Consider the following 121,896-nt stretch of genomic DNA (forward strand, 5'->3'; position numbering starts at 1 on the left):
CGGACTCTGGATTGGGGATTGCCAAACGTTATGTGGATTTTCCGGTGTAGTCTGTTTTGTTGTGTGCTTTTGTGATATCATTCTGGAGGAACGTTGTTTCATTTTTTAACTGCATTGCAGTTGTGTTTTCTAAATGACAGTAAACCGAAATTCAATTCAATCCAATGTGCAGAGGATGTTTCCAATGGTGGGAGAACCTAGGACCAGAGAGCACAGCCTCAGAAGAGAACATCCCTTTAGAACTTTACTTTATTGTCACCAAACAATTGATACTAGAGCATACAATCATCACAGCGATATTTGATTCTGCGCTTTGTGCTCCCTGGAGTACAAATCGAAATAAATATAATAAAAATTTAAATTATAAATCATAGTTAGAAAATAGAAAAGGGAAAGTAAGGTAGTGAACGTCAGGTCCAGATATTTGGAAGGTACGGCCCAGATCACGGTCATGATCCGTTCAGCAGTCTTATCACAGTTGGAAAGAAGCTGTTCCCAAATCTGGCCATATGAATCTTCAAGCTCCTGAACCTTCTCCCAGAGGGAAGAGGAACAAAAAGTATGTTGGCTGGATGGGTCGTGTCCTTGATTATTCTGGCAGCACTGCTCTGACAGCGTGCGGTGTAAAGTGAGTCCAAGGATGGAAGATTGGTTTGTGTGATGTGCTGGGCTATGTTCATGATCTTCTGCAGCTTCTTCCGGTCTTGGACAGGACAACTTCCATACCAGGTTGTGATGCACCCTAGAAGAATGCTTTCTACGGTGCTTCTATAAAAATTAGTGAGGGTTTCAGGGGACAGGCCAAATTTCTTCAGCTTTCTCAGGAAGTAAAGGCGCTGGTGGGCCTTCTTGGCAGTGGTCTCTGCTTGGTTAGACCAAGTCAGGTCATTTGTGATATTCACACCGAGGAACTTAAAGCTTTTGACCTGTTCCACCTGCACAGCACTGATGTAGATGGGGTCGTGTGGTCCGCTACTCCTTCTGAAGTCAACAACCAATTCCTTCGTCTTGCTGATGTTGAGGGATAGGTTATTGTCTTCGCACCATGCCACCAGGTTCTTAATTTCCTCTCGGTACTCCAACTCATCATTACCCAAGATTCGGCCTACAATTGTGGTGTCATCAGCAAACTTATATATTGAGTTCGATGGAAACTTGCCTACACAATCATGGGTGTACAGTGAGTACAGCAGGGGGCTGAGTACACAGCCTTGTGGGGCACTGGTGCTCAGAACAGAGATGAGACAGAAATATCTTTAGCCAGAGGGTGGTGAATCTGAGAAATTCCTTGCCTCAGACAGCTGTGGAGGCCTAGTCATTTGGAACACATAATCAAGAAGTCGATAGGTTCTTGATTAGAAATAGCCCTTATTAAAAGTCATGAGAAAAGGGTTGAGATGGATAATAAACCAGCCATGGAGGAATTGCAGAGCAGACTTTTTGGGCCAAATGGCCTAACTTGTTTCTATGTCTTATGGTCTTACATCTAAAGTGGAGGTAGATAGGTTCTTGATTAGTAATAGTCTCCCCCCCCCCCCCATTTTAAACATATCAAGTTCTTGATTAACAAACTCTGGGAAAAGTAATGAGTGCATTCACCCTATCTGTGTTCTACATTCACTTAAGTGTTTTCCCTCATATACCCATTCGACTTAATCATCTTCTTCCTTATTATTAATTTTTAAAAATTATTTTTGTCTGTACTTTATCCCATAGAAAAACACTTGAACTACTTTGTCTTACGAAAAGTGCTCTATAAATAAGTTATATTTATTATTTTTCTCAGCTCAAGCTGGTAAAACCTAATCAGATGCAGCCATAGCCAAGCACAATTATTTCTCAATTGCTAATAACTTTGGAACTATTCTAGGGGTGGTTGGCATTGTGGCTTTCTGGAGGTTTACATAAATATTGTTGTGTAGCTCTAATTATTTAATGCTATTGTGTAGTGACTTTCAGATAATACCAGTTGTAGATATTACTACTGGGGCAATGTATTCTCTGTTCATCTTCCATAGTCTTTCAATTTCCTCTCTGGATTGTCCTATCTGTAATAATGGATCAGTCGAAATATAACTGGTGGTTCTCTGACTCTAAAACTGGGTCACGTTTGTATTTATAGCAAGGTACGAGTTCTTTAGTGAGTTTGTATTTTAGAGCAGGATTTTGATGAAGTTTGCCACTTGATTGTGCCTGTGTAAGTAATCAGACTGAGTTATTATTATTTCTCTCACCTATGAGTTTAGCTCTCGAGCCGGTGTCTGTGATGAGTATGACCAAACGCGAGATCTTACTGTGCGGAAGCCGTCTCCGCTCGACAAAATGTATGGAAACGCCGCCTGAAGTTAAGGCGGCCCCGAAGGCGAATGAAGCGGAGACCACGCTTCGGTCGCCGTTGTTGTTATTGACGATCGGATGCCGCGCCCACCCGCTCCAGGGCGGACAGCCGGTCGCGCCACGTGACCCGGTGACGTCGGCAGCTCCCCCGCCCGTGCTCGCAGCCGTGAGCGGCGCGCGCACTTACACACACGGGCTGACTTGGGCGGTCTGCTCGGAGCTCCGGTTCAAGCTCGCTGGTCAGCGGTACCCTCCGGACCCCGCTCTCTTTCGCCATGGTGTCGAGAATGGAGGAGGATCCGCCGGGTAAGGTTCAGGGCCGCCTGAGGGAGGAGGAGGAGTAGGAGTAGGAGGTGATGGTAACGACGGCGGGGGTGAAGTAATCAGGCTGAGTGAGGCTTGGGAGTGAAGGCGATCAGACTGAGGGGAAGGCAGGGAGGGGGGATCAGACTGAGGGGAAGGGAGGGGGGATCAGACTGAGGGGAAGGGAGGGAGTGGGGATCAGACTGAGGGGAGGGGAGTGAGGGAGATCAGACTGAGGGGAGGGGAGTGACGGGGATCAGACTGAGCTGAGGAGAGTGAGGGGGATCAGACTGAGGGGAAGGGAGGGAGGGGGGATCAGACTGAGGGGAAGGGAGGGGGGATCAGTCTGAGGGGAAGGGAGGGAGGGGGGATCAGACTGAGGGGAGGGGAGTGAGGGAGATCAGACTGAGGGGAGGGGAGTGACGGGGATCAGACTGAAGGGAAGGGAGGGGGGATCAGACTGAGGGGAAGGGAGGGAGGGGGGATCAGACTGAGGGGAGGGGAGTGAGGGAGATCAGACTGAGGGGAGGGGAGTGACGGGGATCAGACTGAGCTGAGGAGAGTGAGGGGGATCAGACTGAGGGGAAGGGAGGGAGGGGGATCAGACTGAGGGGAAGGGAGGGGGGATCAGACTGAGGGGAAGGGAGGGGGGATCAGACTGAGGGGAAGGGAGGGAGGGGGGATCAGACTGGGAGGGGAGTGACGGGGATCAGACTGAGCTGAGGAGAGTGAGGGGGATCAGACTGGGAAGGGAGGGAGGGGTTCAGACAGGGGAGGGGAGTGACGGGGATCAGACTGGGGAGGGGAGTGAGTGGGATCAGACTCTGAGGGGAGTGAGGGGGATCAGACTGAGGGGAAGGGAGGGAGGGGTTCAGACTGAGGGGAGGGGAGTGGAGTGAGGGGGATCAGACTGAGAGGTGGGGAGAGGGGATCAGACTGAGTGGTTGTGATTCGGCTGAGGGGTTGAGTGGAAGGAAGTGAGTGGTGATCTGGGTGAGGTGAGTGAGACTGAGAGGGATCAGACTGATGAGTGGGAGGTGGGGGTGTGAGGTGATCAGTGTGAGGAGCATCAGGGTGATGGGAGTGAGGAAGAGTTGTGAGGGGGAGAGGGTGGATATGAGGGGTGTTGGAGGCTAAGGAGGAAGAGTAGTGCGAGGGTCGGGAAATAAGAGGGATGGGGTTGAGGAGGAGGAGATGTATGAGGGCTGTCATCCTGTGGGTGGGGGTGTGAGCGAGAAGGGGACCATGTTGAGGTTGGGGGTGTGAATGATGGTGAGGGGTGGGAAATCTCGAGGGTTCCTCATTCCCCTTCCATGCTTCCAAAACTGAGGAATGGTTTTGTGTCCTATTCCTCAGTCCCTCCGGTGACAAAGGGTGGGGACAGAGCATTTGGATGGGGTTGTGTATTTGTGTCGGTCTTCTTCCGCAGAAACAGTAACAGGCTCCACATCACTGAGGGTGGTGAGGGCAGCAGTGGTTGTGATTAGACTGTTTATGTCAGTGCCTCTGAATAACAAACTTGTTACTAGTGACATGAATTCAGCAGTGCTAATGTGCATTAATCTTGCATGTATCACAGACTTGTGTATGTCTTTGTAACCTGCTGTTATTTAATTACCATATTTTTTTATGCATCGAGAGGATAGTTTTAGAGGTGTTATTTGCAGAATTAAATTTGATATGTTCTTTCTCCACCCCTGTTTAACCCCTTTCTCCTATAGGTTGGAGAACGGGGTTATTTTCATTTTGATCTCTTTGACTTGCAAATGATGGAAGTGCGTGAACCTCTGGTGCCTAGAGTTGTGTAATACAACAGGTTACACATTTCGGTCTCAGCTGTGGTTGTGGTCTGTTTCACTGTACAGGGAGAGGGAGACAGAGAGGGTGTGTTTTAATGCAACTTGATTGATCAGTTCAACTAGGCATCGTTAGTATTGAGCGTACGATACTGCAGTGTGTCTTGAAAAACAATCTGGAACAAGTTAGCCAGTCCAGCAGCATCTGTTGGGAGTGGGAAGGGGGTTGGTATTGTCAATTTTCGCTACTAAGGGTTTTCCAGGGTTGTAATGTCTGATACCAAGGGGCAAGCATTTAAGCTGAGAGGGGGTAATTTCAAAGGAGATGTGAGGGGCAGGTCTTTTACACAGAGAGTGGTGGGTGCCTGAAGTACACTGACTGACGTAGTGATAGAGGCAGATACATTAGGGACTTTTAAATGACATTTAGATAGGCACATGAATGTGAGGATGACGGAAGGATGAGGACGTTGTGTAGGCAGAAGAGATTAGTTAGTAATTTGATTATTAATTTAATTGGATCGGCACAACATTGTGGGCAGAAGGGCCTGTTCCTGTGCTGTACTCTTCTACGTTCTACTGTGCCATTAAACTATTGGGTGTCACAAGTTTACCCAATAGTGCTTCTCCGATGTGAAAACTAAGGGAATATCAAACAATTATTTATTTTAATTATCTAATTTAGTTACCTTCTGATCTCCACTTCCAGCAGGGTCACTGCTTAATAATGCGACCTTTTGGCTAATTTTTCTTTCTTTCTTTCTAAATCTTTTTATTAGTATTAGTAATATGGACAGAATACAAATGATATATTGATAAAGAAATTACCAACATACACATTCCATCACATATGAAAAAAAAACATACATAATAGTTACAATATATATGAGTTTACCAAGACCTAAGCCATAAGATATATGTATGGACATAGTAAATCTAAATATTTCATAATGTATAGTATAAAGAAAACAGAAAAAGGAAAGAAAAAAAAACAAAAAAAAATTTTTATAATGCAAAACTAGCTAATCTAATAACTATAACTAATAAGTAATAAAAAAAGAAACAAAAAAAAGAGAAGGAAAAAAAAGGGGGGCTGTTTATAATATCTCACAAAAATAAGTATTCATCAATGCCATCACTTCCGGTCCTCTCAAAATACATAAGCTAAAAGCTGGGAAATCAAATGAACTTGGCACAGGGTCATATTACATCATATGAAAATGTTGAATAAATGGTCTCCATAACTTTTCAAATTTAATAGAAGTCTCAAAAGTACCACTTCTAATTTTTTCTAAATTTAAACATAACATAGTTTGAGAGAACCAATTAAATACAGTGGGAGGATCAAAATTTTTCTGTTCCACCCCCCACCACCAATCACCACCTCAAACTGGGAGGCTGGTCAAAGTCAAATTTATTATCAAAGTAAGTATTTGTTACCCTGAGATTCATTTTCTTGCAGGAAAATAAAGAAATACAATAAACATTATTATACATAAAAAGATTGACAGATAATGTGTAAAAGAAAGTAAATTATGCAAATTTTAAAAATCAAGAATACGAGTTGTAAAAAGTCCATGAAAGTGAGTCTGTAGATTATAGAATCAAGTCCAAGTTGTGCTGAGTGAAGTTATCCACATTGGTTCAAGAGCTTGATGGTTTTAGTGTAATAATTGTTCCTGAACCTAGTGTTGTAAGGCTCCTGTATCTCCTGCCCGCTGGTAGCAGCGAGAAGAGAGCATGGTGGTGGTCGTCCCTGATGATGGATGCTGCTTTCTTGTGTCAGTGCTCCATGTAAATGTGATCAATGGCAGGGATGGCTGTGTCTATAATGGACTGGGTTGTATCCATCATTTTATGTAGACCAGGGTTCTCAACCTGTGGTCAACAGACCCCTGGGTTAATGGTAGGGGTGCATGGTTGGGAACCCCTGCTGTAGACTGATGTCTATTTGATCATTACTCTAACAATATCTAACTTGACACAATCTCAGTGAAAACATTTTAAAATAGAATTTTGTTCAGAGTAGACATAACATTATTTTATCATCAATTTAAAATTACTTAAAATTGGATGAATTGCTTGAACTGCTGGAGGATTTAGCACTGGAAACTAGGTTGTCCATCATTCCTGTGTCAGTTAAAACAATCACATTGTTAACATTTATGATGTATCTCTGATATTCATTGTTCTATGGATATTTAGCAGGTCTTTGCCAATTATTTGCTGTATTTGTGCCAGTAGACAGGGGCAGTGTGTCCAGCTATCTGTTTTCTATTTTAATCTGCATTCCTGAAGCCTTCAAACATTCATTGTTTTTCTTTTCATAGAGTAACTACAGTACACTCAGTGGCCACTTTATTTGGTACATCAGTGGAACTCAGTGTTTGCTGTTGTAGCCCATCCACTTGAAGCATTGATGTGTTGTGCATTCAGAGATGCTCTTCAGCACACCACACCGTTATAATGCCAGATTTTTTTTTGAGCATTGGCATTCTCTTCTGACTTCTCGCATTAACAAGGCATTTTTATCCGCAGAACTTCTGTTCACTGGATGTTTGTTGTTTTTCACACTATTCTCTGTAAATTCTAGAGACTTTTGTGCAAGAAAATCCCAATAGATCAGCAGTTTGAGATACTCAAATCACATTGTCTGGCACTGGCAATCATTCCACGGTCAAAGTCACTTAGATCACAGTTCTTTCCCTTTCTAATGCTGAGACTGAACAATAGATGAACCTCTTGACCACGTCTTCATCCTTTTATGGATTGAGTTGCTACCAGATGGTTGGCCTATTAGATATTTGCATTAATGAGCAGGTATATTTAATAAAGTGGCCACTGAGTATATTTTTGTGAGAATCCAGGAGGATGACAATGTAATCTTGGCAGAAGGTTTAAGCTGTTTGATCTTGCTATAGTTTACTGCCTTCCATGCTTCTCCAGACATGGTTGGTAGGGTTTGAACAACTTTCCCGGATGGTCATTGATGTTACAAAAACTGTACTGTTGCTCTCTACACCGTGCCTCTTCTGTCATTGTAGATTTTTCCCCTGTACCTAATCTCACTTGCTTTTAGTTTTGTTGACCCTCACAACAAATTTCATGACATATTCCAGTGATAGTAAACCTGATTCTGACTTTTGTAATACTCTAGCCTCTGGCATCTGATGAGGATATTTTACTCCATCATCTTTCTGCATTGCCATAATCTTCCAAGGAAGAATCCTGAGGTATTATTCACTGAAGAGTAATATGTTTCAGGCGGCAGACTCCTGTTAATGTTGACTGGTTGTATTGAAACCTACCGAATATTGAAAGGCCTAGGTGGAGTGAACATAGAGAGGATGTTTCCTCTAGTGGGAGAGCCTAGGACAAGAGGGCACAGCCTCAGAATAGAAGTATGTTCCTTTAGAAATGAGTAGAGGAAGTATTTATTTTGCCAGAGGTTGGTGAATCTGGAATTCATTGTCACAGATGGCTGTAGGGGCCAAGTCATTGGGTTTATTTAAAGCGGAGGTTGATAGTTTCTTGATTAGTAATGACATCAAAGGTTAGGGGGAGAAGGCAGGAGAATGGAATTGAGATTGAATGGCAGCGCAGAATCAATGGACCAAGTGACCTAATTCAGCTCCAATGTCTTAAGATCTTATGATTGAGGAACAAGAGGCTGCATATGCTGGAATGTATTGCTTTTTGAATGTTGACTGGTTACTTTATTAATCTTTGGAAACATGGGGTGGTTTGCATATGTAATATAGTTGCTAAGACAGCCTTCGTAATAAATTCCCCTTAGAAATAAATTATTAGACACTTTAATTTGTGTTCATCGCCCCCTCAGTTGCAGTAATACTCAATACCCTCTTCAAATTGTTTTCAGTAGAGCTCAGTCACATTCTTTTTGTCTGATAAATGGTTATGGCATTCTTATTTGCACCCTTCCTCTCATATACAATCTGTTTCTTTTTTCAGAATAGTCTCAGCAGAAGTATTTGCAGGCTAGGGTAGTGTAGGCCGGCAACTCAGTATGCTGGGAATACAGTTGGCTAACCCTGACAAGACTTTTCCTATAGGTTGTCATCTTATTTTTCCTGAGTAGATGTAAAAAATAGTTCCCATGACTGGAAATGTAATTTTCCCTGCCTCTACAATTGTCTTTTTTGTAAGGTACAGTAATTTTTTTCATGTTTTTTTGCTTCTCTTGTCAGCAGCTTTGTGCTACCTGCATTGTATTCTGATTCCTGCTTTAATTCCCTGAATGTTTCTTTTTGTTGTAAGGAAATATTTCTAAAGAATTCTCTGAAACTAGTCAGTTTTCACTGTAAGGAAGTGTTCAAGATTGTTTAATGTAATTTCCAGTACACAAGTGTAAAAGAGAGCAAAATAATTGTTTTTCTAAATCCGATGCATTTAAAAACAAAACCCTATAAGATACAGAACACAATAATTAAAAAAATAAATAAAAATACACAAGCTAGCTTGTATGGATATATAGATTGATAGTATGTCCATCAAGTGACAGGAGTGTCTATGTATAAGGTGACTAAGAGGAAATGATAACGTAGTGGTTATGGGGGTGGGTGGGGTGTTGATCAGCCTTACTACTTGGGGAAAGTAACCACATTGAACACTTGTAACACTTGTTGCTTGAGAATTGAGTCTTTCCTCTTGAAGTGGGAAATTTAGCCAACAGACATTACAAAATGTATTTTGCAGGTGGAAGGAAATAGCCTGGATTTGAACCTCAGAAATGTCTAGTATAAGTTTGGATCATTACAGATCTATTCAACTGACTGGGATTATTCTCAGAGTTGAAATTTGGGGTGCAGTGTGGCAGGGGTAGAGAAAGAGGGTGAGAGAAAGAAAGTGATAAATGCTTTACCCATAGTTAGGGATGTTCAAACAGATGGGACATAATTAGGAACAAAGAAATATAATAGAATCAATGAAAAAGACTAACAACCAATGTGTAAAAGATAAACTGCAAATACAAAAAAATACTGAGAACATTGCTCCTCATCTCTGTTCTAAAGGGACATCTTTGTATTCTGAGGTTGTGTCCTCTAATAATAGACTCCCCTACTATAGGAAACATCCTCTCCTCCTCCACTCTTCTAATTTTTGTATATCTGTGCACTTGTACTTCTACTGTGGCACTGTAATTTCCTTTGGAATTAATATAATATATATCTATCTATCTATCTTTCTAGGCCACTCAGTATTCAATAAATTTCAATGAGATTCTTCTAAACTCCAGCGAGTACAGGCCCAGAACCCTCAAACATTCCAAATATGTTAACCCTTTCATTCCTGGGGTCATTCGGTGAACTTCCTCTGGATCTTCTCATTTCCTGCACATCCTCTTGGATAAGGGGGCAAATGTTGGCATATGGGACTAACTTGAGTGGGGCATCTTGGTTGGCATGGACCAATTGGGCTGAAGGTTCAGTGTTGGGGTGAGTGTAGTTAGCCCCTCTGGTTCGAGAGCCTAGGTTAACTTTGATTCAAGTTTATTTATCACATGTACATCCGGGATCAGGCGTGATGGAATGGTGGAGCTGACTCGATGGGCTGAGTGGCCTAATTCTGCTCCTGTGTCTTTTGGCCTTATGAAAACAAAGTGAAATGTGTTGTTTCCATTAACTACCATCAAGGATGTGCTGGGTGCAGCCTGCAAGTATTGCCACACATTCTGGTGCCAACATAACATGCCCACAATGTTCAGCAGAACAGCACAACAAGCAACAAAACAACAACAGCAAAACAAACCCCATTCCTCCCTCCCACCCACGATCATATAGTCTTCTAATCCCAGAACAGGCTGCTTTCTTCTGCCTCTGGTGGACTTGGACTCATTGAAAATTATCAGTTAGTATATAATAAATGCTGTGTTTCTCTATGGTATGGGTGGTTTGAAGTGGGATCTGTGAAGGAGAAATAGTTCAGTGCAGGTAACTGGAATTGGAGATTTGTGCTTTGATTTGCCTATATTTGTGTATATGTTTGCCCTTGAGGAATCATTTAACTATAATATCCATTTTCTGTTGGAGAAACTGAAGTTAGGGATGAGAGGAGATATAACAGTAAGGTGGTATAGCAGTGTATTACAACCCCAGTGACTTAAGTTCAATTCCTGCAGTTGTCTCTAAGGAGCTTGTACATTCTCCCCTTGACTGTGTGGGTTTCCTCCAGGTGCTTCGGTTTCCTCATACATTCCAAAGACGTACCGGTTAGTAGATTAGTTGTTGACTTGAGTGTAATTAGGCAGCATGGGCTCATTGGGTGAGAAGTGTCTTTTACCATGCTGTATTGCTAAGTAATAAAATTTAAAAAATAAGAATCACATTATGTAAATTGTGAGTGATTCTTTCTGGCACATGATTCATAAAAGTCTGGTGCGTGGGTCCAGCTAGTAATTTATCATTTATATAATTTATTGTAGACAAAAATGGGGAATTATGACTCATTTATATTGGGCGTTTCTGAGACCGTATTTAGAGTACTGTGTGCATTGTTGGTTTCCTTATTTAATGAAGGATATAAATGCCTTAGAAGTGGTTCAGATGTTTATTTGACCTGTAAAGAAAGATTGGATAGATGTGCCCTCTGATAGAGTTTAGAAGAGTGAAAAGAGACTTGATTTGTATCTATTTTTCACACGTATGGTATGGTGGCATCTGTTAGTCTCGTGAGACCATGGATCTGCGCCTGGAAAGCCTTACTTCAGTCTATGTTGGTAGAGCAACGTCTGTTGTGGCTGTGGATGCCCACACGGGAGTGACAGTCTCAGCAGCAGCGACTGCACTTGAAGGCGCTGTCCTCTGGTGTTGTCCTGGTGCTGTTTTTTTGGCAAGTGCGCTTTTCTTCAGCAGCAAGCCTCAGCTTCTCTTCTCCTCTTTTTAGACCTCTGCGTAGTTCCAGCCTCCAGTGAGAGTGATCACTTGCAATGTCCTCCTACTTCTTGACGTTTACGTTCAGTGACTTCATGTCTCTCTTGCAGACATCTTTGAAACGAAGATGGGGCCGCCCTTGTGTTCTCTTGCCAGAGGCTAGTTCCCCGTACAGCAGGTCTTTTGGGATCCTCCTGTCTGATGTGCGGTGTACATGGCCCAGCCAGCGGAGACGGGGTTGTTGGAGCAGGGTGAAGAGGCTGGGTATCTGGGTGCAGGCTAGGACCTCATTGTTTGTGAGGTCGATCAATCCACTTGATGTCCAGGATGCGTCTTAGGCTGTGAAGGTGGAAGACGTTGAGACGTTGCTCTTGTCTGGAGTAGAGGCTCCAGGTCTTGCTGCAGTAAAGCAGTGTGCTGAGGACGCAGGCCCGGTAGACTGCAACCTTGGTGTGCATTGTCAGCTTTCTGTTCTTCTAGACACTCTTTGTCAGCCTGGCGAATGTTGAGGCTGCTCGAACAATCCGTCTGTTGATCTCGGGGTCGAGGGAGAGACTGTCTGTGATGGTGGAGCCAAGGTATGTAAACTCGTGAACTACCTCCAGCTCGTAGTTGTTCATGGTAATGGCAGGGGGGTGCTCAATGCCTTGGCCCAACATATTGGTCTTCTTCAGGCTGATGGTCAAGCTGAAGTCCTGGCAGGCTCATGAGGCTGTCCATGAGGCGTTGCAGTTGCTCTTCAGAGTGTGTTGCCAATGCCGCATCGTCTGCAGAGAACATGTCCCTGATGAGTACTTCACAAACCTTGGTTTTCACCCTCAGCCAGGACAGACTGAATAGCCTCCCATCCAATCTGGTGTGAAGGTAGACACCATCAGCTGATGTTCCAAAGGCTGCGAAGAAGCTGCCGAACAGGGTGGGGGTAAGAACACAGTCCTGTTTCACACCACTGCGGATGTTGAAGGCCTCTGAAGAAGAGCCGTCAAACTGAACGATGCCCTTCATGTCTGTGTGGAACGACTGAACTATCCTGAGGATCCTTGGGGGACAACCAGTCCTGGCGAGGATTTTGAACAGGCTGTCTCTGCTCACAAGGTGGAAGGCCTTCGTGAGGTCAGTGAAAGCGACGTAGAGTAGTTGTCTTTGCTCTCTGCATTTCTCTTGTAGCTGTCAAAGGGAGAAGATCATGTCGATACAAACAGTGAAATGTATCATTTGCGTTAACAAACAACACAAGCTAAGGATGTGCTGCGGGCTGCCTGCAAACATCGCCATACATTCCAGTGTCAACGTGGCATTCCCAGAATACAACAACAATTTGACTGAAGCATGTAAGGTTGTGAGGGTTCCTGGGAGACTGGATGTGGAGAAGATTATGGCAGAATCTAGGGTGAGGAGGTGATATTTCAGCTCGGAGACCATTTATCTGAACCGAAAGGTCTCAAATCAGAAACTTTTAGTGTTACTTAACAGGCTGTGCTGCATCTATTATTAGAGTATTTCCAAAATTTCTTAGAATGAGGTGTCACTATAAAGATCAGAATCAGGATTTGTATCACTGGCATATGTCATGAAATTTGTTAATTTTGTGGCAGCAGTACAATGCAATACACAATATATAGGAAAAAAATTACTGTGTGTATGCGTGTGTATATAGTTTAATTAAATAAGCAAAAAATAGAAATAAAAAGTAGTTCGATAGTGTTCGTGGTCCAATGTCCATTCAGAAATTGGATGGCAAAGGGGAAGAAGCTGTTCCTGAATTGTTGAGTGTGTGCCTTCAGGCTTCTGTGCCAACTTCTTGATGGTAGCAATGAGAAGAGGGCTTGTCCTGGGTGGTGGGGGTCCTTAATGACTTTTGAGGCACCAGTCCTTGAAGATGTCTTAGATAAAAGTTAGTGCCCATGATGCAATTAATTTTACAACTCTGTGCAACTTCAATCCTGTGCATTAGCCTTCCTACCTCATACCAGACTGTGATGCAGCCAGTTCAAATGTTCTCTATGGTTCATCTGTAGACTTCTGCGAGTGTTTTAGGTGACATACCAAATCTCCTCAAACACCTAACAAAATACAGCCACTGTCTTGCGTTCTTTATAGCTGCATCGATATGTGGGGTCCAGGTTATGCCCTCGGAGATATTAACACCCTGGAGCTTGAAAGTGCTCACTCTCTCTACTTCTGGTGCCTTTATGAAGACTGGTGTGTGTCCACCACATCTTACCCTTTCTGAAGTCCACAATCCATTCTTTGGTCTTACGGATGTTGAGTGGCTGCGACACCACTTAACTAGCTGGGATATCTCCCTCCTGAACCTCATCACCATCTGATACAACAATGGTTGTATTATCTGTAATTTTATAGATGGCACTTGAGCTATGTGTAGCCATGAAGTCATGGGTGTAGAGCAGTGGGCTTTCCCATTTTAAAAAAAAGATGAGATACACTGGTTTCTTTGGGGGTGGTGAGTCTTTGAAATTTTCTTCCTTAGAGCCTGGAGGAAACAGTTTAGTAAAAGGTGGAGCATGCTTGAAGACTTAGCGACGTATTCAAGCTTTTAATTGGTATGTTTGTGCACTTGCACAAACCCTTTTGTGTTTTAAGTATCAAGAGATTTAGTGCTGCTTGTTTAATGAGGAGGAGAAAAGCTTCAGAATAACAATGATGTTACATAGATTGTGATTTTATTTCTGGTAACTATTATGCCTTGATATATGATGCATTGCATCTACAGTCTATTGTATTTAACATGTGACAGATTTGGTACTTTGTATGGAGTGACAATTACCACCCATGCAGATTTATAGACCAAGTTCAAGTTTAATGTCATGTGCACCCACACAGTACATAAAACAAAATATTACCACAAATAAGTTAATAGAATATAATTCAAAATGCATGTGAAGTGTGGGTACAGGTAGACAGTCAAACAGCTGACTGTCTTGGTGACAAGTTATTTCAAGTTTCAGTATATCATTTTACTAACTCAGTAATTCTGTAATTTTTTCAAAAGTTTTGGTTTATCAACATATTATAAGATACTTCCAAAATGTAATGAAGAAGTGAGCTGATATTTGCAAGCTGGTTTAAATTTGCCGTTTTTTTAATGCAAGGGGATATGTTAAATGATGCTCTGAATTCGAAGTTCAAAGTGAATTTATGATCAAAATAATAAATCTGATTGTCACCATACTACCCAGAGATTCATTTTCTTGTGGGCATTTGCAGTAAATAAAAAGAAACACAATAGAATCAATGAAAAGCTAACCACAAAAATGGAGAAACAACCAATGTTCATTAAACAAATTGTTCAAATATAAAAGAAAAATAAAATTATATTGAGAACATGCAAAAGACAACAAACTGGGTGAATAATAAATACATAAGTATCAAGAACATGAGATAAAGAGTCCTTGAAAGTGAGTCCATAGGTTGAACTAATTACACAGTGTTGGGGTGAATGAAGCTTGTTCAGAAGCCTGATGTTTGAAGGATAATAACTGTTCCTGAATCTAATGGTAATGGGCCTAAGGCTCTTGTACCTCCTTCCCAATGGCAGCAGGGAGTTGGTTTTGATTATAAAATTGTTTTGTCAGACAGAATCTATGGTATTTTGTTTTCATAGACTTTGCATATAAACATATAAAACTTAGACTAACTTTGAAAAACAAGCCCAATTATTTTCCTTGTCTATGCATGTGGTGTGTGTGTGTGTGTGTAGCTTTTGGCACCAGTTAACAAGGAGAGAGAATTATTTTTTACAAAATCCAGAGACTCAATAGTGGTTGAGGACGCAGGCAGGACAGAAGGCGATTGAAACAAATTAGGTGTGGTGGTTCATGAGCTTGGGGAAGTCTCAGATTTGATGATGTTGGATGAAATGACTGGAAAATATATTAAAAGGTTTGATGGAGATGAAAAAAATTGAGCATATGGGCCTAAAATGGAAATGTGGGCAAGGCAAGAGGTTGGAGATGAGAGAGGATTTGAGCATAAATCTAGTACTTACCTGGGATTCTAGTTAATTGGGGCACATTGGGACCAGTGCATTTGGCCCAATTAAGTGGCTGCCCCAATTAGCTGAAGTTTTATGGAAATAGTTTAAAAAGGTTGCAAAAAGACAACTTACCATTTAACTGACAAATAAATTGTGTATTTATATGAAATTCAGAACAAATAAAAACACTAACAATACTACTACAATGCTATTAAACTGTATTAGTTCCTAATAGTTATTGACGGAGCAATTCACTTAGTATAAGCTGCCTTGTCTTTTGACTGCTATTTAAAAACTTTCTCTTGACCACAGTGTTGTGTCTAACAGCGACACAAATGCACACAACTGACTAGTTAAAAACTGTTCGGCAATAATCTCCCATCCTAATTAAGTGGCATAGTGTCCCAAATAAATAAAGGAAATCTTGGCTATTTTCTCGACTAGTTTTGTTCTTTAAGAGTTGTCACAAATACGCAGCAGCCTGTCCGGATTATCGAATAGCCCAGTTAACTGGAAAACACTGAATATTTTATTTTTTTTAAGAATTTTGAGAAACCCATGGTTAAAATGTGCCTTTTCAATGTGAGTCCTTCATTGGAAACAGTAGTATGGAAATGATGTCACCTGTTTGGTTGGTTCTTTCACTGCAAATTAGGGAATTTTCCTGATGCTCTGGGCTGGAAAAGGTGGGAAACTTTATGAATCATTTCAGTGGAGGATTTTGCAACATTGTCCCAGGACAACGATCAAATCAGTACGCAACAGCAATCTCTCCCTAAGGGAAACTTATAGTCATGCATCATTGTATTAAAGTTAATGCCATGATAAAAGAGTGGACGGATTGTTTTTAAAAGGGTAGAGCTCACTGATATTTTTTAAGTTGATCTCTTTCTAATGAACATTAAGTGAAGCAACGGGATGAGAATTTTAGCAGATTGCTCTGGAATTTCTCTTCCCCCGTCCTCCTTTTCTGTTTCCATTCCCCATTCTGGCTCTCCTTTCACACCTTCTCATCTCCTTTCTTTCACTGTGTTCTCTTTTCAGATTTCTCCTCATTCAGCCTTTTACCTCTTCCACCTATCCCCTCCCAGTTTTTTACATCATCCCCTCCCCCTCCCACAGCTTCCCCTCATCTATCACCTGCCAGTTCATCACCCATCTTTGTATTCTAGCTTCTCTCCCCCTTTTTTTTTCAGTCCTGATGAAGGGTCTTGGCCCAAAATGTGGAATGCTTATTCCCCTCTATAAATGCTATATCTGACCTGCTGAGTTCTTCCAGCATTTTGTGTGTGTGTGTTTGTGTGTGTGTTGCTCAAGATTTCCAGCATCTGCAGACTCTTTTGTGTTCACGCTCTGGAACTTTACTTGCCCATTTGAAAAGCAGCTCTTTGGTACTGAGAAGATTGGCATAGAGTAAGGCAAGTGATTAACAATAAAATGGCAGGCAGATTTCCAAGAGTGACATTTACCAAACAGCAAGGGAGTAATTATTGAACGAAGAGATATCAATAAAGCAAACATCATATTAAGTCAGCGCTGACAGAAGCAGCTGGAAGGGATGCAAATCGGAACACCCACTTTGTTTTAGAATAAAAGCATGGCACATTGATGTGTTTCAAGTGGTTTTTGGAGCCATTTATATAGTAGGCAAATGTTTTGGGTACATGTGGGCAGAGCATCTGCTGGTATTCAGTTGAGTATTGAGGCTAAGTATATATTTAACAAAAGCATTTATGTTGAAGAAGGAACAATTGGAAAATGTGTAATTGTACTGGTCACTCGAGAGAAGCTTTAAGCTATTGTTTATGTGCGTAGGAGTGGAACTTGGGGTGGTTGTGGAAAGTGGACTGGTTAATGATGATTAGTGTTGCCCCAGAGGGTTTAATGTCTGGATTTCATTATGTTTGCTAATAAAGTCCATAAGGAAATTATAAACCAAATATCTGAAATGTGATTTTCTCAAGTGTAGAATTCTCCCTATTTTTGTCCCTCTCTTTTGGCACTCTCTGTTGACAGGATGTGAAAGTGGGCTGCAGGCATGCTCTTGGGGTTGGAGTTGTTATAGCTCCATTTTCTCCTCCCACTTCCTTTCCTTTTTGGAAGTGAACTTTCAAATGACAGTAAACTCGACTTTATCAGTTTTGAAGCTGGAACTTGAAGGTTTGCAGCATTGGCTAATTGTAAAGTGTTAGCAACTTCACACCTTTGATCTGTCCATTACAAAAGGCGGGATTTTCCAATTTTTAATTTGCTTTCAATTCCCACTCCAACATGTCAGTCCATGGCCTCCTCTACTGCCACAATGAGGCTACACTCAGGTTGGAGGAGCAATACCTCATATTCCATCTGGGTAGCCTCCAGCCTGATGGCACAAACATTTGTTTTCAATTCCCTATTGTGGTTATCTTCCTCCTCTTCTCACTTATCCATCACCTCCCTCTGGTGCCCCTGCTCCTCCTTTTCTTCCAGAGTCCTCTGCTGTCAGATTCTTTCTTCAGCCCTTTACCTCTTCCACCTATCCCCTCCCAGTTTCTTACTTCATCCCACCTAACTACCTTCCCCCTCACACAGATTCACCTATCACTTGTCAGGTACTCATTCACCACCTCCCCCACCTCCTTATTCTGGCTTCTGCTCTCTTCCAGTCCTAGTGAAGAGTCTCGGCCTGATATTTATTCCTCTCATCGATGCTGCCTGCCTGCTGAGTTCCTCCAGCATTTTGTGTGTGTTGCTCGGTGTTGTAGCGCAGTGCCAAAATAAGGTTAATATCATGGAGCTCCCACCACTGTTGTACAGCAAAACAAATTAGTTAGTTCTGTAAATGGAAAGCTTGCTGTAAGTTCCTGAGATCTTTTGAGCTGCAAACTAATGATGCCCTTTCCTGTCCTTGCTTGGGTAATGTTTTGATACATTCCTAACTCTGTTTGTTCTGGTTTTGGACTGTATATTTCTCTTCTGCCTTTACCAGCTTCCACTGTAAAGGAACTGCAGAAAAATGGGTCAGATCGGGAAGGAAAAATGAAACCTCATATGTCAGTGGGGAGATCTGATGGAGGTTTATGCAATTATTAGAGGCATAGCAAGAGTAAGACAGACAGTATCTTTTCCCCAGAGTTGAAATGTCTAATACCAGAGAGCTTCCATTTAAGGTGGGAGAGAGTAATTTTAAAGGAGATGTGAGGGGCAAATTTTTTACACAGAGTAGTGGGTGCCTGGAATGCGCTCTCTGGGGCGGTGGTAGAGGCAGATACTTTGGGGACTTTTAAGAGATGTTTAGATAGCCACATGAATGTGAGGAAAGTGGTAGAATATGGACCTTCTGTTGGCATAAAGGATTAGTTTAGTTGGCTATTTGATTACTAATTTAATTGGTTCAGCACAACATTGTGGGCTGAAGGGCCTATTCCTGGACTGTATTGTTCTATGTCTGTTTACATGCTTGTGGATTTGCCTGTTTTGTCTGTAATGCTCCATTGTTGAATGTGTTGGTTCTGCAGCATCTAGACCAAATCAGCGTTCATAGAACCTATCAGCTCTTTGTTACATATTGTTCCCACTGATTATCTATACTAATCCCATTTTCCAGCATTTTGTCCATAGCCCTCTCTACTTAACTTTTAACAGAGGGTGGTAAATCTGTGGAATTCATTGCCACAGATGACTATGGAGGCCAAATCATTGGGTAAATTTAAAGCAGATATTGATAGGTTCTTGATTAGTAAGGGCATCAATAGTTATGGGAAAAAGACAGGAGAATGGAGTTGAGATGGTAAATACATCAGTCGTGAGGGAATGGCAGAGCAGATTAAAAATTGTGCTTTATTTATAAACTCAGCCTTAACTGTGCTATCATCTTGTAGTTCTGACTAGTCTTCTTACCATCAATAAATTATGACCTTTTCCCTTGTAGATTAATGTTTAAAGAAAGGACAGTTCCTATGAATAAGGGTAGGCGAATTGTCCCTGGTATACTAAGCAACATTTACTGAACTTTGTCGTTAGTGATCAGTGTGAACTCAAGTGGGCTAAAGAGCATGGAAACAGGTCCTGTATCTGTGATTGTTGCTGTGGCTGTATTTCGTAAGGAGTTTGAGGAGATTTGGTACACTAACAAAGACTCTAGTAAATTCTACCTTTGTATTGTGGAGAGCATGCTGACTGGTTGCATCACTGTATGGTATGGATACACAGGATCACAGGGGGCTGCAAAGGGCTGTAGACTTGACCAGTTCCATCATAGGCACTAGTCACCCAACTATTGAGATGATGACCACCAATTGTAACCTGTAGCAATTTCTTTTAATGTGTTTCACTGTACTGCTGCTACAAAATAACAGATGTCACTCTCTTGTGCTCTCTCACTCGCTCACATACATATTAGAACTGGTCATTCCTGGGCTGTGGAAGGACCTCAGTTTGAATCATGACCTTATTTCTCATTCCACAAATGCAGCTTAATGGAGTATTTCCAACACTTCTGTTTTTTTTAAACATTGAGTCATATATTTTTGTTGCTACTTCTGGGTGTTGTGTTATGCCCAAGCTGGCTGCTGTGATACTTAAACACAGGAGATTCTGCAGATGCTGGAAATCTTGAGTAATGTCTACAAAATGCAGGAAGAACTCAGCAAGCCAGGCAGCATCTATGGAGGGGAATAAACAATCAACCTTTCAGGTCAAGAAGATTATTACCTGTCATCAACTACACTGACATAAAAGCTTTTGGTGAAAAATATTTTGATATTTTTAAAACAGATAGAGATTATTTGTTATGTGTACATCATTTGCATCAAATCAGTGAGGAGGGTGCTGGGCAGCTTGCAAGTCTTACCACTCTTTCAGCTCCAACATAACATGGCCCCAACTCACAAAGCACAACTACTATGTCTTTGGAATGTGGGAGGAAACTGGAGCACCCAGAGGTAACCCACCCATCACAGAGAGAATGAGCTAACTCCTTACAGACAGCAGCAGGAATTGAACGCTGATCATTGATTGCTGGCATTGTAAAGTGCTATACTACTGTGCCACCCCGTGTTTTGTAAACTAGTGAAAACAAAAAAAAGAGGCAGAAACTGTTTCTAAAGAGGCAGAAACTGTTTCTACTGACGGGAGTGACATGGAAGGTTGGACAAAGCAAAGGGGTATAAACATAGTGGATTACTCTTTTGGAGAATGTCATAAAAGGTGCTATGCAAATAGGAATCTATTTGTTTGTTCTTTATGCTGGTGTCATTAAGCAGACAGGCACAGCCATCTGTTGCTTTGCCTAATACGTGAGTAAAGCTGGGTGATGAAGGTTTAGTGTTTGTAACTAACTGCCTTTTGGTGTGTTTGGACCATGTCCAGGTGATGCCTTGCCAATGCTGATTGATGTTCGGGGAGTTGTAGCCTTTCCCTAGTTAATGTGCAAATATTCCCTTTCAAATGAAGTTTTTAAAGCACTGGCTAAGTAAAATGAATCATGATAATTTGCCATGTAAAGAAGCAAAGATAAGCCAAAGGATTCCTCCTGCACGTACACGAATTTCACCATTCTCCAATTCCAGCAAGTTTATGGTAGCACTACTTGACGTTGCTCAGCACATAGTCCTGGGGTGTTTAGCTGTGGAAAGCTAAGCTCAAATGGCGAAGCAGACTTAATGGGCTGAGTGACCCAATTCTGCTCCTATGTATTATGGACTTCAGCTTTTTCAAAACATATCTCCTAAAAATAAATATTGTCAGAGTGGTAGCATTGCAGTTAATGCCATCGCCTTACGCCACCAAGGATCACTGATCAAGGTTCAGTTTTCACTGCTGTCTGTACGGAGTTTATATGTCTCCCTATGACGACGTGGGGTCCTCCAGGTGTTCAGCTTTCCTCCCACATTCCAAAGACTTGGGGATTAGGGTTCATAAATTGTGGACATGCTACTTTGGTGCTAAATGTATGGCAGCACTTGCAGGCTGCTCCGAGTTCATCTGTATACAGTTGGCCCTCCTTATCCGCGGAGGATTGGTTCTGAGACCCCCCCCCCCCTCGGATACCAAAAATCGCGGATACTCAAGTCCCTTATTTAACCAGAATCAGTGGGGTGGTCTTTTGGACCCAGCGGAACCCTGGACTTTATTTAACATATTCAGAGCGGTGGGCATTAGGACCCGGCGTAGCTCTGAACCCGCAGTGTTTCTGTTCACAAAAATCATCACGATCGTGATTGAAATTAAGATGGAAGTAATAAAGTGATCGGAAAGAGGTGAAACGCCATCGGTCATTGGAAGAGCATTAGGCTACAGTCGGTCAACAATCGGAACGATTTTAATGGAGTATGTGAAAGGCCCTGCCCCGATGAAAGCTACAATTATTACTAAGCAACACAGTGGTTTGATTATTGAAATACGTATGTTTCTAAGTGTTTTATAGTTTTATATGTATAGAAAGGTAAAATATGTACTATGTACTAAGAAAAACGTTTGACTAACTGACACTAAGTAATACCTGATGTACCTGTTCCGACTTCAAATCCGGCTTATAGACGGACTCAGGAATGGAACTCATTCAGAACCCGGGGACTGCCTGTACTTTTAAGTCATTTCTAGATTACTTATAATACCTAATACAACGTAAATGCTATGTAAATAGTTGTTATACTGTATTGTTTAGGGAATAATGACAAGAAAAAATAGTCTGTACATGCTTAAACAATGAGTGCTGGAGAGAGAATTACTAGGTTTTCCCGATCCAGTTCCTGATTTTCCCGATACTGCATGCAGAATCCAAGGAGGGCCGACTGTATTTCAATGTTTTGATGGACATGTGACAGAGAAAACTAATCTTTATTGATACATTGAAAGTGGATTGTATTGCCAGATATGTGATGTGTGATTTCCAACAAGGTGGAAAATTGCAGGTTTCGAGCATTTCTCATTACTTATAAAAGATATTTTCATGCAGGAAACAGGATGATGTTATGCAAATTAACTACCATTAAATCATTTGCATATCTGTGAGCGAGGTTATCGCATGGCTTCTACCCATATCATTTAGGTCTATATTATAAATACACTCAGTGGCCACTTTATTAGGTAGCTCCTGTACTTAATAAAGTGGCCACTGAGCATATGTTTATGTTTTTCTGTTTCTGTGGCCCATCCACCTCAAGGTTTACTGTGTTGTGTGTTCGGAGATGCTCCTCTTCACACCACTGTTGTATCGTGTTGTTATTTGAATTACTGTTACCTTCCGGTCAGTTTGAACCAGTCTGGCTATTCTTCTTGAATCTCTTTCATTAACAAGGCATTTTGCCCACAGAATCGCTGCTCACTGTATGTTTTCTTGACTTTTGCACCATTCTTTATAAACTCTAGGGACTGTTGTGCTTGGAAATCCCCAGAGATCAGCAGCTTCTGAGGTACTCAAGCCACCCTGTCTGGCACCAACAGTCATTTCACAGTCAAAGTCACTTAAATCACATTTCTTCACCATTCTCATGTTTGGTCTAAACAACGACTGAGCCTCCTGACCACGCCTGCATGCTTTTATGTATTGAGTTGCTGTCCCATTATTGGCTGTTGAGATATTTGCATTAATGAGTAGATGTACCTAATAAAGTGGCTACTGAGTGTATGTAGTGTTCCTGTGACATTATTGAATTAGTATTTTATGTAAGATGTTTTTGTCATGCCCATGGTTGTAAAGTGCTATGTTTAAATCTATTGACTAACAGAGATCAATAAAGTCAAAGTTGAGTATATTGTCTTACACAAGTATGTGTATACATAGATACAACAGAAAAGCTTACTTGTAGCAGCATCACAAGCACACAGCATTCATGAGAAAAACATAGTCATAAATAAAATATGACTTTTACAAGAAAGAATACAATTAGAATTAAAGGAAACAAGGTCTATTTTAGTGCAAAGGGGTCAAAGTGATCACAGTTTTGCTAATGTAGCAGTTAGGGTTCTGCCGGTTGGTTTAAGAACTGAATGGTTGAAGGGAAGTAGCAGTTCTTGAACCTGCTGACATGGGACTTGATTCCTCTGAATGTCCAGCCCGATGGTAGCTGCGAAAAGATAGCATAAAAATGGAATAAAATTCAATTATCGGTGTTTAAAGTTGCCGGAGCATTTTGAAGTTAATTGGTATGAAGAACATTGGATTTAATTATAGAAAGAATACTGCATTTTCTATGCTGTTTTGGGAGTAAAACAGACAAACAGTAAAGCAGGCAAATTGAGTTCATCTTCTTCCATCGCATTTTATTCTTAGAAGTTTTAAGCATAGTTTTAAATTGTGGGTCTAATTGGAAAGGGGTGTGCTTGTGTGTGAGATTTTGTTCTGAGCACTGCATTGAAACACATGCACTAGATGCCGGAGGAACTCAGCAGGTCAGGCAGCATCTATGGAGAGAAATAAACAATTGATGTTTTGGGCTGACACCCTTCATCAGAACTTCATTGACTTCTGGTTGGTTTTATCATTACTTAGCGATACAGTGTGGAGTAGGCCCTTCTGTCCATCAAGCCATGCTGCCTCAGCAACTCCACCACCCTGATTTACCCTAACCTAATCATGAGGCAATTTACAATGGCTAATTAACCTACCCTTGTGTCGTTGGACTGTGGGACAAAACTGGAACACCTTGGGGAAAAACCCATGCATTCCACAGGGAGGATGTACAGAGACTCCTTACAGAACAGCGCCGGAAGTGATCTCTGAACTCGGAACACTCTTAGCTGTAATAGCGTTGCACTAACTGCAGTGTTACTGTGAGTTCCTCTTAGAGTGGGGTGGTTAATGCATTGGAGCTTAGAAGTATTAGATACAATCTTACACAAACCCTTGAAATATTGAATTTTTGTGTTGGGGGTGTGGGAGAAGGTGGATTGCTGATTGTTGCAGCTTATCGGGCCAAAAAGACCTGCTCCACTCTGTAGTTATAACTAGCTAACTAACTAAATAAATAAACAAAAGGCCTTATTGGGCTCCCTGGCTGGGACATTGCTCTCTACTTTGTGCAGCCAACCTTCTAGATGTATTCCTGAAAGTTTCACCAGCATGACCTCATGGCTTTGACTACATCACCCCATTTAAGCAACTTTCTTTCCCCTTTGGTGATATATTGCTATGATTCTTCTAAGCAACCCAGAGAAAAAAATAGCAGTGTTCAAGAGATCAGTCATTAGCTGTTGGACCTAAAGGCCAATGATAAGACCATAAGACATAGGAGCAGATTTAGACCAATTGGCCCATTTTGTTCCTCCGTTCCATCATGGCTGATCTTTCCCCCCTGCTCAACACCATTCTCCTGACCTCGTAACCTCGGATACTTAGTAATTGAATACCTATTAATCTCTGTTTTAAATATACCCAATGACTTGACCTCCACAGTTGTTTCTAGGCAATGAATTCCAGATTCACCATCCTCTGGCTAAAGAAATCCCTCCTCATCACTTTTCCAAAGGAATGTTCTTCTGTTTTGGGCTGTCCCCTCTGGCCATAGTCTTACACATTTCCAGTTCTAATCCTGTAAAGTTGACAATTGAATTGAACTATCATTGCTCGTTGCTGGATTGGATGGTCAGTGTTTCAAAACAGACATCACAATTAATTTATTGAATGGTATGATTTGTACATCCTGCAGATGAAATAGAATTGTGTGATGGTAAAGCAGTCAGCAACATCTGCAGGTTTCCCTAATTCCAGCTGGAATTCAGGTGTAAGAATAGCCTTCTATTTTGATTATTCAATCAAGCCTGGAGATTTAATGAGTGATTAAATCTTCTAATCTGCTTTTTGACAATGACTGTATTTAAGGACAATTATCTTATTGGCTTATAAAGCACATGGGAATAATCTAAAAGATACTATAGTAAAATTTCTATTTAAATGCATTCGGCATCATTCATGGAACCAGAACAAAATTGATTTATCATTATCACATGTACCAATGTACAGTGAAAACTCATTTTGCATACAGGTCATACAGATAATTTCATTACGAGGCAGCTAGTTAGTAAAAGAAATGTTGTTTCCCTCTCTCCCCTCTCTCCCCCCCCCCCCCATCATAGAAGGAGGTATTTGTCACGTTAGCAAGAGGATGTAAACTCTGGAATATTGTCATGGCTCTGTGGGTCATTCAGATTTTAATTGTGTGCTTATGTGTTGTGGAAAGGGCAGGGTGGGAATAAGTTACATAATGGATCTCAGGAAGCTAATCTAACCAAAGCAGCAGGAACTAGGTGGTGCTAATCACACAACTATGCTCCACTGTTCTGACTGTGACTGTGGTGTGAACATTTGCCAAGTTTCCTTCGCTTTTCAATATCACGGGAATCCAAATCTGAATAGAAATCCATGCATCCTTCAGTATGGTCGTAACCAGTGTGGTGTCACTCATAGAAAGGACAATTCCCATTGATAACTGATGCAATCTGACCTCTAGTGAAACAAGTTAAACACAGAAACGTTTTATGTAAATGGACCAGGTAATAATTGGCCAACTTTTTGTGTCACTAAGCTCAACCCCATTAACCCTCTGGTAGAATTGGAAGGTAATGCAGCTTGTTTTCTTGCCCTGTGGATCTGCTCTTCAGAGTGATTTCCATCTGCAACTCTGATGAGTACAACCTACTCAAAAATCAAAGTAAATCTATTATCGAGGTACATATATGTCACCGTATACTACCCTGAGATTCATTTTCTGTGCAGGCATTTACTGTAGAAAAAGAAATACAATAGAATCAATGAAAACCTACACACAAAGACTGATAAACAAGCCATGTACAAAAAAAAAATCACAATCTGTACAAAAACAAAATAAATAATAAAAAGTAAATTAAATAAATAAATAATACATATGATATGAATTGTTGAGTCCTTGAAAGTGAGTCCACAGGTTGTGGAATCCGTTCAGAGCTGAGGTGAGTGAAGTTATCCATACTGGTTCAGGAGCCTGATGGTTGAACGGTAATAACTGTTTCTGAACCTGGTGGCCTGAACCTGGGTCCTGTACCTCCTTCCCATTTGATGGCAGCATCCTGCGGGTGGAGGTCCTTGATGATGGATGTTGTTGTCTTGTGTTAGTGCTCCTTGTAGATGTGCCTGATGGTAGGGAGGCATTTTCCCGTGGTGTACCCACTGGGCTGTACCCACCACTTTTTGTAGGCTTTTTTGTTCTTGGGCATTGATGTTTCCATACTAGGTTATGGTGCAACCAGTTATGATACTCTCCATTGTGCCTTAATAGAAGCTTTACAGAGTTTTAGATGACATCTCAAATCTGCGCATACTTCGAAACCCATGCCTTTGATTGTACAGTAAGCATTTGCCAAGAGCAAATCAAACAAAATATTGAGGAGCATGGCAAGTCACATGGAGGGGAATAAGCAGTTGACAAGTCAGGCTGATATCCTTCATCAGGACTGAGAAGGAAGGTGAAAGAAGTCAGAATAAGAAGGTGGGTGACGGGGAAAAGAAGAAGACAGTGGACCTTCTCTAGTCCTGGTGAAGGATTGCTCCCTGAAACATCGACTGTTTATTCCACTGCCTGACCTGCTGAGTACCTCCAGCTTTTTGTATGTGCTCCTTACTCTTACACTCAATACTCCTAACAATGAAGGCATGCATGTCAAAAACATTTACCACCATGTGAAGGGGAAGGAGGGTGAAGGAAAAAGCTGGGAGGTGATATGTGAAAGAGATAAAGGGCTGAAGAAAAAGGAATCTGGTAGGAGGGGACAGTGGACCATAGGAAAGCGGGAAGGATGAGGGGCACCAGAGGGAGGTGATAGGCTAGCAAGGAGAAGGGAGCCAAATTGGATATGGAAAAAGAATTTGATAAATTGCCAAGATGCCTTCTGCTTTCAGTGCTGGGGGGAATCTAAATCCAAATAGAAATCCACACATTCTTGGGAATGGTTGTAACCCACTCCGGCCTGATGCATATTTTTGTGGTCTGACTTTTCTCAGTGATCTTTCTGTTTTCCCACATTGGCTTAGTTCTGTTTGTGCCTCTCCTGTGCTTTGATTTGCAACAATTAGTTGTTAGTGAGCTTTTTGTATTTAAATGCCTCAGCCACAGTGTGTAATCAAAACAGTCCTGTCTGTGTGTGAATTGGTGGGAAAGGGGCTTGTTTTGATGTTGTTATGCACATCACACTTTCTGTCAACTTGTCAATCTTCAGGCCATGTCACTCAGGGACTTGAGCTAATACTATTTTGTGACTGTGCTGGGTCTTAACTATGTGGGCCATGTGTGACTGTATGTACTGCAATTTATGCCTTGGACCCAGAGGATTATTTTTTCTCTTTTGATTGATGATGATTTTCTACAGCAACGTTTCATGTAGATGTGCTCAATGGTTGGGAGGGTTTTACCCATGATGTACAGGTGAAATCCACTACCTTTTGTAGGATTTTCTGCTCAGAGGCATTGGTGTTCGCATACCAGGCCGTAATGTAGCCAGTCAACACATTTTTCAGCATACGTCCATAGAAGTTTGCCAAGATTTTCAATGACCTGCTGAACGTCTACAGACTCCTGAAGAAGTAGAGGCATTTTCATGCTTTCTTGGCAATTACATTTATATGATTGGTCCAGGACAGGTCCTCTGAGAGAGTGACACACAGGAATTTAAAATTATTGACCCTCTCCACCTCTGATCCTGTGATGATTATGATGCACCGTCAATAACTCTTGGAGACGTAAGTCAAGGTAGGCTTTTATTGGCTGGAAGAAAGCACCGTCAGCAGCAAGTGGCCACCACACAACATCCTGGAGACTGAGGGAGGAGCAGTGCCTCCAATCGCCTTTATACAGGGGTTTGTGGGAGGAGCCTCAGGAGCAGTCGGGGGGGGGGGGGCATGTCCAGACAGGTATATGTAGTTCACCACAGATTACTAGCTCATGGACCTGTGGTTTCACTCTCCTGAAGTCTACAATCAGTTCCTTGGTCTTATTGACATTGAGTGAGAGGTTGTTGTTATTATACCAAGTTATTCAGCTAAGTTTTCAATTTTCCTCCTGTATACTGATTCATCAGTACATTTGATACAGCCCACAACAATGGTGTCACCAGGAAACTTATAATGGTGTTGGAGCTATACTTTCACAAAGCCATAGGTATAAAGTGAGTAGAACAGGGGGCTAAATACACATCACTATGGTGCTCCTGTGCCGATGGAGTTTGTGGAGGAAGTGCTTTTGCCCATCTGAACTGATGGGTCTACAGGTGAGGAAATCCATGATCCAATTGAACAAGGGGGCAATTGCTTGCAGTGTGGATACACAATATTGGAGATAGGCCCCAGCTTTCAATCCAAATCCGTATCACTATTTAAGTTAGTAGAGCAATTGATGAATAGTAGGATCGCTTGAGATTAGTAGAGCTTCCAGTCCATGCTCTCTTCTCGCTGCTACCATCAGGAAGAAGGTACAGGAGTCTCAAGTCCCACACCACCAGATTCAGTTACCCCTCAACAATCAGGCTTTTTAAACAGGGGGATAACTTCACTCACTCCAACACTGAAATGGGTCCTGCAATCTATGGACTCACTTTCAGGGACTCTTCATCTCGTGTTCTCAATATGTATTGCTTAAGTGTTCATTTATTTTTTCTCTTTTTGTACTTGCACAGTTGTTGTCTGTTGCACATTGGCTTTTCGTCTGTTTCTGTCGAGTACATTTTTTCACTGATTCTGTTATGCTTCTTTGTAGTTACTGTGAATGCCCGCAGAAAATGAATCTCAGGTTTGCATATGGTGTAAGTCATATTGCACAATGCTTTACAGTACCAATGACCTGAGTTCAATTCCTACTGCAGTCTGTAAGGAGTATTGTAGCGGTGTGCTACATGTAGCGCTGAACTAACGACACATAGTTGGTGAGCTGCAGTTGCAAAAGAAGTTTATTCAAACTTCACGGCCTTGCTTTAAAGCCTTCCTGTTCCCGCCCTCCCCGGGCAGGAATGCTATAAAGGGCGCATATTCACAGTCCCGTCCCGTGCGCGGGCTTTTCCCCTTACTGGTGAAGCAGGCTTGGCGCCCTTTTTGGGACCGGCCTCAATGCCGGCACACGCCACTTTGTGAGCCGGTTCGAGTGCGCTGGGAAGTGGGTCACCACAGTATGTTCATTCTCCCCGTGACTTCGTGGTTTTCCTCCCATAGTCCAATGCTGTACTAGTTGGTAGGTTAATTGGTCATTATAAATTTTCCCTTGATTAGGCTAGGGTTAAAAGTTTCCTGGAAAGCGTGGATTGAAAGGTCTATTTCGTGCTGTATCTCAATAAATAAATTGGGGGATGGGGGAAATTATTTTTATACTCATTGCCCTGCCTACGAAGGCCATCTTGCCAAAAGCCAAATTCATTATCCTGTCTCCTTGTGTCTCCACTACTGTTGAACCATGTAGTCATACTTCAAGGGCCCTCTTTTCTACAACACTCCCTGCCTTTCATTGTGAAAATTTTTGCATTTGACATTTCTTGTTTTTCAGATTTCAGATCTTGCATTTGCATTGTTATCAGAGTTATTTCAGAATTTCATTGAGAAACAGAGTTAACATTTCTATTTGAGAGGAAAGAGGTTTAAATGGAACAGACAACTGACCCTCATTACATTCAGATACTGTTGAAGGGTCTCGGCCTGAAACATCAACTGTAATTTTTTCCATAGATGCTGCCTGGCCTGCTGAGTTCCTCCAGAATTTGGTGTGTGTTGCTTGGATTTCTAGCATCTGTAGATTTTCTCTTGTTTGTGATCACATTTTAAAAGGTGTCCAGAAGACCATTTTAGAATTATAATTTCCGTAGCTGTAGACCAAACACTAGAAGGAACTCAGCAGGTCAGGCAGCACCTATGGAGAGGAATAAACAGTTGATATTTCAGGCCTGATGAAGGGTTTTGGCCCAAAATGTCAACTGTTTATTCCTCTCCATTCATGCTGCCTGATCAGCTAAATTCCTCCAGCATTTTTTGTGTGTTACTCTGACTTTTCAGCATTTGCAGAATCTCTTGTGTTTATCAGGAGATTATCAAGGGATTGGTCTCAATAGTTTTTTTTTAATTTTAGAGGGGCTTCAGAGCTGATGGAGGGTTTTGGCCAGAAATATCGACTGTTTATTCCTCTCCATAGATGTTGCCTGACCTATTAATTCTTCCAGCAATCTTTTGTGTACTCACTGGATTTCCAGAATCTGCAGAGACTTTACCAAGAATTAGAAAGTGGTCTCAATAGCTCTTTTTGGAAGGGATGCGGCATGGGGGTTGGGTGACCACGTAGACACATGTTAGACAAATGGCCTTCTCCTGCATTGAAATAATTGAGTTAGTGTAATTTTGTTTAGAGGAAGTTAAACCATGATACCACAGGAATAATTGTAATATTTCACTTGCTTGCACTGAAATTCCAAGGCACAGCACAAATTTTAACTTGACCTCCCCATTTTCCTTTCCCCATCTCTGGGTTTCATTCTTCAGTTTCCACTTCAGCAACAAAGAATTTTGAGAATTTATTTTTGCATATGCTGGCTCCTTCAACAGATGTGTCAGGAAGTGCTCCTGGGTGAGGAAGGCCCACAGTTTCCTGCTCAGTGTTGCAGGTTAGACTCACCACAGGGAATAAACTGCTCTCTCAATACCACAAAGCTATAGCAAGTAAACAGTGTCCAACAGTGTTGACTGTTCTCATGGTGCTTCATGGCTTGAAGACCAATTTGGGGATTCTGAAACCACAGCTGTGCAAGTTCCACATTAATGTGGTTTGTCTCTTCTCTCTTCCCTCTTGTGTCCTTGTATTATCTTGAGTTCAAGCTTCATTTCAGCTTTCCCAGTCCTTCTACAGTTGCTTCCCTTGCCTTGGCCCTCTCCATGCACTCTCTATGGGTGTGGTAAAAGGAGAAGCTAGAGAACGCAATGATCAATAAATCACTCTGCGTTGTTATAATGGTTATCATTTTTGTTTTCCTGCCTGTATTATCAAACACGTTTGCATAAGGAAACTTCCAAAGGCCATGCTAAGTTTAGTAGGGTTAGTTAAGGAATTGTGTTGGACTCCCAGATGGTGTTATCCTTCCGTGTGTTTTTTTTTTAATTAAAAAGAAGGCTAGACTGAATAAGTTTGTTACATGCTAAGTGGGACAGTTTGGGACATGGACTATGAACCTTAAAATTGGAATCAGGGCTGATGAGGTAGCACTTTCCACACATGGTGATATCTGGAAGTTTCTCCCTACTTCGTTTAGAGATTGCAGTTCATTGAAAAGCCTGGAAAATTAATATTATGTAAATGAGTGATTAAATCTTCTAATCTGCTTTAAGAAAATGACTGTACTTAAGGAAAATTACCTTATTGGGAATAATCTGAAAGGTACTATAATAAAGTTTCTCTTTAAATGCATTTGGCATCATACGTGGAGCCTGAACAAAACTGGTAAATTATAATTTGGTTTATTATTGTCACGTGTACCAACATATAATTAAAAACTTGTCTTCTAACTGTTCACACAGATCAATTCATTACAACAGTGCATTTTGTTATCCTTCACTGCACTTAACTTGACTTGCTCTCTCTCCCTCGCTCTTTCTCTCTCTCATACTCTCTTCCTTGCTTTTTCTCTCTCCTTCACCCACCCACCTGACTTCTCCTATCACCGGTCAGCTTGTACTCCACCTCTCCCCTCATCTTCTTTTTCTGGCTTTATCCCCTTTCCTTTCCATTCGGCCCGAATATCGACTGTTTATTCCCCTCCTTAGAAAGTTGCCTGACTTGCTGTGTTCTTCCAGTATTTTGTGTGCGCTGCTCCAGATTTCCAGCATCTGCAGAGTCTGAGGCTGGGATTTCTTGTTTTCTGCCTGACAAAGATGATTAAGGTTCTAGCTGGAGACTTTGCAAGGAGAGGAAAAATGCACACATACTGTCTTCTTGCACCCCCTCCTCTCTGCAGCTTGGAAAGTTGATGCCAGTGAAGTGAAGGAAGAGGTACATGGCCTGCTCTTTGAAAGGACAATTGCAATTTGTCTCGTGCCCTAGCCTTTGTGACCCTGCAAATAAATTCTCAAGTAAATCTGCAGTTGCTTTTTGAAAATTCCTGTGGAATCTACTTTTACATCATAACGGATCCCTCCCCGTGTTTTTGGGGAAAGCTTCCTGTGTTCTGTTGTTTGTGAGGCACGTACAACAGTTGTGTTTGCAACAGGCTACAAACAGGAAATGGGCCGTTGCCTAATCTGGGTGGATAATTTGCATTGGCTCTGGCAAGTATCTGTCAGAAGAGTATGGTGAAATCTTTAGAGAAGAGCGGAGAAGTTCTTGTGGCTCCCTATCCTTTGGTCGACACAGATTATCTACGGAGCTTGTAATGTGATATTTGATCGCTGTGTCTTCCAACATTATAGTTGTAACTACACTTCATGGAGATATAAAGTGCCGTGGGACACCTCAGGCTGTGAAAGGCAGTGTAAGTTTTTTGAAATTTTATTTAGAGAATAGGTGCCTCTGGCACAACAAGCTCTGCTGTCCAGTACCCCACTTATTTAACTGTAACCTGTTCACAGGCAAATTTATATTGATCAATTAACCTACTAACTAGTATGTCTTTGGACTGTGGGAAGAAACTACTGGAGCACCTGGAAGAAACCCTCACAGTCACAGGGAAAATGTACAAACTCTTTAAAGACGGCGCTGGAATTGATCTCTGAACTCTGAAAAACCTCGAGCATCACACTAACCTCTATGCTACCATATAATCGTATAATAAAAAAATAAATAAGTAGAAATTAATCCATTACTTTGTTCTTTGATTTGCTTGGTGATAGTTTTTATTATCTGCTTTTGTGCGGTGGCAGTGTGCAGTGTAAAATCTCTGTCCTGCAGTGCTGCCCTTTACCCTGGAAAGCTTTATTGCCCTATAGTGTATGTGGATTTCAGCAAGGGAGGGTTATGGGTAACCCTAGGTAATTTCTAAAAAATAAGTACATGTTTGGCACAGTGCCGTGGGCCGAAGGGTCTGTAATGTGCTGTAGGTTTTCTATGTACTATTACTGCCTTGCTGGGGTTGAGAAAGAGGAAGGATAATTTCCTTCTGAATGCTGCTTCCTAGTGGTATCCATCATCAGAGATCCCCACTATCTGGGCCATGCCCTCTTCTTGATGCTGTCATTGGGCATGAGGTACTGGAGCCTGGAAGTTCTTCCCCACTGCCATCCAATTCTCAGACCAACCTGAAAAGAAACACTATCTTCATCTAATTTTATTCCCTTTCTTTCTCTATCTTGCACTGGCATTGTTTACTTTGCATGTGTGTAAGTTGTGGAAAATTTGTGTTAAGTTATACTTGTCCTCATTTTATAATGTACCATTGCTGCAAAAACAATTATTATGATATTTTGTGTATATACTGTATTGTGCAAAAGTCTAGGTAAATATACACTGAGCCCTGAGACACCAGGCAGGGTCATTTGATTCTAAACAATTGGTTTATTGATCATTATAGAATGTCTCTCTGGTGCATCCTGCTCCGTCCCCTCTCCCTTCCCCTTTTCTCAACCGCGATTACCCTCTCCCTGCCCCCTTCCCACTCTCAGTCCACATAAGGGATCCATATCAGAATCAAATTTATCATCACTCTAGTACGTCTTGAAATTAGTTTTTATTTGTGGCAGCAGTACACAGTGCAATATATAAAATTACTACAGTACTATACAAAAGTCTTAGCAATAGTAGTATCTGCTGATGAACTTGCTTGGGGGGGATTGGAGGAACAGGGTTGTTGTGATGCTGCCTCTTGATGGGGTGGGATAGGATGGGGGTAATTTCTGTCTTGTGGATGTGGGACTACTTGCCACCTGAAGAGGTAGGCTGTTTCTTGCATGATATGTTGCCCATTGGCTCTACCCTGTGATGGTGCACATTTCAAGTTCAAGTTTTGAGTTTACTGCCATTCAACCATACACATGTATACAGCTAAATGAAACATTGTTCTTCTGGGGTCAAGGTGCAAAATTTGGTACATACAGTCACACACAGCAAATATAGTTACGATTCAACACATACAATCACAAAATAATATTAGCACAAATCCCTGAATGACAAGGCCTGAAGATGACAGGTTGGCATAAAGTGTGAGGTGCATGTTTATGATGGACAGTATAATGTTACTGGCATTATAATAAAACAAACACTGTATAAATATGTGAAACTGCAGCAATAAAAGAAGAAGAGTGACGAGTACAAGATGAAAGTGTTTGTGAATTGGGGAGTGGTGAGGGGAAGGTGTGGCAGGGCATTCAGGTTGGGTGTACATGTGTGCTGGATGGCAGCAGGGTGTTAGGAAGTCTAACAGTCTTGTGCATTTGCTTGTAGTTCTTCCTCTGGCCTTGGACTGTCTAATAAATGACAGACTTAGAACCAACTCTGGATAGTCTTTTTAGTTGGCTAGGAAGCTTCAATCAAAACCAGCTGTTGATATCAAAGACCCAGGTCCTGTGCAAGTTCAAGGCTGTAAACTATTTCCCATGAACCTTAAGAATTGCTAGATATTGCAGTTTTTTTTGGCTATTCGGATTGGAATCATTTCAGTGTACTCTATGATGTTTTCACTGTGTTCATGGGAAAATTTGAGCCTGCTATGTATTTGTATTTTCACCAGCCAGAGGGTGGTGATTTGTTGTGATTTGTGGCTGTGGAGGCTAGGCCATTGGGTGTATTTAAGGCAGAGGTGATAGGTTCTTGATTAGTCAGGGTGTGAAAGGTTATGTAGAGAAGGTAGGACAGTGGGGTTGAGAGGGAAAATGAATCAGCCATGGTGAAATAGCAGAGCAGACTTGATGGGCTGAAAGAGCAGAATTAGGCCATATTTCCTGCTTTGGCTCTTTCTCCTCTATTTTTATTGATATTCAACTTTGAATCTCTGGTTTACTTTATGCATTTGAACTCATGTAAAATGTTTGCGTGGTGGTGCTGTGGTATTTTTTTTTACTTTTTCCCTGCCCTTCCCTCTTCTATTCTCCACTCTGTCCTCTTACCTCTTCTCATCACCTGCCTATCACCTCCCCATGGTGACCCTCCTTCTCCCTTTTTTCCCAAGCTCCACTCTCTTCTATCAGATTCCTTCTTCTCTGGATCTTTCCTTTTTCTGCCCTTCACCTCTCACCTAGCTTTTCCTCCTCCACTCCTTCCACCTTTTTATTCTGGCATCTTCCTCCCTTCCTTTCCGTTCCTGAAGAAGTGTCTTGGCCCAAAACATCAACTGTATGTTCACTTTCATAGATGCCTCCTGATCTGCTGAGTTCCTCCAACATTTTGTGTGTATTGCTCTGGATTTTCATCATCTGCAGAATTTCTTGTGCCTGTGGTGCTTGCGTCACCTTGAATGAATATGTTAAATGTGAACAATTGAATATCATTAGTTGTTTGGTAACTTGCCAAGAATAATAAACTATTAAGATATATTTTCATCCATCTGGTTTCATTAACAGAGGTATTTGATACTTGGAAATAGATTGCCTGTTCCTTTATCATTAATCTAAATCCTGGGACTTCCTTTCCAGCAGCAGAAAATGGACTGCAGCTTCTCAACACTAAATTCTAGACTATATATTATCACTGACAGATAACATATTCTGGCCTTCTGTCAGTATCCAAATTCCAAAGTATGGATTTGAATGTTTGATTAATGAGAGATATGGTAGAATTCATGGTAAAGTTCACAATTTAAGAAGAATAATTACTTTAGACTATATATGAAATAGACCATAAGATACAGGACCACAATTAAGCTATTTAGCCCATCAAATTTGCTCCACTGTTCATTCATGGATGATTAATTTTCCCTCACAACTTCCATTTTCTTGCCTTGTCCCTGTAACCTTTGACATTTCATCTCTTAAAGCTGTCCTCGATAGTGTGGAGAGTTGTGCTGGTGATGGAGCTGGCCCTTTGCAGCCTCTTGCAATCCTGTGCTTTGGAGTATTCATACTGGGCTGAGATGCAACCAGTCAAGATGCTCTCTACTGTACATCTTAGAATCAGAATCAGGTTTATTATCACTGGCATATGTTGTGACATTTGTTATTTTGTGGCTTTACAATACATAATAAAAATATAAGTTACAATAAGACATATATGCAAAAAAAATGCAAAAAGAGAACAAAAATAGCGAGGTAGTGTTCAAGGTTTCATTGTCCATTCAGAAATCTGATGGGGGGAGGGGGAAGAAGCTGTTACTGAACCGTTGAGTGTGTCTTCGGGTTCCTGTACCTCCTCATTGGTAGAAATGAGAAGAGGGGATGTCTTGATGATGGGGGGTCCTTAGTGAGAGATGCTGCCTTTTTGAGGCATGGCCTTTTGAAGGTGTCCAGGATGTAGTGCCTATGATGAGGCTGGCTGCATTTGCAACTTTCTACTGTTTTTTTTCCCCTCAGTCTTGTGCAGAGGCCCCTCTATGCTGGACAGTGATGCAACCAGTTAGAATGCTCTCCACGGTACATCTGTAGAAATTTGTGTGAGTCTTTGTTGACATATCATGTTTCCTAAAACTCCTATTGAAACAGAGCCACTATTGTGCCTTCTTTGTAATTGCATCAATATTTTGGGCCCAGGATAGAAATTTGCAAAAGTCTTAAAGAAGTCCTCTCACCAGCACCTTCTCAAGTGCAGTCAGGGATGGGCAATAAATATTGGTCTTGCCCATATCCATACAAAAATTTAAAAAAAAAGTCAATCACAAAGAATAAAATATCCTTGCTGACATATACCATGTAACTGCTTTAAGGTGAGAAGTTAGTCCATTCACAGACCACACCTGAAAAAGTATCACATTCCAGATGCCTACTGATTGCATGCTTTTATTTGTAGTGTTGCTGTTCCCCACTTTTCTCTCCTTACACATTGTCTTGCCTTTTTTTTGGGGGGTATCTTTTCCAAGATATTATTCATCTGTTCAAGAGTCTGATACATGCAGGATTTATGTTTTCAGGCTTTTGTATCTTCTGCTTGATGGGAAAAGAGAGAATATCTGGAGGGTGGGGTCTTTGATTATGTTGGCTGCTTTACAGAGGCATTGAGAAGTGTACACAGAGTCCATAGAGGGGAGGCTGGTTCTTGTGATGTGTTGAGCTATGTCCACAACTCTTTGTGGTTTCTTACAGTCACATGCAGAGCAGTTGTCACATGAAGTCATTATGAATTCAGACAGAATGCTTTCTACGGTACGTCGATAAAAGTTGGTAAGAGTTGACAGGGATATGCTGAATTGTGGGTCAAGCAGATGTGTGCTGCACATTGAGATACGATTTTGGCCAAAGGCAGTCTGGCATGTTAAGTTTTTTCCTTGGGCCTGGATCAGTTTGGATTGTCAAATCATGTCTTGTGCAACAGACCGCAAAAACCAAGAACATACTTTCTGATGTGTTATCAAGCAGGGAAATGTGGCAGCTAATTAGTGAGGAGCAGAATCCCACACAGTGCAATTTGATAATGATCAGTTATTGGTTAAAGGATGAATTTTGGCTGAAGGTATTAGAAAACCTCCCCTACTCCTTTTTGAGAAGGATTAGAGATCTTTTATGAGTGAGTAACAGACCATAGTTTGAGATTAACATGCACAAAATACTGGAGGCGTCAGGTAACATCGACGGAGAGGGATGCCAGCATCTGCAGAATCTTTTGTGTTTATAGTTTGTGATTACATTTTTTTTTCAAAAAAAGCTATGACCGCTGCAAATTTACAGAGCAGTTGTGCTTGATATGTTCGAAGTTCGAAGTAAATTTAATATCAAGGTATGTATATGTCACCATATACGATCAAGATTCATTTTGTTGTGGGCATTCATGGGAGATACAAAGAAACACAGTAGGATCAATGAAAAACTACAAAGACAAGCAACCAATGTGCAAAAGAAGACAAACTGTACAATTACAAAAAAAAGTTAATAAATATTGAGAACATGAGCTTTAGAGTACCTGAAGTGAGCCCATAGGTTTTGTTCAGTGATCATTGTAGTGTTGTGTGAGTGAAGTTATCCACACTGATTCTGAAGCCTGTTGATAGTAGTGTAATAACCGTTCCTGAAACTGGTGATGTGGGACCTAAGACTCCTTTACCTCCTGTCCGATGGCAGCAGTGAGAAGGAAGCAAGAAGTTCATTGTGGTTGTGTCTGTGTGAGAGAAGAGTGGGTTGCATGTGTATGCATGCACAAGGAAGGGGGTGGGTTCAACTAAGCATGAATGTGAGGGATTAAGTGTGGGATACAATAAAAAACCAAAGTTCATTTCCATTGCACCGAGCCAAAAAGAGTGGAGTTTAAATGATTGTAGGTCAAACTTTGGAATGAGTGGGGAGTATGATCTTGGGCCAAGATGAATATTTGCATATTTCCTGTTTATTCACAGCATCCTTCTACTCAGTCAGTTCAGCCAAATTATTTAAAAGTAATGGAATGTCTGACTTGAGGATGGGTCAATTTAACGGACATTGGTTCACTGCAGCTGCCTCAATGGTGTTGTTAAAAGAAATCCCAACTTATGAAGGAATGAATTCAGTGTGTTTTATTTTGACTAAAGTTGCCTTTTTTCTGTCTTCCAATATCTTAACTGTTTTATTTGGTTGTATATATGCATGCAACTTAACTTATCTGCCTAAATATCTTGAAATAAAAGCAACTTCTTTTTAAGTTGGAATCTGGGGTAGGGGATAGCACGGTAGCTTGGTGGTTAGCACTAAACTAAACGATCCAGGTTCAATTCCTGCCACTATCTGTGAGGAGTTTGTACGTTCTCCCCGTGATCATGTGGGTTCCTTCTAGGGCTCTGGGCTCTGGTTTCCTTCCAAACATTCCATTAGGCTTAGGATTAGTAAGTCGTTGCCATGCTATGTTGGAGCCAGAAGCAGGGTGACATTTGCGGGCTTCCCCAGCACATTCTTGGACTGTTAGTCATTGACCCAAACGATGCATTTCACTGTATGTTTTGATGTATATGTGACAAATAAAGTTTATCTTCTGTGTCTGTCTTTAAGATCAGCTTTAGCCCTAGACCACTGAGATTTCTGGCCACAACAATATCCTGAATATTTACTTTTGATAATTTGCTCCATTGTCTGCAACCATGGCTTTGGTTTTGCCAAACTCCCTAAATCTCCTTTATGTCTATCCTCTGAGACACTCCTTAAAACATCACTCTGACCAAAGTGTTAGTCATTGGTCCTAATATCTCGCTGATTGGTTCACTGTCAAATTTTGTCTGATGTCTCTTCTGTGAAGCACCTTGAAGCTTTTCTACACTAAATGTGATTTTCCTCTCAGTTGATATGGATGAAACTGCTGATATAGCTAGGCCAGGGGTCAGCAACCTTTACCACTGAAAGAGCCACTTGGACCCGTTTCCCACAGAAAAGAAAACACTGGGAGCCGCAAAACCCGTTTGACATTTAAAATGAAATAACACTGCATACAACGTTTTGTTTTGCCTTTATGCTATGTATAAACAAACTACAATGTGTTGCATTTATGAAATTGATGAACTCCTGCAGAGAAAACGAAATTACATTTCTGCATGCAACAAAAACATTTTGAACTCCGAAAAAAAGAGGTTGGGTTGAAGGTTACTTTTAAGTAAAATACTCAATGTCTATTTGAGTTCTTCTTGTATTTATGAAAAACGCCAAACTTAAATTTGCCGCCAGCAGCAAACCAAAAATAACGTCAGCCAGCTGTCAACCTGAAAAATAAAAGGACTATTTCACTGAACAATGAAAACATATGAATATACGTAAAATAATAGGCAATTAAAATATTTATCATACTTGTTCAGGTTGACTCACACCTGACAATGCAGTCGTATTCAGTAGGGATGGATTGATGCTTAGGGGAGTGACCGGGAAGGATAATGTGCTTTTTTTTCCTCTCTGAACTCACAGAAGCGTTTCCCAAACGATGTTTGCATTGCGATGATTGCAGAATGTAAATACTCCGAATTTATCATGTCGTGACCTTGTTTGAACTCTCTCAAATTGGGGAAGTGAGACAATGTGCCTTTCTGTAAATCTCTGGCAAGCAACGTCAACTTGCGCTCGAATGCCAAAACATCCTCCAACATGTGCAGGGCTGTACGTCCTTACCCCGTTGAAGAGCTGTGTTCAGCGTGTTCAGGTGCGCTGTCATGTCTACCATGAAGTGTAGGTTTTCCAGCCACTCTGGCTGTTCCAGCTCAGGAAAGTTGAGCCCTTTGCTGCCCAGGAAAGTTTTCACTTCTTCCAGACACGCGACAAAGCGTTTCAGCACCTCCCCTCTGGACAGCCAGCGATAAAAACACGTTGTAGCGGTATGCTAAACGCAGTCAGTAAACTGCAGTCAAAGATAGCTTTATTCGAACTAAACAGCCTTGCTTTTAAGCCCCCCTCAACCCGCCCCCCATGGGCGCGGATGCTGCAAAAGACACGTACTCACAAACCCCCGTAGGCTATCTCCCTTAGCCTGAACGCTGGCTAATTGTGAGCCGGTTCGGATGTGTCAGGAAATGGGTCGCCACAACGTCTTATTTAGATTGTACAAGATCACCATAATCTTCAAATTTAGATTTACATTTCAAAAACTAACAAACTAACATAAAATACATTTTAATTAAATACTGACCATGTAGCGGTGTGCTACACGCAGCGCTAAAATTACGACACGGAGTCGGTAACTGCCGTCGAAGGAAAAAACTTTATTCGAAATCTTCAGCCTCACTTTTAAGCCTCCCTCAACCTGCCCCCCCCCATGGCGCAGAGGCTCCAAAGCTCTGTGCTCGCAAACCCCCGTAGGCTATGTAATTGTGAGCCGGTTCGGATGTGCCAGGAAAAGGGTCGCCACAACCAATTATTTCCCAAAGCAACAGGGAGCCGCAGCATAGACGTAAAAGAGCCACATGTGGCTCCGGAGCCGCGGGTTGCCGACCCCCGAGCTAGGCTAATGAATCAAATCTGCCAACATTCGTCTTTTTCAAGCATGGAAAGGAAGTAAAAAAGATGGTGGGAGTACAAGTAACTTTGCTGGAGAACATAATTAAGGAACTCAGTGATGCAACTCGGGGCATCAGGGTTTGGAATTTAATCCTGGTGACCTCTATAAGGAGTTTGCACGTACTCCCTGTGGGATGCGCGAGTTTTCTCCGGGTACTTCAGTTGCCTCCCACAGTCCAGTGATGTACCAGGTAATAGGTTAATTGATCATCATCAAATGCTGTGGGCCACGACTGTTCTTGGCATATTTGTCTACAGGGTCTAAATAGGTGCTATTCCTTGTCTAGACTTGAAGGCTAGCGAAGGAAAGGAGAGCTTTACACCTCTAGTAGAGACATATCTCCACTTACAGAGACTTATCTTTTCATTATTTCATCATTGTAAATTGTCTAATGATTAAGTGAGGGTTAAATTGGGGTTTGCTAGGTGGTGCAGTTCATAGGGCCCGGGATTTACCAGGATGTTGCCTGGTTTGGAGAACAAGTCATATGAAGCAAGGTTAGCAGAGCTGGGACTTTTCTCTTTGAACCGTAGAAGAACGAGAGGGGACTTGATAGAGGTCTACAAGATTATGAGAGGCATAGATAGGGTGGATAGTCAGTACCTGTTTCCCAGGGCACCAATAGCAAACACCAGAGGGCATATGTACAAAATTAAGGGAAGGAAGTTTAGGGGAGACATCAAGGGTAAGTTTTTTGCACAGAGGGTTGTGAGTGCCTGAAATGACTTGCCAGGGGTGATGGTGGAGGCTGAAACATTTAGGGGTATTTAAGAGCCTCTTGGACAGGCACATGGATGAAAGAAAAATGGAGGGTTATGGGGTAGTGTGAGTTTAGTACTTTTTTAAAAGAATTATATGGGCCAGCACAACATGGAGGGCTGAAGGGCCTGTACTGTGCTGTAGTGTTCTATGGTTCTATGGTAAAAGCCTATTCCCAGCTGTTTCTGGCACTTATGAGCCTGAATGCTTGAAATCGCAGTGAGCAAAACAGTTCCAAATTGTCTTACTGTTTATTGCTTGCTTACTATCAGTGACAAATATCACTGCTTTTTGAATATAAACACACTCAACTGATGCTATTTAAATACCATTCATTCTAAGCACAGTGTGTGTCTAACGGCCATACAATTGCACATTATGACGCTAGTTAGAAACTGTTTGGCAACAGTCTTCTGTCCCAATTAAGCAGCACAGTGTCTCAAATAAATGAAGGGAATCACGGCAATTTTTTGATTAGTTTTTCTTCTTTGAGAGTTGTCCCAAATAAGCAGCTGCCCTAATTAACTGGAATCCACTATATTTTGTTGGATATAGAGCGTTCTGAGACATCTTCTGAGTGCTTCAGATATGAAAATTTTAAATTGTTCTAGAGCAAAAGACTGAATAATACAACATTTCAATTGAGGCCACTAACATGACACATTTTGGTTTAATCGGAAAAGCAAATTTCACTGTGGCTCACCCCAAAGAGAGTGAAAGTATGCAAATTCAAAATTACTTCCGATTTTTTCATAAAGCAGCCTTAACCTGATTCCCCTTTTTGAATTTTGTTTTGTTTCCATTTAGTTATAAAAACTACATTCAAAGCCTTCTATGTTGTCCGGCTCACAGACATTCAGTGACCGAGAGCCACAGTGGTGTGGACGCAATGGGTCAAGTGGCTTCCTAAACTTTCCTGAATTTCCTCCCCATTTCTCGTTTATTATACCTGAACTATTTTCATAAGCAGTTTATTAATTAAAGCTTATTTGAACAAAAATAACCCAGAGTTTTCAGGGTTGTTTAGAAATGTTCTAAAGCCACTATGGAAAATAGAACAGTACAGGCCCTTCGTCCCATGATGTTGCGCTGAACATTTAACATACTGTAAGATCAATCTAACCGTTCCCTTCCACATAGTCCTCCATTTTTCTGTAATCTATATACCTATCTAAGAGAATCTAAAATGCCCCCCATGTATCTGCCCCTACCATCACTGCTGGTAACGCATTCCACACATCCACCACTCTCTGTGCGGGAATAAAAACCTACCTCTGACATGCCCCCCCCCCCTATACTTTACTCCATTCATCTTAAAATCATGCCCTCTCTTGTTAGCTATTGCTGCCCTGAGAAAAGGTGCAGGCTGTCCACTCTCTATCTATGCCTCTTATCATCTTATACACCTCTATCAAGTCACCTTGCATCCTCCTTCATTCCAAAGAGAAAAGCCCTAGCTCGCTCAACTTCTCCTCATAAAACATGCTCTCCAATCCAGAAAACATCCTGGTAAATTTCCTCTGCGCCTCTCTGCTACATCCTTCCTATAATGAAGCACCAGAACTGAACATGTTTCTTAAAGTATGGTTTGACCATATTTTTATCGAACTGCATTATTACCTTGTGGCTTATTTTTCAGAAGGGTTTTTCAGCTTGATATCAACCAGTAATGTGGCCTTACCTGTGCAGAGAAGTATTGCCAGAATGATAGTATCAAGAGATTTCGAATTATAGAAATGTATGGCACAGAAATGGATTCTTTCAGCCCTCTATGTCTATTCCAAATGTTGTGCCTATCTATCCTAATCCCATTTGTCTCATGTTAGGCCTGCATTTTTCTGTGCTTTTCCTATTGAAGTACATGCTCAAAAGCTTTTTGAATAGTGTAATGGTATCTGCCTCCTCTGGCAGCTCATTCCAGATGCCCACCATCCTTTCTGTGGAGAAAATCTTTTAAATTTCATCCCTTTCATTTTAAACTTCTGCCTTTTAATTCTCAACTCTCCTTTCCTGGGGAAAAAAATTACCATCTATCCTATTTATGGCTGTCATAAATTTAAAAATAAAGTCAAAGTAAGTTTGTTATCGAAGTATATATCCATCATCATATACGACCCTGAGATTTATTTTCTTGATGGCATTTACAGGAAAATAAATGAATACGATGGAATTTGTGGAAAAAATATAAAAAGCAAAGACCGATAAACAACCAATGTGCAAAAGCAGACAACTTGCACAAAAAAAAGGCAAATAAATAAATAGTTAGTTAGTTAGTACAGGAAACATGATTTGCCGAGTCCTTGGAAGTGAGTGTGTAGGTTGTGGAATCAGTTCATAGTTGAGGTGAGTGAAGTTATCCTTGCTGGTTCAGGAGCCTGATGGTTGCAGGGTAATAACTGTACCTGAACCTGGTGGTGTGCGACCTGCCAGATGGTAGTAGCGAGAAGAGAGCATGGCCTGGATGGTGGTAACCTCTGTAAGATTGCCCCTCAGCCTCTAGTATTCCAGCCAATCACTTGTTATAACCACATCCTAAAAAAATGACCATCTATCCTATCGATTGCCCTCATAATTTTATAAATAAAGTCAAAGTAAATTTATTATCAAAGTATGTGTCTGTCATTGTATGCAACCCTACAGTAAGACATGTTTTTCTCTTACTGTATCTTGTATAGTAAATGGTGGTTGTGTGCTCTTCACGTCGGATGTTGGAATCCTGGGAGACCCAGAGTCTCCCAGGGAACTATCTGCGTGAAGTGCATCCGGCTGTAGCTCCTTGAAGACAGTATTAGAGATCTGGAGCAGCAGCTGGATGGCCTTCGGCTTATACAGGTGAGTGAGGACATGATTGATCAGAGTTATGGGGAAGTAATCACCCCAAAGTTGCAGGAGGCGAGTAGCTGGGTGACCATCAGGAGGATTGGAAATGTAAATAGGCAGTTAGTACAGAGCACACCTGTGGCCATTCCCCTCAAAAATAACTATATCACTTTGGATACTTTTGTGGGGGATGACCTCCAGGGAATGCCATGGCAACTGGGTTATAGGTACTGAGCATGGGTCTGTGCTGCAGAAGGGAAAGAGAGAAGAAGGGAGCGGTGGTGATAGGGGACTCAGTAGTGAGGGGAACAGACAGGAGATTCCTTGGATGTGAATGGGAGACATGTATGTTGCCTCCCAGGTGCCAGGGTCAGGGACGTCTCAGATTGCGTCCACAGCATTTTGGAGAGGGAGTGAAAGCAGCTTGATATCGTGGTACATATTGGTACCAATGACTTAGGAAGGAAAGCAAAGAGGTCCTGAAAAGACATCTTAGCCTTCTAGTAAGCTCTCTGAGAAGTAGGATCTCCTGGATTGTGATTTCTGGATTGCTGCCTGTGCCATGTGCCAGTGAGGGCAGAAACAGGATTATTTGGCAGATAAATGTGTGACTGAGAAGCAGGTTCGGGGGCAGAGCTTCAGATTCTTGGATCACTGGGATCTCTTCTGGGGGAGGTATGACCTGTTCAAAAGTGACGAGTTGCACCTGAACCCGAGGAGGACCAATATTCTCATGGGCAGGTTTGTTAGAGCTGTTGGGGAGGGTTTAAACTAATTTGGCAGGGGGGTGGACTGGAGTGATGGGACTCAGGACGGATGGTTTAAAAAAAAGTAAAGCTAGCGTGCAGTCAGGCTGTCAGGAAGAGCAGATAGATGATTGGACATAGTCGCAGCCAACAGGCTCAGTATCAGTACATTAGGGATGCAAAATCAAAGAAGGTAGCAAATACGGGACTCAAGGTGTTGTACCTCAATGTGTTGAATATAAGAAATAAGGTGGATGATCTTGTTGCACTGTTACATATTGCCAGATATGATGTTGTGGCCGTCACCGAATCTCGGCTGAAGGATGGGGTTGTAATTGGGAGCTGAATGTCAAAGGTTACACGTTGTATTGGAGGGATAGGAAGGAAGGCAGAGGGGGAAACGTGGCTCTACTGGTAAAGGTTGGCATCAAATCAGTAGAAAGATGTGACATAGAATCAGAAGATGTTGAATCCTTGTGGGTTGAGTTAAGAAAGTGCAAGGGTAAAAGGACCCTGATGGCACAGGCCTCCCACAGTGGCTGATAGGTGGACCACAAGTTACAACAGGGAATAGAAAAGGTGAGTCAAAAGGGCAATGTTATGATAGTCATGGGAGATTTTAACATGCAGGTCGATGGGGAAAACCAGGTTGGTAATGGATCTCAAGAGTGAGTTGTTGAATGCCTAAGAGATGGCTTTTTAGAGCACTGTGTCATTGAGCCTACCAGGGGATCAGCTACACTGGATTGGATGTTATGTAATGAACTGGAGGTGATTAGGGAGCTTAAGATAAAACCCTTGGGAACCAGTGATCACAGTATGATTGAATTCAACTTGAAATTTGATAGGGAAAAAGTAACGTCTGATGTAGCAGTATTTCAGTGGAGTAAGGGAAATTACAGTGGTATGAGAGAGGAGTTGGCCAAAGTAAATTGGAAGGAGCTGCTGGCAGGGGTGTCAGCAGAGCAGCAATAGTGTGCCTTTTTGGGAAAAATGAATAAGGTGCAGGACATGTGTATTCCAAAAAGGAAGAAATACTCAAATTGCAAAATAGTACAACCCGTGGCTACCAAGGGAAGTCAAAGCTAATGTAAAAACAAAAGTGAGGGCATACAACAAAGCAAACTCAGTGAGAAGATAGAGGATTGGGAAGTTTTAAAAATCCTACAGAGAGCAACTAAAGTAATTATTAGAAGGGAAAAGATGAAATATGAAAGCAAGCTCGCAAATAATATCAAAGTGGATAGTAAAAGCTTTATCAAGTATGTAAAAAATAAAAGAGATGAGAGGGAGTATAGGACCATTACAAAATGAGTCCAGAGAAATAATAACGGGGACAAGGAGATGGCAGATGAGCTAAATGAGTATTTTGCATCAGTCTTCACTGTGGAGGACACTAGCAGTTTGCCAGATGTTGTAGTGTGTGAAGGAAGAGAAATGGATGCAGTTACAATTACAAGGGAGAAGGTGCTCACAAAGCTTAAAGACCTAAAAGTGCATAAGTCACCCAGACCAGAAGAACTGCACCCTAGGGTCCTGAAAGAGATGGCATTAGAGATTGTGGCAGCATTAGCAATGATCTTTCAAAAATCATTGGACTCTGGTATGGTACTAGTGGCTAGCTGGTGGCGTAGTGGCATCAGCGCCAGATTTTGGAGCGAAGGCTCCCGAGCTTGAATCCAGCCAGCTCCCTTGCATACTTTCCATTTGTGCTGGGTTGAGCATCGAGCTAGTAACAGCCTCGTAAATACAAGAAAGCTTGCAAAAAAAAACGCTGTCACAACAGTGTCCCGATGACTCCACTCGGAGTTAAGGGCTCTCTTCTTCTTCATGGTGCTAGAGGACTGGAACATTGCAAATGTCACTCAAAGGTCATTGGCTGTATTTAAGGCAGAGATTGATAGGTTCTTGATTGGACATGGCATTAAAGATTATGTGGAGAAGGCTGGAAAATGGGGTACAGGAGGAGTGAAAAAGGATCAGCATGATTGAATGCATAGTGTAGACTCGATGGGCCAGATAGTCTAATTCTACTCCTTTGTCTTATGGTCTTATCCCCTCATTCACGGCAACATCCTATTCACTCTCTTTTGCACTGTCCTCCCACCCCATTTGGTGCGATTCAAATCAGTGCTTTGTACAACTGCAGCATGATGCTTTAACTCCTTCTTGTCTCATCTAACAGATTCAGATTAATTTATTTACAACATGTACCTTGAAACATAAAGTGAAAAGTGTCATTTGCAATAACAACTAGCACACCCGAAGATGTGCTGGGGACAGCTCACAAGTGCTGCCACTCTTTCCTTGACCAACATAGTATGCCCACATGCTTGGCAGAACATAAAGCATACCGAGTGACAAAGCAACAACAACAGAACGAACCCTGTTCCTCCCTCCCTCTCACCCACGCACATATCCAGTCCTCTAACCCCAGGACATGTCGTCTTTGACCTCCAGCCTCCAGCAGACTCGTGGATTTGCAAATATTACGTCTTTGACTTCCCCAGTGGACTCGCAGAGCCAGGCTCCGGCTGAAGTTTTAGAAAGACGTTGTGAAACAAAATAAATTTTTGTATACTGTATTGCCTATTCTCCTGATATTGGTGGTGAGATTGACCAAGGATTCGTTGTAGTTTAATAAATTTATTTTTCCATTTGCTGCAGTTTTGTCTCTCAGTTTGCTTGGAGTCATTTTAAAAATATTCCTCAGGTAAAAGATCTTGTTAAACAGTTGGTGGAAGCTTAGTTAAGGGAGTGTTGTTCTGTAGTCCACGGCAATATGTTGAATAGACCATGGACGACTTTACATAGAACACCTAACATGGCAATGTTGTGCCGACATTTAGACCTAATTTAAGTTCACCCTCGGTCCACAGACCCCTTGCTTAATGGTATTGGTCTGTGGCATAAAAAAAGGTTGGGAACCCCAGATCTAACCCCTCTCTCCTGCATAGCTCTCCATTTTTCTTTCATCCGTGTGTCTATCTAAGAGTCTCTTAAATTTTCTTAATGTATCTGTCTTTACCATCATTCCTGGCAGCATGTTCCACGTAGCCACCACTCTCTATGTAAAAGAAAATTACCTCTATACCCCTCCAAACATCTTAAAGTTATGTCCTCCTCATATTAGTTATTTCCTCCCTGGGGAAAAAGGTCTGTAGCTGTCCTCTCTACCAAAGCCTCTCCATCATGTTTTACACCTCTATCAAGTCACCTCTCATCCTCCTCTCCAGAGGGAAAAGCCCTAACTCGCTCAACCTATCCTCATAAGACAGGCTCTCTAACTCGGACATTTTAATGAGGCATTACCAAACTGCTGTATTCCTTTGATCAACATATACGCCTAATATCCTGAAGTATTACTATGAAATATACTATGGAGGAGAATGCTTTGTTCGTATCTGATGGAATTGGGCATTTTAGAGGTTAAGATGAGTTAAGAAACAGAGAGTTGTATACTTAGTCAGCTCCATCATGAGCACCGGCCTCAGTAGTATCCAGAACATCTTCAAGGAGCGATGTGTCAGAAAGGCAACGTCCATCATTAAGGATTTCCATCACCCAGGTCATGCCTTGTTCTCATTGCTACCTTCAGGAAGGAGGTACGGAAGCCTGAAAGCACGTACTCTGCCATTCGGAAAAGCTTCTTCCTCTCTGCTATTTAATTTCTGAATGGACATTGAACCCATGAACCCACACTATTTTTAAAATTTCTGTTTTTGATTTTTTGTATACTGTATGTGTGAGTGTGTGTGTGTATGTGTATATATAAAATTAAATATACTTACTGTAATTCATAGTTTGTTTTCTCTATTATTATGTATTGTTGTTAATGTTCCCGCTACAGAGTGCGAGTGTGCACGCTCACACATCTTTTGCTACTAGCACACAGAAGAATTTAAACTGTGCACAAAAGTTTGTCACCCTCTACCTCACTGGCATGTTGAGTATATTTCATGATCATACACAATCAGATTTCCTTTTCCAGTTTCTGATGTGGATGTTGTTGGCAGCATGGAGTTTGCGATGATTTGTCTACAGATTTTAGAACTAGCTTAGTTATTCTGTTTTTACTGAAGAGATTATTCAGTGCGCATATGTTGTTGTCACCAGTCAAAAAATTGCACAGCACAGGATTTTTACACATACTGGTCACTACAAATTAGAGGGAACATTGTTTGCATTGTATTACTGCCACAAAGTCAACAAATTTCACGACCAATGCCAGTGATATTAAACTTGATTGTAATTCTATTAAGGAACTAGATAACTTCACACACTCCAACACTGAACTGATTCCAGAATCAAAATCAGATTCAGTTTTAATATCACTGGCATATACTGTGAAATGTGTTGTCTTTGTGGCAGTACAATGAAATACATAATAATAGAAAAAAAATGAGTTGAAGTCAGTATGTTTGTGTGTTTTCCTGAATTGTTGAATGTGTGCCTTCAGGCTGCTGTACCTTCTTGCCTGATGGCAGCAATGCGAACAAGGCATGACCTAGGTGATGGGGTCCTTAATGACAGTCTTTTTGAGGCATCGTTCCATCAAGATGACCTGTATACTACAGAGGAGAGTGCCAATGATGGAGATGACTAATTTTACAACTCTCTGCAGTTATTTCAATCCTATGTAGTGGACCACACCGCCAGACCACCTCACCACAATCCAGATGGTGAGGCAACCAGTTAGAATGCTCTCCACGGTACATCTGTAGAAATTTGTGAGAGTCTTTGGTGGCATACCAAATTTCCTCAAACTCCAAATGAAATGTAGCCGCTGACATGCCTTCTTTGTAATTGCATCAATATGTTGGGCCCAGGATAGATTCTTAATGATATTGACACTACAACATATGGGCTCACTTTCAAGGGCTCTACAATTCACGTTCTCGTTATTATTTTGTTTTAGTTTTCCTATTTCTACAATTTGTTGTCTTTTATATATTGGTTATGTGTCCCTCTTTGTGAGAAGTTTTTCTTGATTTTCTTGTGTTTACTTTTATCTACTGTGAATGCCTGTAAGAAAGTGAATCTCAGGGTAGGATATAGAAGTATAGAAAACCTACAGCACAATACAGGCCCTTCAGCCCACAATGCTGTGCCAAGCATCTACGTACTTTAGAAATTATCTAGGGTTACCCATAGTCCTCTATTTTTCTAATCCATGTACCTATCCAAAAGTCTCTTAAAACACCCTATCATATCCGCCTCCACCACTGTTGCCAGCAGCCCATTCCACACACTCACCACTCTCTGTGTAAAAAAAAAACTGACCCCTGACATCTCCTCTGTACCTACTCCCAAGCACCTTAAACCTGTGCCCTCTTGTGGTAGCCATTTCAGCCCTGGGAAAGAGCCTCTGACTATCCACATGATCAATGCCTCTCATCATCTTATACACCTCTATCAGGTCACCTCTCATCCTCCGTTGCTCCAAGGAGAAAAAGCCAAGTTCACTCAAACTATTCTCATAGGGCATGCTCCCCAATCCAGGCAAAATCCTTGTAAATCTCCTCTGCACCCTTTCTATAGTTTCAACATCCTTCCTGTAGTGAGGTGACCAGAACTGAGCACAGTACTCCAAGTGGGGTTTGACCAGGGCCTTAAATAGCTGTAATGTTACCTCTCGGCTCTTGAACTCAATCCCACAGTTGATAAAGGCCAATACACCTTATGCCTTCTTAACCACAGAGTCAACCTGCACAACAGGTTTGAGTGTACTATGGACTTGGACCCCAAGATCCCTCTGATTCTCCACACTGCCAAGAGTCTTGCCATTAATACTATATTCTGCCATCATATTTGACCTACCAAAATGAACCACCTCACACTTATCTGGGTTGAACTCCATCTGCCACTTCTCAGCCCAGTTTTGTATCCTATCAATGTCCCACTGTAACCTCTGACAGCCCTCCACACTATCCACAACAACCCCAACCTTTGTGTCATCAACAAATTTACTAACCCATCCCTCCACTTCCTCATCTAGGTCATTCATAAAAATCACGAAGAATGAGGGTCCCAGAACAGATCCCTGAGGCACACCATTTGTCACCAACCTCCATGCAGAATATGGCCCATCTACAACCACTCTTTGCCTTCCGTGACCAAGCCAATTCTGGATCCACAAAGCAAGGTTCCCTTGGATCACATGCCTCCTTACTTTCTCAATAAGCCTTGCATGGGGTACCTTATCAAATGCCTTGCTGAAATCCACGTACACTACATCTACTGCTCTACCTTCATCAATGTGTTTAGTCACATCCTCAGAAAATTTGATCAGGCTTGTAAGGCACAACCTGCTTTTCACAAAGCCATGCTGACTACTCCTAATCATTATGCCTCTCCCAAATGCTCATAAATCCTGCCTTTCAGGATCTTCTCCATCAACTTATCAGCCACTGAAGTAAGATTCACTGTAATTTCCTGGGCTATCTCTACTTTCCTGTCCCCATTGCTGATGCAAAGATTATTGCCAGAGGTTTAGTAATTTCCTCGCTCACCTCCCACAAAAGCCTGGGGTATACCTCATCTGGTCCCAGTGACTTACCCAACTTGATGCTTTCCAAAATCTTCAGCAAATCCTCTTTCTTAATGTCTACATGCTCAAGCTTTTCAGTCTGCTGTAAGTCATCCCTACAATCACCAAGGTCCTTTTCTGTATTGAATACTGAAGCAAAATATTCATTAAGTACCTCTACTACCTCCTCCAGTTCCATACACACTTTTCCAGTGTGACACTTGATTGGTCCTATTCTCTCATGTCTTATCCTCTTGCTCTTCACATACTTGTAGAATGCCTTGGGATTTTCCTTAATCCTGCTCACCAAGGCCTTCTCATGGCACCTTCTGGCTCTACTAATTTCATTCTTAAACTCCTTCCTGCTAGCCTTATAATGTTCTAGATCTCTATCAGTACCTACTTTTTTGAACCTAACTGAGTTTTTAGATCAAGTAGGTAAAAACAAAGTTAATGGATTTCAAAGAGAAAACATTCCAAAGCCTGGGTCACAGTTATAGTGACATATATGTACTTTGATAATAAATTTACTTGCAGTGGTCATAGCTTTTTAAAAAATGTAATTTAAAAATACAATCATGAAATTCTGAAGATGCTGGATGCAGTTGAGTGTTCATTCCTCTCCATAGATGCTTCCTGATTTGATTTCCTCCAGCATTTTGTGTGTGTTGATAGCAAACTATGGTGACACATATGTACTTTGATAATAAATTTACTTTGAACTTGGAATTTGTTAAATCTAGGTGCAGGTTTGGGGATAAAATATGGCTGGGTAGCATAGCGGTTAGCATAACACTTTATACAGCATCAGTGATCGCTGATCAGGGTTCAATTTTCACTGCAGTCTGTAAGGAGTTTGTATGTTTTCCCCGTGACCTTGTGGGTTTCCTCTGGCTGCTCTGGTTTCCTCCCACACCCCAAAGATGTGCAGGTTATGGTTAGTAGGTTGTGGGCGTGATATGTTGGCTTCGGAAGCAGGCTAACCGCAGCTTTGTCCTCAGTCTGTGTTGGTCGCTGATGCAAATGATGCATTTCAGATGTGATGTGCATGTGAGAAATAAAACTATAATCTTTCAAATACATTTAATATTTTTAATTGGACCTGGAGTTGGAGAGCTGCTGATGACTGATACAATTGAGGTTGCCCTACACGTACATGAGAAAAGGATGTTGTCACCTAGTGTCACTCTACACCTCCCACAGCAATGATCTTCATCCTAGGTGCATGCTTAAGGCTTCATTTCCTAAAGCAGTTATCAGGGTAACTTGATCACGCTGTGCTGAGTCCCTAATCTACGACTGAATTGTCTAATGACTCCAGTATGTTGGATTACAATGACACCATCTATCACTGTCATGGAAACTTTCCACCAGTATATGTGTGCATTGTGCCTGTTACTATGGGTTGGGTTTTATGGAGGTGGGGGATAGAATCTGCTTTTAAATTTCATTGTGAGCCCTTGAATTAGCAACAGCAGCTTTCATGTACAATATAGAGAACGTTCAACACAGAAATTAGTCTCAAGGTTGCTGGCAGGAGTGACTTGTATGATAAGCTGGGGGTTGTTGTCAGTCGTTGTCATTCTGTAGAGTATCCCACTATGACCTGTAAAAACAAAATGCAATAGACAGAAAATGTCTAAGGTTGCTTCACTGAGTATTGAGATCAACATTTGACATCAAACTTCTTAATAAACAAAAATCAAGTAAAAGTTTGAAGAGGTCACTGTGAACAGAGTGATCGGTTGTCTGTTGTATCCAATGATGGCTATAGAAATCTCTGTGGAGAAGTTATTTTAAAGTGAAAAAACTGTGTCAGATCCACTCTGTCTACCTCAGAAATCCAGGTTCATTGGTATGAGTAGCCAAGGGGACTTCCTTGGTTGTAGTGGATGACCATGCACTAGCCTTGTAATGCTCCTCGCTGTTCATGAAGCATGGTAGAAATGCCTTCCTGGCCATTGGATCTCACTATTGATCTCATCCGCCCAGTCCGCCGGAGGTGACTTCGCATACAAGGACAGGTACTTCCCTTTCATACTCGGGGTATAAGGCTGCTGGCTACCTCACCCGGTTTTGCCTGCCTGTCAAAGTGGTGTACTGGGTGGGTGTGGCTGCTGTCGCATGCAAACAGCTTCTTGGAACCACAGGTGAGAGCTGAGTGTCTGGTGGGATCAAAGGTCTGTTCTCAGAAGCTTACTCACATGAGAAGTCCCTTCACCAGAGGTGTTACCCCTCCCTTGACACCCATAAATAAAATTAACCTGAATCTGAATCAGAATCAGAAGCTGAAGATGGAAACCTGCTAGAGGTTTCATGAAATAATGAGAGGCAGAGAGAGAGCCGCCTTTTTTCCAAAGCTCTCAATACAGGAGCCCCTCAGGGCTGCGTACTGAGTCCTCTCCTTTACTCCCTGTACACCCATAGCTGTATCGTCACTCACAACTCCAATCTGCTAATTAAATTTGCCGAAGACACTACATTGATTAGCCTTATCTCAAATAATAATGAGGTGGCCTACAGGGAAGAAGTCATCTCTCTGACCAGTGGTGTCAAGAAAACAACCTCTCCCTCAATGTCGCAAAAACAAAGTTGCTGGTTGTGGATTGCAGGAGGAATGGAGACAGACTAACTCCTATTGACATCAATAGATTTGGAGTTGAGAGGGTAAACAGCTTCAAATTCCTCAGCATCCACATCACCGAGAACCTCTCATGGTCTGTACATACCAGCTGTTTGGTGAAAAAAGCACAACAACGCCCTTTTCACCTCAGATGGATGAGTAAGTTTGGTATGGGCCCCCAAGTCCAAAGAACTTTCTACAGGGGCACAATTGAGAGCATCCTGACTGGCTGCATCATTGCCTGGAATGGGAACTGTACCTCCCTTAATTGCAGGACTCTGCAGAGAGTGGTGTGGACAGCCCAGCGCACCTGTAGTTGTGAACTTCCCAATATTCAGGACATTTACAAGGACAAGTGTGTAAAAAGGGCCTGTAGGATCATTGGGAACCTAAACCTTCCTTCCCAACCACAATCTATTCCAGCCAGGAAGTGGTACCGCAGCATAAAAGCCAGGACCTACAGGCTCTGAGACAGCCATCAGACTGATGAACTCATGCTGATTTGAGTGTACTCTTATATTACATTGACTGTTCTATTCATTTTAAATTACTATGATTGCACATTTAGATGGAGACATAATGTAAAGATTTTTACTCGTGTGTGAAGGATGTAAGAAATAAAGTCAATTCAAATGTCAAGTGCTGGTGTGGGTCGACCAAGGATGTTGCATCCGAGCTGTCTAGCTATACAAGCCTGGCCAGTACAATATGGAGAGCAAACTGATGCCCATGTAGCAAGCAGTGTCACGGGAACTGCCAGTCAGCGTTGAACTCAATGTAGGACTACCATAGAGATTCCAGCTCTGGATTCTTCTCTCGGGGGTTTACTTCCAAACCATTCCCCATGAGTGGGTATAACTGCAAGGCAGCAGAAGTTTGAGATCAAGAGTTTTCCTTCTCCTAGATGAGCTGCTGAAAATGGTTGAGAAGCCCCATTTGTCCAAAGTGACTGATTAGAAGGCACCAGTAACCCACATTTGCTCCTTCTCGTCTCAGTTTCGCCGGGCTTAGTAGCTAAGCCACATGTGAAGGCCAGGAGCTGGACTTGGTTGTCAGAGGCTATTTGAGGCGCGTGCTATTGGGAGCATTTAATAGGTAGGAGGAGCTTGTTTCCATTTCCACCCCCAGTTATAACAACCTTAGGGAACCTATGCTAGAGGCATGGATTTAAGGTGTGTGTGAGATTGTTTGATTTAAGGTTACAGAGAGGTAAATTATTTTCCAGAATGTTAGCTGCATGAAATGTGCTGACAGGGCTGCTGGTGGAAGCAGATACAGTAGGTCCATTTAAGATGTATTTAGATAGGCTTATCAATATTGCAGAGAATAGAGGAATATGGAGCAGCTGTGGTTAGTTTAATTTCACATCATGGACAGCATAGACTCAGTGGGTCAAAGGGTATATTATTGTGCTATTCTATGTTTATTGTTATTTATTTAGAGATACGGTACAGAACAGACTTTTCCAGCCCAATGAGCCTTGCTGCCCAGCAACCCACCTGTTTAACACTAGCCTAATCATAGGACAAATTACAATGACCAATTGACCTATTAACTGGTACGTTTTTGGGCTGTAGGAGGAAACCTGAACACCCAGAGGAAACCCACAGAAATCTGGAGAAAACCCAAATGTTGATCTCACTGCTCATATGAGGCAGCATTACATATTTTGCTGCCTTGTAGAAATGCAGGTTGTTATTTGGTTGTGCTGGTCAAGTACAAACAAGTTGCCTCATTTTCATATTATCTCCATGACTAAATCCAGTCTGCCAGAAACATTCTGATTCCTCATCCAGGAATAAGAAGGTGGATAATTGGAAATGTAACTTGATGACAAAGCCTAACCTCCTCTCCACTCCTCCCAGTCATGGTTATTTTTCTCCTGAAGGCTTCCAGAGGCATTACTTCTGTAGTTGATGTGCTGATACTTAGAAAATGGCCTTCATTGTGTCCTGAAGTTTGGACAAGAGATTCTGCAGATACTGGAAATCAGAAGTAACACACACAAAATGCTGGAAGAGCTCAGCAGGTCAGGCAGATTCTGTTGAGAGGAATAAACAGTTGGCGTTTCAGGCTGAGACCCTTCATCAGGTCCTGAATTCTGTGCTCTTCCGTTTTCCTTTCTCTTTCCTATCAAAGACACTGATAAACAGAGATTTAATGGAGAAGACAGTGTAGGATGCGTTGCTCCTGTAGATGTGATTAAGATCAGCTTTATTTGTCACATGTACATCACAACATAGAACATTACAGCAACGTACAGGCCATTATGCCGCTGATGCTTGGGGCAGCAATGAAGGTCTTCCATCTCTGTTTGTCCTTTGCCATTTTCTCTATTGTGTCTCAGGTGTGTTTCAGGATCCTCATTTTTGCCTCTACAGTACGGCACCAAGTTGTCTGTGCTTCCTCTGCCATTCAGCGGTCCGATGATGGAGCTGGCCTCTCTTCTCATCACATGCCCAATCCATATCGAATGTTTGCTCATGATGATTGTGGCCATTTTTTAAAGTGTGCCAGTCTTTAGAGTGGCTTTGGCTCATCAGGCTTGGGCTTAGGAGAGGTAGATTGTCTTGTAAGTTTCTCTCTGTTCTTATTTGTTCATTCCACATCTATTAGTTCATAGTATAGTGAGAATGGCTCCAGGGGCAGTGTTTTGTGATGTGGGAGGTCTGGGAGACCTCCATGCTTCTGGATAAACACATCTACACCAAGTGCACTGAACACTAAGAGAACTAGAGCTAGCAGCTCGATGACCTTCGAATCATGTAGGAGAATGAGGAAGTGATAAACAGAGCAATCAAAACTTGTCAACCTGTCTCTTAAATATATATACAGACTTGGCCTCCACAGCTGTCTGTGGCAAGAAATTCCACAATCACCACTCTCTGGCTAAAGAAATTCCTCCTCATCTCTGTTCTTAAGGATGCCCCTCTTTTCTGAGGCTGTGTCCTCTGGTCTTACACTCTCCCACCATAGGAAACATCCTCTCCACCTCACCACATCCACTCTATCAAGGCCTTTCTCCATTTCATAGGTTTCAGTGTTTCATAGGTTTCATTCTTCTGAATTCTAGTGAATATAGGCCCAGAGCCATCAGATGTTCTTCATATGACGAGCTGTTCAAACTTGAAATAATTTTTGTGAACTTCCTTTGAACCCTATCCAGTTTCAGCATGTCCTTTCTAAGGGGCCCAAAACTGCTGCCAATACTCCAAGTGAGTCCTCACCAGTGCTTCATAAAATCTCTAAGTTACATCCTTACTTTTTAGTCCTCCTGAAATGAATGCTAACATCACCACAGATTCAACCTGCAAATTAACCTTTAGGGAATCCTACACAAGGACTCACATGTCCCTTTGTGTTTCAGATTTTTGTATTTTTTTTCCATTCAGAAAATAATTATGGGGAGAGGGCAGGAGAATGGGTTTGAGAGGGATAATAAATTAGCCATGATGGAATGACAACAGACTTGATGGACCGAATAGCCCAATTCTCCTATGTTTTACAGTCTAATTACAGAGAAAATGCATTGTCTGAAAATCATGAGATGCATTCTGTTATAAGATATAAACAGTCCCCTAGTATAATAAGTAGTTTTATGGTAACTAGGAGGTTGTAAGATAGTCCTGCAACAGCGAAATGGAAGCAGTTTGTTAAGTGGACTTTGTACTTTGGTTATTGGGTCAGGAGAGTTCATGTTCAGGGGTTGGGCCTAGATTGTCTGTTGTCACCTCAGGAAAATGTCATTCTGGCCTTTCTGTTTACCAAGTGTATTGTTTAAAACCCTGCCGGCACCCCTAATATTTTGAGTACTGAGTGTGTTGCCAAATTGAAAAGGGTGGAGGGAGAGAAAGAGAGAGGTAGAGTCATAGAGCAAGACACACACACAGAGAAACACGTCTGTGTGTGGGGTGGGGGGAGAGAAATGCACACAGGGAAAGAGACAGACCCATACACAAAGAGACACGAGGTGGGGAGAGAGAGAAACACACACAGGGTGAGGGGAGAGAGAGAGAGAGAGAGAGAGAGAGAGAGAGAGAGAGAGAGAGAGAAAACAGCAACAGCAGACGGGATTGCAGTGCTGATTACACTCAGAGATTATCCTTTATAATTCTTGCTGTGGCCACGTCTCGAAAGAGCCTCAAGTACTCAACAAGTCACAGTTTAATCTGCTCAATTCTGCTGGAGTACATCTCGAGCTTGGTCCCAGCATCGTTGCCCTGTGGTTCGGGATAATGTTACCGGGTGGAGCGGTCCAATTTCTTGATTTCTTCCTTCCCTTTCTATTCCGCTATCCACCTACCCCTCCGCAGCCGGGACAGAAATAATACTCCCTCAAGGAAATCAATGCAATTAGTGACATCCGGATTACACTCGAGGTTGTATTCATGTTGGTTGACCTCTGCTCTGTTTGACGCGACTGTGTTTGTTCCATCTGCTTGGATTGTAACTGGTTTTAAATTGATTTGCTGTGTCCTGTTCTGTCTACTACACGGACTGGGCAGTCTGTTCTGATCGTTAGTTGCAGAGTGTACAGTTAAATTACGTTTGGGGTGCCTGCGGTGGGGAATGGGATTAGATCTGGGAATGGCCTCTTCACTTTAGCTGCCCCAGGGGCACCTCCTCGATTGCGAACGAAACGGGTGGATTTTGGGGTAAGGTCCCACTAGAATCCTCCTTCCTTACCGCGGAGCCGACCAAAACCACCTTGGATAGGGGATGATCTGACATTCCCTGTCTGAGTCACCTAAAGAAAGTTCTCGGCCCGAAACGTCGGCTGTTAGCCCTTCCATTGATACTGCTCGACCTGAGTTCTTACAGCATTTCGTGTTTGTTGCTCTGGATTTCCAGCATCTGCAAAATCCTTAAGAGTCATCTTATGTTCAGATAACCTAGTGTCACTTCAGTATAATCAGTCTACGTATATAAACTAATATATGGCCACACTCAACAGTTACTTGTACATCATGTTTTATAGGATTGCTTTTATATATATTTTTCTGTTTCCATGCTTATTGTGTTTTTTTTAATGCTGCATCGGATTCAAAATAACAATTATTTCGTTCTTCTGTATAATCATGTTCTAAAGAATGACAATAAGAAATCTTGAATCTGTGCATCCATCCCTATGTCAGTGACTTGAATTAATTGAAGTTCTGTTTCAGACGTGAAACCAGATTGCCGTGTACTGGGAAAATCAGCCCCCGTTTGCCTCTCCTATAATCTGTGGGGTATTTAATTTAAGGCTCTCCTTGGTCCAAATTTGAACAGTTGGGTGCGAGGTTCAGTGGTTGTTAATCCTGATTCTAATTCTGTGGCTTCTCCCCTGTGGCTCAGCTCCAGGGCCACTTTTGGAAGAATAAGACCACGTTTTACAAAGCAATTTGTGCAATTATGGTGATTTCACACGGCATGGGACATCCATTCTAACAGTGGTCCACTCCCCCCCGCAGTTTCAGCAGTTTCTTACCAGGAGCGCTGATCCCCTGACATCTTCAAAAGGCGGCATCCATCATTAAGAAACGCCAGGACAGGTTCTTTTCTCATTGCTGCCATAGGGAAGAGCAGGATCCGGAAACTGTAAACTCACTGTTTTAGGAACAGGTTCTTCCCTCTGCCATCCGATTTCGGGAATACTACCTCAATATTTTTCTTTTTATTTGCTCTCTTTTTGTACTACCTATTTAGTTTATATATATTTCTCATTTCAATTTATAGTTTTTAAAATTATGTATTGAACTGTACTGCTATCGCAAAACAACAAATTTCTTGACATATGCCAGTGATATTAAACCTGATTCTAATTCTGAACCTAACACAAAAGCAAGGTGTTAAGGAAATCCAGAAATGAAAATTCGGAGATGTAGCAAACATTGAAAATCAGAGGTGCCTTGTCTTTTACTGAGGAAGTCCACAGTAAAGTGGAATCACCCTTTAAAGACAGTAGTCCAGAGATACTGGGGAGAAAATGACCACTAGTGGCTCTTCAGGCCCCACCCCCTCTTATATCTATTACTTCAGTACTGCACAGCACTGTAAACACCTCAAACCACTATTTATAATGCTGTTTATATTGTAAATACATAAGCTCATAAGATCTGAGCAGATTTATATCATTTAGCCCATCTAGTCTGCTCCACCATTGTCATGACTAATTTATTATCCCTCTTAACCCCATGCTCCTCCCTTCTCCCCATTACCTTTGCCACCCTCACTATCAATCTCTGCTTTAAATATACCCAATAACTTGACCTCCACAGCCTTCTGTGGAATGAACTCTACAGATTCACCATTCCCTAGCTGAAGAAGTTCCTTCTCAACCCTGTTCTAATTAGACGTCCTTCTATTCTGAGGCTGTGCCCTCTGTTCCTAGATTCCTCCACTATAGGAAACATCCTCTCCACATTTACTCTACCTAGCCTTTCAGTATTTGGTAGGTTTCATTGAGACCCCACCTCATTTTTTTAAACAGTGAGTACATAAGGACATAAGAAAGTACAGGCCTGGAGTTATCAAAGGCTCCTCATACGTTGACCTTTCATTCCTGGGATAATTCCCATTTAATCTCCTTTGGATCCTCTCCTATTCCAGCATATTCTTTCTTAGATAATGTGCCCAAAACTGCTCACAATACTCTGCGAGGCCTTAATAATGGCTTACAAAGCCTCAGCATTACATCTCTGCTTTTATATTCTAGTCTTCTCAAAATTAATGCAAATGTGTTGATATTTATGTACTTATGCATATTTTGCTCCATATCCACACTTGAACTTCTAACTTTATGTTTTGAATTATTCTTTGAATACTTTTGTTGTATGTCGCGTCAACACATCACAGCAAATTTCTAATAAAGATGATTCTTGATCCTCTGTAGATGCTGCATGATTTCTATTTATTTTGACATACAGCACGGTAACAGGCCCTTCCAACTCGACAAACCCATGCCCCCCAATTACACCTATGTGACCAATTAACCTACTAACTCGTATGTCTTTTGAATGAGGGAGGAAACCAGAGCACCTGGAGGAAACTCACACTGTCATGGGGAGAATGAACAAACTCCTTACAGATAGCAGTGGAAATTGAACCTGTTCTGTGTTGATGTGATATGCAACAAAAACATTCAAAGAATAATTTGAAAAAGGTGTTGTGCTAACCTATGCCACCATGCTGCTCACAAGAGAAACTTGCAGATAGTTAAGGGGCAATTTCTGGTAAAACTAACCCAGAGAAGGGTCAAAGAAACTCAATGTCTTTTCAACTCTAGTTACAGTGCCTTGTAAACGTATTTAACCCCCAACTCTTTGACCCTTTGTTGACATAAATGAGTATTACAGACAGGGATTTTGATCAATTTAACTGAGAAGTTTTATTTGTGAATCACATGCTCATTTTTCACAATAGAGCCCAAAAACATGGAAAGTTGTAAAGCATGAAAAACTACAACTTCAAAAACTGAAACGTCAACAAGTGCAAAAGTATTCATCCCCCTTTTCTCAGTACTTAGTTGAACCACCTCCGCAGCTATTACAGCCAGTAGTCTTTTTGGATAAGTCTATTATCAAGATTTGCCCATTCCTCCTTGCAAAGTTGCTCAAGCTGTGCTAGGTTAGTTGGGGAGCAGCAGTGGACAGTAATCTTGCTGCCTTGCCAGAGATGTTCGATCAGATTAAGGTCAGGACTTTGACTGGGGTCATTCAAGGATATCAACTTTATTCATTTGAAGACACTTCATGGTTGCTCTGGTAGTGTGCTTTAGGTCATTGTCCTGCTTGAAGGATGAATTTCCTCCCCTGTTTAAGCTTTCTGGCAGAGGCTAGCAGGTTTTTATCTAGGATCCCTCAGCATTTTGCAGCCTTCATCTTCTGATCAATCCTGACCAAGTTTCCAGTGCCTGCTGCTGAAAAGCATCTCCATAGCATGATGTGACCTCCACCTTACTTTACAATAGTGTTGGTGTTAACTGGCTGTTGTGCAGTGTTAGATTTATGTCACACGTAGTGCTTAGTGTTAAGACCAAAAAGTTCCATTTTAGTCTCATCTGACCACAAGAACTTCTTCCACATCTTTACAGTATCTTCTAAGTGACAATTTATGAAGTCTTAACGGACAAGTATATGCTTTTTTTTTAATACGCCAGGGCTTCTTTCTCGCCATTCTTTCATAAATACCCTTTTTTATGCAAGGCCTTTTAGATTGTGGAATCATGAACTTTTTTTCCAGTTGTAGCCACTCAATTCTGCAGCCCACTCAAGAGTGACTATTAAATATTGTAGTGAGATAGGTTGGTTCGATATGCACTGTTTTGATGGGTAAAACTCCCTTGGAAGAAGGAATGTCTTTTGCATATTGATTGTGTTTCTGTATTTACTGTGAATGCCCACCAGAATATGAATCTCAGGATAGTATGTGGTGACACATATGTATTTTTGCGATAAATTTACTTTGAATTTTTAGAACTTTGTTGCTATTTATCAAGTGTGGAAGGGGTATCTTAATGTGAATTAAGTCCCAGTAGTGTCAAAAATGGCAGCCAGCTTTGCTGTGATACCGACTCGTGTTCTCATTATTAGTTATTTACTTTCTTATTATTTGTACAATTTGTTTTCTTTTGGTTGTTTGTCAGTATTTGATGTGCACAGGTTTTTATAAGTTCTATTGCCTGCAAGAAAATGAGTCTGAAGGTAGTATTTTGATAATAAATTGGGTAACAGCTTCCTCAACTAGGTTATGAGACGATTGAATACTCTGTCACCACTGAAGTCTCATCACTAGGACAGCGGGCTGTTTACTGTACTGTTTGTGCTGTGCACAACATGCACTTTGTATTATAGGGCATTCTTGATGCAGGGTCTTGGCCTGAAATGTTGGCTACTCTTTTCTCACAGATGCTGCCTGACCTGCTGAGTCCTTCCTGTGTTGTGTTCGTATTTTGTTTTGTGTGTTGTGCGTGATGTATGTTGGGTGCACTGTGGTTTGGAGGAATGCTGTTTCATTTGATTGTATATATGTACAGTCAGATGATAAGTTTGAACGAGCTTCTAACATCAGTAAGGTTCAGAGTTTTTGGATCTTGGTGGTCGTTGGTTGAACTTGGTGCCTTGTGACTATAGTGACAGAAAGAGGAAAGGGGAGCCCCCTTTCCTTGTGGCCACAATTGTTGGAAATCGGTAGCAGCTCCTTGTGTGAACGTTGCTCATATCTCTGGCAGAGCTTGGCTACAGTGCAAGTGGGGATGAAGCTATGCAATGGACTATCGGTGCTGTAGTCATCATAGATATAAGAGATTCTGCAGATGGTGGAAATCTTGAGCAACACATCCACAAAATGCCGGAGGAACTTCACTCGCCCCAACACTGAACAGTTCGCCCAACCTGTGGACTCATTTTCAAGGACTCTTCATCTCATGTTCTCGATATTTATTGTTTATTTATTTATTATTATTACTTTGTTCATTTTTTTTTCTTTTTGTATTTTCACATTTTGTTGTATTTTGCACATTGGTTCTTTATCTGTCCTGTTGAGTGCAGTCTTCCATTGATTCTGTTGTGTTTCTTCATATTTATTGTGAATGTCCACAAAAAAAGAATATTGTATATTGTGACATATATGTATTTTGATAATAAATTTTCCTTGAACTTTGAAGGCAGACAGGGGAATAAACAGTTAATACCTTTAATCAGGATTTGATGAAGGGTCTTTACCACAAACCTATCTAACTTCTTATTTATTTGATAAATTAAATAGAATAAAGGTCAGGCAGCATTTGGGGAGAGAGAAGTTGGCAATTTTCTCCCTACAGGTGATACCTGGCCTCTCGGCCCTCTACGTCTTGAAGGGGTGACTGGTAAACACCCTCAATAAAAGGACAGAGCACCTCTGTGGTTTCCACCATTTCCCATATTTTTGGATTTTATTTCAGAATAAAATCTGGATTTATTGAAGAGTCTTGGCTCGAAGCATTGACTGCTTATTACAGTCCATAGGTGCTGCTTGACCTGCTGATTTCCTCCAGCATTTTGTGTGTTGCTCAAGATTTCCAGCATCTGCAGAATCTCTTGGGTTTATGTAAATAATTATAGAGTGCAGTATAAGGTGCCATCTATCATCTGCCAGTTTGCACTACTCCCCCTCCACCCACCTACTTGTTCTGGCTTCTTCCCCTTGTTTTCCAGTCCTGATTTAAAAAAAATGCATTTAGCAATACAGCATGGAGTAGGCCCTTCTGGCCCTTTGAACGCCGTCTGAGCAACCCCACAACCTCCCGCTTTAACCCTAACCTAATCATGCAGTAATTTACAATGACCAGTTAACCTACCTGCTATGTTTTTGGATGGTGGGAGGAAGCTGGAGCACTTGGAACACCCATGCATTCCGTGGGAGATGTACAGAAACTCCTTACGGCACCAGAATTGAATTTCAGAACTCCTCGAGCTGTAATAACATCACAAGAACAACATCATGTTGATGAAGGGTCTCTGCCTGAAAAGTCAACTCTTTATTCCCCTTCATGCTCCCTGACTTGCAGAGTTCCTTCAGCATTTTGTGTGTATGTGTTGAATCAGAACTCTAGCATTAGTTCTCTCAATATCCTACTCCAGCCTGGAGCTTTGGGAGCAGGGCAATTGTCTACAGCCAACAAAAGAAAAAATTATATGTTGGATGGCAATACAGAGAGACTGAAGATGCTGGAAATATTGAGCAACACATACAAAATATTGGAGGAACTCAGCACCTATAGACTGTTGGGTGGTGCAATCATTACATGAAAGAACTGCTGTCCATTTCCCATCACAGATGCTGCCTGACGGGCTGAGTTCCTCCGTCTTCTAGTTTGTTGTCCTAGATTCCAACATTTGCAGTCTCTTGTTCTGCATTCTGTACTTTGAGCTTGCATTCTTACGTACTTAAAGTCAGACAATTTTTGAGTTTCTGGGATGTGTGTGGTGCAGAGAAGGCCAGCACTCAGTGTTTACTCTTGAACTGAGTGGCTTGGAAGGGGTTAAGAGTCTGCTGCTTTGTGCATCTAGAGCAGGAGCTCCCAACCTTTTTTTATTCCATAGACCCCTACCATAACCTGAGGGGGTCTATGGACCTTAGGTTGGGAACCTCAAATCTAGAATTTCATTGGTCACATTTCCATCCTCAAAAGGACGTTAGTCAATCAGCTGAGACGAAGCAGCTTTTTATTCCAGATTTATTAAATTTAAATCCCCTAGCTGCCAAGGTGGGATTTGATACTTGTGTCCCAATGAACACATGGCAGGGTAGTGTAGCGGTTAGCATAACAATTTACGGAGCTGGATGTGTGATTGGGGTTCAAATCCCACTGCTGTGCGTAAGGAAGTTTTTATGTTCTTCCCATGACCATGTGAGTTTCCTGTGGATGCTCCAGTATCTTCCCACGTTCCAAAGATGTACAGGTTAGGGTTGGTATGTTGTGGGCACACTGTGTTGGCACCAGAAGCATGGTGACACTTGCAGGCTACTCCCAAAACATCCTTGACACAAACAGCACATTTCACTGTAGGTTTGATGTACATGTGACAAATGAAGCTAAACTTTAACCTTTGATCTTTAATCACAAGTCCAGAACTAATAAGCTTAAGCTGTTATTTGGGAAGTATATTGAACGATAACTTCTTTGAAGTAACGATCATGTGATGAGATTTGATTGCCTTCCAAGATGATAACCTGCCTAGCAGTTGTAAAAAAAAACATTGCAACACTAAATATTTTTTCAATATACAAATGATAGGTTGGATGAATTCTCATAAACACAGGTGCATATAATTGAAGGGTATATTTATTTATAGTCTGTATTATTATTTCAAATTTAATGTGTACTTCAGTTGTTTAAAATGCACTCATCTGAAATAACTCTATTTACAGTGCCGGCAGAGCTATCTATTGAAGAGAGGGAGGAGCTGGAGAACATCAGACGAAGGAAGAAGGAGCTGATGGCTGACATTGAGGTGAGTGGTCTTAGCTTGACTGTTGCTCATGGTCTAATCTTGGGAGTCTCCTCCATCTCTGAGATAACCTTTCCTCCTCCACTGTAACCTCCGGTATGCCCTTTACTCATTCCTAATGATTGCGATTATACCTGTTTAGTTGGTTGGACCTGAATTAGTTGAAGATCTTCCTTTTAAGATGAGCATTATACTTTGCCTCTTCGAAGCAAGCTGTGGAGGCTAAGTCATTGGGTATATTTAAAACAGAGATTGATAGATTCTTAATTGTTAATTTGGGTAAACATCACCCCAGTTACCAAGAGAAAGCAGGAGAATGGGGTTGAAAAAAGGTCATCCATGATTAAATGACTAAACAGACTTGATGGGCTGATTGTCCTAATTTTCTTCTATATCTTAAGGTCTTATTCAGTTGTCTTTTACAAATATCTTCTGGCTCAGTGCTGATAACAACTCCATTTCTGATCAAGCTCTGAGATGTAAAGCTCAGTCATGTAAGGCAGCTTAACATTTTCTGATTCTATATTTTAATTGGCTGTGTGTTTCACCATTCTCTCCCTTTGATTAGACTCAGTTTACATCTATTGATTTTAAGGCATGAGTCTCCCTGGTATTTCTACTGTGAACGGGAAAAATTATGCAAAATGAATGAAATTATTCATTGTGGATATTTGTGTGTTTTTTTGGAGATGATTATGTAGCTGTGGTTGGGTGATACCAGCACAGGACTTTGGGGATTCTGCGGCCACCTTTCTTGAGAGATTTTTGATCTTAAGTTTAGTCTCACTTTATGCACATACAATTAACCCATGTATATAAGCTATCTTATGTATTTATGCAATACTTTGTGGAGAGCGAAGGGAATGATGAGGCACAGAATAAATAAAGGTCATTCACTGCAACCAAGGAAGACCCTAGTTTGTGATGGCTACTGGTATCACTGGACTCAGACATCCAAAGTTGAGAGAGAGGTGCTGCCCCAGTGTACTTTAAAAACTTTCCTGCACAGGTCTCCTGTCATTGTTGGATGAGGCAAACAACCAACACGTATATTTATATTTACCATGTTTTTTTATTGTTGCCTTCTATATATGTTTTTCTTGTGCTGCATTGGAACTGGAGCAACAATTATTTTGTTCTCCTTTACTCTTGTCTACTGGAAATGGCATTAAACAATCTTGAATCTTGAAGCTACATGTTTGAATAAGTTGGAATTGATTGTGAAGTAGATCCAGATCGACAAGCGTAGCGTAATTGAGCTTGTGCTTTGGCTCTCTGTCTCTGTGGCAACCACACTTACAAAGATATTCACAGAGGATTGTAATTTATTTGAAGTGACAGTATCAGCATTTTTATGTCTGATATTTGCATTTTTTTGCAAATCCTGTTTTCAGAATGTGCACAGAGTAATACAACCTATTTGAGTTGCAGGTCAGTCATGACCCACGATGATGTTTAGTTCACATGCATTTGGAACGTAGGTGAAGCTGTCAAAGCCTCTTTTATTGACAGTTCCTAAGCAGGTGGTGGGAGTTTTCCCTTTTGAACTGTTGCAGGTTTTGTTGATATTGCTTTGTGAATGGTTAATGTCAGTACTTGCTGAGGGTGGCATGGTAATTGAATGCTTCGCACATTTTACAGTACCAGTTCAATTCCCACTGCTGCCTATAAGGAGTTCATACATTCTCCTCATGACCTTGTGGGTTTCCTCCGGGTGCTCCGCTTTCCTCCCACAGTCCAAAGATGTACTGGTTGATAGGTTAATATAGTCATAGAAAAATACAGCTTGGTCATTATAAATTATCCTGCGGTTAGGCTAGGGTTAAATAGGGGATTGTTGGGTGGTATGGTTCGACGGGCTGGAAGGGCCTATTCCACTCTGTAGCCAAGTAAATAAAAAAGTAAATAAATAAATAATTCAATCCATGGTGCATGTAGGCTTATTTATACTATAAAAATTAAGACTTTTTCCCAATGGGGTGTACTTAATGAGCAGAGATAATTTTGTTTCCAAAATGGGTGTATATTTCTCCATGGAATCATATCCCTCATTAAAATTACTCCTGCCTGTTGATTAATTAACTTGTCTGAATTTTCATGAAGCCTTTATAAGCCATAGGAGCAGAATTAGACTTTTGACTCATCGAGTCTGCTCTGCCATTCAATCATGGCTGATTTATTATCCCTCTGAACCCCATTCTCCTGCCTTTTCCCCATAACTCTTGATGCCCTTACTACTCTGAAGGGCATCTACCTCCAACTATCAACCTCCACTTACAATATAACTTATGACTTGGCCCACAGTCGCGTGTGGCTTTGAATTTCATGGGTTCACCAACCTCTGGCTGAAGAAATCCTCCTCATCTGAAATTTATTGTTGACTATTTCTGTCAATATCTACTCATTGTGGGGGTGGTGTAGGGGTGTCAGAAACCATTCTAGGCTTTGAACAATCTTTGTTTTAAGCATTTTTTTTTAATGTATGTTGCATGCAGTATACTTGCAATACATTTATGTATTCTCATGCTATAACACAAATTCAAAGCAACTTTTACAAAGTACTTAAGTTGTAGGTATTCTATTATTTGTTGATGTACACTAAACTGCCATTTCCATTATAACACACACTAAATGCTGGAAGAACTCAGTAGGTCAGGCAGCGTCTACGGAAAAGAATAAACTGTCAAAGTTTTGGGCCAAGATCTTTCATCAGAAAATGATCCTGACAGAGGGTTGCGGCTTAAAATGTTGACACGGAGTTCCTCCAGCATTTTGTGTGTGAGTGTGTATGTGTATGTGTATGTGTTGCTCTGGATTTCCAGCATCTGCAAAACCTCTTGTGTTTAGGACAAATTAACTCTTCTCAGGCTTCCAGCCAGGTACAGGTATCATAGTAACCGACATTTCGGTGACAAACTCTGCCCTGAAGAAGATGACGGAGTTTGTCATTGAAACGTTGGTTATAATTGATACTTGTGCCTGACTGGAAGCCTGAGAAGGGTTTATTTATCATATATGCCAGGAAAGCACTAGGTCCCTTTTCTCTCTTGTGTTTATGTTTGCCATTTCCATTGTAGCCTTTATGTAACATAGAAAGTAAGTTGGACTCCACTGTTTTTTGGTGGGTCTGCAATTCTTAAAGGTGCAGATTGTGACTCCCAAGCCACCAGTTCTCACTGAGAAAATGATTGAAGAATGACACACAAAAAATGCTGGAGGCACTCGCAGAGAGGAATAAAAAGCCAACTTTTTGGGCTGCAACCCTTCATCAGGGCTAGGAATGAAGGGGGAAGAAGCCAGAATAAAAAGGTGGGGGGATGGAGAGGAGTACAAGCTGGCAGGGTACAGGTGAGAGCAGGTGGGTGGGTGGGGGATAGGAATGAAGTGAGAAGCTGGGAGGTCACAAAGGTAAGGGGCTGAAGGAAAAGGAATCTGATGGGAGAAGAGAGTAGACCATAGGGGAAAGGGAATGAGGAGGGGCACCAGAGGGAGATGATAGGGCAAATGAAGAGGAGAAGGGGTAAGAGGGGAGTCAGAATGGGGAATGGAAAAAGAGTAATGGGAAGGGGGAGCAATTACCAACCTACCTCCCCCACCCACCTACCTTCCCCTTCACGTGGTTTCACCTGTCACCTCTAGCTTGTATTCCTACCCTGCCCCCACCTTCTTATTCTGGCTTCTTCCCCTTTCCTTTTCAGTCCTGATAAAGGATCTTGGCCCAAAACGTTGACTGTTTATGTCTTTCCATAGATGCTGCCTGACCTGCTGAGTTCCTCCAGCATTTTGTGGGTGTGTTGCCCTGGATTTCCAGCATCTGCAGAACCTCTTGTGTTTATAACTTGTACAATGGAATGCATCTAAATTATTCGCCTGGAATAAATTCTTGGTATTTCCCTCTTTTTACGTTGTCACATTGTTGTACAATGTTCCTAATTTTATCCTGGGAGAGGAGGTTTGCATTTCCCCTGGGGAGATAGAGGAGGGGTGTGATTTATTTTGTGGTATTGTCTGTCTACAGCTGCTTGCCACATGACTACGATTTGCTCTATTGGATTTTGCGTTTCATCATGACTTCATCTTCAGAGGCGTCGGGATTCTATTTTAGAATTATACTTGCTGGAAGTGTATGTTCATTGTAATTTCCTGGCTTTTGAGCTGTGTTGTACAATTGCATTCCAAGTATTAATATTATTTTTTTTAAAACAGAGGTTGAAAGACGAGATTGCAGAAGTAATGAGTGAGATTGAGACTCTTACATGCACAGATGAAAGGTGAGTTGTCATTCATGCCTAATTTTTAAGTTAAAGAAAATCTATTCTAAAAATTGAGTTAAGTAGGACTTTTTGCGTGTACACACGTCAGTACATTCATTAAGTAATCATAAAAAATAAATGCTTTTTAAATCTCTGAAATACTGCCGCTTTGATAATATTTTACTGGACAGATTGAACCAATTTCCCCCTCTTATATTCTACAAATATAAATTGAATTAAGTTTAATGTTTTTACAGGGAAAAGTATTCTGTTTCTGTAAAAAGAATTAATGTCTATAGTTTTTGTTCAGCTGTGAGAAGCTTCTAACTATTGTAATGTATATTGTAATTTATCTTAATGTGCTGTATAAGTATGTGGGCGACCTGGAATTGTGGAATGTAATTATTCTTTCACTAATGATTAGCACTTGGTGTTTAATGCTGGCGTGCATTGCTGGATCTCCAAGTATTTCCCCTCAATGATGATTCGGGTCAGGGAAATAACACTTAGTACAGCAATTATCTTTAGCTATAACATTAACTGTAGTGAGGTTATGTTTCTCAATTGCTTGCATTTATGCAGAGCAGTTACCATAGTGAGATGTACTAGGGTACTTCATGAGAATGTTTTAAAATAATATTCGATACTGAGCCACAACAAAATGTTAATACTAATTATATGAAGCTTAGAGTCATAGAGCAATACAGCATTGAGGCCCTTCGGTCCAACCAATCCATGCCAACCACCTAGCTATTCCCAATTTCCTGCATTCTGCTATTAAACCTCCAAATCCCATCCCTCCATGTTCCTATCTAAGTGCTTCTTAAATTATACTATTATACCTGTCAAGAGTATTTTTAAAATAAAGCTCGATACCAGACTTAAAGTGACGAATCATTTATTTTAGCATATTATGGGGAGTCCATGTGTGGAACTCGGAGCTGCAATGGAAAAGTTTGTGTTTCTGTGTAGTGGTAGACAAGTGAGTGAAACCAATCCCCTATTAGAAACGCAAAGAGTTTTTTGTGGCTTTACCTTTACCTTGTGCAACTGTGTAAGGAGTATCAGTGCTTCACACAATGATCTTAGTTATGTAGATTGACGATTTAATTACACAAAAATACAGGTTGTTCCAGGAGACATAAAAATTTAGTAACAGACAAAGCACTTTTAACATTATATTCAAAATTTTCTTCCGCAATACCTATCTCAAACACTTCCTCTGGTAGCTTATTGCGTATGTTTGCACCTCAAGTTAATCCTTGGGTCCCTTTCAGATCTTTTCCATTTGACTCCCTAGATTTGGACTCTCCCACACTGGGGAAAAGACTGTTTCCATCCACCTTATAAAAGTTTTATATGGTTACCCCTCATTCTCCTACATTCCAAGGAACAAAGCCTAGCCTGACTAATTTCTCCATCTATCTCACGCTCTCAAGTCCTGGCAACATCTTTGTAAACCTTCTTAGTGCTCTTTCCAGTTTAACCCTATCTTTCCCATAATAGGATGACCAAAACTGTAAAGCTTGTACAAAACCTTTGAGAATGTCTTTGAGGAAAGAGGGTTTGGGAGTGAGTTCAGACAGAATGCTGGTGGTGGAATGATTGAAATGTAAAGTGAGGTCAAAGTAAATTTATATATGTTACTATATACAACTCTGATATTAATTTTTATGTGGGCATACTCAATAAATCTGAGAGCCATAATAGAATCAAAGATGGCAACCAACAGGGTGGCAAACAAAAAAAGTATAAAAAACAACAAACTGTGCAAATACAAAAAGAAAGAAATAATAATAATAATAAATAAGCAATACGTATCGAGAATATGAGATCAAGAGTTCTTGAAGGTGAGTCCATAGGTTGTGGGAACAGTTCAGTGATGGACCAGGTGAAGTTGAATGAAGTTATTCCCACTGATTCAAGAATCTGATGATTAAAGGGCAAGAACTGTTCCTGAACCTGGTAGTGTGAGTCCTGAGGCTCCTGTACGTCCTTCCTGATTGCAGCAATAAGAAGAGAGCATCTATTGAGATTTGTAAGAGTCTTTGCTGGCATACAAAAGCTTTCAGCATTCTCGGGGAACAAGTAGTCAAGATTCCGGTTGATCTTGATTTCTGCCTCTTGGATTAAGGGAAATGAAAAGCTGTTAGGCTCCTTTACGGAGGTCAAATTTGCCAAAATGCTATTATTAAATTCTATTAAAATATTCCCCCAGCATGGGTAGGAGGAGTTTGCTGACCACAGTGAACGTATTTGACAAGAAAATTGAGGAAACAAATACAGAAATGATGAGGCAAAGAGGGTTGGTTTCTGTTGTCAGTTTCTGCTCTCTGCTTTGCCTAAAGAGCAGCTTGTACTTCTCCCCCTGTCTTCTTCTTATCTTGGCTTCTTCCCCTTTCCTTTCCAGTCCTCATGAGGAGTCTTGTCCTGAAACATCCACTGTTTATCCCCCTTCATAGATGCTGCCTGACTTGCTGAGTTCCTTAAGCATTTTGTGTATGTTGCTCAGTGAAGTACATTTTAATTTTGAGATGCTTTCAGTTTTACATTGCTTTGCTGTTACTGAGCTGAGGGATCTCGAGTTTCATCTGTTGGTCTCTCAAGCACACAGTCCAGGGACTCACTGATTTTTGATACCTAGTCTGTGACACTCAGTCCTGGTTGCTCTAAGCCAGTGGTTCCCCCAGCCTGGGATCCACGGACCCCTTGGTGGGAGTCCATGGCATAAAGAAGGTTGCTCTAAGCCACTGCTGTGGAGATGAGAGTCCAAAGAAATGGAGGGAATGTGGCGACCCATTTCCTGGCACATCCGAACCGACTCACAATTAGATAGCCTACGGGGGTTTGCGAGCACAGAGCTTTGGAGCCTCTGCGCCATGGGGGGCAGGTTGAGGGAGGCTTAAAAGTGAGGCTGAAGATTTCGAATAAAGTTTTTTCCTTCGACTGCAGTTACCGACTCCGTGTCGTAATTTTAGCGCTGCGTGTAGCACACCACTACAATTGGTGACCCCGACGGTCCAAACGATTTTTGGACCAGAAATGACCGACGCCGCCTCTGTTCATGCGGTTTCGTTGAAACTGCCGGGTTTCTGGACACAGTGCCTGAACCTATGGTTCCAGCAAGCCGAAGCCCAATTTCACGTTCGCCAGATCACCTCAGAAGACACCCGCTACTACTACTTGGTGAGCTCCCTCGACCAGGACACAGCGGCCCAGGTCGCAGAGTTCGTACAGTCGCCCCCGGCAGACGGCAAGTACACAGAATTCAAAGCCCTGCTCCTCAGGACTTTCGGACTCTCACGGCGCGAGCGGGCTGCCCGTTTACTGCACCTGGACGGCTTGGGCGACAGACCTCCATCGGCTTTAATGAATGAGATGTTGTCTCTCGCCGACGGACACACACCCTGCTTCATGTTTGAGCAGGCATTCCTGGAGCAGCTGCCCGAGGACATACGCCTGCTGCTGTCCGATGCGGATTTCAGTGACCCCCGGAAGGTGGCAGCCCGGGCGGACTTGCTGTGGAACACCAAAAAGGTGAGTGGGGCATCCATCGCACAGATCTCCCAGCCACGCTCCCGGCAGCAAACCAGTCCAGGCCCGGCCGCAGAGCCCGCCAACCCCCGGCCCAATGAACACTGGTGCTTCTACCACCAGCGGTGGGGCGCAGAAGCCCGCCGTTGTCGCCCGCCCTGCAAGTTCCCGGGAAACGCCAGGGCCAGCCGCCGCTGATGGCTACGGCGGCTGGCCATCGGGATAGCCTCCTGTATGTGTGGGATAGAAGGTCGGGACACCGGTTTTTGGTCGATACTGGGGCTGAGATCAGCATTTTACCCCTGACGAGTTACGACACCCGCAGCAGGGCACCGGGTCCCCCCCTGAGGGCCGTGAATGGCAGCACAGTAAGGACCTATGGCACCTGTCAGGTGCAGCTACAGTTCGGCTCCAGCCTGTCCACGTGGGACTTCACACTGGCCGCCGTAGCCCAACCGCTTCTGGGTGCGGATTTTTTGCGGGCTCACAGCCTACTGGTCGACCTGCCCAGGAAGAGACTGGTCCACACTGAGACCTTTCAGACGTTCTCCCTGGGTGCAGCCCAGTTGCCAGCCCCTCACCTCGGCTCCATCACGCTGACCGACAACGACTTCACCAGGGTCCTGGCGGATTTCCCATCGGTTCTGGCACCGCAGTTCACAGCGGCCATGCCCAGGCACGGTGTACAGCACCACATCCCGACCCAGGGACCACCCCTTCACGCCCGCGCTCGGCGGCTTCCCCCGGACAAGCTCCGACTGGCGAAGGAGGAGTTCCAGAGGATGGAGGAATTGGGGATCATCCGGCGGTCCGACAGCCCATGGGCCTCCCCCCTGCACATGGTGCCCAAAGCGACGGGGGGCTGGAGACCATGCGGCGACTACCGCAGGCTGAACGAGGCTACCACACCGGACCGCTACCCTGTGCCGCACATTCAGGACTTTGCAGCAAACCTGCACGGCGCACGGATCTTCTCCAAGGTAGACCTCGTCCGAGGGTACCATCAAATCCCGATGCATCCTGACGACGTCCCCAAAACGGCTCTCATCGCCCCGTTTGGCCTTTTCGAGTTCCTCTGCATGCCGTTCGGCCTGAAGAATGCCGCACAGACGTTCCAGCGGTTAATGGACGCGGTGGGACGGGACCTGGACTTCGCGTTCATCTATTTGGATGACATCCTCATAGCCAGCAGCAGTCATCAGGAGCATCTGTCCCACCTCCGTCAACTCTGCGCCCGACTGAGTGAGTACGGTCTTACAATCAACCCCGCCAAATGCCAGTTCGGACTCGATACCATTGACTTCCTGGGCCACAGGATTACTAAAGACGGGGCAACCCCTCTGCCCGCTAAGGTAGATGCGGTCTGCCTCTTCCCCCGACCCACCACGATCAAAGGCCTTCAGGAATTCGTAGGTATGGTCAATTTCTACTGCCGCTTCCTCCCTTCAGCTGCCCGGATCATGCGCCCCCTGTTCGCACTGGTGTCGGGTCCGAGCAAGGACATTACTTGGGACGAGGAGTCCGCCGCCGCTTTCGTTCAAACGAAGGAAGCTTTGGCGAACGCCGCAATGCTAGTACATCCCAGAATGGACGCCCCTACCGCCCTCACAGTGGACGCATCAAACACGGCAGTCGGTGGGGTGCTGGAGCAACTCATCGCAGGTCGCTGGCAACCCCTGGCGTTTTTCAGCAAACACCTGCGACCACCCGAGCTCAAATACAGTGCTTTCGACCGGGAACTGTTGGCGCTCTACCTGGCAATCCGGCATTTCAGGTACTTCCTAGAAGGTCGGCCCTTCACCGCGTTCACGGACCACAAACCGCTTACCTTTGCGTTTACGAAAGCGTCCGACCCCTGGTCGTCCCGCCAGCAATGCCACCTGTCCTACATCTCTGAATACACGACGGATGTCTGGCACGTCTCGGGTAAGGACAATGTCGTGGCGGATGTGCTCTCTCGCCCTACCGTTCATGCCCTTTCCCAAGGGGTAGGCTTTGAGGCACTGGCAGAGGCGCAGCAGGCGGATGAGGAGATTCCGAGTTACAGAACCGCAGTCTCCGGTTTGCAGCTCCAGGACCTCCCCGTGGGCCCGGGTGAGAGGACCCTACTCTGTGACGTCGCCACCGGCCAGCCCCGTCCCGTCGTCCGGACAGCCTGGCGGCGCCGCGTTTTCGACTCCATTCATAACTTGGCGCATCCCTCCATCCGGACAACTGTCCGGATGGTTTCCAGCAGGTTCGTTTGGCACGGACTCCGCAAACAGGTCAGTGAATGGGCCAAAACGTGCATGCACTGCCAGACGGCCAAGGTGCAGCGGCACACCAAAGCCCCACCGCAGCAGTTCCATCCCGCCCACCGGCGTTTCGACCACATTCATGTGGATATTGTGGGTCCCCTGCCAGTGTCGCGCGGAGCGCGGCACCTCCTGACTATTGTGGACCGGTTCACAAGATGGCCAGAGGCGGTCCCGCTCACCGACACCACCTCCGAATCTTGCGCCCGAGCCCTGATCGCCACCTGGATATCTCGCTTTGGTGTACCAGCCCACATTACCTCCGACAGAGGCGCCCAGTTCACCTCCAGCCTGTGGTCAGCTATGGCCAGCCTTTTGGGGACTCTGCTGCACCACACCACTGCCCACCACCCACAGTCGAACGGGCTAGTGGAGCGTTTCCACTGTCACCTGAAGTCGGCCCTCATGGCCCGCCTGCGAGGAGCCAACTGGTCGGACGAGCTTCCCTGGGTCCTACTCGGCATCCGCACAGCGCCCAAGGACGACCTGCACGCCTCGTTGGCCGAGTTGGTATACGGCGCGCCCCTGGTCGTCCCTGGGGAGTTCCTACCAGCCCCAAAGGGGCAAGAGGAAGATCCCGCAGCAGTCCTGGGCAGACTACGCGAGAAGCTCGGTAACCTGGCCCCCATACCCACTTCACAGCACGGGCGGCACCCGACCTGCGTACCCAAAGACCTACAGAACTGTAAGTTTGTGTTTGTACGAAGGGGCGGGCATCGGCCACCGCTGCAGCGGCCATACGAGGGGCCGTTTATTGTGCTCTGGAACAACGGGTCCACGTTCGTGCTGGACGTTGGGGGGAAAGAGGAGGTTTTCACGGTGGACCGCCTCAAACCGGCCCATGTGGACCTGGCGCAACCGGCCGAGTTTCCGGCACCTCGGCGCAGAGGCCGACCTCCCAAGCAGGTTCTGGCCCAGACTGTGGACATTGGGGGGGTGTATCGCCAGTTCTGGGGGGGGGGGGTTATGTGGCGACCCATTTCCTGGCACATCCGAACCGACTCACAATTAGATAGCCTACGGGGGTTTGCGAGCACAGAGCTTTGGAGCCTCTGCGCCATGGGGGGCAGGTTGAGGGAGGCTTAAAAGTGAGGCTGAAGATTTCGAATAAAGTTTTTTCCTTCGACTGCAGTTACTGACTCCGTGTCGTAATTTTAGCGCTGCGTGTAGCACACCGCTACAGGAATACCTTTAAACCCACATCTAGACACACTGCACCCAGACACCAGGCACTGACTCATTTTCCAAGCTGTGCAGATTCCCGGCAAAACAAAAACTGAAACTGTAACTGTTAACTAATTCAGGGAAATTTCATTCAGCTTATGTAAATTGGGTTCCAGCAGTTTTGTAATATTGATTTATAAAGAGATAGTTTAGGCTCTATAGAACTATACCCAACACCATCAATGCAACCTTCTGCTTCCTTTCCTCCCTATATAATATCTCAGAATCAGGATCAGGAGTATTATCAATGACACATGCCATGCAATTTGCTGCCTTGTGGCAGCAGTACAGTGCAATATATTTAAAATTACTATAAGGTACAATAAGAAATATATAAAAATATAAATAGAGCTAAAAAGCAAAAGTGAGGTGTTCATGGATCATTCAGAAATCTGATGGCAGAGAGGAAGAAGCCATTCCTAAAACACTGAGTATGCATCTTCAGGTTCTAGTACCTCCTTCCCGATACTAGCAATGAGAAGAGGATATATCCTGGATAGTGAAAGTCCTTCTTGCGTCATTGCCTTTTGAAGATATCCTGGATGGTGGGGAGGCTGGTGCTCGTGATGTGTCTGGCTGAGTCTACAACCTTCTGTAACTCTTTTTTCATCCTGTGCATTGGAGTCTCCATACCAGACGGTGATGATGCAACCAGTTAGGTTCTGTCTATGGTGATCTGTAGAAATTTGCTCTTATTTTTGATGGCATACCAAATCTTCTCAAATTCATAATTATTGATAGAAGCTGGTATGTCTTCTTTGTGATTGCATCAAAACGTTTGGCCTTGAATCGACCCTCTGAGCTGTTGACAGCTAGGAACTTGAAGCTGCTCACCGTTTCCACTGCTGAACCCTCAATGAGGACTGTCGTGTATTCCCTCAATTTCCCATTCCTTCAGGAGTTTCCCATTCCAATCAGTTCCTTTGTTTTGCTGACATAGAGTGCAAACTTGAGTGCATTCAGCTGATCTACAGTACTGTGTAAAAGTTTTGGTGCCGAGGGTGCCTAAGACTTTTGCACAGTACTTTAATAGTTTTGTATATTACACTGTACTGCTTACGCAGATAAAACAAATCGTGACTTGAGTGATGATAAACCTGATTGTGATATGGGTCTCTATTGTGGACTGAGAGTGGGAAGGAGCAGGTAGAGGGGAATCATAGTTGGGAAAAGGGAGACGGGAGGGAGTGGGAAGCACAGAGAAGTTCTGTAATGATCAATAAACCAATTGTTTGGAATAAAATGACTAAGCCTCGTGTCTCAGGGCTGGGTGTGTCTGAACCCACACCATTTCCTGCCCCTGGCACTCCCTCTCTGCCACCTATCCCACACCCTTTCTGCGGCACTTTAACCTCGATCTTTTCAACATCCTTTGCTCCTGCCAGATTTACAGACTTACTCTCCACTCCATGTTGACAAATTTAGTACAGTGCAAAAGACTTAGGCACCCTACCCTAGCTATATATTTGTGCCCAAGACTTTTGCAGAGTACTGTACATCACTCCTGTGTGCCTCCTCATCACTATCTTAGATTATGCAAACAGCATTTATGTCATTGGTGAATTTGTAGATGGTGTTTGAGCTGTGCCCAAGCACATTCATTAGCAAATAGATCAGTGGGCTAAAGATGAGGATTGTGTTAATTGTCAGTGAGGAGGACATGTTATTTCTGATCCACACTGACTATATTCTCCTCTTGAGGAAGTCAAGGATCCTTTGGCAGAGGGATGAACGGAGGTCTAGGTTTTAGAGTTTATTGATTTACTCTCATACTGAGGGTATGATGGTGTTGAATGCTGAGCTATGATTAAAGATCTCCTGAAAAATATCTTCCCTCTTAGCATCTGGCAGTGCACTTTGATAATTTTATTGTTGTCAGTATGGAACTATATTTTGAGGGTGTTCTGTTTTATAAAAGGATGGTTTAAAATAAAATCAAAGCCCTGAAGGGCAAAACACACAAAAATGCTGGAGGAATTCAGCAGGTCAGGCAGCACCTATGAAGAGGAATGAACATTTAATGTATCAGGCCAAGCGTCTCATCCTGAAGCATCTTTTGGGTCTTGGCCCAAACATTGACTGTTTATTTCCCTCCATAGATGCTGCCTAACCTGCTAAATTTCTCCAGCATTTTGTGTGTGTTTGTAGCATTGCAAAGTCTCTTGTGTTTATGATTCATGAACATAACATCATTCCTTCAACTGACCCTGTTATCTGTCTCTAGATTTTTAAATGCACGTTCTCTAGTCTTGTTATCCTTGCCCATTCTGAAAGGACACTTATGACTGGTCAGAGTCCAAATTCAGTCTTATTTTAGAATCATCCAGGAAAAGAAATGTTAATTCTTATTTACATTGAATGAAGTGCTACATCTAACGTAGGTACTATTGGGAAGTAATCAGACTAGCCACCTACCTCTGCAGAACCTCTCTTCATTTGGTTATAGACAGAGAACTCTTGTGGTAATATTGGATGCTTTGAGGGCCTCAGAAAGTGGAGTGAAGAGCAGTTCAGGGTCTTGATGCTCCTGACTAGAATTGGACTGTTTTTCAATAATCACGTGTGTCTACTGTGGAAATATCAGCGAGTGACTTTGCTTGTAGAATCAAACAAGTTTAACAAAAAAAAGACGTAGAGTGGAGGGAAGAGGTGTGGCACATTTTCTACCTCATGTGGTTACGTTATCTCAACATGTATTGATTTTATCACAGTTGGGTATTAAAACTGAATGATTGGACACTGGGGAATCCTGAGATCTGAGTGAGTAATCCCAGTGGCTTCAAGCTGTGATTTATTGGAGTAGAGGACTGTGAGCCTCTCTGTTGAATATTTTTTTTTCTGATGAAAGATTGCAGATGCAGAGAAAATTTACAAGAATATTACCAGATTTGAGGGTCTGAGTTATAAAAAAAGGTTGAATAGGTCAGGACTTTATTCCCTGTAGTGTTGGAGAATGAGGAGAGATGTGATAGAGGTATACAAAATTATGAATGGTATAGATAGGGTAAATGCAAGGAGACTTTTTCCACTGAGGTTGGGTGAGACTAGATCTAAAGGTCATGGGTTAACAATGAAAGGTGAAATATTTAAGAGGAACCTGAGGGGGAACTTGGATAAATACAAGCATGGGAGGGGTTTGGAGGGCTATAGTTCACGTGCAGGTTGATGGGACCAGACATAATAGAAGTTTGCCATGGACTAGATGGGCCAAAAGGTCTGTTTATACTCTGTAATGCTCAATGATTCTATTATTCCCAAAAAAGCCAGTAAGATTCGATAGAGAGAGTGATTTTCACAAGCTGTAAGTGATGTTGTCCTAGTATTGACCAACTGTTTGAGAAATGAGTGACCCTGGACATTCCCAGCCATAACTTGCCATGTTCATGATTTCTATCTCAGCAGCAACACCCGCCCCACCACCTAATACACTATTGTGAACGTCACCACCAATCACAACCTGGTTTTATGTCCTCAAAACCTTTAACGTAGGTCAGTCTTTCAGGCTAATTAACAAGTGTTGAAGTAAACTCATAGGAGGTGGAATTAATTCAATTCTTCTGTGACTTCATTCACAGTAAAACAAGCCAAAGGAATAAACAAATGGCGATGGGACGAAAGAAGTTCAATATGGATCCCAAAAAGGTAAGAGCAATTTCTCATGGATGGGCAATCCTTACTGCCTGTTAGGCCGTTGGCGTTTAGGGCAGCAATGAAGGTTCTCCATCTCTGGTGGTGTTCAGGGCTTCCTTCATCATGTCAGTAGCTTCCTCTTGGTTTTCACTACTGTCAGTCTTGCAAGTCCGGGGTGGAGACTCAGGAATACCATTGCACTCAGATGTAGAAGAGTTCTTCAATCCTGTTATTGTAACAATATGTTTTACCAGTAAAGGTTGTTAGCCTTGAGCTGAATCTTTGAACCTGGAGGACCGTTGTACCACTCTTAGTCTATATTCCATCCTTTGACCTCTTTTGCATGGGTGACCCTACCAAGAGCCAAAGCATAAAGCCCTGCTTCCAGCCAACATACAAGTCAAGTCACTTTTATTGTCATTTTGACCATAACTGCTGGTACAGTGCATAGTAAAAATGAGACAACGTTTTTCAGGACCATGGTTTACATGACACAGTACAAAAAACTAGACTGAACTACGTAATTAAAAAAAACACAGAGAAAGCTAGACTACAGACCTACAGTGGACTGCATAAAGTGCACAAAAACAGTGCAGGCGTTACAATAAATAATAAACAGGACAGTAGGGCAAGGTGTCAGTCCAGGCTTTGGGTATTGAGGAGTCTGATAGCTTGGGGGAAGAAACTGTTATCTAGTCTGGTCGTAAGAGCCTGAATGCTTCGGAGCCTTTTCTTAGACGGCAGGAGGGAAAAGAGATTGCATGAGGGGTGCATGGGGTCCTTCATAATGCTGTTTCCTTTGCGGATGCAGTAGCTCTTCAGGTCATTGAGGCACACAAACCTCCAAACCAGACAATGTTGTGGTCCACTTGGAGGATGGATGGACAATAGCCTGAGACATTAACACAAACAAAATGCTGGAAGAACTCAGCAGGTCAGGCAGCATCAGGAGACGAATAAACTGTTGACATTTAGGGCCGAGACCCTTCTTCAGGACATCTCCATGAGTTCTGGTGAAGGTTCTCAGCCCAAAGTGTTGGCTGTTTTTCTCTCTCTATGGATGCTGCCTGACCTGCTGAGTTCCTCCAGCATTTTGTGTGTGTTACTGTGAAATTCCAGCACCTGCAGAATTACCTGTATTATGCTCTTGGATGCTATATGAAATGCTGAGTATTTCTTGCATTTTCTGTTTTTGTTCAAGATTTTTGGCAATTTTTCTGATTTTTGAGTAATGGATATTTTCCTGAGGCTAATTGGTTAGTGTACGTCTAAGACAGGAAGCAAAGATATAAGAGCAGGGTTAACGGGCATCAGGGTTCCTGGCTAATCCTGTGTGTTAACTTCACTTTCTCTGATCTTGTACTCACTGAGTCGACATTTCGCTGTCTATATGACAGCCCACTGGGTTACAGAACGCCACAGATCTGTAGCTTCTGAGTAAAGAAACTTTGCTTTGGTCTTAAATTGACAGTAGTGCAGCAGTTAGTGCAGTTGCTTTACAGCGCTAGGTATTAGATCAAGATCGGATTCCCACTGCTATCTGTAAGAAGTTTGTACCTTCTCCCTGTGGCTATTCGTGTTTCCTCTGGGTGCTCCGGTTTTCTCCCACATTCCAAAGATGTATGGGTGAGTTGTGGGCACGCTGTGTTGGTGCTGGAAATGTGGCGACACTTGTGGGCTGCTCAGCACTATCCCTGCAAATTTGATTTGAATGAAGCATTTCACTGTATGTTTTGATGTACACGTGACAAAGAAAGCTAATCTTTATTTTTAATCCCTATAGTCCATTGCAAGGTTAAGGCCCAGTGTACATCTTGCAACATTGGCCTGTCACAATATAAATAAAATAATCCTCACATTCATGTGATTTAATTTGGATTGTAAGATCTCTGCTGAAAAATGACAGTATAATGAAAAATGGAGTCACAATAGACCCGGATAGACCCTAGGACATCCTAGGGTTCTGAAAGAGGTAGCGTCAGAGATTGGTGGCATTAGAAATAATCTTTCAAAAATCATTGGACTCTGGCATGGTGCCAGAGCACTGGAAAATTGCAGATGTCACTCCACTCTTTAAGAAAGGAGGAAGGCAGCAAAAAGGAAATTATAGACCAGTTAGCCTGATCTCAGTGGTCGGGAAGGTGTTAGACTCAATTGTTAAGGATGAAGTGATGGAGTACTTTGTGACACAGGACAAGATAGTACAAAGTCAGCATGGTTTCCTTCAGGGAAAATCCCGCCTTACGAATCTGTTGAGATTACAAGTTGGATAGATAAAGGGGATGCAGTGGATGTTGTATATTTGGACTTTCAGAAGGCCTTTGACAAGGTTCCACACATGAAGCTGCTTACCAAGTTAAGAGCCTATGGTATTACAGGAAAGTTACTAACATGGTTAAAGCATTGGCTGATTGGAAGAAGGCAGTGAGTGGGAATAAAAAGATCCTTGTCTAGTTGGCTGCCAGTGACTAGTGGTGTTCTGCAGGGGTCGGTGTTGGGCCCACTTCTTTTTATGCTGTATATAAATAATTTAGATGATGGAATAAATAGCGTTATCACCAAGTTCGCATTTGATACAAAGATTGGTGCAGGGGCAGGTAGTGTTGAGGAAGCAGATAGGATGCAGAAGGACTTAGACAGATTAGGAGAACTGGGCAAGAAAGTGGCAAATGAAATGTAATGTTGGAAACTGCATGGTCATGCACTTTGGTAGTAGAAATAAATGTGTGGACTGTTTTCTAAACGGAGAAAATTCAAAAATCTGAGATGCAATTGGACTTCAGAATCCTTGTGCAGAACACCCTGAAGGTTAACTTGCAGGTTGAGTCGGTGGTGAGGAAGGCAAGTGCAATGTTAGCATTCATTTCAAGAGGTCTAAGTTACAAAAGCAGAGATGTGATGCTGAGGCTTTATAAAGCACTGGTGAGGCCTCACCTTGAGTATTGTGAACAGTTTTGGGCTCCTCATCTTAGAAGAGATGTGCTGGCATTGGAGAGGGTCCACAGGGATGATTCCGGGAATGAAAGGGTTTTCATACGAGGACTGTTTGGCTCTGGGTCTATATTTGTTGGAATTTAGGTGGATAAGGGGAGGATCTCACTGAAACCTTTTGAATGGTGAAAGGACTAGACAGAGTAGATGTGGAAAGGATGTTTCCCATGGTGGGAGAGTCTAGGACAAGAGGGCACAACCTCAGGGTAGAAGGGCGTCTATTCAAAACAGAGATGCCGAGAAATTTCTTTAGCCAGAGCGTGGTGAATTGTGCAATTTGTTGCCACGAGTAGTTGTGGGGACCAGATTGTTGGGTGTATTTAAGGCAGAGATTGATATGTTCTTGATTGGACATGACATCAAAGGTTATGGGGAGAAGGCTGGGAAATGGTGGAGGAGAAAAAGGATCAGTCATGATTACATAGTGGAGCTGACTTGATGGGCCAAATGGCCTAATTCTGCTTTTATAGCTTATGATCTTATGGTCTTATGGAGATGGTAGCAAATCTGGAGCAACATAGAAGAAACTGGATGAACTCAGCAGGTCAGGCAGGATCCATGGAGGAAAATGGCCATTTGCTGTTTTCCCTCCCTGCTTCCCCTCCCCCACCCCTCTGATTGGTTTTTCACCTGGCACATTCCACCTCCCCCCACCTTCTTTATTGGGCCCCTGCCCCCTCCTTCTTTAGTCCTGATGAAGGGTCTCAGCCCAAAACGTTGACTGCTCCTTTCAACAGATGCTGCCCAACCTGCTGAGTTCATCCAGCTTGTTTGTAAGTGTTTGGTGGAGGTTACTGCTGCTAAAGGATGTTCTTTCAGTTATTAAATACAAGGGTTCACATACTTTTTTCAGCCTTGACTGTGAAGGATTAAGCAATGTGTTCAATAAAAACATGAAAAGTACAATTGTTTGTGTGTTATTAATTTAGGCAGATTGTGTTTGTCTATTATTGTGACATAGATGAAGATCACATTTTATGAGTAATTAATGCAGAAAACCAGGTAATTGCAAAGGGTTCACAAACTTTTTCTTGCAACTCCAGCTAGGGTGCCTATGTTTTGCACTGTACTGCTGTCGCAAAAACAAACACATTTCATGAAGTATGAGAGTGATGATAAACGTGATTCTTATATGGATCTCTATGGTGGACTGGGAGTGGGAAGGGGCAAGTGGGGGGAAGCAGGAAACACCAGAGGGGCATTCTGTAATGATTAATAAACCAATTAATTGGAATTAACTGACTTTTGCCTGGTGTTTTAGAGCTGGGTGCTTCTGCACCTGTGCCAACCCCTGCCCATGCCACTTGTCCCACACCCCTCCTGCGATGCTCCACTCACCATTCCCAACATTCTTTGCTCCTGCCAAATTTACAAACTTGCTCTCCTCTCCACATTAGGCTCCCTAGCTATAAATATGTCCCTAAGACTTTTGCATAGTACTGTAAGGGGCTGTTTTTCCAACATGCATCTAGAGGAATTTGGGGAGTGGAGAGAAGGAGCTTTGAACATATTCTGCAGCTGCAGTTCAGAAGTACTTTTTCATCATCATCATGCTGTGCCGTGGGCAATCATGGTCTTTAATTTGAAAAGTTCTCATAAGCACTTCAAAACTTTTGCCCATCCCATCCCTTGACATAACTTATGAATATCATGCGCTGCTGACTGCGAATTTTTTTTTCCCCCCTTCCGTCAATTTTTCCCATTGCTGTAAGGTGTTCGAGGTTCACTTTCCTCAGTACTTCACTGGCACTAAATTGTATTAAGTCACTAAAGAAAATACTTATCAGGATCCTGTTTATGCCCCTCGCAATTTTATACACTTCAGGCAGGGCACCCTTTTGCTGCAAAGACAAATCCAGCTCTCTTCTCCTGGCTGAAATGCTTCTTCCCAGCTGAATCTTCCCTGCACCCTCTCCAATAAGTGTAGGCATAAGGCCATATTCTCTGAAACCAAGTTTAATTCATAACTGTGCTCAGGTACATCTGGTTCAGTCTGCTTTTTCAAACCAGCGTGAATGGGCTCAGGTTCTCCGATCTCCCACTCGATGCTAGATGTATGTGAACGTCTGGTGCAATCAAGGTTAGCTGTTATGTCACATGTACAGTACATTGAAACAAATACAGCGAGATGTGTCATTTGCATCAATGGCCAACACAATCCGAGGATGTGGTTGGGGCAGCTCGCAAGTGTCAGCATGCTTCCTGCCCAGAGATCGCATGCTCACAACTGGCTAACCCTAACCCGTACATCTTTGGAATGTGGGAGGAAGACAGCAGCTGGAAATGAACTCTGGCACTGTAAAGCTATGCTAGCTGCTATGACATTTGTGCGCAAGGCCCCTTGACAACTGTGTGTCACAATCTCCAGGAAATGTGAGAGTTGGAGGGAACAGCATTGTGCTAAGATGCTGCCATCACAACCCAGGAATGTTTTGACAATTGCTTTTTTGTTTATAGGGTATACAGTTTCTAATAGAAAACGACCTTCTCCAGAACACTCCTGAAGACATTGCCCAGTTCCTGTACAAGGGGGAAGGATTGAATAAGACTGTCATTGGGGACTATTTGGGTGAAAGGTAAGTATCTTTTCACATATTAGTCTGTTGCAGAAAGTTAGTTAATTGTGTTTTAGCATTGCTTCTAACATTTTGCTAGTACTGGGTCACTAGTTTCTCTTTGTAATTGATACATAGATGGTTACCGGATTCTATGGTGTCTGAATCTTGATGACCATAAGAACACTTTAGAAAATAAGCCATAGGAGCAGAATTAGGCCATTTGATCCATTGAGTCTGCTCCACCATTCAGTCATGGCTGATTTATTTTTCCCTCTCAGTCCCATTCTCCCCATAACCTTTGATGCCCTTTCTGTTCAAGAAAATATCATCCTGCATTCTAGCCAGATATGGACACAGGAGATTGCCTGACCACAGTGCCCATGTGAACCTGGAGTGAGCTGGGGAAGTCCCATGGACTATGTGGGATGTGTATGCAAGCTTTCCTTTTCTGCACACCCACAGGCTTGTCTAGACGTTTTTACACCTTCTGCGTGTCTATGTTCGACCACTTTGTTCATCAGCTGGGATAATTAGTGGGGCTGAACACTGTACTGCATAAAGCTCACTCTTGCCGATCATCAGGGCGACTGAATTTAACCTCCTCTTCTAGAAATTCTCCACTGGAATGGTTAACTATTGGACGAGGCTTCAGGAGCCACAGCTTCCTCTCTAAAAGACTACCAATGATCTAACTGGATTGTTCCAAATGTTCACACTTGGAGTACTGTGAGCAGAAAGGGTGTGCTGGCATTAGGGTCTAGAGAAGGTTCATGATAGTGATCCCAGGAATTTAAGGGGTAAAATATGAGGAGCATTTGATTGCTCTGGACTTGTTTTTGCTAGAGGTTAGAAGAATGAGGAGGGATCTCATTGTTATTGAATATTGAAAGACCTAGTGGACATGGAGAGGATGTTTTCTACAGTGGGAGAGACTAGGACCAGAGGTATTGCCTCAAATTAGAAGTATGCCCCTTTAGAACAGAGATAAGGAGGAATTTCTTTAGCTAGTGGGTAGTGAATCTGTGGAATTCTTTGCCACAGATGGCTGTGGAGGCCATCTTTGAGTATATTTAAACTGGAGGTTGACAGGTTCTTGATTAGTAAGAGTATCAAAGGTTACGTGGAGAAGGCAGGAGAATGTGATTGAGAGGGGTAATAACTCAGCCTTGATGGAATGGCAGAGAAGATTCGATGGACTGAATAGCCTATTTCAGCTTCTATATCTTATGGTCTTATCTTAAATGGATCTCATGCTTTTCTGTGCTGCTTATGTAATCCATGCATATCATCAGAAAGTGATACAAGCAGCCAACGAATGTGGAGGAAAATCTGCTACTTTAAGTCAGCTCACTGTAGAAAGCAAATATCATGGCCCAATTAATATTCTTATACAATGAGTGCTACTGAGGATGTGTTTTTACTAATACTTAGGGAGGAATACAATGTCCTCTGGCAGGAGGTCAGTAACTACGGGTTTAAGGTGATCAGCTAAGAATGATGCTACTGGAGCTGGATGTAGTTGAATTATAAGAATAAATTTGATAGACCAGGACAGATTTCTCTGGAGCATAGGAAGTTGAAAAGTTGCTTTATAGAGGCTTATAAAATAGAATCATAGGAATATAGAACACTGGTAGCACAGAAACCACAAAGGAATGCAGATGAACATGAAACATTACAATACAATATCAGCCCTTTGGCCTACTGTGAACTGACCTTTTAACATTTTCTAAGATTAATCTAACCCTTCCCTCATACATAACTCTCCAATTTTCTTTCACCCATGTGCCTAAGAGTTTCTTAAATGTCCTTGTATGTATCTACTACCACCTCTAGCACTGAATTCCACACATCCATTGCTCTCTGTGTGAATAAAACTTGCTGCTGGCATCCCCTATCCTCCAATCACCTTTAAAATTTTGCCTCTTTGTATTAGCCAGTGGTGAATTTTGCCTCTTTGTATTAGCCAGTGGTGGATATATCTTTTCCCCTGGGGTAGAGGAGTTTAAAAATGGAAGATAGTTTTAAATTGAAATGGCGGGAAATATTTAAAAGGGATCTGAGGGACAACTTTTTCTACACGGAGGGTGGTGGGTATATGGAATGGACTCCCAGAAGAAGTGGTAGAGGTGGGCAGAATTAAAATATTTATTTTATTTAGAGAAACAGTGTAGAATAGGTCCTTCCAGCCCAGTGAGCTCTGCCACCCAGCAACCCACCTATTTAACCCTAGTCTAATCACAGGACAATTTACAATGACCAATTAACCTGTTAACGGGTACGGTTTTAGACTTTAGGAGGAAACCCACGTGGTTCATGAGGAGAACATACAAATTCCTTATGGCACTGGGACTGAACTCCAAATTCTGGAAGACCCCAAGCTTTAATAATGTTGTGCTAAATGCTATGCTTCTGTGGCACCCATTTCAAGCTTCCCAGCCCGGTAGCACCCTCTCTTGCTGATCACCTTAAAGCTGAGTGCGGGTCGGTGGGACTAGGTGAGAGTAAGCGTTCGGCACGGACTAAAAGGGCCAAGATGACCTGTTTCTGTGCTGTAATTGTTATATGGTTATATGAAGTCACTGATCCTCCTACCAAACCTCAACAGATGTTTGGATAGATTCATGGATAGGAAATGTTTAGAGGGAGATAGGCCAAGTGCAGGTAAATGGGGCCAGCTCTGACAGGCATCTTGATCAGCAGCAACAAGTTGGGCTGAAGAGGCTTTCTCTGTATTCATAACTCTATGACCCTGAGATTAGAAAGGAAGTGTGATGAATTCTTCTGATGTTGGCAGTGTTATCTGGAATGCTTTTTGAGGACAAATTTACTTGGAATTTTAAAAAGGCAAATGGATAATTGCTGAAAGGGGAAAATATTACAGATTGCATTGAAAGTACAAGGTGAAAGGAACTAATTGGAGACCTTTTCAGAATCTGTATCTGGTATATTACCACTGACATATGTTGTGAAATTTGATGTTTTGTGGAAGCAGTACAATGCAATAAATTTTAATATGATATATTGATGTATAAGATTCAGAGTACATTTATTATCGAAGTATGTAAGCAGTATGCAGCCCTGAGATTCGTCTAATCCCACACATGGTTATTTGAATTATTTTCGCCTTCCTGTCAGCTTGAACCAGTTTAGGCATTCTCCTCTGACCTCTCTCATTAACAAGGTGATTTTGCCCACAGAACATTTGGCCACCAACAATCATTCCATGGTCAAAGTCACATAGATCAATTTCTTCCCCATTCTGATATTTGGTCTGAACAACAGCTGAACCTCTTGACCATGTCTGCATGCTTTTATGCATTGAATTGCTGCTACATGATTGGCTGATTAGGTATTTGCATTAATGAGCAGGTGTAACTAATAAAGTAGCCACTGAGTGTATATAAAGATTAATAAGTCGTGCAAAAAGAGAGCAAAGTAGTGAAATAGTGAGGCATCACCATCTGCAAGTTGACTTCAGGTGGGTGGAAATGTAGATTTAACGTCAGCCACATTATTCTGAAATGGATGAGATTATATTTGGTAATTTGTATATTTTTGTTTCCTTATTGCAGAGATGAATTTAATCTTAAGGTTCTACAAGCGTTTGTTGAGCTTCATGAGTTTGCTGACCTTAATTTAGTACAGGCTTTGAGGTATGTGTTTTTCACAAATAAATGCTTATCTGGTATCTTGGAATTCTTGTAAACCCAGTAGTTTATCAATGAATAATCATGCTATCAGGGCTATAATCTCTGCCAATTGTAAAAATATAAACTTTTATTTCATGTGCAGCATTTCCTTCCAAGTATTAATTAGATTCATTTCATATAATGCAATACTCTTGAAGCACTGTGAAAGAGGTGTGATGACCAGTCTGGCAGGGTGAAGATACATCTCTATCAAAGCCACTCCTTCCCTCCATTAGCCTGCTGGTCACCTTTGGGTAAGACGTAGCAGCTGCTTGCCCCCCCACACCCCCACACCCTGATCAGGTCACTTGAAGCGGGTGGGGGGTGGTGGAAGGAGAAGGTGGTGGACGGTCATATGAGCAGCTGGTACATATCACAAGACCTGGTTATGGGACCACAGGTGCCAGGCAGACAATCTGTGAAGAGTATTGATAATGGCTGGGGTCACCCGTCTTGTAAAAACTCTGCCCAGAAGAAGGCAATAGCAAACCACTTCTGTAGAAAAATTTGCCAAGAACAGTCATGGTCATTAAGACCAAGATAGCCCACGTTGTATGGCACAGCACAGCACATGATGATGATGATGTGATGACCAGGTTAGGTGTATGGTAGGGATTTTAAAGGTAAGCTTTATTAGGGTGGAATGGTGGTGTAGTGGTTAGAATAATGCTATTACAGTGCCAATGACCTGGGTTAATTTCCCACCGCTATCTGTAAAGCGTTTGTAAGTTTTCCCCATAACTCTGTGGGTTTCCTCCTGTGCGCTTCTGTTTCTGTCACATTGCAAAGGTGTGTGGGTTAGTAGTAGATTAATTGGTCACATTGGTGTAATTGGGTGGTACGGGTTCCTTGGACCGGAAAGGCCTTGTACAGTGCTGTATCTCTAAATTAAATTAAACTTGCTTGGAGGATCCAAACATATCAGTACAGGTGCCTTCTGTAGTGGAAAGAGCAAAGGCCCTTGATGAAGTAGTCCCTGAATCTGCATTGAGTCTGACTGATGTAGAAGAGGCCACTCCAGGAGCACCAGATTTGGCTGCTTTTTCCCCCGCCCCCATAGATGCTGCCTGACTTGTTGAGTTCCATCAATGTGTGTGTGTGTGTTCAGGATTTCCAACATTTGCAGAATCTCCTGTGTTTATGGGTGAGGTGCGGCAATGTCATGTTAACAAATCCTGGAAGACAAGTTCAAGTTCAATTGTCATTCAACCATACATATGAATGTAGCAAAATGAAACAGCGTTCCTGCAGGGCAAAGGTGCAAAACACAATACCAACAGTCACACGTAGTACAGTCTACGTATAATTACAATAGCAGAAAAGCATGCATACTTGCGCTCATTACTCGTATTGGCAAGGCCTTCAACAGCTCACCGGAGTCCATAAGAGCTAGGAGCAGAATTAGGCCATTTGGCCCATTGAGTCTGCTACACAATTTCATCATGGCTGATCCATTTTCCCTCTCGTTCCCATTCTCCTCCCTTCTCTCTGTAACTTTCCATGCCCTAACTAATCAAAAACCCATCAACCTCCACCTTAAATATACCGAATGACCTGGCCTCCACAGCCACCGGTGACAATGAATTCCACAGATCCACCACCCTCTGGCTAAGGAAATTTTTCCTCATCTCCATTCTAAAAAGACATCCCCTTATTCTGAGGCTGTGCCCTCTGGTCCTAGACTCGCTTACAATAGGAGGCGTCCTTTCCAGATTCACTGTGTTTAGGCCTTTCAGCATTCAGTAAGTCTCAATAAGGTCCCCTACTACTCTTCTGAACTCCAGTGAATGCAGACTCAGAGCAAACAAATGCTTCTCAAATGTTAACCCATTCATTCCTAGAATCATTCTCGTGAACCTCCTCTGAACCCTCTCCAATGTCAACATATCCTTTCTTAGATAAGGAACCCAAAACTGCTCACAATACATCAAGTGAGGCCTCACCAGTGCTTTATAAAGCCTCAGTGTTACATCCTTGCTTTTATATTCTAGTCCTCTTGAAATGAATGCTAACAATACAGTTGCCTTTCTTACTACCTCAGATTTCTGTGTTTTCAGCTCGTTTAGAAAATATTCTGTGCTTTTATTCTTTCTACCAAAATGCCTGAGCATACACTTCCTGACACTTTCCATTTTCATATTCTGTGTAACTCCTTCTTCAGCCTTCCTGTTTCCTCAACACTACCTGCCCCTAAACCTAACTTCGTATTGACATGTAATGTGAAAAGAAGTGGTCCCAACACTGACCCTTGTGGAACACCACTAATCACCAGCAGCCAATCAGAAAAGGCTCCCTGTGTTCCTACTCTTTGTCTCCTGACAGTCAGCCAATGCTTTATCCACGCTAGTGTCTTTGTTGCTTTGGGGCTTGTCAGCCTTGGACAGCAGCCCGCCTGGAAGCAGGAAAACTGTGATTTTAAATCTCTGCTGCCTTGTGGCCATACCCACCAATGGGAAAGGCTTCAGGAGTAAACCCCAAGGAAGAAATCTGGAGCCGTGTCCCCAAGGCAGTTTGATGTTGTTTACCACTTCACTCTGGCAACCTCTGCGATGACACTGGTGCCAAGCTGTATTGGCGCTTGCCCTTCCCTTGGACTACATCAGTAACATGGAGAGGGGGAATCCGCTGCAGGGGCAACAGCTGGTTCTTCAAACCTGGAGAGGACACAGTTCACCAGAGGTGCAAACCCATGATCCCCTGGGATCGACAGCTGTCCATTACCATCTTTCTTGTAATATCATGGGCTTTTACCTTGCTAAGTAACCTCTTATGTGGCACCTTGTCAAAGCCCACCTGAAAATCCAAGTGAACGCCACCCACTGATTCTCCTTTGTCTATCCTGTTTGTTATTTCCTCAAAGAATTCCAACAGATTTGTCAGACAAAAGATTCCCTTTGGGAAACTATGCTGACTTTGGCCTATTTTATCACGTGCCTCCAAGTACCCTGAGACCTCATCCTTAACAATTGTCTCCAACATCTTCCCAACTCTGTTATCATCCAGATCACTGATATAAAACAATAAGATATAGGAGCAGAAGTAGGCCATTCAGCCCATCAAGTCTACTTCACCATTCAATCTTGAGCTGATCCAATTCTTCCAGTCATCCCTACTCCTGTGCTTTCACCCCATACCCTTTGATGCCCTGGCTAATCACTCTGCCTTAAACACACCCAGTGACTTGGCCTCCACAGCTGCTCGTGGCAACAAATTCCACAGATTTACCACCCTCTGACTAAAGTAATTTCTCTGCATCTCTGTTCCAAATGGATGTCTTTCAATCCTGAAGTCATGCCCTCTAGTCCTAGACTCCCCTACCATGGGAAATAACTATTTGCCATATCCAATCTGTTCAAGCCTTTTAACATTTGGCTAAATATAGATGACAAACAAAACACCCAGCACTGATCCTTGTGGCACAGCAGCCACAGGCCTGTTCTGGGCCAATCTTTCAACTTATCCCAGGTGTAATCCATAAAATCCATTGGGTTTTTATGGGATGGGGTTGCTAGCCCCATGCCCAACCCTCCTCCTTTCACAGCATGGCAAAGTAGAAAAACATACAGTTACAAAAAAAATAACCCAAATCCTTGAGTTTTATGGCTTTAGATTGATGGTGCGTGGGTTGTTGTCTTGGAGCCCTGATTCTGCAAGAACAAGCACACAACAGTTCTCATCATGTGCTATAGCAGTCGCAGATGAATGCAATCCACTGACAATTGCAGTGTTACATCACCAGAAAAACACTTGGACATTGGGGTGAGGTGGTTCACAAAATACCTGGTACATGCTTGTCTTTGGGTTTTGTGTATCTAACTGTACGAAGGAGCAGTAGAAATTAGTTTCTATTATTTGGCATGTTCAACCTATTTTATAAAACCATCATCACATGGTGGTACAAGAAACAATGCCCCAGTGTACTGGCAGCTTTGAGCTGCTCATGTTGTGCGCTATGGAATCCGTAGAACATGCAGCAATGAATAAGCCCTTGGCACTGGTTCTGCCCTTCAATTCAAGCAACTAAACACTGCTGATTGAACAAGTTGTTTTGCAACTGATTCTCCTGCTGTTCTGTGACAGGCAATTTCTGTGGAGCTTCAGGCTGCCAGGGGAGGCGCAGAAAATAGACCGTATGATGGAAGCATTTGCCTCGCGTTACTGCCAATGCAATCCAGGGGTCTTCCAGTCAACAGGTTGGTAAAATTATATTTACAGGCAACAAATACATCCCATGATTTTGTTTATTAGAGCATAGAATACTAAAGCACAGTACAGGCCCTACAGCCCACAATGTTGTGATGACCTTTTAACCTACTCCAAGATCAACCTAATCCCGAGCAACACACTCAGCAGGTCAGGCAGCATCTATGGAAAGGAATAAACAGTCGACGTTTCGGGCGAGACCCTTCATCAGGAATAGAAAAGAAGGGCTTAGATGCCAGGATAAGTAGGTTAGGAGGAGGGGAAGGAGGACAAGCTAGAAGGTGAAACCAGGTGGGTGAGGGATGAAGAAAGAGGTTGGGAGGTGATAGGTGGAAAAGCCATAGGGTTGAAGAAGAAGGAAACTTTAATTAGTTTTTATTCAGAGGTACAGCATAGAACAGGCCCTTTTGGTCTAACGAGCTGTGCCATCCAGCAACATACTTTTTTAACCCTTGCTTAATCACAAGGTAATTTACAATGACCGATTAACCTAATAACGGGTTTGTCTTCGGACTGGGTGGAAATCCATGCAACTACAGGAAGAATATACAAGCTCCTTACAGACGGTGCCAGAATTGAGCTCTGAACTCCAACACCCCACGCTGTAATACTGTCGTGCTAATCGCTGTGCTACCGTGGTGCCCATTTGTCTAACAAGTTCCTAGAACACCTCTTCAAAGTGTTTTCCCCCATAAAGTGTCGTAGATAAATATAGCTTGTAATCATCTGTGCACTCTGAGTTAACTCTCATTGTGAAACATTAAGCAGTTTTTAATGAAATGATTAGCTAGGCTCACATCACCATAGAACAGTACAGCACAGGAAGAGGCCATTCAGCCCACAGTTTTTAGCTGTGCCAAACAAGCTAAAAAGCAAATCAAAAACACCCAAACACTAATCCCTCCTTCCTACTCGATGTCCATCTCCCTCCATCCTCCTTACATCCATGAGCCTATCCAAATGTCTCTTAAAATCTCATAGAAACATTCTGAATGTTAAAAGGCCAGAATAAATTAGATATGGCAAAATTATTTCCCAGGGTAGGGGATTCTAGGACAAGAGGGCACGACTTCAGGATTGAAGGATGTCCTTTTAGTACAGAGATGCAGAGAAATTACTTTAGTCAGAGGGTAGTATATCTGTGGAATTTGTTGCCACGAGGGGCTGTGGAGGTTAAGTCATTGGGTGTATTTAAGCTAGAGATAGAATAGTTCTTGATTAACCAGGGTGTCAAAGGGTATGAGTTGAAAGCAGAGGAGTGGGGATGACTGGAAGAATTGGATCAGCCCATGATTGAATGGTGGAGCAGACTTAATGGGCTGAATGGCCTTCTGCTCCTATATATTATGGTCTTATGGTTTAAAAGCATCTAATGTATTTGCCTTTACCACCATACCAGGCATTCACAATGCTCTGGGTAAAAAATTTACCCCTCACATCCCCCCGAACCTATCCCCTCTCACCTTCAATGCATGCCTTCTGGTATTAGACATTTCATCTCTGGGAAACCAGTACTCTTTTGTCCACTCTATCTATGCCTCTCACAATCTTGTAAACCTCTACCGGATCTCCCCTCAGTCTCCGGTGCTCCGGAAAAAACAGCCCAAATTTATCCAGTTCTCGTAATAGCACATTGCTCTAAATCAGACAGCATCCTAGTAAACCTCTTCAGCACCCTCTCTAAAGCCTCAACGTTCTCCCTATAGTGCAGCGACCAGAACTCCAGATGTGTCCGAACCAGAGTTTTATTAAGTTGCTGTTACTCTTTTTGGCCATTTTTGTCCTTGGTTTCTTTAAGTGTTCTCAGAAACATAAATATAATTCAATCTGTAGCAATATTGCAGCCTTCCTCTTGACACAAAGTTATACCTTCCTCACTGCCCTCTACCCCTGTTCCTTCCCTTACCTCTACTCCATTCACTTGGCCGTGGTACTCTTGAAACATCTGAATGCGCACTTCCCCTTGGGTGGGGTTGGAGATAATCTGGGCATCTGCTGACGCTGAAGTTGGAGAGGTCATCCACCACCTGTGTACCAGTGTGAGAGCAGATAACTGAAGGAAGTGCCTGCTCTTTAGCAGAACAGTCAATCTTGTTAACACTCCACAATTATACTGATGACAATACTTTACTCTAAAAATCCTTTCCCAGAAGGGATGGAGATGGGGGCAGGGAAGAGATTAAAATAGAAGACACTGATTTAGTTTTGAAGCTTGTTACTTGTGCTTTGTTTGCCTGTGGTTTTGTATTTCTCCATCTGGATCGCTTCCCTAATTTCGGAAAAGGAAATATAAACGCTATTGTAGAATGGTGTGCATGCACCTTTGACCGCTTGGGTCAAGTTCATTCAACAGGATATCCTCTAATCCAGCAGCTTCTCTTCAGAATCATTCATGTGAAGTGTGGCAGCTGAAGTCTCACCTGTTTCTCTGAACTTTGCCTCTTTATATAATTAAATTTCTTTTTCCTTTCTAAATACACTCAGTGGCCACTTTATTAGGTACCTCCTGTATCCAATAAAGTGGCCACTGAGTGTACGTGTGTTTGTGGTCTTTGCTGTTGCACCCCATTCACTTCAAGTTCGACGTGATGTGCATTCAGAGATGCTCTTCTGCATGTCACTGTTGTGTGGTTATTTGAGTTACAGTTGCCTTCCTGTCAGCTTGAACCAGTTTGACCACTCTCCTCTGATTTCTCTCATTAACAAGGTGTTTTTGCCCACAGAACTGCTGTTCACTGGATGTTTTTTTGATTTTGCACCATTCTCTGTAAACTCTAGAGGCTGTTGTTTAATGGTATTGGTCCATGGCATGAAAAATGTTGGGAACCGTTGCTACAGTTATGTCTTCTTGTATTAGCTATTACTCACCTGGGAAAAAGCCTCTGGCTATCCACTCGATCTGTGCGTCTTATCATTCTATACACCTCTATCAAGTCGCTTCTCATCGTCCTTTGTTCCAGAGAGAAAACCCCGAGCTCGCTCAATCTATCCTCATAAGACATGCTCTCTAATCTAGACAGCACCCTGGCAAATCTTCTCTGTACCCTCTCTAAAGCTTCCACAACCTTTCCTATAGTGAGGTAACCAGAAATGAATACATTTGTTCATTCTTTACTTGCTATGTGCAATGTTTAGTGAAATAGAGATGCTCCATTTTGCAAATTGTTTTGAGGTGTTGCCTAGAATCTGATTTTTAATGTTTGTTAATTCAATTCTTCATGATTGATTGGTAAATTGGTATATTTTTTACATGTACTGAGTGAAAAACTTGTATAGCAATTGTCCTGCATAAATTGTTAATACAGACCATTTCATTACATCAGATCATTGAGGTAGTACAGGGGAAAGCTGTAACAGAGTGCAGAATAGAGTGCAGTGCAGGCAGACAATCAGATGCAAGGCCCTAATGAGGCAGATTGTGAGATTGAGAGTCCATTTTATCATACTAGGGAACCATTCTGTAGTCTGATTACTGTGGGACAGAAGCTGTCCTTAGCCCAGCGGTGCATACTGTATATTCAGGAGTTTGTACCTTCTGCCTGAGGGAAGAGGGGGAGAATATGCTCGCTATTTTAAGAGATGATATGGAGAGAATCCATCCTTTAAGAGAGGCTGGTTTCTGTGATGTGTGGAGCTGTTTCCACAACTCTGCTGTTTCTTGCAGTTACAGGGCAGAACAGTACAGACTTAAATAAGCTGGCTGGGTGGAGAAGTTTGAATTAGTGACACAGCCAGTTTGAATCACTGAAGGATGCTCGAAGCTATGGCCGTGGCTGACTGCTATCACCTCCTACAAAGTGAAACCAAGTGTCAACATGAGGAAATCTGCAGATGCTGGAAATTCAAGCAACACACACAAAATGCTGGTGGAACGCAGCAGGCCAGGCAGCATCTATAGGAAGAAGGACTGTCGACGTTTCGGGCCGAGACCCTTCGTCAGAACTAACTGAAAGAAAAGATAGTAAGAGATTTGAAAGTAGAAGGGGAAGGGGGGAAGTCCAAAATGATAGGAGAAGACAGGAGGGGGTGGGGTGAAGCTAAGAGCTGGAAAGGTGATTGGCAAAAGGGATACAGAGCTGGAGAAGGGAAAGGATCAATGGGATGGGAGGCCTAGGGAAAAAGAAAAGGGGTGGGGGGAGCACCAGAGGTGTAAGTGTCAAAAAGATTTTGCCCTGAAATGAGCTCAGTGTCTTTTATGTTCACTTTGACCATCAAAACATAGAGGCACCTTCATGAAGTCACATGCCCCAAAGATCCTGTAATTTCAGTCTCTGAGGTTGACATGAGAGCATCCTTCAGGAGGATAAACCATGGAAAGCATCTGGCCCAGACGCAGTACTAAAGATCTAATGTTTGCTGATGGCACCACTGCTGTTGGCCGAATCAGATAGTGACAAATCAGCATATAGGAGGGAGATTGAAAATCTGGCTGAGTGGTGCCACAACAACAACCTCTAACTCAATGTCATCAAGATCAGGAAGATGATTATTAACTACAGGACATGGAAACCGGAGGTCCATGAGCCTTTTGCCATAGGAGGATCAGAGGTGGAGAGGATCAGAAAGCTTAAATTCCTTGACATTATCATTTCAGAGGATCTGTCCTGGGTTCAGCATGTAAGTACCATTACGAAGAAAGCATGGTAGTGCCTGTACTTAAAAGTTTACAAAGATTTGGCAAGTCATCTGAAACTTGACAAACTTCTATAGATGTGAGGTGGTGAGTATATTGACATGAAATGGAATCATCAATGCCCTTGAACAGGAAAGCCTACAAAAAGTAATGGATACAGTCCAATCCATCACGGGTAAAATCCTCCACACTATTGAGCACATCTACATAGAGCGCTGTCATAGAAAAGCAGCATCTATTATTAAGCACTCCCACTACCCAGTCATGGTCTCCTCTCACTGCTGCTATCAGGAAGAAGGTGCAGGAGCCTCAGGACTCACACCACCAGGTTCAGGAACAGTTATTACCCCTCAACCATCACTCAGCTTTACACACCCCACCACTTTCAAAGACTCTTCATCTCATGTTCTTGATATTTATTGCTTATTTATTTATTATGATTATTTTGTTTTTTTTTCTTCTTTGTACTTACTGTGAATGCCTGCAAGGAAATGAATCTCAGGGTTGTATATGGTGACGTATATGTACTTTAATAATAAATTTTCTTTGAACTTTTGAACTTTGTTGTATTACTATTGAAGAAGAATGTTTGGATTGTGTTTAACTGTTTAACTTTTGCTGTCCACAGACACATGCTACGTGTTATCATTTGCCATAATTATGCTAAATACAAGTTTGCATAACCCCAACGTTAGGGACAAACCTGCAGTCGAAAGGTTTATATCCATGAACCGGGGCATCAATGAAGGTGGCGACCTTCCAGAAGAGTTACTCAGGGTGAGTGCTTAACTAGAACATTTTCCCTTTTTTGTCCCAATAAAGGGCTGTGAAGTGGGTAGGTGTTGGGGAAATCTTTTCCATGAATCAGGAAGTTGTTTTTTCTGTCAGACAGCTGGGCTGGCAGTGCTCGGAGTTCCTAAATCAAGTTTGTTCAAGTTTAATTGTCATTCAACTATACACGTGAATATAGTCAAATGAAACAGTGTTCCTCTGGGGACAAGGTGTAAAACCACAGTTTCAAGTCACACACAGCACGTATAGTACATTTAATTCCGATTGAAGAAAAACATAAATAATAAATAATATATATAAAAAATAATATAGCTCAAGTCCCTGAGTATAATGGCCTATAGATGTTGTCCCGGAGCGCCATTTTTACAAGAACAAACAGCATTTCTTTATCCTGCACAAATGTAGCTGCAGACGACCACAATCCAGCTTATCTTCCACTGAGCGAACAATGGAGAGCAGCAGCAAGGGGAGCGGCCAGCCTCCAACCCAGTACAAAATCCAACAACACACAGCCAGCTCTGGCATCTCCTTCTTTGGCAGCTTCAACAGGGGATCCTGAGGGATAAGGGTCTTATCCACGCAACAACTGAGGCAGTGCAGTTCCCCTGACTCCAGTCTCCCCCAATATGTTACCAGTATCCAACAGGGTGAACAGTGTTATGCTGACCTTATATTTCCCTTCCACATAACCCCTCCCCCATTTTTCTATCATCTATGTGCCTATCTTAAGAGCCTTTTAAATGTCCCTAATGTATCTGCCTCTACCACTACCCTAGCAGCAAGTTCCACATGCCCACCACTCTGTGTAAAGTGTTACGAACCCCGTAACTGGGTCACTTACCAGCAAAAATAGAGAGGTCCGTTGAAGTCTGATGGTACTATTTTTAACAGTATTTATTAGTAAAAATACACAAAAATAATATCAATGCAAACATACAGATAACATATGTCATCAATACTAAATCTAAAAGTGCGGGTATAATAATAATAATAATAAGAAGAAATAGCTCTATCGTTGTCTAAGGGATAATGTATTGTCCGATGGAAATATAAAAGTCACTCAGTTCATTCAGGCTGCAGCCTTTGGTTTGAGTCAAGAGAGATTTTTAGAAAACTTGCCGGCTTTCCTTTTTATGATTTCGATCCTTCGGAATTTCGTTGGTGTGGCCTCTTCTTTAGCTAAGCCGTTCTTCTGTGGTAAGCCTACCAATTCCCAGGCAAGGGAAAAGGACGCTCTCGAGCCCCACCGGCTGTCACTATTAAACGCTGTCACGGGATTTCTAGCGTTTCTCCTGGTGCGTCTAAAGGGGTTGTTTCCCAGACCCTCTTTTATCTTTACTCACGGGGTCTCAGATGTCAGTCAGGTTGGGATGATGCAATCCCTCAACCAGCCCACTCTGGTCATCCCCTGAGGGCTTCAATGAATAGTACTGTACTCAATACACAATTCCTTCTCCAAGAGACGATGGCCATTATCCGTGGCTTTGTCTTGCTGAGGCCAGGACGCATTCCAAAACCTTGAGGATTCTGCATGTCTCTCTCATTTCCTGGGTCCCAGACCCGAATTAATAGCGATCTTGCGATTCTCAAAAAGGAGGGGGCTACTTTGTACCCTTCGGCCCCTCAGAGTTGTGGCACATTCGTAACAAAAGAAACTTGCATCTGACAATCCCATATACTTTTCTCCAATTAGCTTAAAATTATGTCCCCTCCTATTAGCCACTTCCACCCTGTGGAAAAAGTTTCTGAGTGTCCTGTCTATGCCTCTTTACCATCTTATACACCACTATCAAATCACCTCTCATCCTCCTTCATTCCAAAGTGAAACACCCTACCTATCTCACTCTAATTCTCATAAGACATGGTCTTTAATCCAGGCAGCATCCTAGTAAATCTCCTCTGCACCCTTTCTAATATGCAAATATGGACTACACCTGCAGCATGTTACCACCCACAATGGACCCCCTACAAATTGCCTACCAACAGAAGCCGCAGACAGATGACACAATAGCCACAGCTCTACTCACAGTCCTTACACACCTGACACATTGGTGTCAAGAAAACAATCTCTCCCTCAATATCGCAAAAGCAAAGGAGCTGGTTGTGGACTACAGGAGGAATGGAGACAGGCTGACCCCTATTGACATCAATGGATCTGGGGTTGAGAGGGTGAACAGCTTTAAGTTCCTTGGCATATACATCACCAAGGACCTCGTGGTCTGTACATACCGGCTGTGTGGTGAAAAAAGCACAACAGTGCCTCTTTCACCCCAGACGGTTGACGCATTTTGACATGTGTCCAAATCCCAAAGACCTTCTACAGGGGCACAATTCAGAGTATCCTGACTGGCCGTAACATTTCCTGGTATGGGAACTGTACTCCCTCAATCGCTGGATTCTGCAGAGAGTGGTGTGGACAGCCCAGTACATCCGTGGATGTGAACTTCCCACTATTCAGGACATTTACAAAGACAGGCGTGTAAATAAATAAATAAAATGATTGGGGACCGGAGTCACCCCAACCCCAGCTACTACCATCCGAGAAACTGTACCGCAGCATTAAAGCCAGGACCAACAGGCTTTGGGACAATGTCTTCCACCAGGCCATCAGACTGATAAATTCACGCTTATATTTCACAATTCACAATTATATTTCTCAACTATATCGACTGTTCTGTTGTATATCTTATTGTACATACTATTTATTACAAATTACTATAATTTGCACATTGCACATTCAGACGGAGATGCAACGTAAACATTTTTACTCCTTATGTGATGGATGTAAGAAATAAAGTTCATTTCAAATTCCAAATGAAAGATTTGTACTGTCCTTTTAGAGTGTCCATTGCTGGAATTAAAAGCAGTTAAGTGGTGCTTTAATATTGTTAGTTTTGTGCTAATCCCTTTTCTCCATCTTTCTGCAGAACTTGTATGATAGTATTAAGAATGAGCCTTTCAAAATCCCAGAAGACGACGGAAATGATTTGACCCACACATTTTTTAACCCTGACCGAGAAGGCTGGCTACTAAAACTAGGTGAGTTTGACTTATACAAGTTGTGAGGTAAAAGGGACATTTAATGGATGTTGCCTGAGATGGACGTATGATGCCACTGTAATAGACTGGGGAGTGTTTGCAAAGAGTGTAGTGGGTAACACTGTTAGAACATAGAACAGTACAGCACAATGTTATGCTAAGCCAATTAAATTAATAATCAAATGGTCAACTATTCTCTTCTGCTGACACAATGACCATATCCTTCCATTTCCCTCAGGTTTGTGTGTGTATCCAAACATTTCTTATAAGACCCTAATGCATCTGGCTCTACTACCACCCCAAGCAGTGTATTCCAGGCACTCACCATTCTCTGCATTTAAAAAAAAACATGCCCCTCATATGACCTTTGAATTGTTCCCTCTCATCCTATATACATTCCCTCTGGAAGTAGACATTTCAACCCCAGGATAAACATACTGTCTGTCTACTCTATCTTTGCCTCTCATAATCTTATTAACGTCTTTCAGATCTTCTCTCAGCTACTCTTGGCACTGAGGCTTGTGTACTTAACGTAGGCTGATGTAGACATGCTGTACTGCTGCTCTCATCCTTCACATAAATACGTTGAATTGAGTCTGCTTGCTCTTTCTGCTCTTAAGAGCTTGTCCTCTGTCCTGGCCAGCTTTGTAACTCTCAGGGAACATGACCACATTAAAGATTTCTGGGCAGTACTTTGGGATCTTGCTTTGCACTGTCTGTTATGTTTCCCATAGAAACAGATTTAGGCCATTTGGCCCATTGAGTCTGCTCCAACATTCAGTCATGGCTGATTATTTTTTCCAAACCCATTCTACTGCCTTTTCCCTGCAATACTTAATCCTAATTAAAAGCAATGTCTAAACTTCAGAAAGATATTCAGTGGCTGCAAGATGTTCTGGGGTGCCCCTGGGATCACACAAAAGCCTCAAAAATGCATATTTCCCTCTCATTTATGTACATCTCAGGAATATTTCTGTTTTATGCAGGGCTTGTTCCCAGTGCCATGGTACTGTCAGTTGGTGCTGTGAACTGGTGTGTGGTGATGTTTGGGTTCATCTTATGGGCTGCCATCTTCGTGCTTTAGTTGTGCTGCTGACTTATGGTTATAGAGTCATAGAGCCTTATAGGACAGAAATAAGGCCCTTCAGCCCATTTCCTCCATGCTGGCATTGCCTTTACACAAAAGATCAAGGGCTAACTTTATTCGCCATATACATTTATATGTATTAGAAATTTGTTGTGGTGTGTTAGTCAATGCGGGGCATACAGCAAAAAATAACATTCAATAAAGAATAAAGAATTATGTAAAAATAAAGTCAGAGGTTAAAGTACGGATATAGAATAAAATGCACATAAATCTGTGTATATACAATGTAAAGAGCATTATAAAAAGTGGTTTGAAGTGTTTACAAAGCAGTGACTGAGGTAACAGATAGGCCCCCCCCATCCCTTCCCCCTCTTATCTATAATGATTGATCAGATTAATGTTCTGGGGGGGAAGAAACTTTTAGGATGGTGTGTAGTTTTTGTTTAAAAGCCCTATAGTGCTTTTGGAAAACACAGTTTACTGGGTGAGGGTAGGGTCTGCCTGTTTTTTTGCCCTGTTCCAAGTCCTGCAGTGATGTTAGACTGCAGCCAATGATTTTTTTCTGCTGGCTTGACAGTTCACTGTTGTCATCATATATTGTAGTGGAAGAGTGAAACTGTCAAGCAAGCCTGGGCATTTAATTTACAGTACTGTTGTTTGTCAGTTTAATTTTGTTTTAACTTAGAGATACAGCATGGGAACAGGCACTTCAAGTCATCAGGGGGAAGGTGGTTGGGGTCATAGCTTGCTGCAGGAGTTCTTCAAGACTGTGCCCTAAGCTCATTCTACGTGCGGAGAATGGAGGGACGTGGACGTTGTCTGGGCAGAAGGAAATAGTTTAGTTTGGCATTTATTTAGAGATCCAGCATGGTAACGGGCCATTCTGGCCCAACGAGCCCATGCTGCCCAATCACACCCATATGACCAATTACCCTAATAACCAGTATATCTTTGGAATGTGGGAGGAAACCAGAGCACCCGGAGGGTACCCACTCCGTCACAGGGAGAACATACAAGTGCCTTGCAGTCAGTGGTGAGAACTAAACCCTAGTCGCTGGCACTGTAATGCGTTGCGCTAACCGCTTTGATTAGTTTGGCACAACACGGTGGGCTGAAGGGCCTGTTCTTACACTGTTCTGTTCCATGAAGTAAGGTCATTCTTTAATATTCCTTACTGCTGCTGGCTTGGAATTACTGCAGTGTGGGAGACTTTCAGGTGGTATGCAGTATTCTGAGAACTGGCTTGCTGCCTCCATTTCTCTGGCTAAAGGGGATAAGTAATGAATACCAGCTTTGCCTCTGTACCTTCCCATGAATAAACTTTGCTTTCACAACTTGCCTTTTGAGACTGTTAAAATTCAGATATAAATTTAATGGCCTTAAAGCAGTTTGCAATGTTCAAAAAATTGTGTTTCAGGCAGCAATATATAATATTTTTCCAAGATTTTTTTATTTGGAATCGACCTACTTAGAGCCTTCTTTGAAATCAAACCTGATAGATGCAGAAACGAGCAAATATGATCCATTAGAAAGGCTGAAGGGTTTCAGCCCAAAAAGTCGACTGTTTATTCTTCTGCATAGATGCTGCCTGACCTTCTGAGTTCCCCCAGCATTTTGTGTCTTTCACAGGATGTTGCCTGGACTTGGAAGCCTGAGAGGAGATTTCATAGATTAGGATGTAGGAGGTTGAGATGGAGCTATACAAGATCATGAGAGGCATAGGCAAGGTGAAAGCATTAGATAGTACCGTGCAAAAGTCTTAGGCACATATATATATATATATATTGCTAGGGTGCCTAAGACTTTTGTATAGTACTGTAGTAATTTTATGTATTGCACAGTACTGCTGCCACAAAATCAAATTTCATGACACGTGAGTGATGATGGACCTGATTCTGTTATGGGTCTCTATTGTAGCCTGAGAGTGGGAAGGAGGCACGGAGAGGGGAATCATTGTTGGGATTCCAGGAAGGGAACAGGAAGCATCCAGAAACATTCCTGTTGTCACAGGGTTGGGTGTGTCTGCACCCGAGCCACTCCCAGCCCCGGCGCTCTTCCTCTGCCAACTATCCCACACCCTCACCATTTCCAACATCCTTTGCTCCTGCCTGATTTACAAACTCACTCTCCACTCCGCATTGACAAGTACAGTTCTGTGCAAAAGTCTTAGGCACCCTAGCTCTATATTTATGCCTGTGACTTATGCACAGTACTGTAGTCTTTTCCCCAGAGACATAGGTGCTTTAAAAAAAGAGGCCAATGGTTTTGAATCAGTAGTGAAAGTTTTAAAAAGGACATCGGGGGCAGCTTCTTCACACAAAGGATTGTGTGTATTTGGAATGAGGTGTCACAGTAACATGGTGATTAGCGTGACACTGTTACAGCTCGGGGTGTTGGAATTTGAACACCAGCTGTAAGAAGTTTGTATGACTTTCCTGTGACCGGGTGGGTTTCCTCTGGGTGCTTCTGTTTCCTTTCACAGTCTGAAGATGTACTAGTTAATAGGTTAATTAGTCATTGTAAATTCTCCTAAGATTAAACTCAGGTTAAATCGGTGGAATGCTGGTCAGTGTGGCTCGTTGAGCTGGAGGGCCTGTTCTAACATAAATAAATAAATAGTAGTCATAGGGTGTATCAGCAACATTTAAAGGCCATCTAGATCAGTAGAGGAGGCTTAGAGGCTATGGGTCAAATGAGGGCAGATGGGACTAGTTCACTGGGAAACACAGCATGAATGAAATGGACTGATGGGCTCTGTGACTCTATAACCTCCACTTTGTTCCAGTAGTGGGTCAGGACTTGGGTTGGAAGAAATTGTGCTAAGGTGGGTTACAGCTCAGTTTGTCCACTATAAGAATGCCATATTTCAGTCATAATGATTTATTCATCATTAAATACTGAAGCTTGAATCTCATTCACAAAACAAAGTCAAGGTAAATTTATTATCAAAGTGCATATATGCTACCATACACTACCCTGAGATTTGTTTTATTATGGACATTTACAGGAATATAAAGAAATACAAAAAATTTTTTGAAAAGCTATACATAAACAAAGACTGACAAACGACCAATGTTCAAAAGAAGACAGATTCTGCAAATATAAAACAAATAATACTGAGAACATGAGTTGTAGACCCGTGATTTGTGGAGTCCTTGAAAGTTAGTCTGTAGATTGTGGGATCAGTTCAGAACTGTATATTAATCCCTCAATTTCTGTTCTGGACCACGATACTGAATGCTGTGTAGTTCCAAAAGTGAGGCATCCTCAAAAAATTATAATTTATGCACGGCTTTATTTTTCTTGCATTACTTGTGATTTTCCTATTGGTTTGTGTGTTTGTTTGCTGTGGCTTTTATTTTATAAAATTGGCTTAAATGTGCCTTCCTGTTTTCCTTATGACCTATGACCTGTCACCTTTCTGTTCTCTGACTGGCTGTCTCTGCTTCCTCTGCGTTAGGAGGTATGTACCCAGAGATCTTCCACATCCTCATGTCAGCCGCACTGCTTTACTTTGCTCCCCTCGTTCTTTGTTCTGAAAAACAATAAAGTGTTGTTGTGAGGTGCCTCCTGCGATTATAAATTCCTTGTTAGCTGTGCAATACTTCCTGGAATTGTGGGCGGCACAGTAGCGTAGAGGTTAGCGCATCACTTTGCAGCACCGGCAACCAGGATTCAACTCTAGGAGTTTGTTCGTTCTCTCTGTGGGTGTGTAGGTTTTCTCCGGGTGCTCTGATCCTCCCACAGTCCAAAAACGTGCGGGCTAGTAAGTTAATTGGTTACATGGGTGTAATTGGGTGGCATGGCCTGTTACTGTGCTGTATCTCTAAATTAAATATAAATTCACAAGGCTTGATACTACTGAGATACACAATCTTCAAAACATTTCCTCTTGCCAATCATCAGAAAAAAGTTAATAAAATGCTCGTGTGCTTTACAATTAAACCATAAGACATAGGAGCAGAATTAGATCATTTGGTCTATCGAGAATACTGTGCCATTCCATCATGACTGATTTATTATCCCTTTCTCCTGCCTTTTTTGTTACCTTTAATAGCCTTACTAATCAAGAACCTATCACTTTAAATATAACCAGTGACTTGGCCTCCACAGACATCTGCAGCAAAGAATTCCACAGATTCACTACCCTTTAACTAAAGAAAATCCTCCTCACCTCTGTTCTACAGGAATATCACTCTTGTACTGAGGACATGCCCCCTGGTCCTAGACTCTGCCACTATAAGAAACATCCTCTCCATGTCCATTCTATGTAGGCCTTTCAATGTTCAATAGATTTCAGTGAGATTCCCACTCATTCTTCTAAGCTCCAGTGAGTACAGCCCCAGAGCTATCAAACACTCTTCATATGTTAACCCTTTCACTCATGGAATAATTTTAACGGGAATCCCCTCTGGACCCTCTCCAATGACAGGACATCCCTTTTCAGATAAGAGGCTCGAAACTGCTCACAATACTCCCAAGTGCGGCCTGACCAAAGCCTGAGAAAGCCTCAGCAATTGTCTATTTCTGTACTGAAATCTTGCCGGACAAATCTGTTAGAGTTCTTCAAGGAAGTAACAAGCAGGGTGGTCAAAGGAGAGGCAGTGGAGTCATTTACTTAGATTTTCAGAAGGCATTTGATAAGGTGCCACACATGACACTGCTTAACAAGATAAAATCCTATAGTGTTACAGGAAAGGTACTGGCATGGATAGAGGAATGGCTGACAGGCAGGAGTCAGCGAGTGGAAATAAAAAGGGCCTTTTCTGGTTGGCTAGTAGTGACTAGTAGTGTTCATCAGGGGTCAGGATTGGGACTGCTACTTTTCACATTGTTTGTCATTGGTTTGCATAATGGAATTGATAGCTCATTGGCTAAGTTTTCAGATGATATGAAGATAGGTGGAGGGGAAGGTAGTGCTGAAGAAGCAATGTGATTGCAGCAGGACTTGGATTGGAAGAATGGGCAAAAAAGTGGCAGATGGAATACAGTGTTGGGAAATATATGCTAATGTATTTTGGTAAAAGGAACAATAGTGCAGACTTTTATCTAAATGGGGAGAAGGATCAAACATCAGGGGTGCAGAGAGACTTAGGAGTCCTCGTGCAAGGCTCCCAGAAGGCTAATTTACAGGTTGAATCTGTGGTAAAGAAGGAAATGCAATGTTGGCATTTATTTCAAGGGGAATAGAATATAAACGTAGGAGATAATGCTGAGGCTTTATAAGACACTAGTCAGGCTGCACATGGAGTATTGTCAACAGTTTTGGGCCCCATATCACAGAAAGGATGTGTTGTCACTGGAGAGAGTCCAGAGGAGTTTCACGAGGATGAATCCATGAATCAAGGGGTTAACATATGAGGAGTGTTTGGCAGCTTTGGGCCTTACTGGAATTTAGAAGAATACTGGAGAATCTCATTGAAACCTATAGAATATTAAAAGGACTAGATAGGGTGGATGTAGAGAGGATGTTTCCAAAGGAGCACCCAGAATTAAAGGGCACAGCCTCAAATTGAGGGGCGACCTGTTAGAACAGAGGTAAGGAGGGATGTTTTTCAGCCAGAGAGTGGTGAATCTGTTGAATGCTCTGTCACCTAATTTGGTGGAGGCCAAGTCTGAGTGTATATTTAAGGTGGAAGTTGATAGTTTCTGGATTAGCATCAAAGGATATGGTGAGAAAGCAAGTGTATGGGGTTGAGTGGGATCCAGGATCAGCCATGATGGAATGGCAGAGCAGACTCAATGGACTGAATGGCCTAATTCTGCTCCTATGTCTTGTGGTCTTAATGGTCTGTAGTACCAGCTCGTGCTAATACTATGCCAGTACGTTGGTGAAATGTGCTAACCAGACAATATGGGGCACATTGTTATTTCCGTTTGGCCCCAGTGAGAACGATGGGGGAAACATTACATCTGGAAGTGAGAAATTCTGTTTTAAACAAATCCTTCAATAACTTGTAGCAGGCACTTCACTCAACAATTTGTTCTTTGACAATTCTTTCAGCTCTGGTGTTGAAAAGCATAGTTAACTTGTAGCCGCAGCCGGTAACGTTCGGAATTAAAGCTGCTTGTATGATGAGCCATATGTTTTAACCAGCTTTTTTCTGATCCACTAAACCTAATTCAGGCCCTGCCTTATTAACCACAATCAAAAATTGCTTTCTGACAGATTTTGCTGGTAGAGAAAAGTCAATAGAACAGTCTCCTTGCTTTTTCTAACATAAAGTTGTCAAATAGATGCATTAGAAAAATTAAATTTGCATGTTACTCGAACTGGGAGGATTAGAAAATTGTGTATCAGTTCTGAGGTCACAGAGACACACATAAGACATGGGATCAGAATTAGGCCATTTGGCCCATCAAGCCTGCTCCACCATTCCACCATGACTGATTTATTATCCCTCTCAACCTTTTAGCATTCTTCCCGTAACCTTTGACACATTTACTAATCAAGAACTTGTCAACTTCCTCTTTAAATACACCCAGTGACTTATGGGCTCCACATCTGACTGTGGCATCTACCTTCTGGCTAAAAAAATTCCTCATCTCTGTTCTAAAGGGACTTCCTTCAGTTCTAAGGCTGTGCCCTCTGGTCCAAGACCTCCCCCATTATAGGAAACATATGGTCTATATAAGCCTCTTATTTCATGTCAGAGGTAAGGTTTTTACGTAGAGAGTGGTGGGAGTGTGGGATGCACTACCAGGAGTGATGGTCGAGATAGATGCATTAGGGACATTTAAGAGACTCCTGGCACATTGATGATAGAAAAATGGATGGTTATGTAAATGGGAGGGGTTTGAGTTTGATATTTGAATTGATTTTGGAATAGGTTAAAAGGTTGGCATTAAGGAAATTGCCATTCATCAGGTCTGGTTGCAAACAGCTTTCCTGTACTTTACTTTCAACAGTTGGATTTCTGCCTATTAGGTTGTAGTCTTGCTGAGACCTTAAAAATCATGTGAATAGCATGTGGGTAGTTACACAAAATCCTTGGCTTGATAAATAACAAAGTGGAAACATCACACTTTCTAAACCTTGGAGAGAGGGTTAACAACACTGGGCAGCATACTTGAGGCCTGTGCTATACCAAGAGAAGCTGTGATAGTTCTCCTTGGAGCAGGGAGAAGTGCTCAAAGTGTGTACATTTTGAAAGCTGTTACACCTGCCAATGTCTGTGAGCACAACGTACTAAATTAAGATAGTTTCTGGGGAAGCTTGGAGATGCAAGCAAACTTTTTCCACTGAGCTTATGTGAGACTAGAACTAGAGGTCATGGGTTAAGGGTGAGAGGTGAAATGTTTAAGGGGAACACGAGGGGGAATTACTTCACTCAGAGGTGGTGAGAGTGTGGAACAAGCTGCCAAAGGAACTGGTGGCTACGGGTTTGATTTCAACATTTAAGAGAAATTTGGATAGATACAAGTATGGGAGGGGTATGGAGGGTTGCAGGTTGATGGAACTAGGCAGATGGGCAAAAGGGCCTGTTTCTGTGCTGTAACACTCTATGTAAAGGATATTTATGCCAATGCTGCCTGGATTAGAGAGCAGTTCTTATCAGGAGAGGTTAAGTGAGCTAGAGCTTTTCTCTTTGGAGCAAAGGAGGATGAGAGGTGACTTGATAGAGGTGTACAAGATGATGAGAGGTATAGATCAAGTAGAAGTATAATTTTTTGGCAGTAATGTCTAACAGCAGAGAGAATAATTTTAAGGTGATTGTAGGAGAGGATGTCAGAGGTAGGTTTTTTACACAGAGGGTGGTGGGTGTGTGGACGACCCTGCCAGGGTTCGAAGGGCCTGTACTGTGACATGGTGTTCTATGTATATGGGTGAATGTTTTTACGTTAAAAGTAAATGTAGTGCATGTAAGGCTGGTGGAACCAGGCAGTTACAGTTGTAAAGAGGTACAGTACAGAAATAGGTCTTTCAATCCACAGAGTCTGTGCTGACTGGCAACATCCCATTTACAACAATTCTACATTAATCTTATTTTATCCCCTGCCCCTCATTCCCACCAACCAACTCCCTCAACTGCTACCCCTCACCTACACACGGGAGTGGTGGTGGGGCAATTTACCCACTGACCCCATAGGTCATTGGGATGTAGGAGGGAACTGGAGCAGCCAGGGGGAACCCCCATGGTGACAGGGAGAGAAGATGCAAACTCCACGAAGACAGCATCTGAGGTCAGGAGAGATCAGCAGCTGCATCATTCTGCCATTCACTCCTTAAGAATCAAAAATGAATATTTGCAGGGCTGTGGGCTCCAGAGGCTCAGCCAGCTGTAGTATTCTACATCGCCAGATTTGTAAACAATTGCTCTGTTTACTTATTCAGTTTAGGAATCATTTATCTCCGACTCAGCTCTGAGGTAAAGGTTGGGGAGATGAGAATATGACCAAAAGACCCAACCAGAATTAGGCCATTCAACCCATCTACTCTGCCTTTGATGGCAGATTTATTATCCCTGTCAACTCCATTCTCCTGCCTTCTCCCTGTAACCTTTGACACACTTACTAATCAAGAACCTATCAACCTCCGCTTTAAACCCAATGACTTGGCCTCCACAGCCACCTGCGGCAAAGGATTCCATAGATTCACCTCCCTCTGGCTAAAGAAATTACTCCTCGTCTCCATTCTAAATGGACGTCACTTTATTCTGAGACTATGCCCTCAGGTCCCAGACACTTCCACTACAGGAATCATCCTCTCCACATTCACTCTATCCAGGCCTTTCAATATTTGATAGGTTTCAATAGGATTCTCCCTCATTCTCCTAAACTCCAGCAAGTGCAGACCCAAAGCTGTCAAATGGTTCTCATACATTAAGTGATGTAGAAGACAGTGTTATGGTTGCAAATCAGTGATGGCACATTTTTGATCAGTTAATCAAATTGTCATTTGCCTTGTTACAAAATGGCTACAAATGTTGGTAGAGGAAATGAGATTATATGGAAGGCAACCCTGAGAAAGGTCTAACTGAAAGTCTATTACTAGTCATTAACCACAAGGCATAGGAGCAACATTCAAACCATCGAATCTACTCTGCCATTCCATCATAGCTGATTTATTACTCCTCACAATCCCATTCTCCCGTAACCTTTGATACTCTTACTAATCAAGAACCTCTCAACCGGCTTTAAATATACCCAATGACTTGGCCTTTAAAATACCTTGAGATTTGAATTAGTTTCAGCTGTCATAGAGTCACAGAACATTACAGCACTGAAATAGTCCATGTCAAACTTATACTTTGCCTCGTCTCTTCAACCTGCACCCGTATCATAGCCCCCACCCCGTACCCTTTCCTTTCAAATTTATCTTAAACATTAAAGTCAAACGCACATCCGCCACTTCCACTGGCAGCTCATTCTTTACTGTTGTAACCATCCTTCGTAGAGCCCAGTGACCGACATGAGAAAGAAATTAAACCTCATTCCAGAAAAACCCCCCAGCTCATTCCTGTCTATACTTTACGTGAGAAATGAGGGGAGATAAATAGGCTAATACCACAAGGGATCATTTAAACAGATGGAATGTTAGAACAAGAATTCTTGGGGCTTTTATATAATGCGTGGGTGGATTGTATTAGTCATCCTTAATATATACATAAAGTGTATAAAAGGACAGTTAAGTTTCATGCTGTTTATCCTTTTCAAAACTTGCTCACTTTAGGAGGAAGAGTCAAAACGTGGAAGCGGCGATGGTTCATTCTGACAGATAATTGTCTCTATTACTTTGAGTACACAACAGTAAGTCTCCTATCACTCTACCATCTTGAATGCACAGAGCTTTTAAACTTAATATCTTCATAAGGAAACCACATTGTCTCATTGGTTCATCCACCAATGAATAATGAAATACTTAACCTGTGTTTTATTTTAATTGGAAACAATCTACATGTACTCATGGAAGATGCATACTCATTTACTACTCAGTCATGATGGTTTAAAGATATGATTAGCTTTATTTGTCACATGTAACTCAAAACATACACTCAGTAGCCACTTTATTAGCTACACCTGCTTGTTAATGCAATTATCTAATCAGCTAATCATGTAGCAGCAACTCAGTGCATAAAAGCATGCAGACATGGTCAAGGGTTGTTCAGACCAAACCTCAGAATGGGGAAGAAATCTGACCTAAGTGACTTTGATTGTGGAATGATCGTTGGTGCCAGTTAGGGTGGTTTGAGTATCTCAGAAACTGATGATCTCTTGGGATTTTCACACAGAAGTCTCTAGAGTTTATGGAGAATGGTGCAAGAAACAAAAAAAAAACAGCCAGTGAATGGCAGTTCTATGGGCAAAATGCCTTGTTAATGAGAGAGGTCAGAAGAGAATGACCAGACTGGTTCAAACTGACAGGAAGGCGACAGAAACTCAAATAACCATGCATTGCAACAGTTGTATGCAGAAGAGTATCTTTGAAGTGTTACACATTCGATCTTGAAGTAGATGGGCAACAGCAGTAGAAGACTCAGAACATACTCTGAGTGGCCACTTTTTTTTTTAGGTACATGAAGGATGTAATGAAATGGCCAGAGTGTACAGTGAAATGTGTCACTGGCCAATTCAGTCTGAGGATTGTGCTGGGGTTAGCCCACAAGAGTTGCCAGTTTCTGACACCAGCATAGCATGTTCACAATTTACTAATCCTTATGTTTTTGGAGGAAACCCTCACGGTCACAGGGAGAATTCACAGACCTTTTACAGAGAGCAGCGGAATTGAATCTTTACCTCAGTCAAAACTTACTTAGGTTAGGTAAATGGCCACCCAGATCCTAATTAATTCAGAACACACAGCATTATTGTATCAACTTTATTATATCAGTGCAAACATCCATGTAAATTATGTTGACTCTGCGGTCAGCGTTTCATGAATGCTTTTGTCCTTTTAGTACCAATACTTATGCAAATTACTTCTCCCACAATCTGCTCACGATATGGTACCAACCTTTGAATGTACTCCAAGATCAATCTAACTTCCCTCCCATGTACCCCTCCAATTTTTATCATCCATGTACAGGTACCTATTTGAGAATCTCTTAAATATACCTTATGTACCTGCCTCTACCACCTCTGATAATTCCACCTCTGTTTTCCTCTAATCACCTTAAAATTATGTTCCCTTTGTGTTAGCATTTAACACTGTGGGATAAGTGTATGGCTGACCACCTGAACTATGCCTCAAATTACTTACAACACTGAGATAAGAGAACTCCCGTTGGCCTTTCACTCTGGGCCAGGCAGGGTGGGGTCTCTTCCTTCAGATCATCCATCTCCTGAGTTCTTGCTGCTTTACTTCTGAAATCTTTGATTTTTATTCTTGCTGTATGGGGGTAGGTTGAGCGAATTAAGGCTTTTCTCTTTGGAGAGGAGGAGGGTGAGAGGTGACTTGATAGGGGTGTACAAGATGATAAGCATAGATGTTGGTTGGTGTCACCTGTGGAGCACGACAGTGGAGGTGTTTGACCTGCCTGCTACTGGTATGGGGTGAGGCTGCTACAGCATGTGAGCTACCCAGTGCTTGGGTCTGCAGTGATTAAGTGAGATTTGTGGGACTGTGTCACTGGTGACTGGCATTTGCCTATCAAGTTGCTAAAATAAATGTTTTTAACCTCAGGACAAAGAACCACGAGGAATAATCCCTTTGGAGAATCTAAGCATACGCGAAGTGGAGGATCCTCGAAAGCCTGTGAGTAATTTTATTTTTTCATTATCTGGATATATCATGTGGAACAGGCCCTTTTGGTCATGCTGCCCAGCAATCCACTGATTTAATCCTAGCCTAATCACAGGACAATCTACTATAACCAGTTTTAACCAATACATCTTTGGACTGTAGGAGGAAACCCATGTACATGTGGGAAGTTACAAACTTGCTTAGAGAACTCCAACGCCCTGACCTGTAATAGTGTTGTGCTAATCCCCTCTCCCCGGTAGCGAGTTATGAGTGATATGTCATTTGGGCCGTGTAAGAATATAGGGAAGTCTCAGAAACAGGCCCTTTGGCCCATCCAGTCCATGCTGTTATTCAACCTAGTCCCATCAACTTCCTGCAGGAAAGATTTCAATAAGATTGGAAGGGTACAGTGAAAGTATACAAGGATGTTGCTGGGACTTGAGGTGTAGGGAAAAGCTGAATAGGTTAGGACTATTCTCTAGAGTGTAGGACGAGGGGAGATTTGATAGGGGCATACAAAATTATGAGGGGTATAGACAGGGTAAATGAAAATGGGCTTTTTCCTTTGAGGTTGGAAGGCTAGGATAAGAATGGAAGGTGAAATATTTAAGGGGAATCTCTTCACTCAAAGGGTGCTGAGAGTGTGGATTTAGCTGCCAGTGGATTTGGTGGATGTGAGGTTGATTTCAACATTTAAGAGAAGTTTGGATAAGTCCATGGATGGGAGGGGTATGGAGTGATCTGGTCTGTGTGTGGGTCAATGGGACTAGGTAGAACAGTTCGGCCGAATGGCCTGTTTCTGTGCTGTAGTGCTCTGTGATTCTCTACATAAAACGAGCCCTTGTTCTCTAGGTAATCTGAAACTCTGGCAGGTCCTTGAATAGCTGGGTTTTACCCAATGGTCCCTTTGATTTTCCTTTGGTTTGTCTTCCACAGATATCCTTAATAAATTGCAGCATTAATGTTCAATTAAACATTATTCCATCAGTCAGTGTCTTTTTATTTTAAAAATAAATCTCCAGTAAGCTCTCAGAACCTGGGCCTCTTTATCTAGGACTTTCAGAATACAAAAAGTTTCAGTCTCATGGGGTTCGATATCTGTCCCATCCCTTTCTACACATTGGTTATTTTTAGTGTGAATGTGTCTTGTTACATCCTCAAGCTGTTTTGGTGGTCCATGCTGCCTTCAGACACTGGGATAATGGTCCTGATTATTCTCCCTCTTTTTCTGTTTCTCATTCCGTTTCACCTCTCTCTGGTGCCTCTTCCTTCCCTTTCTCCCATGGTCCTCTCCTCACATAAAAGATTACTCCTTCTTCAGCCCTTTCCATCTTCCCCCTCACCTGGTTTCACTTGTCAGCTGCCAGCATGTATTCCTTCTCCTCCTCCATTCTTACGCTGGCTTCTTCCCTCTTCCTTTCCAGTCCCAATGAAGTGTCTTGGCCCAAAATGTCAACTGTTTATTCCCCTCCATTGATGGTGCTGAGTTCTTCCAGCATTTTGTATGTGTTGTTCTAGATTTCCAGCATCTTCAGAATCTCTTGTGTTTGGATCATTAGTCACTTGGATCTTGGAGATCTGACATGCTGGCTTTTGAGACCTGTGGCTCTAATGTTTTCTTTCTCCCTCTGCAGAACTGCTTTGAGCTGTTCAATCCCAGTCACAAAGGCCAGGTGATCAAAGCCTGCAAGACTGAAGCAGATGGCCGAGTGGTCGAAGGGAACCACGTTGTCTATCGAATATCAGCACCGACCCCCGAGGAGAAAGAAGAATGGATCAAATCAATCAAGTATGTGACTAGCTGTAGCTTTGTCCTGCTGGGTGTGTGGTTTGCTTTGGGCCAAGGATCTGGAAAACTCTTGGAACAAGTAATCAAATGACATTTGGCATTTGATGCAACAGAGTTTTGGATTTGTGTAGATACGTGAGGTCAAATTGTAGTGTTGGAGTATAGACTGCTTGGCTGTTTGCATTCTGAGCCGAGCATTGACACCAATTCCCAGTTTGTCAGCTGCCTACATTCTGGTTTGGCTACCATTATGACTTACTTAAGCCCATCACCCCAGCTGGGGCACAGAGCACAGGCCACTGACAGAGTCCTTTGTCCTGGGCCAGACTTTTAAATCGTCCCCAGGTATCTGCTAGGCAAAGATCTGCTAGGTGGTGCCACTGCGCCACCCTGAATGCTGCTGAAAATTTCCAGCGGTTTGAGTGTTAACAATCTCTGCTTGAGCAAGTATGGCCAGACCTCAGAATGTGTCATTGAGATTTGCAGGCTCTGATGTTGAGTTTCAAGTTTAATGTCATCTGACTGAACATATATAAAACTAACTAAACAAAATAACATTCCTCTGGACCACACAGCGCATAAAATATTAACATAAATGATAAAATGCAATTCAAAACATGTAGTATGTAGCACAGGTAAACCGTAAACAGCTTGCTGCCCTGGCGACGAGACCTTGGTGATGGCAGGGTATTCATTAGTCTCACAGGCCAAGGGAAAAAGTCGTTACCCAGTCTGACAGTCCTAGTCTTGATGCTCCTGTCCCTCCTTCCTGATGGTAGTGGGTCAAAGAGATTGTGGGATGGGTGGTAGGGATCCTCAATGATGCTTCAAGTCCTTTGTCTACAGCACTCCAATAAATGTCACAAATGGGGATCCTCTCAGTGGTTTTTACCAACCTCATCCTTTGTTTGCTTCCAGAGCCAGCATCAGCAAAGACCCCTTCTATGACATGTTGGCCACCAGGAAGAGAAGAATAGCCAACAAGAAGTAAGCACGCAGATAACTGTACCCATGCTCGCAGGTGCTCATCTCTATGAAACACACCAGTCTTTGGAAGCTTTATAATGGAAGAAATGAAGGACGTTACCTGCTCCTGGACATTTCTCTGTCTATGTCAATAGAGAAGTCTCACATTAGTGTTCTAAAGCACAACCTTTTAGCAGAAGCTACGTGCAGCTGTGTGAAATTCTACCTTAAGTTCTTTCTGTGGGGTGGGTGGGGGGTCAAGATGTCAGGGCATCTACCTCAGCTGGTCTGGGGCCAGAGTGCAGGAGCAGGCATAGTTGGGTCTGAGAAGTGGCTGCATCTACACTAAGAGACACTACTTTCCATCACCTTTTATCTATAGTCAAAACTATAATCAAGTATTAATTTTAAAGTCCAAGAATGTGACTGATATAAACAACTATACTGATTTAAAAAAAAGTTCTTAGAGCACATAAAAACATAGACAAGAGAGCATTAATCAATCTTACAGCTAGAGATTCATCAATGATGTTTTTGGCATGAAGAGGAATTGGAAGCAAAAGTTCTTTCCTAGAACTTTATTTAATATAATCTGCACTACAACATGGTAAAATTGTATATTTATTTTCTTAGTGTAATTGCAAAAATATTTGTATTGTAAGTGTTTAAAAATTTAAACCTTTTAAATTATGTGTAAATATTGTACAGATTGTTTTACGGATACTAACCTTACCATACATGTTTAAACTATTGTTAATGGCCTGTAGAAATAAAAGCTATTGCAATTAGATTCAGATGTATTTATCAAGTGTGCACCTCTGCGGGCTGGAAGTGGTTTTGCCATTGTCTCATCACAATCATTTGTACTCTGTAGTGGGGCAAAATTATTTTGCTTGTCAGTGGGGTGAGCAGAAAGCAGCGATAGTGTCTTATTATTTTTATTTATTTAGAGGTACAGTGTGGAACAGGCCCTTCTGGCTCAACGAATCGCACTGTCCAGCAACCCACTGATTTACTCCTAGCCTAACCACTAGACAATTTACATTGACTGATTAACCTACTAACTGATGAGTCTTTCGACCATGGGAGGAAATCCACGTGCACAGGGAGAAACTTTCTTACAGAAGACACTGGAATTGAACTCCCATGTCCCGGGCTGTAATACTGTGGCGCAAATCGCTATGCAACCATTGCATCTGATTGTTCAGGTCCAAGAAAGACTAGTTCGTCTCCACAACTTCTGATAATTGTGTGGCTAACAATAATACAGTTGTACCATTCTGGGAGCTGCAAGGTGATATATATTCAGATTCATTTATTTATCACGTGTTTCAAGACACACAAGTGAAATGTGTCATTAGCTTTAACAATCAACACGACGTAGGGGTGTGCTGCAGGCAGCCTGTAAATGTCACCACACACTCTGGTGCCAGCGTAGCATACCCACCATGTCAGCAGAACACAACAAAACAACTCAAGTCCCTTTCCTCCCGAACACATGGACCCTAATCTGACCTCTTTGCATCCAAAACTATCCCAACTGATTTGAAAAACAAACAGCAAAGTCTGAACCACCATCTCAAGAGAGCTGACAGCTCGTTGACATATTGGGAAAACAAAATGGCACCTCATTTTCCAGAATTTTTGTTAGACATCTTTGAGTTAAAACATTTTTTTTGTTATAATGCTGGTCTCTTTTATCCCAACATTGGTGCAGCGTGAAACCCAATGCAGCCAATCCATTCTCACTAAACTTTTGTATGTTCAAATTTAGTTAGTCCAAGTTGCACTTTGCCTTAATGCTTAGAAGTATCCAGTGCCTGGCAAGCACTACAAAAGCAGAAATCCAGTGCATCTCAGTCTACTGATTCTCAGAACGGCCATAGGAATGAGATGTTGATACTGTTCTGATACTGGCTCATCTAAGGAATTAAACCCATTTTCAATACTGAAATTCTTCACACAAGGTAACTCCTTCCCTTGGTGGCAACACTACCAATCTTCAGCAGCAAGAATTGAACATTATCAATTTTCTAAAATACCAAAGTATTTTCACTATCTGAACATTAAAATAGTTACTTTGAGGAAGCCTATATGAACCACAACACCCAAATTGTTCTTTTATAACAAGCCATTTGCGAGTTTTAATCATATGAGACTGAATAAAGTTTTATTTCTGAAGTTAAAGTCCCTATGTGTGGAAGGAGGGAGAGATGGTTTAAGTTAATGAAAAAGCATCAACCTGTTTAATCAGACCATTGAAATTGCTAGCAATATTTTGCTTTTAAATAGCAAACCACAAGCATTGTGTCAAAATCAAATTAGGGCTGTTGACAAACAAAATCAATGTACTGAAAATTTGAAACTTAAACTGTTAAGTATCTGTGGAGCAAGAACAATGACGTGGCAGTATGATTAAACGTGTTTACTGAGTCACTCATAATGCTACATGCTGGGCAACACACAGTGCAGTAGTGACAAACCGGGCCCACTGAACAAAAATGTACGCACTCAAAAACCCGTGCATAAAAAGAAAAAGTGCATTGCGCAATCAAATAGCCATAAGTGCACTTGCCATGTTCTCACAATCAGTCCGATAAGGTACACAGCTCTATTTTTCTTCACAGGTATTGCCTTACCTGAGGCAGTTCACTAGGTTGATTCCAGAGATGAGGGGTTTAACCTATGAGGAGAGATTGAGTCACCTGGGACTACACTGGCTGAAGTTCAGAACAATGACAGGACACCTGATAGAAACAGGAATGTTGCAA

The 121,896-nt window shown here is 42.4% G+C and overlaps 1 protein-coding gene across 1 annotated transcript; it reads left to right on the forward strand.

Moving 5' to 3' along the window:
* The first annotated feature begins 2,490 nt into the window (after positions 1–2,490).
* On the forward strand, positions 2,491–119,927 carry LOC132399058 (cytohesin-3). Its single transcript, XM_059978986.1, has 13 exons — positions 2,491–2,643; positions 66,678–66,760; positions 70,964–71,028; positions 81,638–81,704; positions 87,141–87,259; positions 90,817–90,897; positions 95,014–95,126; positions 100,398–100,546; positions 103,489–103,600; positions 114,361–114,437; positions 116,311–116,382; positions 118,005–118,159; positions 119,078–119,927. Exons 1-13 carry the CDS (start codon positions 2,613–2,615, stop codon positions 119,148–119,150), a joined length of 1,197 nt encoding a protein of 398 aa, XP_059834969.1. The 5' UTR covers positions 2,491–2,612; the 3' UTR covers positions 119,151–119,927.
* The last annotated feature ends 1,969 nt before the right edge of the window (positions 119,928–121,896 follow it).

The sequence above is a fragment of the Hypanus sabinus genome, chromosome 9, assembly GCF_030144855.1.
Source record: "Hypanus sabinus isolate sHypSab1 chromosome 9, sHypSab1.hap1, whole genome shotgun sequence".
In the NCBI taxonomy this organism is placed as follows: domain Eukaryota; kingdom Metazoa; phylum Chordata; class Chondrichthyes; order Myliobatiformes; family Dasyatidae; genus Hypanus; species Hypanus sabinus.

Coding starts and splice junctions, on each gene's coding strand:
- LOC132399058 (XM_059978986.1), top strand. CDS start 2,613: ATGGTGTCGAGAATGGAGGAGGATCCGCCGG. Junction 66,761..70,963: donor AGCTGATGGCTGACATTGAG/GTGAGTGGTCTT, acceptor TTTTTAAAACAG/AGGTTGAAAGACGAGATTGC. Junction 71,029..81,637: donor CTTACATGCACAGATGAAAG/GTGAGTTGTCAT, acceptor CTTCATTCACAG/TAAAACAAGCCAAAGGAATA.